This window comes from Chiloscyllium punctatum, chromosome 30, assembly GCF_047496795.1.
Source record: "Chiloscyllium punctatum isolate Juve2018m chromosome 30, sChiPun1.3, whole genome shotgun sequence".
Lineage (NCBI taxonomy): Eukaryota > Metazoa > Chordata > Chondrichthyes > Orectolobiformes > Hemiscylliidae > Chiloscyllium > Chiloscyllium punctatum.
The window spans coordinates 2,057,222-2,200,894 of record NC_092768.1 but is presented as its reverse complement, the minus strand read 5'-3'; the positions used below and the strand labels follow the sequence as shown (position 1 = coordinate 2,200,894).

Genomic DNA, 143,673 nt, shown 5'->3' with positions numbered 1-143,673 from the left:
TGAAGAGATCATTGCACATCCCCTTCTGTAATGTACCTTCATGAAAAATGACTGGAGAGGATGCAGTGTTTCTTGTCAAGATTCATCCCTTGCAGCTCCAAGGCATGGCACTCTGTGCTATGTGGGCTGTTCCATTGAGATGCTCCAAGATAGACATTAATTGCACCCGAAGGACTATCAACTCCACGAAACACGCCAGAATTCTGTTGGTCTTGCAGTGCAATGAGTTGTTCTCGATCGAATATTGCAGATTGGCACATTCCATGGAATGGAACTCCATCCTAGGACTACATGCTGTGGGGCGCAGTAAAGCTTAGGGCAGCTGCTGTTAAAATGCAGTGGGGGAATGACCATCATCTGCAACATTTCTTTCATTATGTACCAAAGATCTGATAACTTATAGAACCCCTTGTAGCTTGTATTGGAACGTAAATGGTTTCTGGTCAAATCTAGTAAATGTTCCAATTTTGTATTAGGGTGAAGGGACATAAGACTGCAATGCTCAAGTGAAAATGTGATATTTTAAAATGATATTTTCTGTAGTGTCAAGACTGTTTCGTAATGCACTTAGAGATAATTTATGAATAACATACATTTTTGCAAACTAAGAAAGAAATCTTTTGGTCATTGAACGAAGATGTTTCTTTGGATGAACATACAAGATCCTCATGGGATTCTTTCAAATGGCTGGGGCGCTGCCCCTGATGTCATGACCAGCACTTAATAAAGAAACAGATTATCTGACCGTCATATTGCATAAATCGGCTGCATATTTTCTGCATTAAACCGATGATTCCACTCAAAGGTAATTCATTGAGAATGCAGATGAACATTGTTAAAAGACAAATGAATAAGCTTAATTCCCAAACAGCAAGAACACCTGCAAGAGGTCATCTTTTGCATGTTTTCTATTACTTCATAAGGAGTGTCAAAACGGGCAGACAAAACACGTGAAATTGCTTTTCATATCCTGTTATGCAATGCTATTATTCTCAACAAAACTGAATATGGACTGAGCAGTTCAACCAGTGACAGGAACTGAGGTTTGAAGTCCAAGGGAATTGAAAAGCCAATGTCACACTATGCATGTCTGATATTAGGACTTCTTAAAAATGTGTCAAAAAAGGCATAAGCTCAGATCTTGCTGTCAGTGTCAAAGTAAGGGCAATCATCAGTCATCATGCTTAAAAATAGCCATTGACTTTACAATTTCTTGTCCAAAACAGTCCAATGCATTCTACAATGAAGTGTGTGTGTGTGTGCCCTAGTTGATTGTCACCACATCAACAAACATTCACTACTGACTCTCAGTAGCAGCAGTGTGTACCAAGACACACTGCAGAAAGTCCCCAAGGTTCATTAGACAGCAGCTTCCAACCCACGACCACTACCATCTAGAAGGATAATGGCAGCAAATATATGGGAGCACAAGCATGTCCCTTTCCAAGTCATTGAATTCTTCAAGTCACTTTGTCAATATCCTGGAGTTTCCTCCCTAAAGGCATTGTGGGTATACCTACACCAATGCATTGCAGCAGTTCCAGAAGGCAGCTCACCACCTTCTTCTCAAGGGCGACTGTAGATAGGCAATAAATGCTAGTAACACCGACATCCTCTGAATAAATAAAATGTGCAAGGTTGTGTGTAGAACACAATCTAAGGAGAGAGGAAGAAAAGTTGGATTAAGAGAGGGGGAAAAGAGAAATTAAAAAGTAAACTTTTCAAAGTATATAGCAATATTGAAATCTGAAGGAATCAAATTACTTGTGAATGTTAATTTTCAGCACCCTCAAGATTGTTTAGAAAGAATTAAACCTTCATACAATGATAAAAATTCACGTAAATGCAAAAGGCCAACCCCAACATGTTTTTTTTTTCTGTTTTGTGGGTATTTGAGGGAAAACCATCGCAACTTCATGTCATTGATGTGTTGCTTCGCTGGTGCCAAGATCAAGGATGTCTCGGAGAGGATGCAGAATGTTCTCAAAGGGGAGAGGGACCAGCAGGAGGTCATTGTACACATTGGATCCAACGACATAGGAAGGGAGATTCTGAAGGGAGAATATAGAAAGCTAGGCAGGAATTTAAAAAGGAGGTCCTCGAGGGCAGTAATATCTGGATTACTCCCAATGCTATGAGCTAGTGAGGTTAGGAATAGGAGGAGCGAGCAGATGAATGTGTGGCTGAAGAGCTGGTGTATGGGAGAAGGATTCATATTTTCCAATCATTGGAATCTCTTCTGGGGTAGAAGTGACCTGTACAAGATGGATGGATTGCACCTGAATTGGAAGGGGTCTAATATACTGGCAGGGAGCTGCTCAGGAGCAGTTAAACTAGTAAAGAGTGGGGGTGGGACCCAGAGAGATACTGAGGGAAGAGATCAATCTGAGACTGGTACAGTTGAAAAAAGAAGTGTGTCAAAGAGTCAGGGCAGGCAGGAACAAAGCAGAGAACAAGGTAGGACTGATAAATTAAGCTGCATTCATTTCAATGCAAGAGGCCTAACAGGGAAGGCTGATGAACTCAGGGCATAGTTAGGAACATGGGACTGGGTTATCATAGCAACTACAGAAATGTGGCTCAGGGATGGACAGGACTGGCAGCTTAATGTTCCAGGATACAAATGCTCCAGGAAGGACAGAAAGGAAGGCAAGAGAGGAGGGGGGTGTGGCGTTTTTGATAAGGGATAGCATTACAGCTGTCCTGAGGGAGGATATTCCCGGAAATACATCAGGGAATTTATTTGGGCGGAACTGAGAAATAAGAACTGGATAATCACATTAGTGGGATTGTATTATAGACCTCCAAATAGCCAGTGGGAAATTGAGAAACAAATTTGTAAGGAGATTTCATTTATCTGTAAGAATAATAGGGTGGTTATGGTCAGGGATTTTAACTTTCCAAACATAGACTGGGACTGCCATAGTGTTAAGGGTTTAGATGGAGAGGAATTTGTTAAGTATGTAGAAGAAAATTTTCTGATTCAGTAAAGGTTCCCCATGGGAGACTGATTAGCAAGGTTAGATCTCATGGAATACAGGGAAGACTAGCCATTTGGGTACGGAGCTGGCTCAAAGGTAGAAGACAGAGGGTGGTGGTGGAGGGTTGTTTTTCAGACTGGAGGCCTGTGGCAAGTAGCCACAAGGATCGGTGCTGGGTCCTCTACTTTTTATCATTTACATAAATGATTTGGATGTGAGCATAAGAGGTACAATTAGTAAGCTTCTGGATTAGTGGTACTGGAAGAGCACAGCAGTTCAGGCAGCATCCAAGGAATCGACATTTCGGGCAAAAGCCCTTCATCAGGAATAAAGACAGTGAGCCTGAAGCGTGGAGAGATAAGCTAGAGGAGGGTGGGGGTGGGGAGAAAGTAGTATAGAGTACAATGGGTGAGTGGGGGAGGGGATGAAGGTGATAGATCAGGGAGGAGAGGGTGGAGTGGATAGGTGGAAAAGGAGATAGGCAGGTAGGACAAGTCCGGACAAGTCATGGGGACAGTGCTGAGCTGGAAGTTTAGAACTAGGGTGAGGTGGGGGAGGGGGAAATAAGGAAACTGTTGAAGTCCACATTGATGCCCTGGGGTTGAAGTGTTCCGAGGCGGAAGATGAGGCGTTCTTCCTCCAGGCGTCTGGTGGTGAGAGAGTGGCGGTGAAGGAGGCCCAGGACCTCCATGTCCTCGGCAGAGTGGGAGGGGGAGTTGAAATGTTGGGCCACAAGGCGCTGTGGTTGATTGGTGTGGGTGTCCCAGAGATGTTCCCTAAAGCGCTCTGCTAGGAGGCGCCCAGTCTCCCCAATGTAGAGGACACCGCATCGGGAGCAACGGATACAATAAATGATATTAGTGGATGTGCAAGTAAAACTTTGATGGATGTGGAAGGCTCCTTTAGGGCCTTGGATAGAGGTGAGGGAGGAGGTGTGGGTGCAGGTTTTACAGTTCCTGCGGTGGCTGGGGAAAGTGCCAGGATGGAAGGGTGGGTTGTCGGGGGGTATGGACCTGACCAGGTAGTCGCGAAGGGAACGGTCTTTGTAGAAGGCGGAAAGGGGTGGGGAGGGAAATATATCCCTGGTGTTGGGGTCTGTTTGGAGGTTGCGGAGTTTGCAGATGACACCAAAATCGGAGGTGTAGTGGACAGCAAAGAGGGTTACCTCAGATTACAACAGGATCTGGACCAGATGGGCCAATGGGCTGAGAAGTGGCAGATGGAGATTAATTCAGATAAATGCGAGGTGCTGCATTTTGGGAAAACAAATATTAGCAGGACTTACACACTTAATGGTAAGGTCCTAGGGAGTGTTGTTGAACAAAGAGACCTTGGAGTGCAGGTTCATAGCTCCTTGAAAGTGGAGTCGTAGGTAGATAGGATAGTGAAGAAGGCATTTGGTATGCTTTCCTTTATTGGTCAGAGTATTGAGTACAGGAGTTGGGAGGTCATGTTGCAGCTGCACAGGACATTGGTTAGGCCACTGTTGGAGTATTGCGTGCAATTCTGGTCTCCTTCCTGTTGGAAAGATGTTGTGAAACTTGAAAGGGTTCAGAAAAGATTTACAAAGATGTTGCCAGGGTTGGAGGATTTGAGCTATAGGGAGAGGCTGAACAGGCTGGGGCTGTTTTCCCTGGAGCATCGGAGGCTGAGGGGTGACCTTATAGAGGTTTACAAAATTATGAGGGGCATGGATAGGGTAAATAGACAAAGTCTTTTCCCTGATTTCGGGGAGTCCAGAACTAGAGGGCATAGGTTTAGAGTGAGAGGGGAAAGATATAAAAGAGACCTCAGGGGCAACTTTTTTACACAGAGGGTACGTGTATGGAATGAACTGCCAGAGGATGTGGTGGAGGCTGGTACAATTGCAACATTTAAGAGGCATTTGGATGAGTATATGAATAGGAACGGTTTGGAGGGATATGGGCTGGGTGCTGGCAGGTGGGACTAGATTGGGTTGGGATATCTGGTCGGCATCGACAGGTTGGACCAAAGGTCTGTTTCCATGCTGTACATCTCTATGACTCTATGACTCTATGTGGATGTACCTACTAGAGAATGTGCAAAACTTGACCCATTCTTGAGAAATAAGGCAGGGTAGGTGACTGAGGTGTCAGTGGGGGAGCACTTTGGGGCCAGCGACCATAATTCTATTAGTTTCAAAATAGTGATGGAAAAGAATAGACCAGATCTAAAAGTTGAAGTTCTAAATTGGAGGACGGCTAATTTTGACGGTATTAGACAAGAACTTTCAAAAGCTGATTGGGTGCAGATGTTCACAGGTAAAGAGATGTCTGAAAAATCGGATACCTTCAGAAATGAGATAACGAGAGTCCAGAGATAATATATTTTTGTTCGGGTGAAAGGAAAGGCTGGTAGGTGTAGGGGATGCTGGATGACGAGAGAAATTGAGCGTTTGGTTAAGAGAAAGAAGGAAGCATATGTCAGATATAGAGACATCGAGTGAATCCTTAGAAGAGTTTAAAGGCAGTAGGAGTATACTTAAGAAGGAAATCAGGAGCGCCAAAAGGGGACACGAGATAAGTTTGGAAAATAGGGTTAAGGAGAATCCAAAGGATTTTTACAAATACATTAAGGACAAAAGAGTAACTAGGGACCAAATAGGGCTCCTCAATGATAAGCAATGCAGCCTTCGTGTGGAGCTGCAGGAGATGGGGGAGATACTAAATGAGTATTTTGCATCAGTATTTACTGTGGAGAAGGACATGGAAGATATAGAATGTGGGGAAATAAATGGTGACATCTTGCAAAGTGTCCACACTACAGAGGAGGAAGTGCTGGATGCCTTGAAACGCAAAAAGGTGATAAATCCTCAGGACCAGACCAGGTGTACCCCAGAACTCTGTGGGAAGATAGGGAAGTGATTGCTGGGCTTCTTGCTGAGATATTTGTATCATCGATAATTACAGGTGAGATGCCAGAAGACTGCAGGTTGGCAAACGTGATACCACTATTTAAGAAAGGTGGTAAGGACAAGCCAGGGAACAATAGACCAGTGAGCCTGATGTCGGTGGTGGGCAAGTTGTTGGAGGGAATCCTGAGGGACAGGATTTATAGATATTTGGAAAGGCTAGTCCTGATTAAGGATAGTCAACATGATTTTGTGCGTGGGAAATCATGCCTCACAAGCTTGATTGAGTTTTTTCAAAAAGTAACAAAGAGGATTGATGTGGGCAGAACGATGGACATGATCCATATGAACTTCATTAAGGTGTTCGACAAGGTTCCCCATGATTTACAAGGATGTTTCCAGGGTTGGGGGATTTGAGCTACAGGGAGAGGCTGAATAGGCTGGGGTTGTTTTCCATGGAGGGTCAAAGGCGAAGGGGTGACCTCATAGAGGTATATAAAATCATGAGGGGCATGGATAGGTTAAATAAACAAAGTCTTTTCCCTGGGGTCGGGGAGTCCATAACTAGAGGGCATAGGTTTAGGGTGAGAGGGGAAAGATATAAAAGAGACCAAAGGGCAACGTTTTCACGTAGAGGGTGGTATGTGTGTGGAATGAGCTGCCAAAGGAAGTGGTGGAGGCGGGTACAATTACAGCATTTAAAAGGCATCTGGATGGCTATATGAATAGGAAGGGTTCAGAGGGATATGGGCCAAGTGCTGGCAAATGGGACTAGATTAAGTTGAGATATCTGGTCGGCATGGACGAGTTGGACCGAAGGGTCTGTTTCCATGCTGTATATCTCTCTGACCCTATGACTCTAATGCCAGACACTAAACCAAGGTGCAGTGAAGCTGCTGGTGGTGAAGGGAAATTCTTCAGCAAAGCCTTGATCTCCAACTTTTAGAAGAAATGTTAAGCCTAAACTCAGTCTGCTCCTTCCTGTCAAACTAAAGGAATCCATTTTGAAGAAGACAAGAGTGTCCCTGGTGTCCTTCAAATATTGAATAAACTTTACTCTTTGCGGGATCTTGATGCGTGTAAATTGACTGCTGTGTTTCCAACATTACAATAGTGACTACACGTCACAAATATACAGTTGACTGTAAAATTCATTGCAACATCCTGAGGTCTTGTAAGTCTCCATACAAGTACAAGTTTTTTCTTCACTGAACTGCAGATGTGAGTACACCACTGGAAGTCACTGTCCAATTTGTTCCTAATGAATAGTAAATACTGACGGTCTTGTTGTTATTCCTACAATAAACTCTGAACTATTGTTTTCTTTTCCTGACAGCTATGGTATGTGAAGGATGATACACTCTGCAAAAATGACTTCCCTGTAAAGGAAGTGGTCTGTACTTGTTATCATTTCTACAGGTGGAATGTGCTGCAGGCTGCATGCACTAATTACAAATCAGGAACTCTTATTTATTTCTATTGCTCAAGTTAGGTTCCTTTCTATGTTATTGAAGAGAGAGAGACTGCATTTCTGTAGTGCCCTTCATGAACTCTGGCTCTGTAAACCTTCTCGAACAATGAATTTTGAAGTGAGTTTTCAACTTTTTCTAACGTGTAGTCACATCTTTAATATTTAACTTACCTTTGCCATTCCAGAGAGCAACAGCAGTCAACTGGGGCACAGGAAAGTCCCACGAAGACCAATGATGTCACAATGATTAATGGGTTATGTATTAGCCATAACGTCAGAGGTTAGCCCATCGGGTTGTTCAAAATGGTGCATGGCATCTTCTATGTCCATCTGAGAGGGCTTATGGAGTCCTATTTCAATGTCTCCGCTCACATAAAAAGTCACATCTCTAGTGATCCAGCACTCTCTCAGTGCTGCTAGTGACAGTGGTCAGCCCCCAGATCATTGGCTGGGCCTCAGGTCTATTCAGCCTGCTAAAGAAAACTTCAGGTCTTTACAAAGATATGTTCTTCCACGACTTTCATGTCATTGCCCCTCTTTATGCATTGTCTACCTTCTGCCTCCTTAGGATTGCCAACTGACAGGAAAATTGCCAACTAGAATAGCCACGATCCTACTGAATGGTGGAGTAAGCTCAGAGAGTCAAGTGCTCCTGGATCACTTTAATTCTCCCGAGGTCTCCAGCATTTCAGAGCTAACCTCCAGCACATTGCTTCTGGCAATCGTGAACAAAATATATTACAGCATTAAAAAAAGTGTTTTCATAACATTTTATTCTCAACACATTATTTGTCATAAAAATATTACAGGCCAGGAGAAATAAAAGCTTGACTGACAGGCTAGCACCAGCCAAAACAAGGTAGATTAGATTGCCTACAGTGTGGAAACAGGCCCTTTTCCCCCACATGACCACACCGCCCCTCTGAAGGGCAACCCACCCAGACCCATTTCCCTCTGACTAATGCACCTAACACTATGGTGCAACTTAGCACGGCCAATTCACCTGATCTGCACATCTTTGGATTGTGGGAGGAAACCCATGTCGACACAGGGAGAATGTGCAAACTCTATACAGAACAGATGCCTGAGGCTGGAGTTGAACCTGTGTCCCTGGTGCTGCGAGGCAGCAGTGCTAGCCTCTGTGCCACCCCAGTCAGGTCACTTTCCAATCAGCCATGGGAAAGAGGAACTGTATAAAGGTATTGTTTCAGGAAACCTAGAACAGAAAGAGCGGGATGTGGGGTAAATGGTTGGGTTGGATGTGGGAGTACCATGTAACAAGATCAGGGATAACCAGATCTGGCAACCGAAGCCCTGCTGCAGAACCTGATTACGGAATCAGAATCATAAAGTTGTTACAATGTAGGGGGAGGCCATTCAGCCCATCATGTCCACCCCAGCTTTCAAAATGAGCAGTTCACTTAGTGCCATTCTCCTGCCTCCTCCCCATGACTCTACACTTTCTGCCTGTTCAAATAACCATCTCGCCCCTTTTCAAATGTCCCAGTTGAATCTGCCTCCACCATATTCTAGGGCAGTGCATTACAGATTCCAACTGCTCACTGCGTGATAAAAGATTTTCCTCATGTCATTTTTGCTTCTTACACCAAGTACTTCACATCAGTGCCTCTCATCCCAATCCTTTCATGAATGGAAAGGTTTTCCACCTATTTACTCTGCCCTGACTTTTTGTGATTTTGAATACTTCAATCAGATATCTCTTCTTCAAGGAAAACAACTTTTCCAATGAGTTTCATAACCAGAATTCCTCAGCACTGAAACCAGTCTTCTGCACTCTCTCCAACAACTTCACATCCTTCCTAAACCATGGCACTTAGAACTGGACTCCAACTTAGGCCAAACCAGGCCACATAGTTTCAACAACTTGCTTTTTGTACTTCACATCCATGTGAATAAAGACAAGCAGATTGAATGCTTTATTAACTGCTCTCTCGACCTGTCCTGCCACATTTAGCCAGTTTTACCAAGGAAACATCTACCTTGTGATTTCTTGTGTGCCCTTCCCTAGACTCTGCTGAAGGGCTGTAGTGGAGACAAAATTACTTGCTCCTGTCACTTGGCTGTGCCTTTCTTTTCCCCGTACACCGTAGCCATGAAGGGAACACTGTCTTGTTCAAAATAGGGCTGCACATTTTTGTGGTAATAATGTGAGCATTCCCCTCCCCCACCCTGGTGCAACAGCACGTCTTTTAATGCATCCATTCAATGTTCAATATGCTTTTGCATGGTGGACAATGCAGTTCTTTTACAGCTGAACCTGATCACACCCAACAGCCAAAGTTGGTTACAACTGGGTAGCTGGTTTGTGCTGTCGAGTGACACCAACAATGTGAGTTCAATTCCCACACTGGCTGAGGTTACCTTGATAGGTGTATCTCAAGCCCTTGCCTGAGGTGTTGTGGCCCTCAGGTTAAACTAGTTGTTTTTCTCAAATGAGAGGGAAGCCCCCTGGAACTATGATGACTTTACCTTCTTGTGATGCATGGTAGTCTGAGTCAGGACGCCTGGGTTCATAATCACACCTGAGGTATATAATAACGTATCTGGGCTGACTGATTAGAATATATTTTGGAAAAAGAAAGGAGGGGACGGAAGGTGAGCAGCTGGTGAAATTCTTTGAGAAGTGGTTCCCTGAATTCCTTGGTTTGGAGGTAGAGAAGGGAAGGATAACAATTGGGAGAACCCACCCGGATCGCGGCACGAAGGCCAGGTGTGGATCAGCACCCACGTCCTGTCCTGGTAAGGTTCCATCATTGTAAAGACAAGCAGAGGGCTATGGAAGCCTCCAGAACCCCATGAGGGTGTCGGTATGTGGTGGCTCCAGGGTCACGTTTTCTCAAGACTTCTCAGCGGCAGTGGTCCGGAAAAAGAAGTCGTACGATGGTGTCAAGAGGAGATTGAGAGAGCTTGGGATCCAGTATTCTTTAAGATATCCAGCGGTGCTTTGGATCAATCATAATGGATCTATCCATTTGTTTGACTCACCAGGGAAAGCGGAGAACTTTGTGGACACGTTGACTTAACTCGAACAGCCGAGAAGTTGTAGAGGACAGAGCTGTTCAGGTTTGTTCTTCTTTCGAAAGGGACTTAGTGGAGTCTCCTTTCTGGTAACGCATTGTGTGAAATGATGTTCGGGATGGATAGAGGATTTATCTTTAAGCTCTAAGTTATATTAAGAGATGGGTGACATATTCATTTTCAGTTTACTTGTCTATAGTACTAACCTTGCTCTTGGGTGTTTTTTTTTCTCTACCAGGTAATCGGTGTATGTGGCGCGATCCTAGCTGGTAGGAGTTGAGCGGGTAGTTGGGATTGTCAGTCAGGTTGTACGATGTGTAGGTACCCCCTTTAAATGGGGGGTAAATTCCACCAATCAGTGCTTTTGGTGATTTTTTTTGGGTTTTGCTGTATATAGTTTTTGTGCATTTTTAGATTCGTTGGCTGTAGTTATTTTAGTCTGTGTAGTTTTTCGGTTTTGTGGATTCTTTTGAATTAAACTTCATTAATCTGTACTTTTGGTTTTTCTTCTCTGGAGTTTAAATGGTGCTGTAGAGGGCTACTAGACCATATGACCATAAGACCGTAGGACATAGGAGTGGAAGTAAGATCATTTAGCCCATCGAGTCCACTCCACCATTTAATCATAGCTGATGGACATTTCAACTCCACTTGACCACATTCTCCATATACCCCTTAATTCCTTGCGAGATCAAGAATTTATCAATCTCTGCCTTGAAGAAACTTAATGTCCTAGCCTCCATGACAATGAATTCCACTCTCTGGCTGAAGAACTGACTCCTCATTTCCATTCTAAATTGGCTTTTGCCCGATTTTGCTGCTCCTCGGATGCTGCCTGAACTGCTGTGCGCTTCCAGCACCACTAATCCAGAATCTGGTTTCCAGCATCTGCAGTCATTGTTTTTACCCCCTTTAATTCTGGGCTGGGCCCACAGGTCCTAGTCACTCCGCCTAGAAAGGGACTTAGTGGAGTCTCCTTTTTTTTTTACTTAGATTAGATTAGATTACTTACAGTGTGGAAACAGGCCCTTCGGCCCAACAAGTCCACACCGCCCCGCTGAAGCGTAACCCACCCATACCCCTACATCTACCCCTTACCTAACACTACGGGCAATTTAGCATGGCCAATTCACCTGACCTGCACATCTTTGGACTGTGGGAGGAAACCGGAGCACCCGGAGGAAACCCACGCAGACACGGGGAGAACGTGCAAACTCCACACAGTCAGTTGCCTGAGGCGGGAATTGAACCCGGGTGCTGTGAGGCAGCAGTGCTAACCACTGTGCCACCGTGCCGCCCACGGTGGTGGTAACCCATTCTGTGAAATGATGTTCGGGATGGGTAGAACTTCCCAGCGTCCACCCTTTCTAAGCCATGCATTATCTTGTAAATTTCTATTAGATCTCCCCTCAACCTTCTAAACTCTAATGAATACAATCCCAGGATTTTCAGCCATTCATCGTATGTTAGGCCTACCATTCCATGGATCATCCGTGTGAATCTCTGCTGGACACGTTCCAGTGGCAGTATGTCATTCCTGAGCCGTGGGGCCCAGAATTGGACACAGTATTCTAAATGGAGCCTAACTCGAGCTTTATAAAATCTCAGAAGCACATCACTGCTTTTATATTCCAACCCTCTTGAGATAAATGACAACATTATATTTGCTTTCTTAATCAGGGACTCAACCTGCAAGCTAACCATTAGAGAATCCTGGACTAGCACTCCCTGATCCCTTTGTACTTTGGCTTTATGAATTTTCTCACCATTTAGAAAATAGTCCATGACTGTATTCTTTTTTTCCAAAGTGCAAGACCTCGCATTTACTCATGTTGAATTTCATCAGCCATTTCCTGAATCACCCTCCTAAATTGTCTCAATCTTTCTGCAGCCTCCCCACCTCCTCAGTACTACCTCCCTGTCAACTTAACTTTGTCTCATCGGCAAAGTTTGCCAGAATGCCCCCAGTCTCTTCATCCAGATCATTAATATCTAAAGTGAACAGCTGTGGCCCCAACACTGAACCCTGCAGGACACCAATTGTCACCGGCTGCCATTCTGCAAAAGGAATCTTTTTAGCCCAACTCTCTGCCTTGTGTCAGACAGCCAATGCATGTCAGTAGTTCACCTCAAACACCATGGGCCCTCACCTTACTCAGCAGCCTCCCATGAGGCACCTTATCAAAGGTCTTTTGGAAGTTTACATAGATAACATCCACTGGGTTTCCCTGGTCTAACTTACTTGTTACCTCTTCATAGAATTCTAACAGGTTAGTCAGGCATGACCTCCCCTTACTAAATCCATGCTGCCTTATTCTAATCCGATTTCCAAGAATTTAGAAATCTCATCCTTAATGATAGATTCTAGAATTTTAACCAACAACCAAGGTCAGGCTAATTGGCCTATAATTTTCCATCTTTTGCCTTGATCCTTTCTTGAACAAGGGGGTTACAACAGTGATTTTCTAATCATCTAGGACCTTCCCTGACTCCAGTGATATTTGAAAGATCACAGTCAGCGCCTCCGCTATTTCCTCAGCCACCTCCCTCAGATCTCTAGGATGTAGCCCATTGGAGCCAGGGGATGTGTCAATTTTTAAACCTTTTAGCTTTTCTAGCACTTTCCCTTTTGTAATGCCTACCATACTGAACTCTGCCCCCTGACTCTCCTTAATTGTTGGGATATTACTCATGTCTTCCACTGTGAAAACTAATGCAAAGTACTTAATAAGTTCTTCAGCCATTTCCTTATCTCCTAGCACTAGCCTTCCTGCATCAATTTGGAGTGGCCTAATGTCTACTTTTGCCTCTTGTTTGTTTATTATATATTGAAAGAAACTTTTACTATCATTTCTAGTATTACTGGCTAGCTTATCTTCATATTTGATCCTCTCCTTCCTTATTTCTCTCTTTGTTATCCTCTGTTTGTTTTAGTAATCTTCCCAATCTTCTGATTTCCCTGTGCTCTTGGCCACTTTATAGGCTCTCTCTTTCCCTTTGATAAATTTCCTGACTTTCTTTGTCAGCCATGGCTGCCTAATCCCTCTCCCCCACCCCTCGGATAATCTTTCTTTTCTTTGGGATGTACCTCTGCACTGTGTCCTCAATTACACCCAGAAACTCCTGCCATTTTTGCTCTACTGTCTTCCCCGCTAGGCTCTGCTTCCAGTCGATTTTCATCAGTTTCTCTCTCATATCCCTGTCATTACTTTTACTTAACTGTAACACCATTACATCCGACTTTACCCTTCTCTCTTTCAAACTGCTGACTGAACTCTACCATATTATGATCGCTGCTTCCTAAATGTTGCCTTACTTTAAGATCCTTTATAAAGTCTGGCTCATTACATAGCACTAGGTCTAGAATAGCCTGCTCCCTTGTGGGCTCCAGCACAAGCTGTTTCAAAAACCCATCCTGTAAGCGTTCCATGAAATCCCTTTCTTTGGATCCACCGGCAAAATTATTTACCCAGTCCACCTGCATATTGAAGTCCCCCGTGATCACCATGACCATGTCTTTCTGACTGCCCTATCTATTTCCCAGTACATCTTGCGCTCCTGGTCCTTACCACTGTTAGGAGATCTGTACATAACTTCCATTATGGTTTTTATACCTTGTGAATACTCAACTCCACCCACACAGACTCCCCAACGTCTGACCCAATGTCATTCAGTGCCATAGATTTAATTTCATTCTTAATTAACAAGGCAACCCCACCCACTCTGCCCATCCCCCTGTCTTTTCAATAAGTTGTAAATCCTTAGATGTTTAACTGCCAGTTCTGAACCCCCTGCAACCATGTCTCTGTGATGCCTACCACATCATAATCATTTACAATGATTTGTGCTGTTAATTCATCTACTTTGTTACGAATACTACAAGCATTCTGTAAGGAGCCTTAATGCTAATTTTCTTATCCTCATGATTTCCAAAATCTCTAGTAACATGTCCTACGTTATCCTTCCTTTTTGCTTCATTCCTAGGGTGCCTTGAACTTAAACCCTGCACACATGCTAACCTGTTGCTTATGTTTCTACTTGACTCTACACTCACTGTCGCTTTCCCTTTCCCTTCCCCCCCGCAATAGAATGGATTTGACTGGGTTTATTTACCATCTTTCAGTACAAGGAGTAGAGCGGTGGCCATTCTCGTGGGGGTGGGGAAAGGGGGGGTTGGCTATTTCCTTTTCAGCCAGTAAGATGCGACAGATGGTTAAGCAGCAATGTCTGCTCGAGACGCGTCTGAAAGTAGCTGAAAGGAACCTTTGACAGGCCCTCGCTGGTTAAACTGCAGAGGATCACAATGCTTCAGTCTACGCTGAACTCCATGCTCACATGGACAGCCAAGGAGGGAGCTTACATTTGCAAGTCAAAGGCTGTTTGAGCATGGGGATAAGCCGGGCAAGTGCCTAGCATACCTTGCTAGGAAAAGGAGTGACCCCCCAAGCCACTACCACGATCAGAGAGGACACTGGAAATTTAACCTATGATTCTAAAAGGATTAATGCAGCATTTTGGAAATTTTACTCTGAATTATACCAATCTGAAAGCTGTGAGAGTGGGCAGGTTAGGATGGAGTCTTTTTTTTAAGAATTTGGACCTTCCAGGGAATGACCCCTGAACAAGAATCTCTCCTCAATGCCCCATTGTCAGAACAAGAGGTGCAGGAGGCTGTGAGGCAGCTCCAGAATGGGAAAGCTCTGGGACTTGATGGGGTCCCCAGTGAGTTCTATAAGGAATTTATAAGTATATTGTCCGGGCCGATGCTCAGTATATTTAATGACTCACATAGTCATGGCCTCCTCCCACCTCTCTCATTCTTAAAAAAGGGAAGGCCCCGGAGGACTGTGCTTCCTATCGGCCCATCTCACTCCTGAATGTCGACTTCAAAATCCTATCCAAGACTCTAGCATTAAGCCTTGAAAATGTACTGCCCTCCATCATTAAGGAGGACCAGACAGGGTTCATAAAAGGTCATAGATTGACAAATAATGTCAGGAGACTACTTAACATGATCCAAGTATGTCAACAGCGATCGGTACAGGGATTGGTGGTCTCCTGAGCTGTGGAAAAGGCAATTGACAGGGTCAAGTGGCCATATCTTTTTCATGCTGTGAAGTGATTTGGCCTGGGAGAGACCTTCATCAGGTGACTGGGGGTTTGTGTAGTGATCATCTTGCCATGGTCCTCGCCAATGGTGTACAGTCAAGCAATTTTAATTTTTGTAGGGGCAGTCGACAGGGCTGTCCCTTGTCACCATTGCGTTTCACATTCGTGATCAAACCGTAATCAAAACCTTAAACCTATGCCCTCTAGTTCTAGACTCCCCCCCCCCCCCCCCACCCCAGGGAAAAGACTTTGTCTATTTACCCTATCCATGCCCCTCATGATTTTGTAAACCACTATAAGGTCACCCCTCAGCCTCTGATGCTCCAGGGAAAACCTGTTCAGCCTCTCCCTCTACCTCAAATCCTCCAACCCTGGCAACATCCTTGTAAACATTTTCTGAACCCTTTCAAGTTTCACAACATCTTTCTGATAAGAAGGAGACCAGAATTGCATGCAATATTCCAACAATGGCCTAACCAATGACCTTAAGATAAATTTTGAGAAACCAGAGGCCATGACACTGGATGGTCTCCCGAGAGTGCCTGATCCTGAGGGCGGATCTCGGTTCCCCTTTAGATGGTTGCAGGAAGGCCTTCTCTACTTCGGTATATTTATTACTCTCGTCTTTGATTGGCTATTTAAAGCCAATTTTGCACGTTTATTTGATAGAATCTAACACGACCTTCGTAGATGGGGGGACACTTCCAATCTCTTGGTTAAGTCGGAGAGCCGTCATTAAAATGAACATTCTGCCCCACCTGTTGAATCCTATGCAAATGTTCCCTCTGCTTTTCACTAAGCAAATATTTAGAAAACTGAACGGCTGATTTAGTTCTTTTATCTGGTATCGCAAACGGCCCCTAACTAAATCGACTAAATTGCAGTTACCTTACAGACTGGGAGGAGTGGGTCTCCCAGAAATCAAAAACTATCAGTTAAGGTGGTTGCTGTCTTATGTGAATGATTGGGCCCAGGGGGACCCTCAGTCACTATGGTTGGACATCGAAGCATCTCCAAGCGCCTTATTAGCCTGCCGTTCTTAGACAAAATGAGAACAGTTAAGGAATATTGCCATAGCCCGATAGTCATCAGTACTGTCAAGGGATGGAGGGCAATGCATCAAGGTGAGGGTAATACTGCCAAAACATCATTTTTGACCCCCATAGTTGGTATGCCAGGGTTTAAACTATGGGCAGCTAGGAGTGTGTCTTGCCTGGGAGATTTATTCGAAGGAACCATATTGATGTCCTTTGACCCGTTGACTCAGAAATATGAGTTACCCAGTTCATTTCTTTCAAGTTAGAAATTCCATACAAAAAGAAAACACACTCCTTACTGATCCTTATAGGTCTGACATGGAGAAGAGTGTTGAGTGCTGGGGGTATATTATCTGTTAGCAATGTTATTCACTTATTGGGAGAGGATCCCTTGGATGAGACCAAATGGCTCTGTCAGGTATGGGACAGAGAGCTGGATGTTGAGGCTTCTTCAGAGATGTGGGAGGATATCTGGGAAAATGCAAGAAGGGGATCTCGATTTGCGACAGGGCCCACGTCTTGCGACTGAAGATTCTCCACAAGGTCCATCCAGCCCCAGACCCCCAACTTGCTAAATTTAAAGCGGGGAACATCTCCAATGCGTCCTAAAGTGAGCGTGGGCATGCTTCCTCATTGTCTTTGGTCCTGCCACAGACTGCGGGCATACCGGAGCACTGTGGTGTGTGAAATAGAGAAGGCTTTGGGGGCCGAGGTGGAGATGGACCCGGTATCTCTTCTTCTTGGCTTTATTAATTCACTTTCATTGGATGCTCACAAAAAAAAAGACTTTTTAGTATCCTCACTTTTTGTTTAAGAGAAACATTCTATTAGGGTGGCTGTCAGAAAATCCCCTAGGGCTGGTGGGCTGGCATAAGCTAATCACGGAACACATCCACTTGGACTTTCTTAAGAGTATGGTGCACCATAAAGCTGAGAATTTCGATAAGACATGGCGGCCCTACCTAGGTAGAGATTTCTCCACCATACTAATAAAAGCCTTTATATACCCATGGCAATTCTATGTAATGAATCTGGTATCCAGAGAGGAAAGAAGTACGAACATATGAATATGTATAAACTTATGTGTTCAATGATCAAGGGCTATTGCTTTGTTTCGCTGAGCTGTGTTATGGTTATTACTATTATTATTATTATTATTATTGTTAATATTTTCCTTTTTAGCTTAGTTATTAGTTATTATTTATTTATCTATGTAATTAGTGGGTTTGTTTTTTTAACATTGGTTTGAATAGTTTGGTTTTGTATTTGTTGTAAGATTCAAAAGAAAACATTTTCCTTTTTTTTAATAAAAATTTATTTTCAAGAAAAGGAGACCCGATCGACAAACATGTTAGTGGATGGATGCACTTTGCTTTTGCCAAATACCTTAAGTGGTGAATAATTGGATCAAGTTAGGATTTTAAGCTGAAATGCTGCCTTGGCCCAGGGGTGATGTTGCAGTCCATCCTGGCAAAGGAGCTGAGGTCTCAGCAGCCTTTCGGAGCTTCATTAAGTAGCTGATTACCAATGCTGTTTCTTGCCAGTGCACATTGAAAAGATTGTGCGACATAGTGGTAGCTAACACCCTCTCTCAACAGCAGCCAGCTGTTTGTAAACCAATACAGCCCTAATATCAATTTCCAGCATGACTTAAAGGGACACTCACCACTTAAAGGGATACCCACGATTTCATTTCACGATCATTGCTCTTGACCCTACATAGAGGACTTCTGACACTTTCTGGAACACATTGTTATGACTTCACAAAAGATTGCTATGGAAAGCTTGCTATCATGAAGGTCTCACCATCTGAACAACGAATGGGTAGAGGACATGAAAGAAAAATGGGAAATCAGGAAGTGGAGAGATACAGGGTGATGGTGTGTTCTCTTCCTCTGAGCCTGACTAGATGCAAATAGCCGATTCACCTTTTCAGAAATGCCAGTGACTTAGGGTGGGGGGTGGGGGGGGGGGGGGGGGGAGGGGGGGGTGGATGTTGAGGGAAGGGCAGATTTAAAGTGGTAAAAGTTTAGGTCAGGAAAAATTCTTTCATTCAGAAGACAGTCAGGGTCTGGAACTGGCACTCACTGTCTGGAAGAGTAGAGGCAGAGTCAATTCAATTAACTGGTTCTGCACCTTAAGTGTAGGGTTACAGTTCGAATGGTAGATTGAGCTTGGGTGGTCACATTCCTGATGAAGGGCTTATGCCTGAAACATTGACTCTCCTGCTCCTCAGATGCTGCCTGATCTACTGTGCTTCTCCAGTGCCACTCTTTTCAACTCTGGTCCATTTTTAGACTTTTTCCGGAGGCCCTTTGGCCCACCATGTTCATTACAATCATCAGTCTGCTATCTACTCCAGGTCCATTTTCCAGTACTTGGCATGTAGTCTCATGTGCTTTGGCAATTCATCTCAATATTTCGTCAATGGTTCCTATCTCAGCCACCCCTTCAGGCAGTGAATTCCAGATACCCACCACCCTCTAGGGGGAGAAACAAAATCGTCCTTATATCCCCTCTCAGTCTCTTGCCCCTTTACCATAACATCCTGGCTATTGATTCCGTGTTAAGTGGAAATACATCTTCCCATCTATGCCCCACATAATTATGCACAACCTAATCAAGTTCCCCCCTCAATGGTGGCGTGGTGGTTAACACTGCTGCCTCACAGGATTTGATTCCAGCCTCTGGTGACTGTCAGTGGAGTTTGCACATTATCCCCACGTCTGCTCCTCCAGTTTCCTTCGGTTCCTCTGATTTCCTCCCACATTCCAATGACAGTGGATTGGCAGTGTTAAATTGCCCTGTATTGTCCAGGGATGTGCAGGCTGGGTGGATTAGCCATGGCTGAAAATGTGTTGCTGGAAAAGCGCAGCAGGTCAGGCAGCATCCAAGGAACAGGAGAATCGATGTTTCGGGCATCAGCCCTTCTTCAGGATTAGCAATGGGACATGTGAGGGGGTTACAGGGATAGGGTGGAGCTGTGTCTGGTAGGGATGCTCTTTGGAGATTCAGTGCAGACTTGATGGGCCAAATGGCCTGTTTCCACACTGTAGGCATTCTAAGGTTCTCAGCACTTGTGCTGTAAGGCAGGAATCCCTGCCTAACTTCATAGCTGAAAAGCTCCAGCCCAGCGTCTTTCCGGGCGGTAAACTTTACATGGATTCTGAACTATAAGGATCCAGTCCCAGTAGATTAGATTCGATTCGATTCCCTACAGCGTGGAAACAGGCCCTTCGGCCCAACAAGTCCACACCGATCCTCCAAAGAGTAACCCACCTAACCCCACCTCCCTCTGACTAATGCACCTAACACTACGGCAACTTATCATGGCCAATTCACCTGACCTGCACATCTTTGGACTGTGGGAGGAAACCCACGCAGACACAGGGAGAATGTGCAAACTCCACGCAGACAGTCGCCCGAGGCTGGAATCGAACCTGGGATTCCTGTTGTTTGGCAGAGAATACCCGATACTCCACTGCGACATTTGCAGGTTTCTGGTTAAGGCCGGTGCACAAATCATGGTGTGCATAGACCAGTTTAAAAACAAAAGGAATTGCACACAAATCCTTGTTCAAACTGACATATCTTATCAGGGTAAAGCCCGCTTAACATCTGGGTTGGCCCTGTGACTCAGTGTCCCGGAGCACTTTTCAAACTGATTTGTTTGATACTAAATCAAAACACACCATTATCCAAATACACACTTTAGGGCATTGAGTGCCTTCCGGACGGCTCAAGGTTCGCTATAGTTCCATGGAAGCTTAAAAACAATGACTGCAGATGCTGGAAACCAGATTCTGGATGAGTGGTGCTGGATCCGGTCATTTTAACGCAGTGTCACGTTCCTCATGCACCCGGTGAAGCACCACTTCATCCTCAAACCAGGCAGTTTACAACCTGCTGGGCTCAATACCGAGTTCAACACCTTTAGATTGTGAGCCCGTTCCTTCCTTTTCTTGCAGCTTGACGTGATGCATTCCCTGTCACCATGTCCTCTCTCTCTCTCTCTCTCTCTCTTTCTCCATACCCTCTCATTCCAGTCTATCCTTTCCAGTCTGGTAGTTGGACACGCCATTGTTCTGCCATTTTCACATTACGATCACTTCAACTGAACAATCCACCTCCTTTGTACTTCAGCACTCCACCTCCCCTCCCCACCCCTCGCCCACCGCCCCCCCCCCTCAAACTATAGCATAAATACTGTCCCCGCCACACTTCACATCGTTAAAAATCACACAACACCAGGTTACAGTCCAACAGGTTTAGTTGGAAGCACTAGCTTTCGGAGCGCTGCTCCTTCGTCAGGTGGTTGTGGAGTATAAGATGGTAGGACACAGAATTTATAGCAAAAGTTTACAGTGTGATGCAACTGAAATTATAGATTGAAAAATACGTGGAGTGTTTGTTAAGTCTCTCATCTTTTAGAATGACCATGTTGGTTTCAGTTCTTTAATATGTAAATCGCAGAACATCTAAAAGTTACATTGTCAAGATGAGAGACTTAAACAATCCAGGCCTTTTTTCAATCTATAATTTCAGTTGCATCACACTGCAAACCTTTGCTACAAATTCTGCGTCTTAGGATCTTATTCTCCACAAACACCATATAAACCTGTTGGATTATCACCTGGTGTTGTGTGATTTTTAACTTTGTCCACCCCAGTCCAACACCGGCATCTCCAAAACAACTTCCCATCAGCCCTGATGAAGAACCATCTCGACTGGAAACGTTAGCTTGCTCCCTCTCCCATGGACGCTGCCCTGACCCGCTGTGACCTCCAGCATTTGTTGTTTTCAATGGTCTCCCGTAACACAATGGTAGTGCCCCTGCCGCTGAGCCCGGGGCACCAGAGATGTGTGACAATCCCTCTTAGAGCAGCAAATGAGAGCAAAGGGTTGCGGCAGCTGGAAATCTGGAACAGAAACCCCTGGACAAACTCGGCGGGTCTGGCACAGCATCTGTGCGAGGGAGAAGGGGGAGTTAAATCGCCAGCTCCTCTAGAAGAGACACGAGACTCGAAACGTGAACGCTGTTTTTGCTCTCTCCGGAGGTGCTGAATTTCTCCAGCAACTTCTATTTCTGACTGTGAACAGGTATCTTAGTAAAATGTCAATAAGCAATTCGGCTCAGTGATAGTGTCCCCACCTCTCAATTTCCAAATAAATCTGTTGGACTGTTACCTGGTGTTGTGTGATTTTTAACGATGTGAAGTGTGGAGGGGACAGTATTGATGCTATAGTTTGGGGGGGGGGGCGTTGGGCGAGGGATGGGGAGGGGAGGTCGAGTGCTGAAGGTTCAAGTGAATCATGACATCTCTCTGGAAAGAGAGAAATTGGGAAACTATAGAACTTCAATTATGGCATTCCAGCAGCGTGTGGTTTTACATGATAGCGCATGTTGCAGTCACCATATTGCGTCTCAATTTGATCTTCAACAAGCGTGAGGGAGGGTGAAACAGCGAGTCGAGTGTGTGTCTGTGTGTGTGTGTGTGTGTGTGTGGTGAGGGAGGGGATGAAAGGGTAAAGAAAACACAGTGTGCTTAGATCCTAGTGTGGCGGTGCTTTCAGAGATTATACCCCATCTCTCCTAAACACTGCTTAGCACTAGACCCTGCCGTTCAGTATCAAAGTGACAACGCATCGCTTTGATGAAGAACCATCTGGGCTGCAAACCTACATCCAGAACCTGAGCTGCAAAACTTGCCAACAGTCATCTCGACTCTCGCCCTCTCTCTCCATGGTTACTGCCCGAGCCGCTGTCCTCTCCCGCCTGTTTTGATTTCAGCCATGGGCATCTGGCCTCTGCAGACAGCGCCTCGACACTGCTGAAGGATCTGGGATAGGATCTTGCAAATTCAAAGATGACTTATTCTCCCTGTCGGTCTCCCTTCTCAGGCGGTGCAGGTTTCCCATCTCATGCCTCACGGTACAGGCTCGTCATTTCCTTTAAAGACTGGAGACATTAAATAAACCGCGGACAATGTTTCTAGACCAACCAGCAACTTATGTTGGTTTAGAGTAGCAATTCGTCCAGACCTGACGTCCATCTCTCTGCTTCATACGCCTGCCTTGCGGATTGGTTTCATCCCCGCTCTCCCAGCACCGTATCCCTGCTGCATATAAATCCCAACCGCCTGGCCAGTGTTCCCAAACTCTGCCTCTCAGCCCATGTATCCCCCAGTCCATTTTTGCTTCCTCCAGTACCTTCTCTCTTTTATGTAAAACAGGGACACTACGAATATCGCTCACCGTCCTGGACTTGCACCCTATTACGTTCCCTACAGTGTGGAAACAGGCCCTTCGGCCCAACTAGTCCACACCGACCCTCCAAAGAGTAACCCATTCCCCCTAACTAATGCACCTCACTCTCCGGGCAAATTTAACCACAGCCAATTCAGCCTGACGGGGAGAACGTGCAAACTCCACACAGACAGTTGCCCGAGGCAGGAATTGAACGCGGGTCCCTGGCGCTGTGAGGCAGCAGGGCTAACCACCGTGCTGTACTGTCAGAATTATAATCTGAAGAACTGCAAATGCTGTAAACCGAAAACAAAATTTGCTGGGAACGCTCAGAGTTCACCTTTCGGGTCCAGTGAGATATGCGGACGCCGTGAACAGCGCCATACCAACGCAGTTGCTGTGCAACCTGTAGAGAGAGGATTTTTGTACAGTTCCGGCATAGCTTCCTCGCTCGCACGGTCTAACGTCTCAGGTAATGAGAGAAAGGAACAGCTCTGGCCCTCTGCTATCCTTCCCCTGCCCAGTACTATCCGGACCATGTGTCTCTTCGCCGTGTCTGACCCCCAACAGCCGCCCATCCACCACCCCCCACCTCCTCCACTCTGGCAATACCTGAGGTGCATTTGCAAAGACTCTGGCACCTGGCCAGCTGCATTCTGTGTGTGCCAGACCGAACAGGTGAAACAGGTGGAACAGGCTGGACCAGCTCACTGCACTGTGGGTGTGCGGAGGCGAAACCACGTGCTTTCAATTCAAACGGCTCCCGGTGCAAAGTCACCGAGTTCGTCAGACCAGCCTCCAACCTCGTACAGGGATGTGTTGCAAATGTAAAAATCCTGGATAGCTGCTCCTGACAGCTACCGAGCTGAATATCACTCACCGAGGAACGAGTCTGTACCCTGATACCTAAAGGCACCCTGAATTCGCCCCTGTTACTGGGTTGCTGAGAGACAGCAGGACAGCTCCAGACACAATAGCAGTTCAGAGAACAGTCGGACAGAGCTCCAACAGCGACAGGACAGGAGTGCAGAGCTCCAACACTCAGAGAACGGGAATACAGTGTTCTAACACTGAGAACAGTCGGACAGAGCTCCAACAGTGAGAGAACAGTCGGACAGAGCTCCAACACTCAGAGAACGGGAATACAGTGTTCTAACACTGAGAACAGGAGGACAGAGCTCCAACACAGAGAACAGTCGGACAGAGCTCCAACACAGAGAACAGGAGGACAGAGCTCCAACAGTGAGAGAACAGGAGGACAGAGCTCCAACACAGAGAACAGGAGGACAGAGCTCCAACAGTGAGAGAACAGGAGGACAGAGCTCCAACACAGAGAACAGTCGGACAGAGCTCCAACACAGAAGTCGGACAGAGCTCCAACAGTGAGAGAACAGGAGGTCAGAGCTCCAACAGTGAGAGAACAGGAGGACAGAGCTCCAACACAGAGAACAGGAGGACAGAGCTCCAACAGTGAGAGAACAGGAGGACAGAGCTCCAACAGTGAGAGAACAGTCGGACAGAGCTCCAACAGTGAGAGAACAAGAGGACAGAGCTCCAACATAGAGAACAGTCGGACAGAGCTCCATCGGTGAGAGAACAGTCGGACAGAGCTCCATCAGTGAGAGAACAGTCGGACAGAGCTCCATCAGTGAGAGAACAGTCGGACAGAGCTCCAACAGTGAGAGAACAGTCGGACAGAGCTCCAACAGTGAGTCACTGAGAGACGGCAGCAACAGCCCGAAAACTTGGCTTTTAAGAGAGAACAAGGAAGCTGCGCCCGGGGGGGGGGGGGTGAAAGAACTGAAGACCGCCAAGCGATATCCGAATGTGTCCCTCAGGCTCCCAGCAACAGCCCACCGAGGAAATCTGAAAGCCGCGGCCGGAGATGGAGAACCACGCCTCATCTGAAAGCTCGGAGCCGCCAGCAGGTGAGAGAAACGTCCGGGCCAGAGTGTGCACTGACTAACCCGGGGGCTGGGGGGGGACTTCTCCAACCGAGATCCAAGGCCTGTTCAGGCCCGGGCAGCCGGAATGTGAGCGGTCAAAGGGCCGGCTCGCAGACAGTGACTCCTCAAAACGTGAGTTGGGGGGGGGGTGGAAATGTCACCCGGAAGAAACCACTTCTCGAGGTGTCTATTGAGAGGATCGCAGGCGTTAACTGAGGCGAATAGAGAGACAGCAATCTGGAGTCCTTCTTTGTTCTCAAAGGGAAGACTCCCGGTCGCTTCACTCCGCTCCAGTGTGTGAACGGGCCAAGGTTACGAGGTGGGAGTGAGCTAAAACTTGGGGCGGCACGATGGCTCAATGGCGAGCACTGCTGCCTGATAGCTCCAGGGTCCGAGGTTCGATCACCGAGCTTGGGTAACTGTCTGTGTGCAGTTCTCACATGGTCTGCGCGGGTGTGCTCTCATGTGCAGGTCAAGGTGGATTGGCCGCGCTCAATTGCCCGTCGTGTTAGGTGTAAATAGGTCTGGGTGAGTTACTCTTCGGGGAGGGTCGGGGTGGACTTGTTGGGCCGGAGTGGCCTGTTTCCACCCTGTAAGGGGATCTGATCTAAAGCTGCCTATTTCCAGGGCAAAGGGAAGCAGTTTAATTCGTTTTGTTTGAAGCTCACTGGGATTTACATTTCAGCTTTGACATTGCACAGATGTGATGTGTGCAGGCAGATCAACAAACTACACGGTGCAATCCGGTCTTGCAGTGACAGGGTGATATCTCTGGGTGGAGTTTGCACATTCTCCCCGTGTCTTCCTCTCCCACGGTCCAAGGTTGTGGTATCGACATCCTGCAGCTGGCAACTGTTTGTTCCGAGTTCCCTCTTTGCACACGCACAGGGAGGACAGTTGCTGCCCGTGCTTCCCCAGTGGAGTCTTTGAGAGAAAAGGGGACTGGCGCCTTGTTGCTGACCCTCTGTCACCCCAGCCCCCGCCCCACTGCGACCCCCCCCCCCCCCCCACCCCCGAGGCATCCCCGGGCATTGCAGTCTCCGCTGTTTACCCTTGGGACCTTTTGCGAAGGGGAAGGAAACCAGTTTATTTTTGAGCGATGACAACATCCCACACTCGACGCGTGAGGACCGACGAGCAAATTGTTCTCGATGGCTCAGTGGTTCAGCACTGCTGCCTCACAGCGCCAGGGACCCGGGTTCGGTTCGACCCACGGGCGACTCTCTGGATGGAGTTTACACATTCCTCCCCGTGTCTTTCCCTCCCACGGTCCATGGTTGTATAGGTTAGGTGCGCCAGCCGTGGGAAATGCAAGGACAGGGTAGGGGTTTGAGTCCAAGTGAGATGCTCTTCCGAAGGGCTCGATGGCCAGAATGGCCTACTTCCACGGAGGAAGGATTCTATGAATTATTTCTTTGTCCCTGAGAGACGCGGAGGGGAACCTGTCAGAGGTGTGCACGTTTGAGAAAGATATCGACGGGACGACTAGAAAGCAGTTGGTCCCCTAAGTTGAGGAGGGCATAATATTAAGGTGAAGGAAGGAGGTTTGGAGGAAATTTGAGGAAAAACATTTTCACCCAGAGGGTGTTGGGAATCTGGAATGCACTACCTGGAAGGGTAGTTAAAAAGTATTTGGGTGAGCATTTGAAGTGTTCGAACATTCAAGGCTATGGGCCTAGTGAGGGGGAAGTGGGATGAGTGTAGGCAGTGGTACATTGATGATGGTACAGACTTGTGCTGTGCTATACCCCTATGTACTTTTGTTTTACTATGTACTATATTTTACCAGGATGTTGCCTGGCATGGTAGGAAGATCATATGAGGAAAGGCTGAGGCACTTGGGGCTGATCTCATTGGAGAAAAGAAGGTTTAGGGGAGATTTGATAGAGGTGTACAAGATGATTAGGGGTTTAGATAGGGTTGACAGTGAGAACCTTTTTCCGCTAATGAAGTCAGCTGTTACTAGGGGACACAGCTTTAAATTAAGGGGAGGTTGGTATAGGACAGATGTTAGGGGTAGATTCTTTACTCAGCGGGTTGTGAGTTCATGGAATGCCCTGCCAGTATCAGTGGTGGACTCTCCCTCTTTATGGTCATTCAAGCGGGCATTGGATAAGCATATGGAGGTTATTGGGCTGGTGTAGGTTAGGTAGGCTTCAGTTGGCGCAACATCGAGGGCTGAAGGGCCTGTACTGCGCTGTATTTTTCTATGTTCTATGTACTATACAATTTTGGGTGTAAACAAGATTTGACAGGAGGTGTTCAAAAATTTTTTTTTGTGGGTCTAAGTGGAGTGAATAAGGAATAACCAAAGCATTGGGGGATGTGTAATCGGGGAACATAAGTTTTACAAAGTGACTGGAAGGGCTTTAATGGTAGTATCCCTACTAGACAGTCCAGGGTTCAAGTCTGTCCTGCTGCAGAGGTATGCAATAGAGGAAGGGTCGCTGTTAACTCTAATCCCCCCCCCTCCCCTCCCCACAGCTGCTGAGCTTTTCCAGCAATTTCTGTTTTTGTTTCTGATCTACCACATCTGCAATGTGCTGAAACTGATTGATTAGGAAAATATTGTTAAGGTGGTTGTCATTGGGGGTCCAGTGGTACAGCAGTAGTTATCTTGATCTCTGGATTCAAAGATCTGGTTCCAAGGCCTGGAGGCATGTCAATGCCATGCTGGTAAAAATAATGATAGGCACAGTGCCTGGTGACCCCAAAGGTGTGTTTAAAAATAAGGGTCATGTAAGGGAAGAAAGTACTACTGTGGAATACGCTGTCTGAAAATTAATTTAATCTCGGTCGGAGCTAACTTTATAATGGGAATTGGGAGAGGGAAATAATGATTAAAGTGTGGGAGGAATTGGATCAGTTGAAGTATCAGTGGGCTGAATAGTCTCTGTAGTATTATTTCATTTCCTTCTGATCCAAGACATCTGCCACATCGAAATGACGTGGAGGTGCTGGTGTTGGACGTACAACACCAGGTTATATGCTTCATTCCTGATGAAGGGCTTTTGCCCAAAATGTCGATTTTCCTGCCCCTCGGATGCTGCCTGACGTGCTGTGCTTTTCCAGCACCGCTCTAATCCAGACTCTGATCTCCAGTCCTCACTTTTGCCTAACACCAGGTTATAGTCCAACAGGTTCATTAGATTCCCTACGGTGTGGAAACAGGCCCTTCGGCCCAACAAGTCCACACCGACCCTCCGAAGAGTGACCCATTCCCATTCCCCTACATTTACCCCAACTAATCCACTTAACACTATGGGCAATTTAGCATGGCCAGTACACCTAACCTGCACATGTTTGGACTGTGGGAGGCAACTGGAGCACCTGGAGGAAACCTACACAGACACGGGGAGAATGTACAAACTCCACACAGACAGTTGCCTGAGGTGGGAATTGAACCCAGGTCCCTGGCGCTGTGAGGTAGCAGTGCTAACCACTGAGCCACTGTGCTGCCCCAAATCATTGGCTGTGATCAGGGCCCCTCTCCTTATTTGGAAGCACTAGCTTTCAGAGCACTGCTCCTTCGTCAGGTGGTTGTGGATTATAAGATCGTAAGACACAAAATTTATAGCAAAAGTTTACTATGTGATACAACTGAAATGATATATTGAAAAGGACCTGGATTGTTTAAGTCGTTCATCTTAGAATCATAGAATGACCGTGTTAGTTTCAGTTCTTTTATATGTAAATCCCAGAACTTCTTTTTAAAAGTTACATTCTCAAGTGAACTTTAACAATAGGTGCCATTGTTGGCTCAGATAATGCACTGAAGGTATGAGGTGCCCTGTGTGAAGCTGTCTGTGCCCCACATAGAAAGCTCTCTTGCCTGCCCTTAGCTTGTGTGTCTTTTACGTTCCTGACTTCAGCTGCTTTTACTCAGGCCCAGCAGTCCCTCCTATTCCACAGTTTGCAAGCCTCATGCCACCATACCTCCCACCGCCCCTCGCCCCCAAAATAATCTCTGCTCTGTTTGGTCCACTTCCTTCCCAGTCTCTCCTGGTCCCTCTCCTTCCTAACTCTTCAGAATAATCTATGAGGGGCTCCCTCTAGTGGCTCAGTTAGTAACTCAATCAGTACAACATTTGAGATTAAGTCTGATTTCGCACCACACCAGATTATAGTCCTACAAGCTTTCGGAGTGCTACCCCTGAAGTCTGATGAAGAAGCAGCACCCAAAATCTTGTGGTTTCAAATAAACCTGTCGGATTTTAATCTGGTGTGTGTGACTTCTGACTTTGCCTACCCCAGTCCAACACCCAGCTCCTCCACGTTACTACAGTTGGGATTGCCAAGTCTTGTTAGATACATGCCCTCTTTTTGTCCCCATTCTTACATCCTCAGTAACCTAACTGACCAAACAACCCATTCCCCCTTCCCCAGTGCGTCTAATCATATCCTTTTTTTTAACTGATTAAGAAAGGTGTTCAAAGAAACTGCAAACACATTTTTGGTTTATATTCTATGCTCTTGCTCCTGTGGTGTTGGCAGCAGTGTCCTGGAGACTCTAGGACAACCCTGATTCACAGTCAGTCTCCATGCCCTAGGGAAGGAGAGGGCCCTGATCACATCCAGTGATTTCTGCTGGAACATATCTAGGTATTGAGTGAGAACCAAAGTAGGCACAAGAGACACTATTGTTGTTGAAAACCAAGTGAAGCCTGAGAAAACATGAGAATCAATGTGAAGACAAATTTAACAGACACTTAAACAAGTCCAGGTTAATCAAGTTGTGAAGCTTTCAAAGGCAAGTCGTGTTTAACAGCTTGATTGAGTTCTTTAGTGAAGTTAAGGAGAAAGCTGGTTGATGAGGCTAGGGTTGATATGGATATCAACTTCAAGTGGCACATGACAGTCTTAACAGCAAGACTGAAATATTTCAAATACAAGCATAATTAATGGCTTGGTTGGTTTTGCGTCTGGAGGAAGCTATGCAATGGAGTTCTCCAGGGGTTGGTGTGAGGGCCTCTGCATGATAGACATATACCAATGAGACGGATGTAGGCAGAATACCAAAACCTGCAGATAACATAAGATGCAAATTGTGAAAATATTCAGGCAAATGGGAATGGGCTGACACATGGCAAGTGAAATATATGAAACTGGGAAGTGATGAGTTGTAGTAGGAAGCTCAAGGAGAGGTAACACAATTGGGGAGGCAATGGTGTAGTGGCATTACCATTGAGCAAGTAACCCTGGGACCCAGATAATACTCCAGGGACTCGGACTCAAATCCCACTGCACCAAATAGTGAAAGTAAAAGTTTGATGGTGACTGTGAAATCATCATTGTAAAAACACACCCGCTCCACTAATTTTGCTTCTTACTTGGTCTGGCCTATATGTGATTCCAGACCCTTTAACTGATAGCTGAAATGGCTGAGCAAACCATTCTGTTGGACCAAATTGTGAAAAAAAAACCTCAAAACAAAAGGATTGAGACTGGACAGACCACCTGACATTGACCTATGCTCTGGGAACATTGTTTCATAGTATCTGATCAAACATGGGCAAGGAAGCCTCCTGTTGATTCCCACATATTGCTCCCATCACCTTGACTGATGAACCCGTGCTCTTCCATGTCAAACGTCACTTGGAGAAAGCATTGAGAGTGACAAGGGCATAGAATGTACTTTAGCTGTGGGACTTCAATATGCAACACCAACAGTAGCTCAACAGCACCACTGCTGACCAAGTTGGTCAGGTTGTAAAGGATATATCTGCTAGACTCGACTTATGGCAGAAGGTGAACCAGACAGTGAGCCAAGAAGGTGGAAAAAACCTACTTGACCTCGTCTCACACATCTGCCTGCCACAGTTGTATTGTCCATTGACAGCAGCAGAGCCCTTGTAGAGACAAAATCCCATCTTCACATTGAGGATACCCTGCACCATATCTTGTGACACCATCACTGTGCTAAATGAGGTAGACACTGGACAGATTCACCAACTGGACATCCATGAGGCGCTGTGAGCCATCAACAGTAGCAAATTGGACCCAATCACAAGTTTCACCCTCATGGCGGGCATATCCCCCACTCGACCATTATCGTCAAGTCAGGAGATCGACCCTGGTACAATGAGGAGGGAGGCCATGCCAGGCACAGAACTAGGCTTGGCCCTGACGACGTTCTGGCAAAAGTACTGCAAACATGTGCTCCAGAACTTGCCAAATTCGTAGCCAAGTGGTTTTAGTACAGCTACAACACTGGCCTCTACCTGACAATGAGAGAAATTGCCCAGGGCATCACTGGCTGGGCCAACAATTATTGCCCATCCCTAGTTGCCCCTTGAGGAGTTGGTGGAGAGCTGCTCTCTTGACCCACTGCAGTTCATTTGTTGGAGGTACGCCCATAATCCCATTGGTATTAGTTTCAGGATTTTGACCCAGAGACATTGAAGGAAGGCGATATATTTCCCAGTCAGGATGGTGAGTGGCTCTGAGGGGGACTTACAGGTGTTGGTGTTCTCCCATGTCTGCTGTTAGGGCTGTTCATATTGGTAGGATCACAGTTTAAGGTATCCAGTCATTTCTTGATAGCACATGAATGAGTTGAATTGCTGAAGATGGCCATCCGTGACAGTGGGGACTTCAGGAAGAGGCTGAGCCCTTCTGGCTGAAGACTGTTACAAACCCTTCAGTCTTATCTTTTACACTGAAGTGCCCAAGCTCCCCATTATTCAGGATGCAGGTGTTTGTTCAGCCTCCTCCTACAATAAGTTCTTTTCTGTATCCATCACCTATTATGACTAGCTGTGGCAGGACTGCTAACCGTTTAAGTTAAAAATCACATAACACCAGGTTATAGTCCAACAGGCTTATTGGAAGTACTAGCGTTCGGAGCACTGCTCCTTCATCAGGTAGCTGTGGAGCAGGATCATAAGACGGAGACTTTATAGCAAAAGATCACAGCGTGACACAGCAGAAAATAGCACGCAGATGAAGGTGGTCCACTCTTCTCTGCTCTTAATTGTCAGCTTTTTGTAACACTCATGTCCTCTACCAGCAATTTCACACTGAAACAAGTGCCTGTACTAGCTACTGTATTTCACACAGACACCAAGTTCCAGTACTAGCTGTATCGCACTGACAGCAATTTTGTGCGCTAACTGTGTCACACTGATAGCAAGTTCCTGTACTAGCGGTATCTCCCTGACAGCAACTTTGTGTACTAGCTGTGTCACACTGACAGCAAGTGCCTGTACTAGCTGTATCACACTGACAGCAATTTTGTGTACTAGCTGTATTTCACTGACAGCAAGTGCCTGTAATAGCTGTATCACACTGACAGTAGTTTTTTGTACTAGCTGTATCACACTGATAGCATGTTCCGGTACTACCTGTATCACACTGAGAGCAATTTTGTGTACTAGATGTATCACACTGACAGCAAGTTCCTGTACTAGCTGTATCACACTGACAGCAGTTTTGTGTATCAACTGTTTCGCACTGACAGCACGTGCCTGTACTAGCTGTATCACACTGACAGCAGTTTTGTGTATCAACTGTTTCGCACTGACAGCACGTGCCTGTACTAGCTGTATCACACTGCCAGCAATTTTGTGTAATAGCTGTATCAAAGTTATAGCAAGTGCCTGTACTAGCTGTGTCACACCTGACAGCAGGTTCCTGTACTAGCTGTATCACACTGACAGCAAGTTCATGTACAAGTTGTGTCACACTGACAGCAAGTTCCTATACTAGCTGTATTACACTGACAGTACGTGCCTGTACTAGCTGTACCACTCTGACAGCAAGTTCCTGTACTAACTGTATAACACTGATAGCAAGTTCCTGTACTAGCTGTATTACACTGACAGCAAGTTCCTGTACTTGCAGTATCACACTGACAGTAAGTGCCTGTACTAGCTGTATTACACTGACAGCAAGTTCCTGTACTTGCAGTATCACACTGACAGTAAGTGCCTGTACTAGCTGTGTCACACTGACAGCAATTATGTGTACTAGCTGTACTGCATTGACAACAGGTTCCATTACTAGCTGTAGCACACTGACTGCAATTTTGTGTACTAGCTAAATCGCATGGACAGCACGTTCCTGTACTAGCTGTATCACACTGACAGCAATTTTGTATACTAGCTGTACTGCATTGACAGCAATTTCCTGTACTAGCTGTACCACACCGGCAGAAATTTTGTGTACAAGCTGTATTTCATTGACAGCAAGTGCCTGTAATAGCTGTATCACACTGACAGCATTTTTTGTACTAGCTGAATCGCACTGACAGCATGTTCCTGTACTAGCTGTATCACACTGACAGCATGTTCCTGTATGAATTGTGTCACACTGACAGTAAGTTCCTGTATTAGCTGTATCACACTGACAGCGTGTTCCTGTACTAGCTATATCATACTCAGAGCATGTTCCTGTACTAACTGTATAACACTGACAGCAAGTTCCTGTACTAGCTGTATCACACTGACAGCAATTTTGTGTACAGGCTGTATTTCACTGACAGCAAGTGCCTGTAATAGCTGTATCACACTGACAGCAAGTTCCTGTACTAGCTGTATCACACTGACAGCAAGTTCCTGTACTAGCTGTATTACACTGACAGCAAGTTCCTGTACTTGCAGTATCACACTGACAGTAAGTGCCTGTACTAGCTGTGTCACACTGACAGCAAGTTCCTGTACTAGCTGTACCGCATTGACAGCAAGTTCCAGTACTAGCTGTACCACACTGACTGCAATTTTGTGTACAAGCTGTATCACACTGACAGCATGTTCCTGTGTGAATTGTGTCACACTGACAGCAAATTCCTGTATTAGCTGTATCACACTGACAGTGTGTGCCTGTACTAGCTTTTTCATACTCAGAGCAATTTTGTGTACTAGAAGTATCACACTGACAGCAAGTTCCTGTACTAGCTGTACCACACTGACAGCATGTTCCTTTATGAATTGTGTCACACTGACAGCAAGTTCCTGTATTAGCTGTATCACACTGACAGCATGTGCCTGAACTAGCTATATCCCACTGAGAGCAATTTTGTGTACTAGAAGTATCACACTGACAGCAAGTTCCTGTACGAGCTGTATTACACTGACAGCACGTTCCTGTACTAGCTGTATCACACTTACAGCAAGTTCCTGTACAAGCTGTATCACACTGACAGCAAGTTTCTGTACTAGCTGTATCACACTGACAGCAATTTTGTGTACAAGCTGTGTTACATTGACAGCCAGTTCCTGTTCTAGCTGTGTCACACTGACAGCAAGTTCCTGTACTAGTTGTACCACACTGACAGCAAGTTCCTGTACGAACTGTATAACACTGACAGCAAGTTCCTGTACTAGCTGTACCACGCTGACAGCAAGTTTCTGTATTAGCTGTATCACACTGACAGCAAGTTCCTTTACTAGCTGTACCACGCTGACAGCAAGTTTCTGTATTAGCTGTATCACACTGACAGCAAGTTCCTTTACTAGCTGTACCACGCTGACAGCAAGTTCCTGTATTAGCTGTATCACACTGACAGAATGTGCCTGTACTAGCTGTGTCACACTGACAGCAAATCCCTGTACCAGCTGTATCATACTGAGACCAAGTGCCTGTTCTAGCTGTGACACACAGCAAGACCCTGTACTAGCTGAATCATACTGAGAGCAAGTGCCTGTACTAGCTGTGACACACTGACAGCAAGTTCCTGTACTAGCTGTACCACACTGACAGCAAGTTCTTGTACTAGCTGTACCACACTGACAGCAAGTTCCTGTATGATCTTGTGTCACACTGACAGCAAGTTCCTATACCAACTGTATCACAATAACAACAAGTTCCTGTACGAGCTATATCACACTGACAGCAAGTGCCTGTACTAGCTGTATCACACTGACAGCATGTTCCTGTACTAGCTGTATCAAACTGAGGGCAATTTTGTGTAGTAGCTCTATCACAGTGATTGCAAGTGCCTGTACTCACTGTGTCACACTCAGCAAGTTCCTGTACTAGCTGTATTACACTGACAGCAGTTTTGTGTACCAACTGTTTCGCACTGATAGCACGTGCCTGTACTAGCTGTATCACACTGCCAGAAATTTTGTGTAATAGCTGTATTAAAGTTATAGCAAGTGCCTGTACTAGCTGTGTCACACCCGACAGCAGGTTCCTGTACTAGCTGTATCACACTGACAGCAAGTTCATGTACGAGTTGTGTCACACTGACAGCAAGTTCCTGTACTAGCTGTATCACTCTGACAGCAAGTTCCTGTACTAACTGTATAACAATGACAGCAAGTTCCTGTACTAGCTGTATTACACTGACAGTACGTGCCTGTACTAGCTGTACCACACTGCCAGCAAGTTCCTGCACTAGCTGTATCACACTGACAGCAAGTTCCTGTACTAACTGTATAACACTGACAGCAAGTTCCTGTACTAGCTGTATCACACTGACAGCGTGTGCCTGTACTAGCTATATCACACTGAGAGCAATTTTGTTTACTAGAAGTATCACACGGACAGCAAGTTCCTGTACTAGCTGTACCACACTGACAGCAAGTTCCTGAACTAACTGTATAACACTGACAGCAAGTTCCTGTGTTAGCTGTATCAAACTGACAGTATGTGCCTGTGCTAGCTGTATCACACTGACAGCGTGTGCCTGTACTAGCTATATCCCATTGAGAGCAATTTTGTGTACTAGAAGTATCACACTGACAGCAAGCTCCTGTACTAGCTGTACCACACTGACAGTTTGTGCCTGTACTAGCTGTGTCACACAGACAGCAAGTTCCTGTACGAGCTGTATTACACTGACAGCACATTGCTGTACTGGCTGTGATACACTCACAGCACATTCCTGTACTAGCTGTATCACACTGACAGCAAGTTCCTGTACTGACTGTGACACACTGACAGCAAGTTCCTGTACTAGCTGTATCACACTGACAGCAAGTGCCTGTACTAGCTGTATCACACTGACAGCAATTTTGTGTACAAGCTGTGTTACATTGACAGCCAGTTCCTGTACTAGCTGTGACACACTGACTGCAAGTCCCTGTACTAGCTGTATCATACTGCGAGCAAGTGCTTGTACTAGCTGTGACACACTGACAGCAAGTTCCTGTACTAGTTGTACCACATTGACAGCAAGTTCCTGTACTAACTGTATAACACTAACAGCAAGTTCCTGTACTAGCTGTACCACGCTGACAGCAAGTTCCTGTATTGGCTGTATCACACTGACAGCATGTGCCTGTACTAGCTGTGTCACACTGACAGCAAATCCCTGTACTAGCTGTATCATACGGAGAGCAAATGCCTGTTCTAGCTGTGACACACAGCAAGTCCCTGTACTAGCTGAGTCATACAGAGAGCAAGTGCCTGTACTAGCTGTGACACACTGACAGCATGTTCCTGTACTAGATGTACCACACTGACAGCAAGTTCCTGTATGATTTTGTGTCACACTGACAGCAAGTTCCTGTACTAGCTGTATCACACTGACAGCCGGTTCCTGTACTAGCTGTATCATACTGAGAGCAAGTGCCTGTACTAGCTGTATCACACTAACAGCAATTTTGTGTACAAGCTGTGTTACGTTGAGAGCCAGTTCCTATACTAGCTGTGACACACTGACAGCAAGTTCCTGTACTAGCTGTATAACACTGACAGCAAGTTCCTGTCCTCGCTGTATCACACTGACAGTGTGTGCCTGTACTAGCTGAATTACACTGACAGCAAGTGCCTGTGCTAGCTGTATTACACTGACAGCAAGTGCCTGTACTAACTGTATCACACTAACAGCAATTTTGTGTACAAGCTGTGTTACATTGACACCCAATTCCTGAACTAGCTGTGTCACACTGACAGCAAGTCCATGTTCTTGCTGGATCATACTGAGAGCAAGTACCTATACTAGCTGTGACACACTGATAGCAAGTTCCTGTACTAGCTGTGACACACTGATAGCAAGTTCCTGTACTAGCTGTACCACACTGACAGCAAATTCCTGTACTAACTGTATAACACTGACAGCAAGTTCCTGTATGAATTGTGTCACACTGACAGCAAGTTCCTCTATTAGCTGTAACACACTGATAGCGTGTGCCTGTACTAGCTATATCCCACTCAGAGCAATTTTGTGTACTAGAAGTATCACACGGACAGCAAGTACCTGTACTAACTGTATAACACTGACAGCAAGTTCCTGTGTTAGCTGTATCACACTGAGAGCAAGTTCCTGTACTAGCTGTATAACACTGACAGCAAGTTCCTGTCCTCACTGTATCACACTGACAGTGTGTACCTGTACTAGCTGAATTACACTGACAGCAAGTGCCTGTGCTAGCTGTATTACACTGACAGCAAGTGCCTGTACTAGCTGTATCACACTAACAGCAATTTTGTGTGCAAGCTGTGTTACATTGACACCCAGTTCCTGAACTAGCTGTGTCACACTGACAGCAAGTCCATGTTCTTGCTGGATTAAACTGAGAGCAAGTGCCTGTACTAGCTGTGACACACTAACAGCAAGTTCCTGTACTAGCTGTACCACACTGACAGCATGTTCCTGTGTGAATTGTGTCACACTGACAGCAAGTTCCTCGATTAGCTGTATCACACTGACAGTGTATGCCTGAACTAGCTATATCCCACTGAGAGCAATTTTGTGCACTAGAAGTATCACACTGACAGCAAGTTCCTGTACTAGCTGTACCACACTGACAGTTTATGCCTGTACTAGCTGTGTCACACTGACAGCAAGTTCCTGTACAAGCTGTATTACATTGACAGTATGTGCCTGTACTAGCTGTGTCACACTGACAGCCAGTTCCTGTACTAGCTGTACCACACTGACAGCAAGTTCCTGTACTAACTGTATAACAATGACAGCAAGTTCCTGTACTATCTGTATCACACTGACAGCGTGTGCCTGTACTAGCTGAATTACACTGACAGCAAGTGCCTGTACTAGCTGTATCACACTAACAGCAATTTTGTGTACAAGCTGTGTTACATTGACACCCAGTTCCTGAACTAGCTGTGTCACACTGACAGCAAGTCCCTGTTCTTGCTGTATCATACTGAGAGCAAGTTCCTGTACTAGCTGTACCACACTGACAGCAAGTTCCTGTACTAAGTGTATAACACTGACAGCAAGTTCCTGTATGAATTGTGTCACACTGACAGCAAGTTCCTGTATTAGCTGTATCACACTGACAGCGTGTGCCTGTACTAGCTATATCCCACTCAGAGCAATTTTGTGTACTCGAAGTATCACACGGACAGCAAGTTCCTTTACTAGCTGTACTAACTGTATAACACTGACAGCAATTTCCTGTGTTAGCTGTATCACACTGACAGTATGTGCCTGTACTAGCTGTGTCACACTGACAGCAAGTTCCTGTGTTAGCTGTATCACACTGATAGCAGGTTCCTGTACTATCTGTATCACACTGACAGGAAGTGTCTGTATTAGCTGTATCACACTGACAGCAATTATTGTCTTAGCTGTGTCACATTGACAGCAAGTGCCACTATTAGCTGTATCACACTGACAGCAGGTGCCTGTACTAGCTGTGTCATACTGACAGCAAGTTCTTGTCCTAACTGTATAATACTGACAGCAAGTGCCTGTACCAGCTGTATCACACTGACAGCATGTTCCTGTACTAGCTGTGTCACACTGACAGCAAGTTCCTGTACTAGCTGTATCACACTGAAAACAAGCTGCCTGTACTAGCTGTGTCACACTGACAGCAAGTGCCTGTACTAGCTGTGTAACACTGACAGCAAGTGCCTGTATAGCTGTGTCCCACTGACAGCTAGTGCCTGTACAAGCTGTATCACACTGACAGCAAGTTCCTGTACTAGCTGTATCACACTGACAGCAAAGTGTCTGTACTAGCTGTAACACACTGGCAGATAGTTCTTGTCTTAGCTGTATCACACTGACAGCAGGTGCCTGTACTAGCTTGTCACACTGACAGCAAGTTCCTGTCCTAACTGTATAATACTGATAGCAATGCCTGTACCAGCTGTATCACACTGACAGCAAGGTGACTGTACTAGCTCTATTCCACTGACAGCAACTTTGTGTACTAGCTGCGTCACACTGACAGCTAGTGCCTGTATGAGCTGTATCACACTGACAGCAAGTTCCTGTACTAGCTGTGTCACACTGACAGCAAGTTCCTGTACTAGCTCTGTCACACTGACAGCAAGTTCCTGTACTAGCTGTATCACACTGAAAACAAGCTGCCTGTACTAGCTGTGTCACGCTGACAGCAAGTGCCTGTACTAGCTGTGTAACACTGACAGCAAGTGCCTGTATAGCTGTGTCCCACTGACAGCTAGTGCCTGTACTAGCTGTATCACACTGACAGCAAGTTCCTGTACTAGCTGTATCACACTGACAGCAAAGTGTCTGTACTAGCTGTAACACACTGGCAGATAGTTCTTGTCTTAGCTGTATCACACTGACAGCAGGTGCCTGTACTAGCGGTGTCACACTGACAGCAATGCCTGTACCAGCTGTATCACACTGACAGCAAGGTGACTGTACTAGCTCTATTCCACTGACAGCAACTTTGTGTACTAGCTGCGTCACACTGACAACTAGTGCCTGTATGAGCTGTATCACACTGACAGCAAGTTCCTATACTAGCTGTATCACACTGACAGCAAGTTATTGTCTTAGCTGAGTCACACTGACAGCAAGTGCCAGCACTAGCTGTATCTCACTGACAGCAGGTGCCTGTACTAGCTGTGTCACACTGACAGCATGTTCCTGTCATAACTGTATAATACTGACAGCAAGTGCCTGTACCAGCTGTATCACACTGCCAGTAAGGTGCCTGTACTAGCTGTATTACACTGACAGCAAGTTCCTGTACTTGCAGTATCACACTGACAGTAAGTGCCTGTACTAGCTGTGTCTCACTGACAGCAAAAGCCTGTGCCCGCTGTATCACACTGACAGCAATTTTGTGTACTGGCTGTGTCACACCAACAGCAAGTTCTTGTACTAGTTGTATCACACTGAGAGCAAGTGCCTGTATTAGCTGTATCACACTGACAGCAAGTTCCTGTACTAGCTGTATCACACTGACAGCAAATTCCTGGACTAGCTGTATTACACTGACAGCAAGTTCCTGTACTAGCTGTATCACACTGCCAGCAATTTTGTGTACTGGCTGTGTCACACCAACAGCAAGTTCCTGTACTAGCTGTATCACACTGAGAGCAAGTGCCTGTATTAGCTGTATCACACTGACAGCAACTTTTTGTACTATCTGTATCGCACTGACAGCAAGTTCCTGTATTAACTGTATAACACTGACAGCAAGTCCCTGTACTAGCTGTATTGCACTGACAGCAAGTTCCTGTACTAGCTGTGTCCCATGACAGTAAGTTCCTGTACTAGCTGTATCACACTGATAGCTCGTGCCTGTATGAACTATGTCACACTTACAGCAATTTCCTGTATTAGGTGTATCACACTGACAGCAATTTTGTGTCCTAGCTGTATCACACGGACAGCAAGTTCCTGTACTAGCTGTATCACATGCGCAGCAGGTTCCTGTACTAGCTGTATCACACTGAGAGCAATTTTGTGTACTAGCTGTATCACATTGACAGCAAGTTCCTGTACTAACTGTATAAAACTGACAGCAAGTTCCTGTGTTAGCTGTATCACACTGACAGCAAGTTCCTGTACTAGCTGTATCACACTGACAGCAATTTTGTGTACAAGCTGTGTGACAATGACAGCCAGTTCCTATACTAGCTGTGTCACACTGACAGCAAGTCCCTGTACTAGCTGTGCCACACTGACAGCAAGTTCCTGTACTAGCTGTACCACACTGACAGCAAGTCCCTGTATTAGCTGTACCACACTGACAGCAAGTCCCTGTACTAGCTGTATCACACTGACAGCAAGTTCCTGTACTAGCTGTACCACACTGACAGCAAGTTCCTGTACTAGCTGTATTACACTGACAGCAAGTTTCTGTACTAACTGTACCACACTGACAGCAAGTCCCTGTACTAGCTGTATCACACTGACAGCAAGTTCCTGTACTAGCTGTATCACACTGACAGCAAGTTCCTGTACTAACTGTACCACACTGACAGCAAGTCCCTGTACTAGCTGTATCACACTGACAGCCCGTGCCTGTACTAGCTGTGCCACACTGACAGCAAGTTCCTGTACTAGCTGTGTCACACTGACAGCAAGTCCCTGTACTAGCTGTGCCACACTGACAGCAAGTTCCTGTACTAGCTGTACCACACTGACAGCAAGTCCCTGTATTAGCTGTACCACACTGACAGCAAGTCCCTGTACTAGCTGTATCACACTGACAGCAAGTTCCTGTACTAGCTGTACCACACTGACAGCAAGTTCCTGTACTAGCTGTATTACACTGACAGCAAGTTCCTGTACTAACTGTACCACACTGACAGCAAGTCCCTGTACTAGCTGTATCACACTGACAGCAAGTTCCTGTACTAGCTGTATCACACTGACAGCAAGTTCCTGTACTAACTGTACCACACTGACAGCAAGTCCCTGTACTAGCTGTATCACACTGACAGCAAGTTCCTGTACTAGCTGTACCACACTGACAGCCCGTGCCTGTACTAGCTGTGCCACACTAACAGCAAGTTCCTGTACTAGCTGGATCACACTGACAGCAAGTCCCTGTACTAGCTGTATCACACTGACAGCCCGTGCCTGTACTAGCTGTGCCACACTGACAGCAAGTTCCTGTACTAGCTGGATCACACTGAAAGTAAGTGCCTGTACTAGCTGTGTCACACTGACAGCAATTATGTGTTCTAGCTGTACCGCATTGACAGCAAGTTCCAGTACTAGCTGTCCCACACTGACTGCAATTTTGTGTACGAGCTAAATCACATGGGCAGCAAGTTCCTGTACTAGCTGTGTCACACTGACAGCAAGTTCCTGTACTAGCTGTATCGCACTGACAGCATGTTCCTGTATTAGCTGTATCACACTGCCAGCAATTTTGTGAAATAGCTGTATCACGTTATAGCAAGGGCCTGTACTGGCTATGTCACACCGACAGCAAGTTCCTGTGCAAGCTGTTTCACACTGACAGCAAGTTCATGTACGAGTTGTGTCACACTGACAGCAAGTTCCTGTACTTGCTGTATCACTCTGACTACAAGTGCTTGTACTAGCTCTATCACACTGACAGCAAGTGCCTGTCCTAGCTGTATCACACTGACAGTAAGTGCCTGTACTAGTTGTATCCCTTTGACAGCAATTTTTTGTACAAGCTGTATCACACTGACAGCAAGTTCCTGTAATAGCTCTGACACACTGACAGCAATTTTATGTACTAGCTATATCGTACTGACAGTAAGTGCCTGTACTACATGTATCACACTGACAGCAGTTTTGTGTACTAGCTGTGTCACACTGACAGCAAGTGCTTGTACTAGCTGTATCACACTGACAGTAAGTGCCTGTACTAGCTGTATCACATTGACAGCAAGTTCCTGTACTAGCTGTATCATACTGTCAGCAAGTGCCTGTACTAGCTGTCTCGCACTGACAGCAAGTGCCTGTACTAGCTATATCATACTGACGGCACTTTCCTGTACTAGCTGTATCACGCTGACAGCAAGATCCTGTACTAGCTGTATCACACTGACAGCCTGTGCCTGTACTGGCTATATCGCACTGAAAGCACATTCCTGTACTAGCTATATCGCACTGTCAGCAAGTGCCTGTACTAGCTGTATAGCACTGACAGCAGGGTCATGTACTAGTTGTATTACACTGACAGCAAGTTCCTGTACTAGCTGTTCACACTGACAGCAAGTTCCTGAATTCTATTTTTAAAAATCTTGAACTAAGAGTCTAATGATGACCATGAATCCATTGTTGATCGTTGGGAAAAATCCACCTGGTTCCTTTAGGAATGGAAACTGCCATGCTTATCTGATCTAGGTTAAAAACAAGGACTGCAGATGCTGGAAACCAGAGTTTAGATCAGAGTGGTGCTGGAAAAGCACAGCAGGTCAGGCAGCATCCGGGGAGCAGGAGAGTCGACGTTTCGGGCAAAAGCTCTAATGCTTATCTGATCTCGCCTACGTGTGGCTCCAGACCCAGGGTAAAGTGGCTGACTCTTAACTGTAAATGGGCAATTAGAGGTGGGACAGTAAATGCAGGCCTAGTCAGCGACACCCTCAGGAATGAACTTTTAAAACAGTAAGCACGTCATTGTTCAATCCATTTCCAAACATTGTGGGTGAGAGAACTGCCTGTGAATGAGGAAAAATAGTATGACATGGAAATTCTTCCTCCAACTTTATTCCCTGTGTCACTGACCGCTCAAAAAAAACACACATAAAACCCATTGATAGAGGCAGTGACAGTGCATTCTGTGAATTACTACACTTCATGACCACACGTCCTGTGTATTCAAGCTGCCCTGTTGTGTGTACTGACTGGTGCCACAGTGCAATTCAAACCCGACAGCAGCAAGGGGTCAGTGACAATGGGTTGATGTAAGTCCCAGTGCCAGCACAGAGAGTGATCAAGATTCACCCTGATATCAGCACAGCCAGTGCCTGCCTGTTTGGAATCCCTTTGGCAGAGAAAGTGACAGTGGAGGTGGGGGGGGGGGGGGGGGGGGTGGGGGGGAGGTTTACAGATCCGTGTCAGTGAAGCGGCTGCTCCTCAAACTTTGGTTGGGCGCTCCTCATCCATGGGCACCGGGTGGAGACAAGGGGAGGACGACTCGGAGGGGGGGGGCCTCCTCTTGGGCCTGGCCAAGGTGGCCATCCACGGGTCTGGGCAGAGGGGCTCGTCATTCCTCACTGTCTGCCCCTCTTTCTCAGTTATGTCCACTCCTGGGGTCCCTCAGGAGGGAGCGTGTAGTGCTCACCAGCGCGGTCAAAACCTTCACAGACCAGTGGGCATCGCAGGACCCCTTAATCAGCTCAGACAGTGTTATCTTAGAGTAGTACGTTTCTGTTTCATTGTATGTCTTTCCATTTGACTGCTGATTTGCATTTTATTTCAATTCCGTGCCCCAAAAGGGGCTGTTTCATTATTATTTCCAACTTCCTGCTTTAAAAGAGTAGATAGTGACGGTGGGGTGAGACAGACTCTGATATAAGCATTGAGAGTGGGGCGCTACAGATCCTGAAACCAGTGGATTCAATGACTGTGGGGTGATCAGCGTTGAAAGCTTGGGTTGTTTGTCGTTTTGAGAGTGACTGTGGTTTTGAGGGGCACCCATGTATCTTTCACAACACAAGCTCCTTGGGAGAGACTCTCAGTAAGTGCCTGATTCTTTTGGAAGAGTCCACTTTCTCAGGGCTGCCTCCATTACATCGCTATCCTGGATTGGTGGTGGACCTGGGTACCATAGATGACAGACTTATGGGCAGTGGCTCTGTAGCAGCAAGATCAACTTGCATTTACACCGGTTAACTATCTCAAGGGCACTGTTTCAACATCCAGCATAGCACTCCCAATCTGAACACGGGTACTTTATGGACTGGCACCACAAAATCTAGCCATTTCGTGCGAGGTGCTAATTTAATTGACTCTCCACACCCTTTCAAAGCAAGCTTGCTGTTAGCTCAGGCTAACTATTCTGTGGTTCACTATTCAATATCCGACATACCAACCAATTGTGCAAATAATGACTTGTCAGAAAGTCCCATTTTATCTGGGAATCTTGTCCACCCAGGTGTAGTTTGGATTACCTTCAGGCTCTATTTTGTTTGCACACACAAGGATATTTTAAAACATTTCTTTATCAGTGTTCTCCATTGTTTCCTTTCCTTTTACTGTAACACCAAGATTCACAGAATCCTACAGCACAGGGACATGAATGTGGAGTTTGCACACTCTTCCCGTGTCTGTATGGATTTCCTGTGGGTGCTCCAGTTTCCCCTCACAATCCAAAGATGCGCACGTTAGATGAATTGGCCATGCTAAATTGCCCATAATGCCCAGGCGTGTGTGGGTTAGGTGCGTTAGTCCGAGTAAATGTACAGTAATAGAGGAGGGGATTGGTTCTGGGCAGGTTACTCTTCGGAGGGTTAGTATGGATTTGGTGGGCCTAATGGCCTGTTTCAACACTGTAAGCGCTCTATGATTCTATGAATGCAAATGCAAAAACTTCCATGTAATAGTAAGCATGTAGTTAGGAGTTCCTTTTGGGGACAAAGACAGTAATACATACTTGGAGGTGTAAGATAGGGTGACAGTATATAATGAGTAATTGCACCAGTATTTCCTAAGGAAGAGAATGCTAATGACATATGATTGGTAAATTAATAATGGAGTAAAAATTGATCAACAGGATATACTGGAAAGGCTGCCTATATTTGGAGTGGATAAGTCTTGTGGTCAGAGTGGCTGTGTGCCAGATTATAAAAGGAGGTGAGGGTGGAGTGCTATAATTTTCTAATATGGGGGGAGATACCAGAGGACTGGGGACGAATACAATGTTTTTTATTCATAAAGACAATCCTAGTAACCATAGGTTAGCCAATCCAACATCAGTGGTGCTTGAGGTGTTGGAAACAAGAGCCAGGGAAAATATTAACAGGCACTTGGTAAGGACTTGCGTTAACGGAGGATAGCCCGTGTGGATTTGTCAAGTATGGTGACCCTAGTTATGGAGGAACTGTCTTATGAGAGGTTGAGTGGGTTATAGAAGAATGACAGGTGACCTTACTGAAACAAATTAGATTCTCAGGGTCTTGATAGGGTAGATGTGGAGAGGTTGTTTCCCCTTCTGGGAGTGTCCAGGATCAGAGGGCATTATTTCAGAATAATGGGTCACACGTTTAAGACAGAGATTAGGACACATTTCTTATGTCAGAGGTCAATGACTCTGTGGAATTATACACTGTAGGGGGCTGGCCGAGCTGGGTCCTTGAGCGATATTCAAGGCCGAGAATAGGCAGAGTTTTTAAACCAGTGAGGAAATCCAGGGTTATGGGGAAAAGGCAGGACAATGGATTTGCAGATTACCAGATCTGCCATTGAATGGTGAAGCAGACCTGAAGGGCTGGATGGCCAAGATCTGCTCCTGCATCTTACAGTTATATGGTTGTGTGTCATAGAGTCATAGAGATGTACAGCACAGAAACAGACCCTTCAGTCCAACCTGTCCATGCCGACCAGATATCCCAACCCAATCTAGGCCCACCTGCCAGCACCCGGCCCATATCCCTCTAAACCCTTCCTATTCATATACCCATCCAAATGCCTCTTAAATGTTGCAATTGTACCAGCCTCCACCACATCCTCTGGCAACTCATTCCATACGCATACCACTCTGTGTGAAAAAGTTGCCCCTTAGGTTTCTTTTATATTTTTCCCCTCTCACCCTAAACCTATGCCCTCTAGTTCTGGACTCCCCGACCCCAGGGAAAAGACTTTTCCTATTTACCCTATAATTTCACTGTTTGTTAATTTTTTCCAGGCGCACTCCAATGTCCAGCGATACATGAATTCAAAACAGCAAAGGCAGTAGCTGTGCAGGTTCTCTCTCTCTCTCTCTCTCTCTCTCTCTCTCTCTCTCTCTCTCTCTCTGTCTCTCCTGCACTGTCCTCACCATGTGCTTCCTCTGTCTGCTCTTCTCCCTTTTAAAACTGCTGTTGTTTTGACTTTTTTTTCCCCCAAAGTTCCAAACAACGCAACAGCATATAAGACAGTAATTGCTGCTCCTGGAATTCACGGAAATCACCTCCAGCACCTAAAATACCTCAAAGAAAGGAGCATCTGTTACGGCCAGAAATGTTTCCCGTCCTCCATCTTGGATTACCCAGAATGCTGTGTATGATTGTGCCTTCAAGCTGGGGTACACGGCAGAGATTGGTGTGCCCCAAGGTTCAGCTGTGAGACAACAGCTTTATTTGCTACATAAAAATTGACTTGGATTTTGGAGTAATATTTCTGTATTCGTTGACGATAGGGAAGGTGATAGCAATCAAATGTCCCCAGTTCACAGTTAGGCTGGCAGAATGGGCAGACAAGTGGCAGATGGAGTTGAGTATAATAGAAAGATGGGTGATGCATTCTTGCAGAAGAGATTGACTACTCAAGAATCATAAGGGGCACAGGGGTGTAGAGGCACGTGTGCTGATCTTTGAAGATGGCGGGATGTATTGAGAGGGTAGTTGGCAAAGCATATGCTATCTTGAGCGACGTAAGTCGACCTATTGAATCCCAAAGCAGCGAAGTCAGGACAGACTTTTATAAACCTGTGCTTAACATCACAATATTGCACGCCATTCTGGTCACCAGCCTTTAGGAAGAGTCTGGGGTTCTAGAGTGAGTGCAGAGGAAATTTACCAGCATCGTTCCAGAAATCTCCGTGACAAGGTTAGGTTGGAGAAGCAGGTGTTCTCCTTGAAGAAGGGGGTCTGAGGGTAAATGTGGAGCAGATTATGATGGATTTAGATAGAATTCCAGCGCTGTTCCTGGTCAGTCTGTTCACAACCTTGGCCACATGTTTAACCTGGACCTAAGCTTTTCACTTAATGAATGTGCCATCATTAAGACTTGCCGGTCTCCACCCCGCGACATCACTCGACATCTCCCTGCCCCCACCATCTCAATGTACCTGGTGCTGAGTCCCTCAATCCGTGCTTTTGTCACTTCTAGACTTAACTATTCTAACTCTTTCTTGGCTGGATTCCCACTTCCTAGCTTCTGTAAACCCAAAATTATCCAGTGTTGTACAGCCTACATCTTAATTCACCCCAGCCTCATTGGCCTGTATTGTCTCCCAGTCAGGCAACATCTTGATTTTAAAATTCACATCCCTACATGGCCTTGTCCACCCCCATCTCTATCATATCCTCTGGCTCCACGATCCTCTGCAACTCTGTTCTCCTGGTCCAGAAGTAAGGACACTACTGCTCCACTACAAGGGCCCAATGCTGGTTCTCTAGATGTCAGACCCCACCTTCCCAATCAACCCATTCAGTAGCATTTGGGACTTGAAGCCATGTGCACTGGCCCAGAGGTAGGGACACTATTACTGTACTGAGCCTGACGTTAGTCTCAATGGCACCCCGCCCTCCAAATTTACCTGCTCAGAGATATACATCTCGAGAGCTGCTAGGACCTGAGGCTGAGTCTCCTGGCCCAGAGGTTGGGACACTATCAAAAGTGCACACCTCTGCAGCATGATGGGACCTGAGGCCATGTCTTAGGGACACTACCAGAGTTACACATCTCTGCGGGACATGCAGCTGGGTCCCCTAGCTCTGAGGTAGGGGCACTACCAGAGTTACACACCTCTGCAGCACTGCGGGACATGCGGCCGGGTCCCCTAGCTCTGAGGTAGGGGCACTACCAGAGTTACACACCTCTGCAGCACTGCAGGTCATGAGGCCAGGTCCCCTAGCTCTGAGGTAGGGGCACTACCAGAGTTACACACCTCTGCAGCACTGCGGGACATGCGGCCGGGTCCCCTAGCTCTGAGGTAGGGGCACTGCCAGAGTTACACACCTCTGCAGCACTGCGGGACATGAGGCCAGGTCCCCTAGCTCTGAGGTAGGGGCACTACCAGAGTTACACACCTCTGCAGCACTGCGGGACATGAGGCCATGTCTTAGGGACACTACCAGAGTTACACATCTCTGCGGGACATGCAGCTGGGTCCCCTAGCTCTGAGGTAGGGGCACTACCAGAGTTACACACCTCTGCAGCACTGCGGGACATGCGGCCGGGTCCCCTAGCTCTGAGGTAGGGGCACTACCAGAGTTACACACCTCTGCAGCACTGCAGGTCATGAGGCCAGGTCCCCTAGCTCTGAGGTAGGGGCACTACCAGAGTTACACACCTCTGCAGCACTGCGGGACATGCGGCCGGGTCCCCTAGCTCTGAGGTAGGGGCACTACCAGAGTTACACACCTCTGCAGCACTGCGGGACATGCGGACGGGACCCCCCGAGCCCAGAGCTTCAGGGCAGCAGAGTCGCCGGGACTGACAGCTGTGTTTTTGCACACAGATAACACGGGCGAGGGGGCGGAGAGGTCAGAGCCAGGCAGCGAGGACCCCGGTCTGGCCAAGAGCGGTTCCTGCCCGGGGGCGTGCGAGCTGGAGTGCGACATCTGCTTCAGCGGCTTCGACAACGTCTTCAAGCTGCCCAAGCTGCTGGCGTGCGGCCACACCTTCTGCCTGGAGTGCCTGGCGAGGATCAACGTCAGCTCGGAGACGGTCAGCTCGGTCAGCTGCCCGCTTTGCCGGCGCCTCACGCCGCTGCCCTCGGGCAAGGGGCTGCCGGCGCTGGACAACAACCTGGCGGTGCTGAGGCGCCTGCCCTCCGGGATGCGCAGCGTTCCATCCATCCGGTTCAGCCGCGACAAGGGCAAGCTCTACACCACCACCAGCGGCAGCGGCGGCCCGGAGCCCAGCTCCTTCCTCAAGCCGACGCAGCTCAGCAGCGTCAGCCTGAGCCTGGACGTCGGGCAGCCGGCTCACCGCAGCAGCTCGGACACCCCGCCACGGACCCCAGCCTGGCTGCCCTTCCGCTCCAGCAGCTGCTACTACATGGCCATCGGCTTCGTACTCATCTTCACCGTGGCGCTGGTGCTCTCCGGCATCTTCCTCTTCGTCATTGTGCCCACCCGCAGCATCACTGGCGCGGGCCCCAGCGGCAGGAACGGAACCACCCAGCGCCCTTAGGTCACTCTCCCCCAACACACACCCCGTCCCCTCACTGCTTTCCTGAGCAGTGCCAATCTCCCTTTCTCTCTCTCTCTCTCACACACAGATACACACACATAGACAGACACCGACATAGACAGACACACACAGACATGCATAAATGGATGCACATGTGCGCGAGCGCGCGCATACACGTTATTGACAGACATAAACACACAGACAGACACAGGCAGACAGCCACACAGACACACACACAGACACTCGCGTGCACACATACACTCACACAGACACGTGCGCGCACACCCACACGTGCACACAGTGATACACACAGACACACACACATGCATAAACAGTTTACATGTGTGCGCACGCACGCACACACACATTACTGACAGACATACGCACACAGACAGATACAGGCAGACAGCCACACACACACTCACACACAGACATACACGCGTGCACACAGACACACACACAGACACACACGTGCACACATACACACACACACAAACTCAAACACAGACACACAGGCGCACACACATACACAGTCTCTCACACACACACGCATGCACACAGACACACTCACACACTCAAAATACCTTTTACAGGAACCTGAGGGACAGGTGGTGCTGCACTGCCACATGTAGGTGGCTTCAGGTCGTAGAAGTTTGTGGAATCCCCTACAGGGCAGGAAGAGGACATTCAGCCCATCAGGTCCTGTTCCAAAGAGCATCCCATCCAGACCCCGCCCCCTACCTATCCCTGTCACCCTACCCTGTCCCTATACTCCTACCCCATCCCTGTAACCCTGTACATTTACTATTGCCAATCCACCCAGCCTGCACATCTCTGGACACGATGGTCAACCCACCTAACGTACACAACCCTGGAAACTATGGGACAGTTTACCACGGCCAATACACCCTAACCTGCACATCTTTGGACTGTGGGAGGAAACCGGAGCACCCGGAGGAAACCCACACAGACACGGGGGAGAATGTGCAAATTCCACACAGACAGTTGCCCGAGGCTGGCATCGAACCCTGGTCCCTGGCGCTGTGAGGCGGCAGTGCTAGCCACCGTGCATGCAAAAGCATCTCTGGACAAGTTGGTCAGGGGAGAACATCTAAAACACAGAACAGCCAATGCTGGAAATCCAAAACAAAACAAAGGTACAGAAACTGGAGAAACTCAGTCGTGTCTGTGGGGAGAGAAAACAAGAGTTAACATTATGAGTCCTGTCCTGAGATAAAGTCACTCTGATGCTGCCAGGACTTCTCTGTTTTTCTTTGCTTCAGATTTCCAGCATCTCCTCAGTTTTTTGTATCGTTTAGAACTTCACTCAACACAAAGTGGTAAATATTTTGCCCGGTCAGAAGCCAGGTCCTAGCACCTCTCTCCACTCCTCCCCTACCTAACTCAAGGACAAAACTGAATTTTGCCTTCCCCACTTTCTAACATTCCTGGGTCCTGTTGGACACTGGCACCTCGCTTGGAGCTTTCCATCCAGTGGCTCTGAGGAAAAGTCTTCGACTTTGTTCGGCGATCGCCACGAGGCCGATCTGCATTTGGATAGCGCCCCTTCAGCCTGTGGACCATCCCAAGGCAAGTTCGCCAGTGAACGGTCAGGCAGTGCCTTGTCGGCGAGGCAGGTCGAGAGATCCTGGGGCAGCTAACCAACAGGTCCCCTGGGGTAGGCAGGGATGTGGAGGTGAGTCCACAAACAGATTCCACCCCCCCCCCCCCTCCCTCGGACTTGTGGAAGGGGCAGACAGCGGCCCGCACCAGATCCCAATTCGCGTGTGACCAAAAACTTCTTCAAAGTGGGTGGGGTCAGTGGAGCATCTTGCAGGACGTGAAATTACGCCGTGATTGGATAAGGCCTTCCAGAAATTAGGATTTAAGTGGCAGAGCCGTAAACCCAGAAATGGAAGGTGTTACAGATGGTGGATGCTGGGCAGGAGGGAATTGGCAATAGCCAAATCCAGAGGTTAGAGAGTCGTAGGTGAGAGTTTCAGAGGTGGAGGAGTTAGAACAGGTTTGGCACAAGGCAGTGTCAGGGCGTTTCTCGGTGGATGCTCTTGGCAAGAGAGGATATGGGACCTGGAAACTGAACTGAGAAGATATAACCATCTAAATGATTCAATGAGCCTCAATAACAGGTGCCCATGTAGGGAACTCCTGGAGAGGTGGACTCCTCAGCTGCTTCAGAAAACCTAACCCGCAAAAGCCAAAGACACAACCTGTGAGTCATATCGGACATTGCTTTCTGGTTGGTTCAATGGTTTTGTTTCTCCTTAGCCTCAGACTCATGGCAATGAGCTTCCATACACCTCCTGCCCACTGGGAATCGCAGAATGTTTCCAGACCTCCTTCGTGACTCTCTCCAAGGAGGTGGGGATGGGGCTGGCTGGTGGAGGGGGTGGTGGGAGAGAGGTATCATGCTCTACTTATGGTGAGCGGCCAACCGAGCCATTCCACACCGGAAAGGTCAGCAGGTTGTTCTGGTTCAGCTAACCCAGCCTGGACAAGTGAAACCATAGCGTTACCCATGGTCTCAGGAAGCCTCGCATTAGATAAGAGAAATAGCGGTCAAGTTCAAGTCAGGAGTGTGATGGAATACTCCCCATGTGCCTGGATGGGTGCAGCCCCAACAACACTCAACAGAAAGCTTGACACCATCCAGGACAAAGCAGCCCATTTGATTGGCACTACATCCACAAGCATCCACTCCCTCCCCAACTGACACCCAGTAGCAGCAGTGTTCAAAATGCACAACAAAAATGCACCAAAGATCCTCAGTCAGCGCCTTCCAACCATCTCCATCTAGAAGGACAAGGGCAGCAGATACATGGGAACACCATCACCTGAAAGGTCCCCTTCAAGCCAATCATTATCCTGACTTGGAAATATATCACCGTTCCTTCACTGTCGCTGGGTCAAAATCTTGGAATTCCCTCCCTGAAGGCATTGTGGGTCCACTCACAGCAGATGAACTGCAGCGGTTCAAGAAGGCAGCTCACACCACCTTCTCAAGGGGTCAACTAGGGACAGGTAATAAATTGCTGGGCCCAGCCAATAACGCCCCACATCCCACAAATGAATAAAAGCAAACCCTGTCCCTGATCTCAGCCCAGTGGCTAAACTTAATTGCGGATGAGACCAAACTCAGCAGTGATGTTCCTTCAGACCGCCATCCCCAACACCCTCGCCCCTCCCAACTCAGTCCACCCTCCGTCACCAATCTGTCCATTGCCCAACTCTATAAGGTGGGTGGGGGAGGGGAGTAGATTTGCAACTGAAGGGGGCCAGTGCATCTCAGCAATAGATACATTTGCCCTCAAGACAAGAGGGCAGGAGGATTTGGTCTGACTTTGTAAATGGCTGCCAGAAATTATTACTCAACCCAATTCTTAAAACATACGGTTCAAAAGAAAAGGAGAGGTGGGCACATGCATAGCAGGGACAAAACCAAAAGTACACCCGACACAGGATGAGGTACATCTTGGGAGGGTCACACAAGGTTCACCTAGCCCATAGTGAACTGCTTTTGGTTCACAATCGATGCTTGGCCCCAGGCGAGCAATACTTCTTCCATTTGCAAAGTGGAGCCTTAACTGGGAAAGGTACGCCCAATTCCAGTCCCCCATGCCTCTGAGTTTACTGTGCAGTCATTGTGTACACATTGCATGTTGCATATAACACAATCATCTTTCATGTTATATATTTATATTTCTCGGCTTTGTTCTGTTAATTTCTTTTCGATGTGAACTTTTTAAAGGTGGGAGGTCCTTCAATCCTTGTCAGGCTCCTCTTTCCACAGAGAGCTGGCTTCCTATGCAAAATGAGCCATCAATGTTTTTAAATATTAAACAAAGGTTTGATTCATCAAAACATGGTACAGTTCCTCTCTGGGTGTATGCTCTGACAGTCAAACCTTTTACAAGACTGACGTAAATTTCACAAATGTCACAAGTCCTCCCTCTCCATTTGGGAAAGCAACATCGTGTCATGCAACGTATGAAAAGAAATACGCAGTACTCGATTTATGAGTTGCAAGACCTTCCTGGTGTTTCAGTTAATTTAGTTTTGGTCTTTCAGTTAATTATTTAAGAGTCAACCATATTGGAGTCTGGAGTCACATATAGGTCAGACCAAGTAAGGATGACAGTTTCCTTTCCCTAAAGGACATTAGTGAAGCATTTGGGCTTTTCAGACAATCATAATCAGACTCTTAATTCCAGGTTTTGTATTAAATTAAAACTTCACAATCTGCCTTGGCAGGATTACAGGACATTACCTGGATGTTTGGATTAATAGATGTCAGACTACTGTCTCAGTTTAGTGCCCCTAAAAAGAAAAGCACAGTGATATTTCTCATGCACGAGACTGTGTGATGAAACCTCCAGGCTTACATTCAAGCAGAGTTGGCAACCCTAATGCCATACTTCAGATGAACTGTCAGACTGTGTGCTTGCAATGGTGTTAAATCTGTAAATAGCAGATGGGATTGTTGTGTTAAAGCAGGCTCCATACAGACCATTAAGTGTTCAATGTCTAAACCAATCTAATATGGTACAACCTCTGCGGCTCATGTGACGCAGTGGTGGGTTTTTAACATTTAGTTAACAGAACAGGGCGTTGCTGGCTAGGCCAGCGTTTATTGCCCATCCCTATCTGCCCAGAGGGCAATGCAAGAGTCAACCATATTGCTGTGGATCTGGAGTCCCATGTTGTCCAGACCCAGTAAGGATGACAGTTTCCATCCCTAAAGGACAGTAACGGACCACTTGGGCTTTTCTGATAATCGAGAAACATCATTAGACTCTCAATTCCTGATTTTTCTATTAAATTAAAACTTCACCATCTGCCACGAGAGGATTCAAACCTCTCATTACCTAGATTGTTGGATTAATAGTCTAGCAATAACACCATGAGGCCATTTTTGATCCTACCAGTGAGCCAGGAGGTCCGAGTTGAGGTCCTATCTGCTTCAGAGGTGCATCATGACATGTCAGAACAGATTGATCAGAAAATATACATGGTACAATCTTGGGGGCATCATGTGGCATCATGGTAGTGTCCTAATCTCTGAATAAGGAGGCCCCAGTTCCAGTCCCACCTGCTCCTGAGATGTATACTAATCTCTCTGAGCAGGTGGATGGGGGCCGAGGGAAATCTAAAAGCCACGCACTCAAAAATGGAATGTTTTGTTGGACTGCCAGGAAAGACCAAGCCAATGAGACCAAGCTCTCTCCAAGAGGTAGCATAGGCTCAACAGAATGAATCGCCTACCCCCAACTGCACGTTTCTGTGCTCCAGGCCTGGCCACTCCGACTGACACCAGCTTTTTATCTCCAGATCGCTTTTCAAACGGTTCAAACTATTCGTTGTCATTTCTCAGCACATTCTCCGAATTGTTCCTGTAACATGATCAAACCTCAGGTAGGGACGGGTTTGTACGTTCTGCTGCTCTCCGGTTCCCTCTGAGCCGAATACCTGTAGTAACTGGAACAACCAGGTCTCGCTAACGGCACAGGCAGTAAATAATTTCCTGCAACCAAAGTAAAGCAAGAAGCTGTTTGGCAGCATATTGTTCATACCATTGGAGCCAGAGGCAAAGTCAGTGTCGATAACAGTGCAGTTCTTCCTTGTAAATGTAAATATCTGTGAGGATGTAGCAGCAGCAGCAGACAGCAAGTGACTACCCTCCTTACACATTCCCTTTTTTCCAGCCCCTCACAAACATGGGCCCACATCATATTGGAGCAGAATCCTGCGACACACAAGGAGTACGGGGAAAGACAGGGTGGACCTGATGATACTGATGGATTTAGAAGGAGATGGGAACCAAGTGGATGGGAAGTGTCGAGTCAGCTACAGAAAGATACAGGGAACGCAGGGAAAGGTTGGATTAAGGGGACGGGAAAGGAATAGGTATAAAAAAAATGAAATCCCTAACAACAAGGATGCTGTGAAACTCGAAATGGTTCAGGAAAGATTTACAAGGATGTTGCCAGGGTTGATGGGTTTGAACTATAGGGAGAGGCTGAATAGGCTGGAGGCTGAGGGGGGGTCACCTTTATAGAGATTTATAAATTCATGAGGGGCATGGATAGGATAAATAGGCAAGGTCTTTTCCCTGGGGTGGGGCAGTCCAAAACTAGGCAGTATAGGTTTAAGGTGAGAGGGGCAAAATATAAGAGGGACGTAAGGGGCGACTTTTTCATGCAGAGGGTGGTGCATGTATAGAATGAGCTGCCAGAGGATGTGGTGGAGGCTGGTACAATTGCAACATTTAAAAGGCATCTGGATGGGTACATGAATGGGAAGGATTTAGAGGGATATGAGGCAAATACCTGATCGGCATGGTGGAATTGGACCAAAGGGTCTGTTTCCATGCCGTATATCTCTATGACTCTAATGCCTTCAGAGTTCAAACTGGGCTGGTGAGGTTGATGAGCATTTCCAATAACTCTCCGCACAGACCTAACTTTCCAGCAGCAAATTCAATGGACAATCAAAGTGCAGTTGCAACAACCTTTTGAAACTCATGGAGTGGGGCTTTCATGGTGCAATGGTAGTGTCCATACCTGTAAGTCAGGAGGTTTAGATCCCACCTGGCCTGGAAGTGTGTCATAACATCTCTGAACAGGTCGATTAGAAAACTCTGTGAAACATATGCGTTCGACGACTGTCTGTCATTTTCATGAAGTCTAATGGGCCAGCAGCGCAAAGAATCTGTCAACTCATGACTGATTGTGGATTCTTAGGATATCCACCTCACTCACAAATTGCCAGACATCGTACACATTAATATTGATGTGTCATCGAGCTCCTATGCTAGAAACATGGGTTCTCAACTCAACTCAATTGTTATTCTTAACACAGATAAGATGACTAAACTAGGAGTCCACAAAATTTCCCCACAAAAACACAAACACACAGACACATCCTTGGCCAAGAGGTCGGCCCTAATCCTACTGGAAGGCAGATGCTAGATGTTGTTCTTTCATGGGTGAAGTGCGTCCATGGCTTTGTTATCCCATGTTGGGGATGGTCACAACCAGAATGGAAAAGCCAAAAGCCACATAGCAACACCCCGCCTAGCTTCCTAATCGTTCTCTGGTCTCCTACTCCTGTATCATAGAATCCCTACAGTGTGGAAGGCAGGCCATTTGGCCCATCAGGCATCCACACCAACCCTCCAACCAGGCCCACCTTAGTGCTGCATTTCCCACAGCTTAATGCACCTAGCTTGCACTTCCCCAGACACTGTGGGCAATTTGGAACAGCCAGTCTACCCAACTGTGGGATGCAACTTTGGACTGTGAGAGGGAAGCAAAGCACCCGGGAGGAAACCAATGCAGCCACGGGGAGAACGCGCAAACTCCACACAGAACAGTTGCCTGAGGCTGGGATCGACCCCGGGTCCCTGGCGCCGTGAGGCAGCAGTGCTAACCACTGAACCACTATGCTTCTCCAAGTTGCCCAAGAGCAAAGAGAGAGCACACAGAAAAGATAAACCCAGTTCATATGTCTCAGGAAAGCTGTTCAGGGGCTGAGATTAAGTGCTGTTTCTTCTCTCTGGTGAAAAGTAATCCCATCAGTTATCCCAGTTACTTTATGGCAAGTGAGCCAACTCAATGCAATTACCCTTGAGCTGGGTGGTTTGCTGGTGCCATTTCACATATGTACGCAAGACAAAGTAAGGACAGCAGATTTCTTCCCGAAAGAACATTTCTGAAAAGTATTGTGTGATATTCATTCATTTATGGGAAGACAACGTTTATTACTCATTCCAAATTTCCCAGAGGGCAGTTACAACTCAAACACATGGCTGATGTAGACCACACCAGGTAAGGATGGCAATTTCCTTCCCTAAAGGGCATTAGCAAACTGGGTGGGTATTTCCAACAACTGATTTTTATTAGATTCAAACTCCACCATTTGGCATGGCCACAGGATTCAAAGCCAGAACCTTACCTGGGTCTCTGCCCTAATAGGAGGAGAAAGTGAGGACTGCAGATCGCTTCTCTGCATTAATAATTTAGCGATAATACCACTAGGTCATTATTGGCCTATCCAAAGTGGTCCCATTTCATGGTCACCATTACAGAGACTAGATTTCAATTCCAGATTTTTAATAATGATATTTTTTAGTTGATAGGTGATGGGTGTTGCTGGTTAGGCCAATATTTATTACATTACCCTAGTGACCCTTAAGATGGTGGCAAACTGCGATAATCGAACCACTGCTATCCAGTTGGCATAGGTATCCATACAACGGTATTTGGGAAAGTGTTCCAGGATTCTGATGCTGAAGGAAGTGATATACAGTCATTCCAAGTCATGATAAGGAGTGCTTGGAAGGGAACTTTCACGTGGTAGGGTTCCCATGCATCCGCTGCCCTTGTCTTCCCAGATGGGAGTGTTGGCGATTTTCTACACTGCATCTAACATCAAAACGAAACAGCCGGACCAATGTTTCTCATTGCTGTTCACACACGAAGCAAAGCGATGAATGTAACAGGGCAGGAGAGGTTAGGAGGAACATCAGGACTGACTCAGTGACACTAAAGGATTGAAAAAGACATGCTAGAGAACAGACTGAATGGAGTCAACTCTGCTACAGAAAGAGAAATGGAGTGAAGGAAAGATTAGAGTAAGGAATTAAATGGATAAAAAGGAATAGGAAGAAAAAAAAAATTTACTGCCTGCAGGAATGCGTGTCATAGAGTCATAGAGATGTTCAGCATGGAAACAGACCCTTCGGTCCAACCAGTCTATGCCGACCAGATATCCCAACCCAATCTAGTCCCACCTGCCAGCACCCGACCAATATCCCTCCAAACCCTTCCTATTCATATACCCATCCAAATGCCCCTTAAATGTTGCAATTGTACCTGCCTCCACCACTTCCTCTGGCAGCTCATTCCATATACGTACCACCCTCTGTGTGAAAAAGTTGCCCCATAGGTCTCTTTTATATCTTTCCTCCCTCACCCTAAACCTATGCCCTCTGGACTCCCCGACCCCAGTTAAGCTTTGCCCATTCTGGGCCAGTAAGACTGAGGGACATTCCATATAACGGTAAAAGGTCCTTGCACAGCTTATTCATCAGTCCCAATTTTCAGCAGCTAACTTAATGGACAATTGCAGCAACCCTTTGAAACCAGTGTGTTCAAAGGCTGCATGCTATTTTCTCAAGTCTAATAGGCAAGCAGCATAAATAATCCGTAAACCTGTGACTGATTGGGAATTCACGGGGTATCGAGCTCAAGTTGCTGGACATCATACACATTAATAACAATGAGTGACATTAAGTTACTTGGTCAGAAAATTGGTGCCTGACTCAATTTGCTGGTCTCAACAGCGACAAAATTACCAAACTAGCTGTCTACTCTATCATATCACTTCCCTGTTCGACATCAAGGTAGTTCCAGATTCATTACCATCAGAGGAATATAGTTGTCCATTTCCATCTTCATTTTAAACTGGCTCTCAAGTCTCCCTCACACAACAGGGAACATCCTGCCCACACCTACCCTATCGAGTCCTCTCAGGATTGATGCGTCTCAATAAAAACAAAAATCACCCCTCAATTCTTCTCAGCCCCAATGGATCAGAACCAAATCTGTCCGACCTCGCCTGGCAAGATGGGAGAAGCCTGCTTGCAGCTCAAGGTTTACATTCTCAAGTTGTGTCGTAGTCAGTACATTTCCACTTGCACAGATCCGTGACAACACAAGAAAGGGTTTCATGAGATCAGTGCCGACAAGTAAACAAAAGCCATCCAAGCCAGTGCTCTGGCTTCACTGGAATGCGACAAGACATGTTTAAAAATTATAAACCTCCATTCACGCATTCTGCCCCTCCTTCAAAAGTGACAGAACTAAACCAGCTGCATTCCAGTCCTGCAGGATAATAAAGTCACAAATCACTATACGACCAGAGGGGAAAATATCAGCAGACAGCACAAATCGTCAAAGGGTTGCGAGGTATCTGGAGTGCAACTGCTCTCACATTCAGACCACCTTACTAACAGGTGGGGAGGTTGGGGGGGGGGGGGGGTGAAACAGGGTCATGGTGGTGGCACAGGCTCGACTTTTTTGCAGCTCAAGTCTTTATCCGCAGGGACTGGGATGATAGGGCAGAGTGGGAATTGAAGGGAGAGAAGAGGATTTCCACATTCTGGTTTAGAGATGCCGGTGTTGGACTGGGGTGTACAAAGTTAAAAATCACACAACACCAGGTTATAGTCCAATAGGTTTAATTGGAAGCACTAGCTTTCGGCACGCTGCTCCTTCATCATAAGATGGTAAGACACCGAATTTATAACAGAAGTTAAAACTGTTACATCACACTGTAAACTTTTGCTATAAATTGTGTCTTATGATCTTATACTCCACTACCACCTGATGAAGGAGCAGTGCTCAAAAAGCTAGTGCTTCCAAATAAACCTGTTAGACTATAACCTGGTGTTGTGAGATTTTTAACTCCAAATTCTGGCTTCTCTTTCCTACAGGTAACCAATGTATGAATGAAGAGGAATTAGTCATTTGGCTCCTCAAGCCCTTTGAGTTGGTGTGTCTCAAACTGCCCCAGTTCTGTAAACCTTGTTGCCATTTCCTGTACATCCCCCACCCCCAAAAAAAAAGAAAATTCACTAAGCTCTGGCTCAATAGTGGGCTAACAATTGCCAGCAGGGGCAGTTTGTCCCACATGTCCTCTCCCCTTCTTGTGGGGGTGGGCCATTGGGAGGAATATTGCCTGATATAAGTTCTTAACAGCCAAGCACTAATTTTCGTGCTGTCACCAACAATCCTATGCCAAAGGAAATAATTTCTATCCATCCTATCAAATCCTTCAGTCAACTAAAACATCTCAATGATTATTTCTTTGAAGGGTGCAGCAAACGGAAAAAAAAAAGAGGATGGCACAGTGCTCATATAACTGGGCAATGAATCCAGAATATCCAGGCTAATTCTTAGAAGGACAGGAGGTTCAAACTCCACCATTGCAGCTGCTGGAATTTAAATTTAGTTCGTAAAGCTGGACCTGAAAGCTAGTGTCCAACATTAAACTATCACTGACTAAAAACATCCTGTCTGGTTCATAGAGGTCTCGAAGAGGGAAGGAACCTGCCATCTTTATCTGGTCTGGCCCCCCTGTGAGCCTCCAGACAGTCACAATGCACTTGACTCTTAACCGCCCTCCGAAATGGCCAAGCAAGACCCTCAGTTCACGGGCAACGAAAGATGGCCAACAATACTCAAACCCCTCAAAAGAATAAAAACGTAATCAGATCACAGCTTTACTCCCTACACACAAGGAAAGATCTATGCCATCATGTTTACCCTGACTAGCAATATTCTGCACTGCTGCTGCAAAAAAAAGGATTAAGCCCCCACTCAGCTATCAACAGCAAGTGGGCCAGATCTACTCTACAGCACAGCTACGTAGCAGGACTCTCGAGTTAGTGAACTCATCTCTTCTGCCTCCCTCTCTCCAGTCCTGCAAAATGTATTCCCAAGTGTTTATTCCATTCCCATACTGTCATTATGCGAAAGCTTTAACTGCTCGTTCAGGTGAATCATAACCCCCTAAAAAATAAATTCTCATGCTGTTAAATGCCATAAGTGTGTCAGTACACAAAACAGTGAGAGAATTGCCAGGATTTCTACTGGGTAGGGCCTTATGACCAAGTGATGTAAATCAAGGCGTATTTAAAGCACTCCACCCATCAGAACGAGGTAACACTAGCGTCAGAGACACAGTCCCTGAAATACACCAGAGCCTGCAGCTACACAGCCACCTTAAAGGGAAGCACACAGCACAATAAATAGGCCACATACAGCAAAGAAAATTTATGCTGATCACAGCGCCAACAATTTCATTGCATCAGGTTCAAGTTAGACTTCCATACTAGCAAAGATTTCAATCAGTGTAGTTAAAAGCAACACCCAGTCATTGAACGTTAGATCTATGGTGCTACATTTGGTCGTGGTGGCATTGATAGTGGGGTGAAGAGAGAGATAGCAATCAGGAGGATTAGCCTTCTGCTGTGTCAAGATCAAGAATAGTTGCTGACCCATGGGGTGGGTTGTTACACCTGTCTCTTTTCCTCAGTTACACATATCCCCAGCTTTCCACCGACGCACTGGAGGCTGGTCGAGTTGATTTATCATCAAATCCCTAGAGTGTGGTCATATTCCTTTTGTTCCATTGAATCCACACCAACCTACCCACAGTCCCCTACCCTATTCTGCATTTCTCACGGCCAATCCAACTAACCTGCACAAGGGGGCATAGCTTTAAATTAAGGGGGGGTAGATATAGGACTGATGTTAGGGGTAGGTTCTTCACTCAGCGAGTCGTAAGTTCATGGAATGCCCTGCCAGTAGCAGTGGTGGACTCTCCCTCTTTATGGGTATTTAAGCAGGCATTGGATAGGTATATGGAGGATAGTGGGTTAGTGTAGGTTAGGTGGGCTTTGATCGGCGCAACATCGAGGGCCGAAGGGCCTGTACTGCGCTGTATTCTTCTATGTTCTATCTCCAGACTGTGGGAGCAAACTGCAGCACTCAGAGGAAACTGACACAGACAACAGGAAGATGTGTAAACACCATGCAGACAGTCGCCCAAGGGTGGTATCAGACCAGAATCCCTGGCAGTGAGAGGCAGGAGTGTTACCCACTGTGCCACCCTACTGTTACTGAGATTGGTATACTCAGAAACAAAGTACGTGCTGATAGGTTGCTACCAACATGTAGAGTAGACAAATTGCATCTTTACCATTGCCTGTACGTCAGCTCAACCAACTGGCTGTTATAAACCTTCCTGCTGATTGACGATTTGGTGTATGCGATGTGTACAAAAAAACCCTGTAAACTATTACCCAATAACAAATAAAAGGGTACAAGGCACAGTACTTGGGGGGAAAATGTCCTCATTTTACTATATTAAAAAATGCAAGAGCTAATTGACTTCCACCATACACTCAGCAGTGAAACATCCTAAACATTGGCTGCTTAAAAGGTTTTCTCCTGGTATTCCAACTACTTTTTGCAATGCGCTGAAGATTGCACAGCACACTTTGCCGTGCATTTCATCAAAGAACTGTACTGAGAGGTCACAGCCCAGGACGCAGCCATTCTGTATGTGTTGGTTCTCTGTAAGAGTCACTTACCTAGTTCCACTCTCCTGTTTTTTCTCAATTCAATCTGCCTCCATTCTCACTTGGGATATTGCATTCCCAACTGTAATCACATACTGCACAAAAATGCATTTCCTTATATTGCCACTGCATCTTTTGTTTACGGTGAGCAATGCGGCAGCCAATATGGACACAGCATGTGTCCAATAGTCAGATAACGACGTGACATGCACGGAGAGATAACTATTGACCAGAAAACCAGGGATAACTCCACCGGTCTGCTTTGAAATATGGTGCCATGGTGTCTTTCACGTCCACCTCATTGGCCTTTATCCAAAGGGCAGCTCTCTTCCAAGAAGTGGACCATCAGTCCAAATCTTTCTGCTCAAGTCCGAGATTGAGGTCCAAACTTGGAATCTCATGAGCGAGAACTCAACCACTACGGACATGCAACCAAAACATGGACCACCCACTTCCCCCTCCTTCCTTGGTAAGTGTTCTAAACTGTTGTCTTATGAAGGGCGTGGGAGTCAGGGTCATCTTTTGAGTAGCTTTATTAGAGAATACAGATTGCAGACATAAAACTAACGGTTAGACTTGGCCACCCGCTCCAGCTCATCCTTCTTCTTAATGGCATAAGAGTTGGATGAACCCTGCAAATAAAAAGAGACAATCATTAAACCAGAGCATTGTTGGGAGACTGGGTACATCTCCAGCAGCCATCCTTTTCTGGAAGCTTTCAATCCTATCTAAGTATTCCCTCAAACTGACCTTGCAGAACACCCAAAATTCCAAAATACAAAAGCAGGAACGCAGACACCATTATTTGAGTAAAGACATGGCTCACTCTTGCTCCCATACAATCCAGATCATGCCCCAGGTTGCGTGCCATGCTGTAGGAGAAAGGATCTTCTATTTTTTTTTATTTTCCTTACCCCCCCACTACCACCTAACTGCGGTAGTGCTTATTTTCCCCCAGCACCCATGGTGTGTGCAGGTGTGAGACACAGTGCGAGACACAAAGTGCACGAACCTTTATTCGATTTCCACCACCAGGAATATAGGAAAAACACCCGAGTGGCCAGTGACAAGCCCTGCCCTTCAAACCAAAGGGCAATGCTGTGTGATCAAAACAGTGAAGGGGAGGGTAGGGGCTAAATCAAAATAGACTTGGACGGGGGAAATAATGCACTCCACTCCCTGCGGCGCCCACCAACTCCAGGGTGTTGGTGGACACCGCGTGCTCCTTCACCAGAAACACCCGGGCTCTAACGTAACCGCGGAAGAGGGGGAAAGGATCTTTTAAGCCTGCAGCTTTACATTGTCACATGTGCTCTTCACAATGAGCAAGGGATCAAATGGGATGAAACCTCATGATGAGAATAATTTTAGGGCAGGCAAGTCGGAGAAGGCACTGCATTGTGGCCAAGTCTGAAACTAGGACGGTCACTGAAGCAACTGGCTCCAAAACTCGATGAAAGTGATAAACTAGGAGGAGCAGCCAAGCAGTTCAGTAAATATACTAAGTCAGATAACTATCAAAATACATTACACATTCAGGTAATTACTTATAAAAGGTGTTTGGCAACAGAGGAATGCTAGCCAGAACATTCAATAAACTCTCTGCCCTCTTTCAACAAATGCCTCAGGACCTCTGACAACCCTTTGAACAAACATCCCTATTGTGGCACCTGCTAGAATGCAGCTTGCCCATATGCTATTTGTTCAGAGGGTGCATTGACTTGGGCGGGTTACCTAGATTGAGATGAAGGCCCAACCTACACATTAAAGCCAGGAGAAATACCACCTTAAGACAACACAGAAGGAAGTTTTAAAATCAGAATTCAGGCTATCCCAGAAAACAGCTCCATAGATGTAGAAGCAGGTTATTCGGACCATCAAATCTGCTCCACCGTTCAATGAAATGATAATCCTCAACTCCATTTCCCTGCCTTTTCCCCACAACCTTTTGATTCTCATGATTACAAGCCTGCCCATTCCAGCCTTGAATATACTTAAATGATATAAGCTCAACAGCCCTGTGTTAACAAAGTTCCACAGACTGACTACCCTCAGTGCAAATTCCACATTCATCTATATTAAACGGGTGACCTCTTATTCGGAGATTATATTTCCTCGTCCTCGACTCCCCCACAGGAGGAAGAAACCGCTCCTCACCTACCCCGAAGCATCCTGTGTGTTTCAAACCTCTCATTTTGCTAATCTCCAATGAGTACAGTCTCAACCTATTCATTCACCATAACTGGAATCACCCCAGTGAATCTTCATAGACTGGCAATGCAGGGAGTCTTATCTTCCCTTAGATAGGGGCAGAGTAGACTGAAGGGAGTTTACCACCACCTTTCTTAGTTAGAGCATCGAGGGCTTTCAATCCACCAAAATATCTTGAAAGGATCAAAACAGTTAGTCTTACTCCTTAGTACTTGGCCCCAGCCAAGAAAAGTTCCCTTTCAAAAAGCAGTAAATCCTCCAGTAGTCTTTCAGACAGTGTACTACACATCACAATTTCCCGAGTCCGAACTTCCCGATGTCGTCATCTTCCTAGTGGTATTATCACTCAGCTATTAATCCAGAGGCTCCAGTAAGGTTCAAATGCTTTAGTAGCAGACATTTGTTTTCAAATTGAATAAATATCCAGAATTAGGAGTCTCACAATGACCATGAAATCATTGATAATGGTCATGAAAGACCCATCTGGTTCACTGATGTCCTTTAAGGAAGTAAATCTGCCATCTTTACCTGACCCAGACCCACAGCAATGGAGTTGATACTTAATGTATTTGGGATAGGGTAATTAATGCTGACTTGGCCAGTGGTGCCCATTTCCAACGAATGAACTCAAAAAAAAACTATCATGCCTCTGTTGTTTTTTAAAAACCATAAAGTGAGAAAAGGATATTCATCACCCCATCGCATTTTCATACCAATTATGGTAAAGTCTTCCATGTGACGCACAACCACAGTCATTCAACGGCTCGCAATTTACACAATTGCCAAACGTAACTCTCCAAACACAAAAGGTGGATTTATACAAACAGAAATTCGGAATGACACAGCAAGTCCTTTGACAGACAGTAATGAAAAACTCACTGATTTAGTTCAGACCCTTTATCAGGTCAACAAACCCTTGGTCTTTCAGACGCAGGCACTCCTCTGTTTACAAAAGATCTATTTTCTTTTTCCTGCAATGCAGAAAGCGACCCAGCCCGCGCTTCAAGCATTCCATTACAAAAAAAGGGACTTTTCTTTTAAAAAATGTCCTTCATCGTGATGACAACTTACCTTTGCAGCGTTGATGAGCTCATCAGCCAGGCACTCTGCAATGGTTTTAATATTCCTGAATGCAGCCTCCCTAGCCCCAGTACATAGCAACCAGATCGCCTGCACACAAAAACAACAAAGAAAAGGTCAGACACTCAACAGTGTGAGCACCCAAGCTGATTTTTTTTTAAAAGATTAGATTCACTACAGTGTGGAAACAGGTCCTTCAAGTCCACACTGACCCTCCAAAGAGTCACCCACACCATATTTACCCCTAACTAACACACCTAACACTACAGCAATTTAGCCTGGCCAATTCACCTGACCTGCACATCTTTGGACTGTGGGAGGAAACCCACGCAGACACGGGAAGAACGTGCAAACTCCACACAGACAGTCGCCCAAGATGGGACTGGAACCTGGGACACTGAAGCTGTGAGGCAGCAGTGCTAACCACTGAGCCACCGTATCGCCCATTTGAGAGACACAATCGTCTCAAGCACCCAGCTCTGACTCTAATCAAGCAGCCAATATCTACAGCACAGTTAATCATGAACAAACCCACACGTACACTCGACTTTTCACACTTCCAGGACAGTTCAGAAAGGTGCATTTATGTCTCCCTTCTCACAACCTGCAGATGGCCTCAATCGCACTTTGGGCCCAATTTTAACATGACAAGGACCCACCAAGCAAGTGCAACGGCTGGTTGACCTGGTGTCAAAATGTCAGCTCAGTGCTCAGCCAAGATATAAACAGAACTGCCATGAACTTCAATCCAACAGCATTGAGAAATCTTTCATCATGAACGCAAACAGGCCCACTCCAAAAGACAGCACCTCCAACAACGCAGCTCTCTCCGTGCAACACTGAGGTGTCAGGCCACACTGTGAAATCCTCTGCCAGGTAAATTTCTGACAAACATTTGATGGGCTAGGATATTGATAGATTTAGAAACAAGCTGGGCAAACGAATTTACAAAAAATCAATCAACCCTGGTCTAGCCGAATGCTAGAATAAATTCAAACAGCTGAATAGCCTCATCCGTGTTCTTAGTGATTAATAAATTTGTATGATTCTGTGTAGAAGTGCAAGTGGATTACCAGCAAAGGATATTTGACATCAAATTTCCTACATAAAGCAAACAGCTACCTATCTTACTGATGTGCAAATAAAAGGCAGTGAGCTCCCTTTATGGACAATGAAAATATTTTACCAAATACTGCAGTATAGTGAGCAGCCAACAGAGGGAGCTACAAGCACAGCTGTTGGGACTCAGTCTGGACTAAGTGGGAAACACATGGTAGAGAATGGGGTATTGCCCAGGCCAAACTGCACACCCCAAATTCACGTGAAGAAAAATGCAAGCAGCGCTGGAAAAGTGAGCCCCCTCCAATGCCTATACCTGGTTAACCCGTCTCAGTGGGGACACATCGACAGCCTGCCTCCTGACGGTGCCTGCTCGGCCAATACGGGTGGAGTCTTCACGGGGTCCACTGTTGATGATGGCATTCACCAGTACCTGTAGTGGGTTCTGAGAAGCACAAAGACATGGTTAACATACAGACTCCAGAAAGGTTAACCACCTAACACCCAGCCACAGCCCAAAAATATTGTTCAGAGCAGACCGTGCTTTGTGCTGCACTGCTGGGAAGCAAGTTGGATCAAGCCCCGCCACACAAAGGAGCAATCCACTGTCCCCGAGGATCTCTAGGGACAGATATGGTCTGGCTGCCACTACACACACCCAAGGGCCATTATGTCCATTTACTAGACCCAGGGCCAATTTCACAACATCCTTTCCTTGATGACAGAGAGGAGCTGATACTAACAGGATTTTTAAAAAAATATGAAAACAAAAAGATGTTGTTGGGGGGGGATTGGTTGTTCTGTGTTAATAGCTGGAGGGCTGCAATTACATCCACTCACCCAGAATTCAACTGAGAATTTAGGAGACTTCTTTAGTTACAGTCTAGGAAAAACGTCAGCCATTTATACACAGGAACCTCCCACAACCAGCATATTTTAACCCATCGTCAACTGGGAGATAAAAGATAAAACACCGGGGAGGAATTCCCTGCATTACTTCCAAGGGATCTTTTACATCAACCTGAGACAGAAGACAAGGCCTAAAGTTTAATGCTTCACAAGAGAAGTGGCACCTCTAACACCACAGCACACATCGAAGCAGCAGCCCTGATTTTATGCTCAACTCCCCAGCTTCCTCAACCAGAGGCAAGGGCGTTGTCACAGGTGACTTGCTGAGCCACGCAATCTGTTGCTACTGAATACAATCAAATGGCAAAGCATGTGGCCACCTACTGGCCACACTATACAGGCAGAGTACACTCAATTCAGGCAAATTACAAAGCAGCAAGGTTAAACTGAGGGGGGGGGGGAAAGAGAGCGCGCAAGAGAGAGCGCGCGCAAGAGAGAGCGCGCGCAAGAGAGAGCGCGCGCAAGAGAGAGCGCGCGCAAGAGAGAGCGCGCGCAAGAGAGAGCGCGCGCAAGAGAGAGCGCGCGCAAGAGAGAGCGCGCGCAAGAGAGAGCGCGCGCAAGAGAGAGCGCGCGCAAGAGAGAGCGCGCGCAAGAGAGAGCGCGCGCAAGAGAGAGCGCGCGCAAGAGAGAGCGCGCGCAAGAGAGAGCGCGCGCAAGAGAGAGCGCGCGCAAGAGAGAGCGCGCGCAAGAGAGAGCGCGCGCAAGAGAGAGCGCGCGCAAGAGAGAGCGCGCGCAAGAGAGAGCGCGCGCAAGAGAGAGCGCGCGCAAGAGAGAGCGCGCGCAAGAGAGAGCGCGCGCAAGAGAGAGCGCGCGCAAGAGAGAGCGCGCGCAAGAGAGAGAGCGCGCAAGAGAGAGAGCGCGCAAGAGAGAGAGCGCGCAAGAGAGAGAGCGCGCAAGAGAGAGAGCGCGCAAGAGAGAGAGCGCGCAAGAGAGAGAGCGCGCAAGAGAGAGAGCGCGCAAGAGAGAGAGCGCGCAAGAGAGAGAGCGCGCAAGAGAGAGAGCGCGCAAGAGAGAGAGCGCGCAAGAGAGAGAGCGCGCAAGAGAGAGAGCGCGCAAGAGAGAGAGCGCGCAAGAGAGAGAGCGCGCAAGAGAGAGAGCGCGCAAGAGAGAGAGCGCGCAAGAGAGAGAGCGCGCAAGAGAGAGAGCGCGCAAGAGAGAGAGCGCGCAAGAGAGAGAGCGCGCAAGAGAGAGAGCGCGCAAGAGAGAGAGCGCGCAAGAGAGAGAGCGCGCAAGAGAGAGAGCGCGCAAGAGAGAGAGCGCGCAAGAGCGAGTGCACGAGAATGTTGGAAATCTTCAGTAGCTCAGGCACTGTTCGTGGAGAGATGAGCAGAGTTAATATTTCAGGTCCATGTAACATCTCATCAATACTAGGAAGAAATTAGAAACAGGGCGTCAAGCAAAAGGGTGACGGGTTAACAAGAAATTGTGTTACTGGATAAAAGACAGGCGAGACCAAATGGAACGTTGAGTTCAGGAGTTGGGATGCCACGTTATGGTTGTAGAAGTCATTGGTACGGCTACATTTGGAGTACTGCATTCAATTCTGGTCACCCTGCTATAGGAAGAATATTATTCAACTGGAAAGGGTGCAAAACAATGTACAAGGATGTTTCCAAGACTGGAGGATTTGAGTTAGAAGGAAAAGCGGGAGCTTTTTTCCCCTGGGGTGTAGGATGCTGAGGGATAACCCTATGAAGTTTATAAAATCATAATGGGCATAGATAGGGTGAATAGCCAAGATCCTTTCCCCAGAGTTGGGGAATCCAAAATTAGAGGCATTTGTATTTAAGGTGTGAGGGGAAGGTTTAAATAGGACCTAAGGGACAACTTTTTCACACAGAAGGTGGTGCATATATGCAATGAGCTGCCAGAGGAAGTGGCCGAGGTGGGTACATTTAAAAGACATTTCGACAGGTATGTGGATATGAAAGGTTTTGTGGAATATGGGTCAATGTAGGCCAATGGGACAGTTTAGGATACCTGGTCAGCATGAAACAGTTGGGCCAAAGGGTATGGCACTATGATAGAAGGTTTACTCCTTCAGCAAAGCAGTGGAGATAGGGCAAGAAACAAAAAAAAACATTTGGAGCAGAGAAACAAGTATGCTGTTGACTAAAATCAAAAACAAATAAGCAAACAAAGAGAAGGAAACAAAAAATGGGGCAGAGGATTATGGTCTAAAATAGTTGAACTCAAAGTTGAGCCTAGAAGGGTGCAATTGCCCAGTTGGGAAATGGCATGGTGCTCCTTGATCTCTTATGTTGAGCCTCAGTGGGGCAGTGAAAGAAGCTGAAGGCAGGTGTCAGTGTGAAAGCAAGGTGGAGAATTTAAGTAACTACCAGAATCTCAGCTTCACGTTTTAAGTTTTTAGACTGAACTAAGATTTGCTCATCGTTGAGGTGACCACGTTGCGAGTAGCGAATGCAGGAAGTTAGATCGAAAGTGCACATGATGGCTGGTTCATTTGCAAATGTTTGGAAGTTTGGAACATGCAGACACCGAGTAAAAGGTTACGTCTACGTGCGGGGAAAGGTACACGGAAGAGGGACTGAGGATAATGGAGGAGCAAACCAGGACGTCACGAAGGGAACTGTCCACTTGGAATTCTGAAAGGAACAACAGACACGCTCTGGGTGGCAGGAAACAATCTGACAAATACAGAGGGCGGGTGGCAGAAAGTAAAGTCAAGACTAACCATATCACGACCCTGGGAGGGATGGGCAAGAGGACAATCAAGGTGGACAGCTTTTGTACCAACCAGTTGTTTGGCACTGAGCACAGCTGGGGCTGGGGGGGGGGGGGGGGGGGGGGGGGAGGTGCTGAGCTTCATTTGCAAAGCTGCCATCTGTATCAAGATCTCTGGATAACTAGCTGGGTTAGAAACCAGCCGCACATACACGATGACACAAGTGAATAAGTGAAACACCAGTCTGTTCGCTGGTCCAACTCTTAACGTCACATCAATTTTGAGCCTCAGTTTTCTCCTGTAATACAAAGGAATTGGAATTCTGACCTAACATTTTCCTTATTAAAGTCAACTTACCGAAAATCTGAAATAAAAACAAAGTACTGGAGCAACTCAGCAGAGCGTGTGGAGGGGGAAACCAGTCTGATTCTTTCACTTAGACTCGGGGCAAAATAGATTGCCGGGGTTGGCCCTGGCTGAAAGCAGTATATTATGGCTGATGGTGGCTCTCAGTTGAGATATAATGGTTGAGGGAACTTTTAGCTCTTGCACCTCTCTTGGTGCTTTATATCAGTTCCAGTCTTCTGGCCTCAGCCAATGCCACGTCTCCATGGCTGTGCAATTCCTACATGTCCATCCTCATCAGGACAGTCTGTGGGCTCTCCACTTCCTTTGAAAGATGGCCTGAACAGTATCTATCCACCAACACCCTCCTATACACAGCCATGTTCATTCTCACTTGGAACAACTCCTCCTTTAACTCGTCTTACTTTCTACTTGTCAAAGGTGCACATTATGGGGACCAGGAAGGGTCTCAATAATGTCCGTGTCTTTGTGGGAAACATGACAGGAATATTTCCCGTTCCAGTCCTACTTCAGCCCTAACCACTACATTCTCCGATTCAATGACGACATCGGTGCTACTACAAATTCAATGGTCTGCTTCCAATTTCCACCCTCCTCTCACTTTCAACCACTGCAACTCTTCCCTTTCCTTCCTTAACTTTGCGTTTCCATTTCTGATAACAGGCTGTCCAACAAACTCCATTACAAACCCACCAACTTCCACAATAACTTTATCTACACTTCCTCACAGTCTGTTTCTTGTGAGGATTCCATTCCACCTTATCAGTTTCTCCAGTTACATACATTCCAATGATGGCACTTTTCACATCATTGTTTTCCTCAACTGAGGAACCCCCCCTCCCCAATACAATCACAAGTTAACACTTGCCCATTCACCTCCTCATTCCTCACTGTCCAAGGTCCCAAATATGAAGCAAAGCAGCATTTTACTTCAGCTTCTTTCAATCTAGTCTCTCGTACTCATTGCTTACAATATGGTCTTTTTATATTGGTGACACCAAACGCGGCAGCACAGTGGCTGTGGTTAGAACTGCTGCCTTACAGCACCAGGGACATAGATTCAATTCCACCCTCAGGCAACTGTGCAAACTCCACACAGATTCTCCCCATGGCTGCGTGGGTTCCTTCCCACAGATAAAAGATCTGCAGGTTAGGTGGACGGGCCACGCTAAAATGTCCAGTAGTAGGCAGGGATGTGCAAGCTAGGTAGATTAGCCTGGGGAATTGCAGGATTACCAGGGCAGGGATACTCTGTGAAGGGTTGGTGTAGACTTGATGCACCGAAAGATCTGCGCCCACACTGTCGGATTCCACAGAACTCAGATTGTGTGCTCACTTCTTGGAATGCTCACTTCTCTGACCATAGCAATGATCCTCAACTTTCAGGTGCCTGCCATTTCAGCAAGCCACCTTGCTCTCACGCTAACATTTTCAGTGAGGCACAATGCAAGATCGAGGGACAACACCTCCTTTTCCAATTACACACTCTACAGTCTCTAAGACTCATTGTTGAACTCAACATTATCGAGCGTGACCTCTGAATGCCATTTTTCTTACATCCCTGACAACCTGCTGACTTCACTCCGAACAGAATAGACCCATTTTACTCATGCTGGTTCACATTTGTACCTCATTTCTATAGCTACCCCCTCTTTACCACCATTACTCTTGCCTTTTGCTCTGGGCATCCCATAATCTGATTCACTTGCTACTCCTTTCCGGGTCACAGGATAGACACTGTTCAGGCCATCTTGCTTTCAGTTTCGAAGATGAGTCATAGTGGACCAGAAGCATTAACTGCTTTTCTCTCTCTCTCTCTCTCTCTCTCTCTCTCTCTCTCCCCACACAGATGCTGCCAGACCTACTGACCTTTCCTTCCTTACCGCACCAGGGGGCACCACTCACCTCACCGGTCAGTAGGTGGATGATCTCAAAGGCGTGCTTCACAATCCGCACGGTCATAAGCTTCTTGCCGTTGTTCCGCCCATGCATCATCATGGAATTGGTGAGACGCTCCACAATGGGGCACTGAGCCTTACGGAAACGTTTTGCAGCGTAGCGCCCAGAGCTGTGAGGGAGGTACTTGGCATATTTCTCCTTGACAGCGATGTAATCCTGGAGGGAAGGAAAGAAAGAGTTCAGCAAGGTTTCACGCGCAACCAAAAGACAACTAACAAATGAGCCAAGAAGCAAGCAAGTAAGTCGATGGGATGCAAAGGCAACGGAAGCAGATTCTAAAGTCTTTTTCAATACTGGGCCAAATAAAAATATGCCCAGTGGTGTGGAAAGAGCAATTCTAAAGGGACAGATTCACCAAACAGCCAGGTCAGATATAACCAGTCCAAACAGCCTCCTCACAAGTAGAAAGCAGTCCCCCCCCAGTGGGTCACCAATTATCTCACTCAGTCAACAAGTCCAGAGGCATTAACACCAGCGCAAATATGAAAGTTCACTGCATTCTGTTAATCCTATCAGCAGGACAATATTCCTAAACAGTATCTTCGTTGGTGGGCACCAACTAGAAACAAGTATTGTACTGCAAAAAGCAAAGGGGTACCAGTGTCTACTGACAAAAGTAAACAGCTTAAGATGACAGGCTTTGACAGCAACCACATCTCCACCTACACTGCCAGGGTTTGCGAGGGGATTTTGAAGGGAGTCAGGACCTACCCAGAGACCCGCCATTGTCCAACAACTCATACCTGGGCAAGTTTGCAGCCAAAGGGAAGGAAGATTCTGTTGCCACAACAAAGACATGCATCAAAATAAAAACATCAAAACATGCTCTGCACATGAGAAAAGTACATAATACTGTTTATTCCCTTGGCCTCACTTCAGAACCCCATACATTTTGCTTTATTTTTTAAAAAAAAGCTGCTGCAGCTTCCTCTCAAATATCTTGCCACTTGTGCATTCTAAGCTTCAATCACTCCCAGTATGATTAGAAAAAGAAACCCCACTTTTTTTTTTTGCCAATTACCTTATATCAGTGCCCTCACAATACAGCTACCAATGTAAATCTTCCCCCATCCACTCTGTCCAGAACTCTAATAAACAGTCCAAAAGTCTGTTCCTCATGTCTGGAACTATTCTTGTTAATCTCTTTTTGCATGGTCTAAAGCCTTCACAGCATTTACCCAGAAATGGATAAAACAACGCGTTCATTGTCTAACTACTGTTTTACACAATTCTATACTCTACACCCTTACTAATAAATCCAAAATGCTATATATTTAAATACATTCTCAACTTGCCCTTTCCAAATTCAAAGACTTATGCACATACACTTATCCTGTTCCTTGTTTACTATGTTTACAATTACACCCCATGCTCCTCAGTCTGGCTCATCAATACATCAGGAAGAGCAATATGCACCGTGACAGACAAACTATAAACATTCCTCCAAACTAAAGTATATAGACAGTAGTCACTACTCTGTTGCAGCAGCTTATCAAATGGATTTGGAACCCGTGTGCAGAATATCAAACACACTGCACTCATCAACACTCTTACCTCTAAACAAAAAATTAAATGGCAACTTTGCTTAATTTAACCACATTTGTTGAAGAAAGTTATAATTCTGTCTCCAATTATTGGTTCTAGAAACCTCCCCCTCCAGCAAGGTTATACATGACCGGCCTGCAGTAGCAAGGCTTCCAGTTACTAAAAGTGAGCACCGATTGAAAAACAAGTAGAAGATCATTGTAAAAAGCCCGACTGTTTCATCTTGATGTGGTCCACCTACTGGATGGTCGAGTACCTCAAGATTCACATTCTGTTTCTTTTTGACAGTGGTGTGGGACTAGACTTCACGGAGGGTCAGCATTTACCATTGTAGTGGACTGGGACCTCAGTGAGCAGCAGATAAGTTTAGCCCACAAACTGTGAAATAGATACATGAAGCATCCAAACAGTGAAAGACATATCATAGGTAAACACAGAATAGCTTATACTTTTCAGTACTAGCACCCATATGCAGCAAACAGGTGACTGCCCATTACTGGCAGCTTTAGTGGAGGGAAGGCACTCGTGCATTCTAAACAAGGTGATGGACCAATCGAGATATAGCAGCAGAATTTAAGGGGACATTTCAAACATCCAACAACTGTATGCCTACTCTCAACAAAAATCCTAAGGTGTGACATCCACCATTTGAATTAATTAGAGGTTAAGAAAACCATCAAGGTGAGAGGCATGTCAGATAATTTGCCAGAATATAAGAAAGAGCACAGAACGATTCGGAAGTTAATCAGGAGCTAGCTAGGAATGCAAAAATGGATAACAAAATTTTCTAAAAGCTATTTGAAAAGGGGAAAAAGTAAAGTTTTGCACCTCTAAAGAATGTGAATGGGGAATTAATAGGAGATGACAAAGGAATGATGCCACATGAAATGGACAAATATTTTGCTTCTGTCTCATTGCAAAGGTCACAAAAGCCATTCCTGCAATAGGTGTAAATGAGAGGGAGGATTGGAGAGCACAACTGAGCTGAATCACAAATCATGAGGTCAGTGCACTGAGCAAACTGGCAGAGCAGTGGAGGGACAAGTCTCTGGGTCCAGCTGGATTTTATCCTTAAATCTGAACAGGGTCACTAATGAGGATAATAGGTGCATTGGTATTTATTTTCAGAAGTCCCTAGTTTCAGAAAAGGCTCTATCCGAATGGAAAACAGCAAGTAAGCCCTCTAAGCAAGAAGGGATGGAGGTAGAAAACAGGCAAATGCAGACCAGCTAGCTTGAAATGAGGAAGGTGTTAGAACTGAACATTAAAGTGATCAGTACATTAAAAACTCAAGGTTATCAGGAAGAGTCAGCATGCTTTCATCAATGACAATTCACGTTTAACAAATTCAGAGTTGTTTGAAATATAACACGTGCTATGAAATGGGAAGTCTGTAAATATAATATGTTTGAATTCCCACAAAGCATTTGATAAAGATACCACAAAAGATTTTTGCAGAAAATAAAAGCACAGACTGTAAGCGATAACGTATCAACAGCCAAAGGATTGGTTGGCCGGCAGAAAGCACAGTCTGTAATGACATTTCTGTCTGCTTAGCAGGGTGAAAGTGGAGTCCGCAGGGGTCTGTACTGGGGCTTCAATGTTTCAAAATTTGCAATGACTTTGATGGGGCAACAAAGGCATGGGTACTAAACTGTTAGATAGGAAAGTATGCTGTGAAGACAACATAATGAAGTTGAATATGGATAGACATAGATTGATTGAATGAATGAATGGGGGGAAAAAAATTCCAGTTGGGAATATAATGTGGAAAAACGTGAAGCGATTCGCTTTGGCAGAAAGAGCAAAGAAGCAGAATAATACTTAAAGAGATTGACTGCTGAAACCCCAGGTATAAAGGAATGTAGCTGCTCAGGCACATGAGCAACGAAGTTTGTATGTGGGTACAGCACAGCAACAAGGAAGCTAAGACCATAAGACATAGGAGTGGAAGTAAGGCCATTTGGCCCATCGAGTCCACTCCGCTCATGGGATGCCACCCTTTATTACAAGAGGAATTGGACACAAAAGAAAGAAAGTTCTGCTTCAGTTATGCAGGGTGCTTGTATGACCATTTTGAAATTAGGGTTTGTAATTTCAGGAGAGATGTGGGAAAAAATTTCTGAATGTTTGTGACTTTAGAACACTGCCTGAGAATGTGGTGGAGGCAGGGACACTGAAGATTTTTAAGGTTAAGGCAGTTAAGATTCTGGTCAGGTAGAACATTGGGGTAGGTGGGAAACATAGAATTTGAAAAACAAACTGATCATAAATATTTGGCTAGGCAGGCTCAAGGGGTTGAATGGTCTACTTTCGTTCCTATTTCAAATATTTGTAGGACATCAGGAGAACACATTCTCCCGTCTTCGACTTGAGTGCTGGCAGCACTCAAAACCTGGCGAGAAAGTGTCACTCAGCTAATTGCTGGCACCCCAGGTACAGCATCCAGGCACCGATTTAGACACCCCCGAAACCCAAATCTGCTATCACAGGTTTGGTGAGGGTGAAGACCGGTTAAAGTACAGGTCTCCACAAACATGGCAAATTTGGCAGCGCTCGCATGTCTGAATCAGAAGGCTTTGTATTCAAGTCACACTCCAGAGGCTGAACACAACCATCTATACAGCTGCTGCCAGTGCTGCGCTGAGGGAGTACTGTCAGAAGAGAAGCTAAGCCAAGATTTTGTCCATGCTCAGGTTGGTGGAGAAGGCTCTGTGGTGATACCCTGTGGAAGAATAGGCAAGTTTTTCCCCAGCATCCTGAATAATAGTTATTGCCTGAACAAAAATACAGTATCAGTTTCAGAAAAGGTCCCATCCGAATGAAAAATAGCAAATAAGTCCTTTTTTCAAAAAGGGATGGAGGTAGAAAACAGGCAAATGCAGACCAGCTAGTTTGAAATGAGGAAGATGTTAGAATTGAACATTAAAGCGATCAGAACATTAAAAACTCAAGGTTATCGGGAAGAGTCAGAACGTTTTCGTCCATGACAAATCACGTTTAACCAATTCAGACTGCCTGGCGTATTTCCATCATTACAACTGTAACAACACCACGCAAAGTTGTGGGAAAACTCAATAAAGAGGAGGAATAAGGAACAGCTCCAAAATACCTGGAGGGAAATGTCATTGATCTGGACATCATCTGTGCTCCATTTGCCAAACAGCTTGATCTCAGGGGTCTCCGCAACTGCGGGCACACCTTCCCACTCAGTCATTCTGCAAAAAGAGAGACCAAGAGATAATACATCAACCTAAATCAAATTGAGAGAAGCTAAAGTAAGAGTGGTAAACTCTCAGGAGACAAAAAATTAAGGGACATTTCAGCACTAAGCAGCGTAGATCCAGGGGAAGTGGTCAAGGGGCACTGTCCAGTGAAAGCAGAGCACAACGCTCACGTGTGAAAACCTCTGCACAGGCAGAAATTACCCAGAAGCATTCTCCTAAGGGACATTTTGATTGCCCTGGAGTACACACAGAGTTCCCAAACCCTGGGCATAGGACGAGCGCTTAAAAATACGGGGGAGGGTTCAGTAAAGCCCAGGTCACTCGGCGATCTGAGCTGAAAATGTGTTGCTGGAAAAGCGCAGCAGGTCAGGCAGCATCCAAGGAACAGGAGAATCGACGTTTCGGGCATAAGCCCTTATTGCCCGAAACGTCGATTCTCCTGTTCCTTGGATGCTGCCTGACCTGCTGCGCTTTTCCAGCAACACATTTTCAGCTCTGATCTCCAGCGTCTGCAGTCCTCACTTTCTCCGCTTGGCAATCTGAGCATGTTAAGCGTGTGGCAGAGACAAAGCCTTCTAGAAGACAACAGACATGAGCCCTTGCCACTTATTGTTAGCAGATGAAAAGACTGGAGGGGATAGAAACAGAAATTGCAGTAAAGATCAGCAAGGTCGGGCTGCATCTGTGGAAAAAAACCCACAGTGTAAACATTTTGGGTCAGTGAACGTTCCTGAGAACGTTCGGCCCAACCTCCGTTCCCTCTGTGACTACCTGGTCAGGTAAGGCCGTACCCTCTGTGACTACCTGGTCAGGTCCTTCCCCCACCCCCGCAAACCCACCCTCCCAGCCTGGCACCTTCCCCTGCCACCGCAGGAATTGCAAAACCTCCTCCCTCACCTCCATCCAAGGCCGTAAAGGAGCCTTCCGCATCCATCAAAGTTTTACCTGCACATCCACTAATATGATTGATTGTATCTGTTGCTCCCGATGCGGTCTCCTCTACATTGGGGAGACTGGGCGCCTCCTAGCAGAGCGCTTTAGGGAACATCTCCGGGACACCCGCACCAATCAACCAAACCGCCCCGTGGCCCAACATTTCAACTCCCCCTCCCACTCTGCCGAGGACATGGAGGTCCTGGGGCCTCCTTCACCGTCGCTCCCTCACCACCAGACGCCTGGAGGAAGAACGCCTCATCTTCTGCCTTGGAACACTTCAACCCCAGGGCATCAATGTGGACTTCAACAGTTTCCTCATTTCCCCTTCCCCCACCTCACCCGAGTTCTAAACTTCCAGCTCAGTAACTGTCCCCTTGACTTGTCCAGACTTGTCCTACCTGCCTATCTTCTTTTCCACCTATCCACACCACCCTCTTCTCCTTGACCTATCACCTTCATCCCCTCCCCCACTCACCCATTGTACTCTATGCTACTTTCTCCCCACCTCCACCCTCCTCTAGCTTATCTCTCCACGCTTCAGGCTCACTGCCTTTATTCCTGATGAAGGGCTTTTGCCTGAAACATTGATTTCGAAGCTACTTGGATGCTGCCTGAACTGCTGTGCTCTTCCAGCACCACTAATCCAGAATCTGGTTTCTCTGCAGTCATTTGTTTTTTTTTAACCTTCGGCCCAACCAGTCGATGCTGACCCTCCTCCGAAGAGTAGCCCACCCAGACCCAGACCCAGACCCAGACCCTCTCTGGATGGTGCAATTCGCCACGGCCATCCCCCCCACCCGGACCTGCACGCCTTTCGGACTGCGGGAGGAAACCCTCTCATGCGCGAACGAGAGAGAGTTGCCCGAGGCTGGAATTGAACCCGCCCCCCCTCCTCCCTCTCTACTCGAGTCCGAGGCTGAGGGCCTAGCTCTCAGGCCGCGGGCACATGTTCCACTGCGCGGCCCCGTCCAGACCCTCCTCCTCCTCCCCCCCGCTCGCTCCCCGGAACCTTCCCCTATCACGGGCCGAGGCGAGCCTCCGCGTCCCCGGGGCCGGGGCCTACCCTCAGGCCTCCCCGCTTTCCCGCACCTGCTCTCGCTCGCGATCCTCCGCCGAAAAGACCGTCTACGGGTTGCACAGAGATCATAAAGCAGGGGCCGCGCCACTTACCTTCCCTCCCCCCCGGCTCCGCGGAGCACGTCGGTCCTCCCGGCGCATGCGCAGTCCCGTAAATGGCTACGCCTCCGCCATCTTTCGTCTGGGCACCCCGGGAGGCGCGCTCTCCCCCTCCACTCCCATCACGGAGCATGCGCGTCGGTGCCCGCTCGCCATCTTTACTCCGGGCAAAGGGGAAGCCGGCGCGGCGCCATATTGAATGTGGGCAAGTTGAGAGCTGGCCATGAGGTGGTGAGCGACCTGAACTGGCCTACCTTTCCACCTCGCCCCAGAAATGATTTATTAAAATTATTTTCTCTTTTTAAAAAAAAGTTCATTCAAAAATATGAGTGTTACTGTCATACACTGCCATTGCCCTTGAGAAGTTGATGGTGACCTACCCTATTGAACCTCTACAGTCATTGGGGGTTGCAGGTCTACTCCTCAATGTCATTTTGGAAGGAGGTCCACGATTTTGACCCAGTGTCAAAGGCAGTATATTATTAATATCCTGAGAACCCACAGGGGGAAAACTCTGCTCCATGTTTCAGACCCACAACCTGTCAACTCGCTCTGCTCCCAATCTCTTGGGATGTTGCCAGCCCTGACTCATGTTCCCAGAGCTCGGATTTCAGACTTCTGCCGGAAGTATTGTGCTTTTGCATAGTAGCAATGTAGGAAGCACAGCAACGAGATCCTATAAGCATCAATGTGATGATAACTAGGTCACCTGTTTTTAGTGATGTGCAGAAAACATTGGAAGGAACACTAGGGACACTGCGCCAGGTCTTCTTCAAAATAAGTGCCAAGGGATTTTCCACAAACCCCTGATAGGGTTAGCCAGCTCAACAACATGTATTGCAACATGCCTTTAGAGTCATACAGCATGGAAACAGACCACTCAGTCCAACTCATCCATGCCAAACAATATCTCAAATTAAACTAGTCCCACCTGCCTGCACCTGGCCCATATTTCTCCAAACCTTTCCTATTCATGTACTTATCCAAACGTGTTTTAAACATTGTGGCTGTGCCCACACCCATCATTACCTGCACTGGTCTGGTGAAATCCACATTGATGCCGTAGGCCAGAGAACACAGGGAATGATTAACAGAGGGGGCTTGGTGCAAATAAGAATATCGGGCAGCAAGAGTTTTGAGCAACCTCATGCTTATGGAGGGAAGAGGTGAGGAGGTCCATTCATTACTTTCAACAGGGAATCGAACCCAGCCTACACCTTCAAAACTGCACTGATACGTGATCAGCGAGGGGTGACTGGTAGAGTGTGGAAATGCAACTAACCAGGAATGCAAAGAGGAGAAATATGCGTCAATGACCTCCGCCCACCTCAGGGACAAACCTGTAAATGTGCTCCATCTGGATTGTGACTGAACTGAATGCAGGACTAACAATTATCACTTGTAGTTCCCGGAGGTTGTTTGTTGATTGAACTGGAAAATGTGGTGCGAAGAATCATTGCGGAACAAGCGATTAAAATGTTTTAATTATTGCCCGTGAAAAGGAACACAAAACACTTAGCAGGACATAAATATATCCCAAGTCCTCCTCCATTTAGTTGCCACTCAGTGGCTTCGACTCATCTAGATGTATCCGAGCCGGTGCTTTCAACTTGCGGAATCGGACTATCCCTGAATCTATTCGGAACCCAGCTTTTTTGTCACGTATGTTCTCATTTAGCCGCTTCCTTGCGACCTTCAACATTTCTATGTTTCGACTGGTTTCTGCCATTGCATCTTTTAGCACTCCGACACCCTAGTTGGCGATGAGGGGTGAGGGTTGGTTTGTGGGGGTGAAACAAAAGAGATCGGGTTAAGCCGAAAGTTGGCGCTCAACATACTTTTCAAACACAGATGCAAAGATTTTTCTCCACCCCTATCTTCCTCAAATCTCCCTCCACAGCACCTTCCAAACGCACCGCCTCTCATCATCACCCGATGAAGGAGCGGCGCTCCAAAAGCCAATGCTTCCAACTAAACCTGTTGGACTATAACCTGGCGTTGTGTGGTTTTTAACTTTGTACACCCCAGTCCAACACCGGCATCTCCAAATCATGGTGCTGTCAGGGTAGCCCATGTTCCTGGAGTTAATATAAATAAATGGTCTCAGTTCTGGTATCATCCATGGAAATCTGTGTCGCACCTCCTTTTGCGCCTCAGCGTCATTTCTGTAAGATGAAAACCAGACCAGCACAATCTTATCGGTGGTGTTAACATATAGCATTTATATTTTTCCATTTTCGGTCAGCAACACACCTGCTCCAGGCACACCTTTTGCATCATTGCTACTTTCTCAGTCCCATCTCCATTCCCTTTGGTCCCGAAGCATGAACTTTTCCATCATTTAATCTCTCGTGTCTTTTGCCCTGTTGATGATCTTTTCCTTTTGTTTTTGTCCCTACCCTCCCCCAGTGGGAATTAATGACTTAGAGTCACACAGCATGGAATCTTAACATTCTCCCTGTCCTGAAAAGTCAGGCCTGAAACATTAACTCTGGTTCTCTCGCCCTGTCTCTCAGCAAACACTGTCACAACCTGCTGGATATTTCCTGCATTTTCCGTTTTCAATTCGGATTTCTAGCTTTCCAATTTGTGGCGTAATTACTCTTCTTGAAAAGTTTAAACGAGCCTAGGAATTAACCCAAGTGAGATTCTTTTGGATGTTATTGAAGTGGAAAGGGTGCGGGTTAGCAAGACTGGAGCGTTTGACTCGTAAGGAGAGGCTGGATGGGCTGGGACTTTTGTCGCTGGAGGGTCAGAGGCTGAGGGGTGACCTTGTAGAGGTTTAGAAACTCATGAGGGATATGGGTAGGGTGAACAGCCAAAATCTTTTCCCCACGGTAGAGGAGTCCAAAACCAGGGGTGCATAGGTTTAAGGTGAGAGGGGAAAGATTTAAAAGGGACCTAGAGGAGCAATATTTTCCACACAGAGGGTGGTGCGTGTATGGAACAAGCTGCCAGAGAAGGTGGTGGAGGTGGGTATGATTACAACATTGAAAAGACATTTGGACAGGTCTATAGATGGGAAAAGTACAGAGGGATAAAGGCCAAATGCAGGCAAATGGGACCAGTTCCATTTAGAATACCTGTTTGGCATGGATGAATTGGACCAAAGGGTCTGTTTCCGTGCCGCATGACTCTATGAGGAATGCATCTGCCTCAGGTGACAGGATGCTAAGTGCACTCTCAGAACAATTGACACGTACCCTGTGAGAGTCCAGAATCTCACAGAGTCAAGCTAAGGGCACTGTTACTAACAGAACACTAAAACTAACGGTGGGAAAGGGAAACTTGATCTCCAGATCTTCATAGGCTAGCTTTCCAGAAGAGTTTAGTATCAGCTCCAACTTTTTAGTCCACCCCCTGCCCCACCATTTCTGTTTCAATTCTTGATTGAGGTTGTTTTAAAAAGAAGCCAAGACAGTTCTGCTGCTGTTACCGGCAGGACGTGCCATTTTTGATGTTATTGCCTGAGAATAGGAAGAGGAAAGGGGGGTGGCCATTCAGCCCCTTCAGTTCTGCTTCACACCCACGGTGGCAATTCCATACCCCAACTCCCATCTCCCTGCTCGAGATCCATTAATACCTTCCAAACCCACCACCTCTCATCACCTGAAAGGACATGGGAGGCACATACATGGGAACACCAAGGTTGCAGTTTCACCATGCACTGATCACGTATCAATGCAGTTTTGAAAGTGCAGCCTGGGTTCGAGTTCTCATTGAAAATAATGAATGGACCTCCTCACCCTTCCCCTCCATGAGCGCGAGGTTGCTCTAAACTCTCAGTTGAACCTCAGTCCTAAAATTCTCAGGAGCTGTAATCTCCATCAGCCCCACAATCCTCTTGAGATATCTGCCATCCTCCAATTCTGCCCCCCCCCCTTGAGTGTCCTTGATTTCAAATGTTCCGCCATTGAAAGTAAAGTGCAACAATCCCACATTTTGGAAGTACTCAGTTGATCCTGCCCCCATTTGCAAGAAAGAAATAGACTTCTCTGCGTACCGACCTTGACAAGGGTTGCTGCCTCAGGAAGTTGGGTCGCCGGGTGACGCTGGTAAACTTTCACCAAAGGTCTGTCCAGCCGCTCGCGCAGCATTAGGTGCCTGCTATCCACTGGACCCTGGTGAACAAAGTGAACAAAACAAGCACTCTCTTAAAGAGTTAGGTAGGAGTGAAGTCAGCCAACGCATGGCTTGTGTTACCAATCTTTGGACCAGCTTAGAACCAAATTTGCACACTTCGGAACTATCATAAATGGTGGAATAGAATCCCTACAGCGTGGAAGCAGTCCTTTCACCCATCAAGTCCACACTGAACCTCCGAAGAGTCACCCCATAACCCTGCATTTCCCATAGCTAACCACCCCCCCCCCAAGCCTGCACATCCTTGGACACTACAGGACAAATTAGCATGGGCCAATCCACCTAACTTGCATGTCTTTAGATTGTGAGAGGAAATCAGAGCAGGAGGAATCGCGCACAGACATGGGGAGAACGCGCAAATTTCACCCAGACTGTCGCCCGAGGGTGGAAACGATCCCAGGTCCCTGGCGCTGTGAGGCTAACCACTGAGCCACCGTGCCGCAGCTATAGTCCCATAGGGCTGCTCTCTCATCAGAGAGAACGAAAGAGTGAGTGAGAGTGAGTATAGAGAGAGAGAGAGAGAGAAAGATCGATGACTGGTGACGGCTTCACTTGAGGGTCACTATGCCTCAGACAAGGGGGGAGTTTAAGATGGGGAGACCCTCATGGTGGCGGCATCAGCCAGTACAGGAAAAGAACCTGCGCTGTTGGCATCATCCCGTCAATTGAGGTAACCTACCCCAATATCACATTTAAGAGACTGGGTCATAATCTGGAAACTCCCTTCCCGAACAGCACTGATGGTGGCAGTGGTGGGGCGGGGGGGGGGGGGGGGGGGGGGGAGTGGGGGGGGCGGGGGGGGGAGGGTGATATGCCTGCACCCCACCGACTGCAGAGGTTCAATACAGCAGGTCACCACCACCTTCTCAATGGCACTTAGAGATGGGCAATATATCCGCTGGAGACTCATGCTCAGCGAGTGAGTACTTAACCACAAAGTACAATGAAATTCCAAAGAGACCTAACAGGAAAGTACTTGCACGGTGAACATCAAGAGGGAGGGATAGGATCAGGGTGAAGTTGAGCCACTAACACTCGCCCAGAAAGAGGGCCTGTTTCCGAAGGGGCATCACCCAGGACTGGAGGCAATGTGAATGGCAGTCTGTAATCTGTGGTCAATAACGGACATCTCCATGCAAGCTGTGTCATAAAACGTGAGTAGGGTGTGCGAGGAGTAAGAATACCCCTATGTTTTTAAGAAGGTGGGCAACTTGACCATTGGAAGGGTCTCAGAGGTCATTTGGAGAGGGTGCTGGTGGGGTGGCTGACTGAGCAGAGTCACCCAGGTTCATGGTGCCCTCTGTGAGTTGGATCCACTCCCTCATTCTCCAGCTCTCCGCTCCCCCTCAACCATCTCAACCTGAACCCCCTCCTGGCATGGCTCCCCACGTACCAGAACGACACCACTCGCCAATTCCATGTCATCATACCAGCGCTGTGTGCGATTAAGGGCAGCTCGTGTTTCCCCAGAGCTGACCTCCATGTGTTGCTGAAAGAGAGGGAAAACCCGAAACCAACACGGGTTAGCCAGAGCACACTCCACCAAACCCCATCCCCCCCCAAACCTCCAAATCATTACAATCTTTAGTTCTGTTCTCAACTCTGCACCTCATAGAGATGGGTAGCACAGAAACAGACCCTTCGGTCCAACTCATCCACACCGATCAGATATCCTAAACTAACCGAGTCTCATTTGCCAGCGTTTGGTCCATATCCCTCTAAACCCTTCTATTCATGTACTCAGGCGGATGCCTTTCTATCGACATCATTGTACCAGCCTCCATAATTTCCTCTGGCAGGTCATTCAGGTTTTGATCAAAGCTAACCAACAGACTACAGTATTGATCACAATAAGTTACGGATATGGTGCTGTTTATTGACAGATATACATTATGCCATGCCATGTAGAGAGTGCTGACCTCTCTGACAACATCACCAGGAGACAGCGGCCAATTGCCTGTTCCACTCTCTCCCCTCTGGACTGCAAGGTGACGAATTACAACTCCCCACGCCAGGGGGACTTCACAAGGGCACTGCTGTATTGACTGAGGGTGAAATACTCAACCTCAGTACCAGGTGAACCTTTGCTTTAGAGAGAAGCAAGGAAGACCACCCCAGTGTCCAGATCCATATTTGTCCCTCACTCAGGGTCACAATTCCAGCCTGTTGGTACGGTCTGTGAAACGTTAATGAGCAGCTACTGGAAGTTCCTAAAATAATAACATCTGGAATATTGCCTTTTATCAAACATTCAACACTAACTCCACTAGAAGTTCAATTCAGATCAGCAAACATCACAAGTGGTACAGATTGCCGATCTAAACTGACTTTGTTTCTGTGCAATGTTTTGATTTAATTAAGTTCAGTACTGGCCATTATTTTGCTGCTGTATTAATCCACCTAGCCTGCACATCTAAGGACTCTTAAGGGGCAAAGTAGTATGGTCAATCCAACAAGCCCGCACATCTAAGGACTGTGGGAGGAAACCTGAACAAAACCCACCCAGATGCGGGGAGAATATGCAAACTCCACACAGACAGTCACCCAAGGCTGGAATTGAATCCAGGTCCCCTGGCGCTGTGAGGCAGCAGTGCTAACCACTGAGCCACTGTGCCACCCTGAGTCACCGTGCCACCCACATCCATCAAAGAAATTGCAACATCCCAACTAGTTGAGGCTGGCAAATACCCAAAAGATGGGTCATCGCTTTTCAGAAAGCAGGGTTGGGAAAAGCTGACAAGGGTGAACAAACTAAAGAGGGAGGAGAGGGAAGTTAAGCACAGATGTCACAAAAACAGCTGCATGCATGTTCTTGGGTGACTGGTTCTTACCGTCATGGCCACACTCTCTGCCATCTTCTGAGTAAGCCCATCGTTGACTGATTTCTGTGCCCCTTTGATGACCACAACAGAGTCCTCTATTAACTTGTCGCTCTTCTCCCTAACATTCCTGGACTGGACAATGACACTTTTTGCATTATTCATCGCCTTATCGCAAGCTGGTAACGGGATGAGATTTGGTCATTACTGGCACGTTTCAGATTGCAATGTGTCCGGATACACGAGTGAGCATTGTTTGGGGTTTCTCAGGATGGTCACTATCCTTCACCTCAATGCAGGTTCCAAGAACCAGGACTGACAGCACCATTCATTTAATCACATCGCTAAGCACAGCAACACAACCATAACAGTGTACTCTGTAATGACATGGTTATACATTTGGCCCAGTCATTTATCCCTGGCAATTTTAGCAGTGTTTCATATGTATTCATTCGCAGGATATGGCCGCTGATGGCTGGACTGATTGTCATGAGGTCATTCAGGAGAACATCACAGGAGTTCCCTGATTGGGGATATTAACTGGTCCAATCTGAGAGCCCTGGCTAACAGATAAGAACAGGGTGTCAGGCACCCTGCTCACTCTGAGGGAGACGGATCAGTGTGAAAGGCTCTCCATGCGTAAATAAAGTGTGACCGGATACCAGCCTTTGTGGAGAGATTTCACCGGCTAAGCCAGCATTTATTGCCCATCCCTAAGGACATATAAGAATCGACCACACTGCTGTGGGTCTTGCAGATATATGTAGGCCAGACCAGGTAAGGACAGCGGCTTTCCTTCCCTCAAGGACAATAGTGAACCAGATGATTTATTTTTCTGACAATCAACAATGGCGTCACGGTCATCTGATTTCCAGATTGTTATTGAATTCAAATTCCCCCAGCTGTGTGGTGGAGGATTCAAACACAGCCGTTCCCTCTCCCAGTAGCATCCTTGCCTCTGAGCCTGACACTACTGTGGAATACCACCCTCTCTGTGGAGTGGTTCACCTGACAGTGTGATACAGGCCTCCCCGTGTGGACTGTTATTCCTGACGCTGTGATATGTGTCTCCCCATGTGGACTGTTATTCCTGACGCTGTGATATGTGTCTCCCCATGTGGACTGTTATTCCTGACGCTGTGATATGTGTCTCCCCATGTGGACTGTTATTCCTGACGCTGTGATATGTGTCTCCCCATGTGGACTGTTATTCCTGACGCTGATATGTGTCTCCCCATGTGGACTGTTATTCCTGACGCTGTGATATGTGTCTCCCCATGTGGACTGTTATTCCTGACACTGTGATATGTGTCTCCCCATGTGGACTGTTATTCCTGACGCTGTGATATGTGTCTCCCCATGTGGACTGTTATTCCTGACGCTGTGATATGTGTCTCCCCATGTGGACTGTTATTCCTGACGCTGTGATATGTGTCTCCCCATGTGGACTGTTATTCCTGACGCTGTGATATGTGTCTCCCCATGTGGACTGTTATTCCTGACGCTGTGATATGTGTCTCCCCATGTGGACAGTTATTCCTGACACTGTGATATGTGTCTCCCCATGTGGACAGTTATTCCTGACGCTGTGATATGTGTCTCCCCATGTGGACTGTTAATCCTGACGCTGTGATATGTGTCTCCCCATGTGGACTGTTATTCCTGATGCTGTGATATGTGTCTCCCCATGTGGACTGTTATTCCTGACACTGTGATATGTGTCTCCCCATGTGGACTGTTATTCCTGACACTGTGATATGTGTCTCCCCATGTGGACAGTTATTCCTGACACTGTGATATGTGTCTCCCCATGTGGACTGTTATTCCTGACGCTGTGATGTGTGTCTCCCCATGTGGACAGTTATTCCTGTCGCTGTGATGTGTGTCTCCCCATGTGGACTGTTATTCCTGACGCTGTGATATGTGTCTCCCCATGTGGACTGTTAATCCTGACGCTGTGATATGTGTCTCCCCATGTGGACTGTTATTCCTGACGCTGTGATATGTGTCTCCCCATGTGGACTGTTATTCCTGACGCTGTGATATGTGTCTCCCCATGTGGACTGTTATTCCTGACGCTGTGATATGTGTCTCCCCATGTGGACTGTTATTCCTGACACTGTGATATGTGTCTCCCCATGTGGACTGTTATTCCTGACACTGATATGTGTCTCCCCATGTGGACTGTTATTCCTGACACTGTGATATGTGTCTCCCCATGTGGACTGTTATTCCTGACGCTGATATGTGTCTCCCCATGTGGACTGTTATTCCTGACGCTGTGATGTGTGTCTCCCCATGTGGACTGTTATTCCTGACGCTGTGTTAAAGGCCTGCCCACATGGGCAGGTGTCTCCAGCACTGTCTGGATGCTCTCTGTATTGTGTGACTCTTTCTCGCCTTACCGTAGGTGTATGGGCCAACTGGTGTTGGTGAGGGCATCAAGTTAACGTCCCTGACTTCTGATAGTGCTTTGGTCAATCTCGGAGTCAGACAATCTGTTCTGGCTTCTTTGGTGGTCTGGCTCAGTAACTGAGGGACCAGATCAATAACCAGCATCCGCTCTTTGTAGCATTCTTGCAACTTTGTCCGAGCAGCATCCAGTTTCTGGGAGAGGATTACAGACCGATACCATCACAAGAGCCTGGATGACTAGAAAAGTTTCACTCCTTGCTACCTGAACAATGTGGCACACGTTTGTCGTCATTTCATTGTGGTTATAGCCACGAGCAAGGCTCTGAGGAATATTTTATCCTGAAATCGAAATCTTCATGCCCCAAGGTAAAGGGTAAGTAGACAGTGTCAGTGGAGACTGAGATTCATCCTGAAACATTCACTATCAGGTAGTTCAGGACAGTTCATTTGTAACCTGGGAAGGGTCACTAGACTGTATGATGGTCATTATTTGTATCTATCCTTGCTTTCCTACACTATGAGTGCTTGATGGGGAGAGCATAGAGGCAGCTTTACTCTGTCTCTAACCCCAAGATGCCCCAGCCCTGACAGTGTTGAATGGGATAGGAGTAGAGAGAGCTTTACTCTATAATCAACCCCATGATATCCCTTTCCTGCACTGTACAGGAAGCTAGCTTCATTCTGCCCCTTTCCTGGCAGTGTTTGATGGGGTCAGTGTAGAGGAGGCTTCACTATATCTAACCCCCTGCTGTCCCTTCCCTGCAAGTATTTGATGGGGACAGTATTAAGGGTCATTTACTTTTGTTTAAAAGAGTAGTGGCAATTTTACTCTGTATCTAACCCGATGCTATCCCTGACAAGAAAGAGTTTAATGGAACAATGTAGAGGCAGCTTCACTAGACCTAACCCCATGCTGTACCTGTCCCAAGAGTGTTTGATGGGGTACAGCGTAGAGAGAGCTTTACCCTGTATCTAACCTCATGCTGTCCCTGACCTGGGAATATCTGATGGGGGAACAGTGTAGAGACAGCGTCGAAGGAGACTTAATCTGTATCTGACCCGGTGCTGTTCCTGTCCTGGGAGTGTTTGATGGGAACAGTGTAGAGGAAGCTTTACTCTATAATCCCTGTCCTTGTCCTGGGAGTGTTTGATGGGGACCGTGGAGGGAGGTTTACTCTGTATCTAACCCCGTGCTGTCCCTGTCCCGGGTGTGTTTCATGTGGACAGTGTAGAGAGAGCTTTACTCTGTATCTAACCCTGTGCTGTCCCTGTCCCGGGTGTGTTTCATGTGGACAATGTAGAGAGAGGCTTTACTCTGTAACTAACCCTGTGCTGTCCCTGTCCTGGGAGTGTTTGATGGGGACAGTGTAGAGAGAGCTTTACTCTGTATCTAACGCCATGCTGTCCCTGATGTTTCTTTTGGAAGAACCATTGGAGGGACTGGCGTGTACAGGCTCTCCTGTGGCGGTAACAAACCTGCCTCTGGACAGGTTTACACAACTTGCGTGTTGCGGCCGAGGTAGGGACGCCCTGAGATTGGAGTCAATCACAGCAGTGTCAGTGGCCTGCCAGCACCAGACAAGGTGACCTTCCCTGAGAGACGGTCCGCCAGGGAACATGTGGATGGTGATGTAAAAGGAGGGGGATTGCAGGCAGCAGGGGTGAAATGATAAAGCCAAGGACACAGGCTTCTGTCAACAGGCCACCCTGACTGACCCTCCCAGCTGCTAACCTGAAGCATGTCCTTGATCGTGTGCAAAGGCTCCTCCAAGCTCGGTTTAATCTCGGACAGATGTTTCTTCTCCAGGCCAATCAGTAAATCAGCTCCATCAGGTTCCTGCACAGACCAGCACACAGCCAGGTGAAGCCACGTAAGATTCTGTCAATCGTTTTTTTTTTAAGATTAGAGTCAGCCTGACCATTGTGGCACAGACAACCTCAGGGGGAGTTAACACCTTCAATCCTTTATCTGGGCACCAGTTGTTAAAGTCCACTTGAGAATGTAACTTTTAAAAAATGTTTTGTGATTTACATGTGAAAGAACTGAAACCAACATGGTAATTCTAAAAGATGAGAGAATTAACAAACAATCCGGGTCTTTTTCAATGTATAATTTCGGTTGCATCATACTTAAACGTTTGCTATAAATTCTGTGTCTTACAATCTTATACGCCACAACCACCTGCTGAAGGAGCAGCGCTCCGAAAGCTAGTGCTTCCAAATAAACCTGTTGGGCTGTAACCTGGTGTTGTGGGATTTTTAACTTTCTACAGCCAGGTGAGTGCAGCAAACAAGAACCGAGGGTACAACACGGGAGTGAAAACTTCTGGCATCTTTGCAATCCTCCTGTCTCCCTCCCTCCTCTCGTTGTTCAAGGGATCACTGCCCCACTCCTTTCAACATTAAAGGGATCAGCTCCTCATTGTCTTCCTCCAACATTGAAGGGATCAGCTCCTCATTGTCTCCCTCCAACATTAAAGGGATCAGCTCCTCTCTCTTCCATCCTCCATCTCGATTTTAAAGGAATCAATACCTCTCTTTCTCTCTCTCTCCCTCTGCGCCCCCACCCACCCCGATATTAAAGAGGTCAGCACCTCTCTCTCTCTCTCTCTCTCTGTGTGCACCCTAGTTATTAAAGGGATCAGCACCTCTCTCTCCCTGTCCCTCGATATTAAAGGGGTCAGCACCTCTCTCTCTCTCTCTCTCTCTTTCCCCCCCTAGATTTTAAAGAAATCACCACCTCCCTCTCTCTCTCTCTCTCTCTCTTCCCCCTTCAATATTAAAGGGATCAGCACTTCCCTCTCTCTTTTTCCCTGTAGATTTTAAAGGGATCAGCACTGTCTCTCTTTACCCCCTTGATATTGAAGGGATCAGCACCTCCCTCTCTCTCTCTCTCTCTCCCCCCTCCTAGATTTTAAAGGGATCAGCACCTCTCTCTCTCTCTCTCTCTCTCTCTGTGCACCCTAGTTATTAAAGGGATCAGCACCTCTCTCTCCCTGTCCCTCGATATTAAAGGGGTCAGCACCTCTCTCTCCCTGTCCCTCGATATTAAAGGGGTCAGCACCTCTCTCTCTCTCTCTCTCTCTTTCCCCACTAGATTTTAAAGAAATCACCACCTCCCTCTCTCTTTTTCTCTTCCCCCTTCAATATTAAAGGGATCAGCACTTCCCTCTCTCTTTTTCCCCGTAGATTTTAAAGGGATCAGCACTGGCTCTCTTTGCCCTCTTGATATTGAAGGGATCAGCACCTCCCTCTCTCTCTCCCCCCTCCTAGATTTTAAAGGGATCATCACCTCTCTCTCTCTCTCTGTCCCCTCTATATTAAAGAGGTCAGCACCTCCCTCTCTCTCCCCACACACCCCCATATTAAAGGGATCAGCACCTCCCACTCTCTCTCTCTACCCCCTTGATATTAAAGGGATCAACACCTCTCCCTTTCTCTCTATTCCTCCCGCCATTATTAAAGGGGTCAGTGCCTCTCTGCACCCACCACATCCCCCCCTCCCCATATTAATGGGATCAGCACCTCATTCTCTCACCTCAATAATAAGGAGACCAGTGCCTCACTCTCCCCCTAATATTAAGGAATCAGTTCTTGTCCCTTTCCCTGCTCCCCCCCACCTCCTCAAAATATGAGGAACTCCTATCCAACTGATGTGTTTAAGGTGATCATTCAGCCCCGTTGCTCCACACAACCCTCCTCCTCCATCATGGCATCTCACCCTCTCAGGATCTGCTTCCACTTCTGGATCCCTCCTGTGCTTATCTGGCAAAATAAACTTACTGAATTTACCTCATCCGTTCCCCGAGTTAAACACAATAAATATTCACTCCGCACACAGGAGGATATGGTCAGCACAGATCTTGGTACCTGCTACCAACAGACTGCCCGATTCTCATGGACACATCTCTACCCAGTATTCCCAATGCAGAGCTAGCCATCCAGAAGCAGACAGATGGGGGAGGGGGAGTGGGCGCGGTTCAAAGAGCAGATATGAGACTATTTTCTACGGGTGCACAGATGTTAGCGTGCTGGCTCAGTGGTTAGCACCGCTGCCTCACAGCACCAGGGAGCCAGGTTCGATTCCACCCTCAAGCAGTTACCTGTGTCGAGTTTACACACTTTGTCTGTGTGGATCTCCTCCCGCTGCTCTGCTTTCCTCACAAACTCCAAAGATGTGCAGGTGAGGTGGGTTAGCCATGGGACATGCAAGATCGGGGTGGGGGGGGCCTGTCTTCAGAGGGCTTGTATAGACTCGATGGTCCAAATGGCCTGCCTCCACACTGTGGGGGATTCTACGATGTCAAGTATCAATCGATTCCTTCAGGACCCCTCGCAGGTGAGGCTACGCAACTCCAGTGTCTTATGCCAAAACATACCTCTCAACCAACACTACTTGGATACAGGACATCTGTGCTTCGCCATTTTTGGGATCTTGCTGACCACAAAGGGGCTACTTGGCAACAGGGAGTCTAAGAAAGCAGCCCGAATCACAACTCGCACACAGCGAGTCGTTAGGAGGGTTTCAATGGAAACTTGTTGGAGGCAGGTTCCACTCAGCGATGCAAGAGGGATTTTGTTTTGGACAGTAATGGTTTGCAAGATATGGTACAGGGCAGCCGATTGGCACTGGAGAATAAGGCTGGGCTGGATAATACAGCCGGTGCAGGCAAGGTGGGTGCTGAGTGGCCTTCTTCTACACCGTAATCCTTCAGTGATTCTGGGCTGTCCTGGTATGGTCAAAGGGAGGTCCCCTAACTGGACAGAATCGGTTGATCACTGCGATGAAGGGTAGGAGCTCTGAAAAGTAAATGTGAGTGGAGCCGGGATCAGAACGTTGGTCAGGAAGCTACAGTATGCAAGAGGAGATGTACGGCCTTGGGCAGGTTCTGACATCAATGTTGGGTTTGCACAGGAGGTTGGTGAGGCCACCTTTGGAGTCTTGTGTACAGCTCTGTTCGCCCTGCTATGGTGGGGGGTTGGTGGGTTGGGAGGGAGGAGTGGAGGGGTGGGGGGAGGATTTGAGGGTTGTTGGGAGGAGTGGAAGGTTGGGAGGAGGAGTGGGAGGGTGGAAGGGAGGAGTGGGGATTGGGGGAGGAGTGGAGGAGGGGGGGTAGAGTGGGGGTTGGTGGGGGGAAGCCTGGGGGTGGGGAGAGGAGTGGGGGTTGAGGGGGTGAGGAAGGGGGAGGATTGGGGGTGGTGTCAAGTGGGGGGAGGAGTGGGGGAGTGGGAGGGATTGGGGCTGGGGGGAGTAGTAGGAGTGGGGGAAGGGGAGGGGGAAGATTGTGGGGTTGGGGGTAGAGAGGAGTGGGGAGGTGGGGAGGGCAGGAGTGAACGGAGGGAGAGGAGTGGAAGGGGAGGAATGGAGGGGAGGAGTGGGGGTGGGGGGAAAGATTGGGGATGGGCAGGAGTGGGACGGGGGAAGTGGGGAGGGGAAAGGAAAGTAGGGAGTTGTGTCCCGAGCCAAGTGCAGTGACCAGCAGAGCCCACTCACCCGTTCCAAGGCCAGCCGCATCTTGCGCATCTCGTTGGTCATGCGGTTGAGGACCAGACCCTTGCGGATGTCAGCCAGGGCCAGCCGCAGCTTGTCCCGGGTCTCCTTCAGCCGGAAGATCTCGCTGTTGACGCGGTTGATCTGGTCCAGGAGGTGGCCGATGACCGAGCGGGTCTGTAGCATGTAGCTGCCGATCTGCTCATTGCTCTGCATGGCACACAGGTCCCGCAGGAAGGGCAGCAGCTCCATCTCCAGCTTGAAGCCCCAGCCCGAGTCCTTGCCCTCGGGCACCTTGTAGAGGATGTCGCTGCTCAGGTCTTCGGTGGAGGCCGTCACGCTGCACACATTCTTCTTGGCCTCCTCCAGGGCCTCCCTCTCCCGCTGCATCCTCTGCTGGCGGGACTTGAACTTCTCCAGCGACTCGGGGTTCTCCGATAGTGCCCCGGGCAGGTACTTGCAGCCTTTCCTCCTGGCCAGGCGTCGGGCCTGGTTCTCGAACAGGGTGGCCGAGCGGAACGGGGTGTCCTGGTAGCGGTGGGCTGTGATCTCGATGGCGGCCTCAGCCAGCCCCACCGCTTTGATGGCCCTGTCCCGCCAGGCTTTGGGCCCGATGGATGCCGGGGGAACCTTCACGCTTTTCCACTCCATCGTTAGTCTGAGGAGGAGAAGGGGAAAGGGTTTCTGCTCAGAGCTCAGGGAAGGGGAAGTAGGAGTGGGAAGGTAGTGGGTCAGAGTAATACACACACACACGCACGCACACACCCACATACACATACACACCTCACAACACACACACACACACACACACAGACACACACACACTCATACACCCACACACAGACACAAACTCACGTCAGACATATACAAATACAACACACAACACAGACATATATTTACATGCACAATACGTGCACACTCTTCACAACACATACACATGCACACAGGCAATCACACAGACACACGCATACACACACCCCTGCACACAGTACACACACACACGACACAGACAAACACACCTCACACACCACACAGACACACCTCACAACACACGCACACAGACAGACACACACAAGACACAGGTACACACCTCACAGCACACACACACATGCATGCCCTCTCAGACACACTTGCACACACAACTCACAGTACACACACCACACAGACACACACACACACACACAGACAACACAGACAAACACACCTCACAACACACACAACAACACACAACACAAACATATATTTAAACACACATACTACACATTTCAATCACTAACTCATGCCTCCCTCTTTCTCTCCTGCTGCCCACATTCTCACCATGGCCTCAAGCCTCCCCCACAATGACTCCCCTACACAGTGCAAATGGTCTCCTGGAATCCAGGTTAATCTCCTTACAACTATTACTGGCATCCACACACCCTCCCCTGTAGGAGCCAATTGCTCAAGGTACATTTAGTTTCTGGTTCTTACCGCCAAGCTCTCACGACTCTCTCAGCTCCCGGTCGTCAGCCCTATATCCCACAGCACAGACTCTCATCCCCTGCTGTCAGCTGCTGTGATATCAATTTAAGTGAATGTGCAAATTAAAAAGCATTGTCTCTTGGGGATGTAAAGCAGCTTGTGGCCAGCAGGTTGCACTTTTGTGTTAGTCTCAGTGATTGTCTGTGTGTGTGTGTGAGAGACAGGGAGAGAGAGAAATCCTAGAGTATGTCTATTTAGAGCCATAGAGTCATAGAGATGTACAGCATAGAAACAGACCCTTCGGTCCAACCCGTCCATGCCGACCAGATATCCTAACCTAATCTCATCCCATTTGCCAGCACCCGGCCCATATCCCATTAAACCCCTCCTATTCACGGACCCATCCATTTGCCTTTTAAATGTTGTAATTGTACCAGCCTCCAACACTACCTCTGGCAGCTCATTCCATACACGCACCACCCTCTGCGTGAAAAAGTTGCCCCTTAGGTCTCTTTTATATCTTTCCCCTCTCACCCTGAACCTATGCCATCTCATTCCGATTCCCCCATCCCAGGGAAAAGACTTTGTCTATTTATCCTATCCATGATTTTATAAACTTCTATAAGGTCATCCCTCAGCCTCCGACACTCCAGGTAAAACAGCCCCAGCCTGTTCAGCCTCTCCCTATAGCTCAAACCCTTCAAACCTGGCAACATCCTTGTAAATCTTTTCTGAACCCTTTCAAGTTTCACAACATCCTTCCGATAGGAAGGAGACCAGAATTGCACGCAATATTCCTTGTTAAGTTCTTCTGTGGCAAGAACAAACTGGTTTTAATATGCAAATAAATAAGCTATTTATAGTTTACTAATTTTCTGTACTACAAGTGTTTGCCTAAATAAGACAGAAATGAGCCTCTCCTTCTCAATTCCAACACTTTCTACCCCAGCTTCCAGTACTCACGCGTCACCCACTCACATTCCATGAGCCCCCCAGTTCCAATGCTCTCTCCCCCACCTCCTGGTACTCTGTCTTCCAGCTCCCGATACTCACCCTCAGCCCCAAGTCCTGTCTCACTCACCCTGCCCCCAGTGGTCTCACTGCCACTACACAAGTTCCAGTATCTGTCTGACCTCCAAACCTCTGGCTCACCAAATTAGATGGTTGTCTTGTTTGGTCCCAGAATTGACCGACATCACAATAAAGGCTATTTGGGGGAGGGGGTAGATGGGGATAGTGTGCTTTTCTGAGTTAGCTTGTTTCTATGGATACCAATATTCATCAACAATGCTGGAACAGAAAGAGGTGTCGGGTCAGATTGTAGGAATTGGCTAGGGCTTGGCACACCATGTCATGATCCTCTATGAAGCTTTACAGCTGCAAACTCTGAGGCTAGTGAGAGTAGCACAGTCAATGCAGGACGTTTTAAATATAGCAATGATAATTTACTGTGGCTCTGAAGAAAGAGGTATCAAATCAGTTTGGGAGGGACAGCTCGGAAATAGCAAACAAAAAAAGCCATATTTGGGAATACTGATTTTGACCTCGAACTTGGGGGCGGTACGGTGGCACAGCGGTTAGCACTGCTGCCTCACATCACCAGAGACTCGGGTTCAATTACCGCCTCAGGCAACTGTCTGTGTGGAGTTTGCACATTGTCTACGTGGGTTTCCTCCGGGTGCTCCAGTTTCCTCCCACAGTCCAAAAATGTGCAGGTCAGGTGAATTGGCCATGCTAAATTGCCCGTAGTGTTAGGTGAAGGGGTAAATGTAGGGGAATGAGCCTGGGTGGGTTGCTTTTCGGAGGGTCAGTGTGGACTTGTTTGTTCAAAGGGCCTGTTTCCACACTGTAAGTAATCTAATCTATGATGCTATGTAGGACAGAATATAAATTAATAAATAACAAAAGCTCGTGAGAAAGGAACATCGATAATTTGAAAGTGCAGTCGCAAATAGACTAGAAGTGAAGAAAGTTTTTGGTATGCTTGCCTTTATTGGCTTAGTGCATTGAGAACAGGAGTTGGTTGGGAAGTCATGTTGCGGCAGTACAGGACATTGGTTAGGCCACCACCTCCTCTGGCAGCTCATACCATAGGCACAAGGTTGTCCCTTAGACTAGTTTAGATTCCCTACAGTGTGGAAACAGGCCCTTCAGCCCAACACTTCCACACCAACCCTCCGAAGAGTAACCTACCCAGACTCATTTCCCTCTGACTAACGCACCTAACCTACTGGCAACTTATTATGGCCAATTCACCTAACCTGCCCATCTTTGGACTATGGGAGGAAACCAGAGCATCTGGAGGAAACCCACGCAGACACGGGGAGAATGTGCAAACTCCACACAGACATTCGCCCGAGACTGGAATCGAACCTGGGACCCTGGTGCTGTGAGGCAGCAGTGCTAACCACTGAGCCACTGTGCCGCCTCAAGGTCCCTTTTAAATGTTTCTGCTTTCCCCTTAAACCTATGCCCTTTAGTTTTGGACTCCCCTATCCTGGGGAAAAGACCTTGACTATTCACCCCATCCATGCCCCTCATGATTTCATAAACCTCTATAAGGTCACCCCTCAGCCTCTGACGCTCCAGGGAAAACAGCCCCAGCCTATTCAACCTCTCCCTATAGTTCAAACCCTCCAACCCTGGCAACATCCTTGTAAATCTTTTCTGAACTCTTTCAAGTTTCACAACATCCTTCCTATAGCAGGGCGATCAGAATTATAGGCTGTATTCCAAAAGTGGGAGGCTGGAACAATTTCAACTTTTCAAAGGCATCTGGATGGGTATATGAAGTGGAAGGGTTTAGAGGGATATAGGCCAAATGCTGACAAATGGGACTAGATTAATTTAGGATATTTAGTCGACATGGACAAGTTGAACCGAAGGGTCTGTTTCCATGCTGTACATCGCTATAACTCTATGACTCCATAACTGAATAATTTTAATCTTCACATAAATTGAATAAATGAAATTGATGAAAGCAATCTTGCAGTCTTGGAAATGGCTTAATCGAATGCATTCAGGAGAGTTTCTCAGAATGACATATTCTGCACCCGACTGGGGAGGAGGGAATGTCAACCTGGTTGTGTCCAACGAGGTGGGATGAATTAATAATCTCATAAACTGTCATCTTGGCAAGAGTGATAATAACATGATAGGACTTCTTTTTCAGTTTCAAGGTGAGTAATTTGAGTCTGAAACTAATATCTTATACTTAAATAAAGATAGTTACAGAAATGTAACAACAGAGTTGACTCCAAACGACTGGAGATGTTACCACTACATCAACATCTCTAAGCTCAGCGAGTGTTATTTGGCACTGCCAATGACCCTTACTACCTCTTTGCTGATCATCAAGGGTAGGTGATGAGGTGGTAATTGGATGGATTGCATTTGTCCTGTTTTTCGCAGACAGGACCAGACCAGGACCATTTTCCACATTGTTGGGTCAACACCAGGGTTGTAGTTGTACTGGAACAGCTTAGCTAATGGTGCAGTCAGTTCTGGAGCATGACTTCAGCACTTCTGGTTGAAACTTATAAAACCATAGAGTCCCTAAAGTGCGGAAATAGGCCGAGTCCACACCAACCCTCTGAACAGCATCCCACTCAGACTCACCTTCCCCACCCTATAACCTTGCATTCCCCATGCACCTAACCTGTACATCCCTGAACGCAATGGGCAATTTAGTATGGCCAACTCACCTAACCAGCTTATCTTTAGACTGGGGGAGGAAACCGGAGCACCCGGAGGAAACCCACACAGACATGCAAATTCTGCACAGACAGTTGCCTGAGGGTGGGATTGAATCCGGGTCCCTGGTGCTATGAGGTAGCAGTGCTAACCACTGAGACACCATGCCACCCAAAGTCTGAACCTATAGTCTCTACAGTGCACAGTATCTTCAACTATTTCATGGTATCATGAGCACTGAATTAAGTGGGCTAAAATAAAAAGGGAGAAATTAAAAACATGAAAGTGAATTGGTAAAAGATATAAGACTGTAAAAATTCTTACAAGTAAATACAAAGGAAAAGATTAGCTAAACTAAACGTTGGTCCCTTAGAGGATGAGAGTGGGGAGTTAATAGCAGAGACTTTAAACAGGCATCTGTCTTCACAATTGAAGATACAAAAAGGCATCCTAAAAATAATAGAAGATCAAAAGGCAAAAGTGAGAGTGGAAATTAAAACAATCACAAGAGCGAATGTATCATGGAAACTAATGGGATGAAAGACTGACAAATTCCTTGTACATGAGGGTCTGCATCTCAGACTCTTAGAGGAAGTGGCTGCAGAATTAATCAATGTAATAGCTATCATCGTTCAAAATACCAGGTTCCAAAAAGGATCCAACAGGAGGAAAGCTGCAAATGAGATGCATCTATTCAAGAAAGGAGAGGTATGGAAAGCAGACAACTGTAAAACACACAGATCAGTGATGTAAATCATGAAGCCCCTCGACGTCTTTACTGGTTAATCATTGGAATGTAGCTGGTGCATTTTTCATTTCAAATGGCCTAACTTTGCGTTGATATCATCCATCTGGTGTTATAAAAATGAATATTTCTGTAGCTCTGTCAGTCAATGGAACTTGCCAATATCCATTCAGTAAATCATTGTTGGTGATGAATCGCATGTGACCAATTCATTCAATGCTGTCCTCCAGTATTGAACTAGGATGTGAGTCTGTTTTTGTTACTAGGGCTGACTTTGCAAAAATCAATACAGAATCTGGTTTTGGCACCATCACGATACATGAGCTCCAACCACTGTGACTTGTTTCAACCCCCCCCCCCCCCCCCCAATATCACTGTCCATCTTTTCCCTCACTTGAGCTAATTTCTCTTGGGTTGATCCTGTAAGAATGCTGTTGGTAAAGAACCACATTAAAATCCTGAAGAACCAGGACTACTTTTCCTTGCCTGGTCATGAAAGTTTACTTCTGATTCTGTCATGGACTTTGTCAGGTGTTTCAATAACTGTTTGGAAATTAAACTATTAGGCTATCGAACCCACTTTTTGCATCTCAACTCTCGTTCCTGGTGGATAAGTTTTAGAATTTTCAATTTCTGATTCATTCTGTAATTATTCTGGTATTTTATTTCACTGAGAAAGTGAGGACTGCAGATGCTGGAGATCAGGGCATAGCTTTAAGGTAAGAGGGGAAAGGTTTAAAAGGGGGAACCTTTTTGCGATTAGAGGCTGTTGCGTGTATGGAATGAGCTGCCAGAGGAAGTGGTGGAAGCTGGTACAATTACAGCATTTAAAAGGCATCTGGATGGGGACGTGAATAGGAAGGGTTTGGAGGGATCTGGGCCAAATGTCGGCAAATGGGACTAGATTCATCTAAGATATCTGGTAGGTCTGGACGAGTTGGACTGAAGCGTCTGTTTTTGTACTATCTCCATGACTAATTCCAAGGGAATGCGGCATGAAACGTTTTCACTTAGCAGAGAGGTCAGTAACAAGGGGGCACAGATTTGAAAGTTAAGGGCAGATGATTCATAGCCTTCCCCAGAAATAACACATAATGAGTTGGTTGGGGGGCGGTGGGGGAGAGTGGTGCGAAGTATGAAATTGACGGGACTAGCGCCAGAGCTGGGCGAAGTTTCAATTCTGACTTTCCGTCTCAAGCCTCAACCGAGAAATAGAAACAGAAACTTAACATTGAGGTGGAGCCTCGAAGCATGGGACCATCAAAGACAGAAGGTACACACACACCAGCTGATCTTACACACACACACACACGCGCAGATTCACACATAGAGATAGATGCACACACACACAGTTAGACATATACACACAGAGAGAGAAAGAGACACAGATTCCCACATAGAGATAGACGTACATACAGATAGACACAGAGATTCACAGAGAGAGAGAGACACACACACAGATTCCCACATAGAGATAAACGCACACACAGATAGACACAGAGATTCACAGAGAGAGAGACACACACACAGACAGAGCCCCACATAGAGATAGACGTACACAGAGACAGACACAGAGATTCACAGAGAGAGAGAGACACACAGACAGACAGATTCCCACATAGAGATAGACGTACACACACACAGGTACTGACGGAGAGGGAGAGACACACACACACTCACACAGCTGCCGTTGTCCATGGCTTCCAGTTTTAAGGCTGAGCTGACTTGCTCGGTGTGCCTGGACCTGTTCCAGGACCCGGTGCTGACCCGCTGCGAGCACACCTTCTGCCGCCGCTGCGTGCTCGAGTTCTGGAGCCAGCAGCAGCGCAACATGTGCCCGCTGTGCCGCAAGGTCTGCCCGTCCGCGCTGCTGCTCCGGAACCGGGTCCTGGACGGCCTCCTGGAGACGCTCCGGCAGCGGGACAAGGTGCAGCTGTGCTCCGATCACCTCCTCGAGAGGAGCCTCTACTGCCCCGAGGACCAGGAGCTGCTCTGCTGCCAGTGCCGGGACTCGCCTCGCCACCGCGGGCACAACGTGCTGGCCGTAGCCGACGCCAGGGCCCGCTACAAGGTGAGGGGTGGGGAGGGGTGGGGTGGGGTGGGGGAGAGACCCTGACCGTGACCCCGACCCCGACCCCGACCCTCCAGCTGGGGGACAGACCCTGACTCTCCCGTTCCCCACTCAGATGGACCTGGTTTGTCGGTGTCTCAAAGGGGAAGCCGGATAAAGGGGAATATTCCATTGTCAGTGGGCTGTTTGACTTCTTAAATATCTGACTCCACTCCGTCTCTTACAACCCTCCATCTCTTACCCCTCTCCATCTCCTACCCCCCTGACCTCCATGTCTTACATCCTTCCCCTCCATCTCTTACCCCCTCCATCTCTTACCCCTCCTCCCTCCATCTCTTATGCCTCTCCATCTCTTACCCCCTCCATCTCTTACCTCCCTCCCCTCCATCCCTTACCCCATCCCTTCCATCTCTTACTCCCCCATCTCTTACCCACCTGCCCTCCATTTGTTACACCCGTGCCCTCCATCTCCTACTCCCCCATCTCTTACCCACCTCCTCTCCATCTCTTTCCCCCTACCCTCCAGCAATGCCTTCTTCCCCAATCCCCATCCCTCTGATCCCCTCCCCTCCATCCCTCAGACCCTATCCCTTCCATCCCTCAGATCCTCTCCACTCCATCTCTCAGATGTCTCCCCTCCATTCCTCCAATCCTCTCCCCTCCATCTCTCCGATCCCTTCCCCTCCATCTATACCCTCCCCTCCCTTTCCCTTAACCCCTACCCTCCCCTCTTTCCGCCCTCCCCTTCCCTCCCCTCCCCTCTTTCCGCCCTCCCCTTCCCTCTCCTCCATCTCCCCTCCCCACCATCTCCCTTCTCCCATACCCCCCCCCCCATCTCCCCTCCATTCCCTCCCTCCATCTTCCCTACCTGGAATAGAGTCAGCTTTTAACAGCATGGAAAGTGGCCCTTCAGCCCATCAAGTCAGTGCTATTCATCAAGCACCCATCTGCTCCAGTCCCACTGGCTCCATCATCTGAATTCTCCTTTGATGTGAAAGCAGCCACTCAGTGTGTTCCAAATGGGTGGAAATGAATTCCTTAAATCCCTTCTAAACCACCTGCCCTTTGCCTTAAGTGTATGCCCCCCAGTTACTGATCCCTGTGCGAAGGGAAAATGTTTCTTGTGATCTATCTTACCTTTGGCTCTTGTAATTATGTCATCAATATTCTGGACCCATCACCTCACAAAGAAGAACTTGAGCCTCATTTTTGACACCTCCTGTTGACTTCCCAAAGTTGCACAGTATCCAAAGTGAACAGAAACAATCTTAAATCTCAATTTAGCCACTCCCAAAAATCAAACAGTATCAAAATTGAACAAAGAAAAACTCCGATCTCAGTCTTGGCATTTCCATTTCGACTGCTCTTATTGGCCGAGTCCAGAGATTTTTAACTGTCCATTCTGTGAAAAAAAAATACAACCTGACTTCATCAGAGAAAATCATCTCCTTTCATCTACTCTTATTAATTGTTTCGATCGTCAAGGGCACCTGCATTAGATCACCCTTTCACCCTTTTCCCAGAACTTGAGGCGCCAAGTTAATGTGTCATGTCACAGAGTCATGCGACATGGAAACAGACCCTGCAGTTCAAGCAGTCCACACCAATAATGTCCCCAAACTATACTAGTCTCAACTGCCTGTATTTGGCCCAGGTCTGATGCCCAAAACGTCGATTCTCCTGCTCCTTGGATGCTGCCTGACCTTCTGCGCTTTTCCAGCAACACATTTTCAGCTCTGATCTCCAGCATCTGCAGTCCTCACTTTCTCCCCATACCCCTTCAAACCTTTTCTCTTCGTGTACTTATCCTAATATCTTTTAAACATTGCAACTGTATTGCATTTATTACTTCCTCTGACAGTTCATTCCACACACGAACCACTCTGTGTGTAAAAAAACTTGACCCTCATATCCATTTTAAATCTTTCTCCTCTCACCTTAAATATGTGCCCCCTAGTTTCGAACTCAGCCAAGTTAGGGAAAATGACTTTTGTTGTGCCCCTCATGATTTTATAAACCACTATAAGATCACCCCTCAACCTCCAACACTCCAGAGAAAAAGGTCCCTGCTTATCCAGTCTATTTTTATAACTGTAACTAAAACCGCCATTCCTGGCAATGTCCTTAAAAATCTTTTCTGAACCCTCTCCAGCTTAATAATACCCTTCCTAGAACAGGGTAACCAGACCTGTACACAGTACTCCAAAAGAGGCCTCATCAACTTCCTGCACAACCTCAACATGACATCCCAATTCCTATACTCAAATGAGCAATGAAGGCAAATGTGCTAAACGCCTTCTTAACCACATTGCCTATCTGTGACGCAAATTTCAAAGAATTATGTATCTGAACCCCTAGGTCTCTCTGTTCTACAATACTATCCAGGGCCCTACCAGTAAATGTATAACTTCTGCCCTTGTTTGTTTCACCAAAATGCAATACAGTCGGTTCTTCTATGGCATGGCAATTCTGTTATCGTACAATCCTGTGTTATAAGAAAATCATGTCTTGGCAGCATCACTGCATTATAACCAACACAAGCTTTAAAAGTTTGCCTTTCAGATACAGTGTCCCCAATTCATCAATTGTATTACAGCAAATTTGCATGAACGATATGCACATTGTAGCAGAATGAGTTGTACCTTGCATTTATCCAAATTAAACTCCATTTGCCACTCCTCAGCCCATTGACCCAACTGATTAAGATCTCTCTGAATCAATTCTTAGATAACCTCCTTCACTGTCCCCTATATTTGGGTGTCATCCACAAACTTGCTAACCATGCCTCTGATAATCTCATCCAAATCATTTACAGAAACGACAAACAAAAGTGGACCCAGTCTCAATCCCACTGCACCATTGATCACAGGCCTCCAGTCTGAAAAACAACCACCCCCCCCACCACCTTCTGTGTCCTACTGTAAAACCAATGTTGTCTTTGGTATTAAAGTGAGCTGTTTTAGCCCCAGCATGAATTGAACTATACGAAGGAGAACGGAAGAGAAAGAGAAACAGCTGAGACAAAATGAGATAGCTTGGGAGGAGATTCTGGAGGAAACATGGACTAGCATTAGCCCAGTCGGGCCAAATGGCCTTTTTCTACAATGTAACTTGCATCCATTTTAATGAAATCTAATTTTAAGTTCATGTGTTTTGGAGTTCAGACCATTTTTCAAAGGTAGAAACCTTACAACAAAATTGCTCACAAAATGGTGACCAGTAATCAGGAACTTCCTCTTGTACTGGATACCGAGGCTGGGGGAGGGTCTGTGAGCTGCAGGTCAAATGGTAATTTGTAGATGTTAAGTAGATCCCGAGATAAAGATCGAAGCTGGGTAGCATGACTTGGAGGTGCTGGTGTTGGACTCAGGTGGAAAAAGTTTAAAAATCGCACAACACCAGGTTATAGTCCAACAGGTTTATTTGGAAGCACTAGCTTTTGGTGCTTCTTCATTAGGTGGTTGGTAAGCTGAGTAAGTGGATCTGGGGTACAGATTAAGTAATGTTGAGCTAAACAAGAAAACAGATTTGAGCATTCGAAATGGGCTCCCAGCTCCCCTTGGTATGTGAACATTTCTCACCAGTGGTCTGAGACCTACCTATCAGGAATCTTTCACCTCTACCCTCCCATGCAGTCTTTATATATAAATGTGATTCAGTTCATCTCCATGATCACTTGCGCCCGTATCTTTCTTTCGTAAAGACTTCTCCAGTCTTTTGGTTTCTCATTTTATACTTGTGCCTCACTCTATCTTCAGGGTAATTATCTGGTGAATTTGTCCCAGTAAGAAATCTCGATTTACATTTACAGATAGAATCAACTCAGAACTGCCCAAAATGCATGACAGCTGACTTAAGCGCTTTCCCATAAGTTTTGTCACTTTTTTGTTGTTGAGCTGAAATTGGCTAATAGAGTGTGTGGGTTGAACAGCGAGCCCAGTGTTTGATAATTACACTGAGCAATATCAATAGGATGGATTTTCTATATCATTTTTCCATTTCTTGTTTGAGGTTTTCTGTCCAGCCCTCTTCCTCTGCTACTCTGTCTCCGTGTCTATCTCTCTCATGTCTCTCTCTGTATCTCTGTCAGTATGAATGTGTGTCTCACTCTGTCTGTGTCCTTCTGTGTCTCTGTATGTGTGGTCCCTCTTTCTCTCATTATCTCTGTCTGTCTCTCTCTTTCACACTATCTGTCCCTGTCTCCCTATCAGTATCTCCCTCTCTCTACATTTCTTTGTGTGTCTCCATCACTATCTCTGCCTGTCTCTCTCTGTCTCCATGTCACTATCCCTGCCTTTCCTGCTATCACTCACTATCTGTGTCTGTCTCTTTCTCATTATCTCTTGTCTCTCACTCTCTCTCACTTTCTCTGTCTATCTCTCTCTGTCTCTGTCTCTGGCTGTCTTTCTCTCTTTCATGATCTCTGTCTTTCTGTTAATCTTGTCTTTGTCTGTCTCACTACCTCCCTCTCTCTCTCTCTCTCTCTCTCTCTATGTTCCGGTATCTCTTGCTTCTGTGTGTGTCTGTCTACCTGTCTTTCTGTCTCTCTTTGCATTTCTGTCTGTCTCTATCTCCCTGTATGTGATTTTCAGTCTCTCCATCTGTATATCTTTACCGCGATTGAGTCTGTCTCCCTCTCTCTCTTGCTGTGTCTGTATCTCTCTATGTGTGTGTGTCTCTCTCGCTCTCACTCTCTGCAATTCGCTGTCTGTGAGTGTACTTGTGTCTCTGCATCTGTATGTGTGTGTCTGTCTCTGTGTCTGTCCTGGGTGTCTCTCTTTCTCTCTGCTCTACTACCTGTAGCTTCCTGTTCCCATGTTTCTTCACAGCTTTTACTTCAACTTGATCTCTTCTCCTGGGCCCAACAGCCTCTGACTGCCATCGTTCAGTGAAACTCTCCCTTCCAATGTAGCCATGTTCCTTCACCGTTCTTTAAAAACCACCCCCACGTTTGTCCACACTCTCCTTGTGTGGCCTGGTGTCCAAACTCTGTGCGGTAGTGCTGCTGTAAAGTGCTTTGCGAGGTTGCCAAACGACGTTAGAGGCGCTAGAGAAACGTGAGTTGTTGTTGCATTAGAAGGCCGGGAAAGTGCCATGTTTTCAATGAGTGTTGGCAGCCTCTGTGGACTCAGTGTTCTGGAAGGAACTTGAGAACAGCATATTCTGACACGTTTTAAGCAGTGCAAAACACGGGTGATAAACCGCACTTGAAATTCTGAGCCTAAAGAGTTGTTAAGGAAAGACCATACAAGAAGGGGAATCTTATTGGTTTGCCTGTCTTCAATGAACAAAGCCAATTTTGCAGCTAAAATCTATTACAGGGATGATCATGATGTTGTAAATCTATTTACTGTTGAATAAGTGCAATGGCAAATTTTTTGAACAGAGGGTCTTACTTTTGTGAGCAAAGTCAGAAGTCACACAACACCAGGCTATAGACCAACAGGTTTAGTTGAAATCACAAGCTTTCAGAGCGTAGTCCCGTCGTTAGGTGAAGTGAGAGAGAAGCAGGCAGAACACAAAATTTATAGGCAGAGAGATCAAAAGATCATACAGATGGCATGAGTGAAGGGTCAAATAGTAAGTCACTGCAGGTGACTAAAAGTGTCAGACGGTGTGATTAAACTGTCCACAGCTGAATAACAAATGAAGGGATGACCATAATCTAATTAAATGAGCCAGAAAGATAATTCCAAAAAATTAAAAATAAAGTGGTGCTGGAGAACATGACTGGAAGAACATGCTAGGGACATGCCGAAAATCTAACCAAAGCAATAAGTAATCCAAAGCTTACAAACTAATCCTCCGGGTGCTCTGGTTTCCTCCCATAGTCCAAAGATGTGCAGGTCAGGTGAATTGGCCATGCTAAGTTGCCCGAAGTGTTAGGTAAGGGGTAAATGTAGGGGTATGGGTGGGTTGCGCTTCGGCGGGTCGGTGTGAACTTGTTGGGCTGAAGGACCTGCTTCCACACTGTAATGTAATCTAATCTAATCAAGGCAGAGAGATCATAACAATTTACGAAGGTGATGGTGTCAAAACAGGCCAGTTAGGAAGATTTTATGGATACAGAAATGTGTTGTGAGCAAAAGAAGGGGCTAGTGAGATAACTGATGCATTCGTTTCCATTTTTCAAAAACTCTTGTGATTTGGGAGTAGTTTAATTAGACTGGAAGTTAGTGAATAAAATCATAGAGCTGTACAATATGGAAACAGGGCCTTTGATCCATTTCATCCACGCCAACCAGATATCCAAAATTCATCTAGCCTTATTTGTCAGCATTTGGCCCATAACCGTCTAAACGCTTCCTATTCATCTACCCATCCAAATGCCTTTTGAATGTTCTAATTGTACCAACCTCCACCACGTGCCCTGGCAAATAATTCAAATTTTCAAAAAGGCAAGGAAGACAGAAAACAGAAGGCTACAGGCCAGTGTGCTTGACATCTATCGGGGGAAAACATTAGGAGCTACTATTAAAGCTGTTTTCCCTGGAACGTCAGAGGCTGAGGGGTTGATAGAGGTGTATAAAACCATGAGGGGCATGGATAGGGTAAATAGACAAAGTCTTTTCCCTGGGGCGGGGGGAGTCCAAAACGAGAGGGAACAGGTTTAGGGTGAGAGGGGCAAGATATAAAAGAGACCTAAGGGGCAACTTTTACACGCAGAGGGTGGTACGTGTATGGAATGAGCTGCCAGAGGATGTGGTGGAGGATGGTACAATTACAACATTTAAGAGGCACCTGGATGGGTCTATGTATAAGAAGGGTTTGGAGGGATATGGACCGGGTGCTGGCAGATGGGACTAGCTTGGGTTGGGATAGCTGGTTGGCGTAGATGGGTTGGGCCGAAGGGTCTGTTTCTGTGCTGTACATCTCTATGACTCTGTGACTCTAAGTCACAATGGGACAGTTGGATAAGTTCCAAGCAGTTAGGTAGACTGAACATGGCGTTGTCAGAGAGAAATCAGGATTGACCAACCTGCTGGAGTTCTTTACGGAGGTTACACTTCATGGGGATAAGGGAGACCTGGTGAATATGCTCTACTTTGATTTCCAAAGGGCATTTCAAATAAGGTGCCACCTTACTAGAGGGTAACATATTGGCATGGATAGAAGATCAGCTGGCTAACAGGAAGCAGAGAGTAAATGGGACTGTTTCAGGTTGGTAAGTTTAAATGGGTATGTGCCACTAAGATCAATGCTGGGACCTCAACTGTTGGATGAAGGGTCAGATGTATAGTTACCAAATTTGTTGACAACACAAAAGGAAAGGAAATTACGAAGTAGATATGAAAGGGTTACCAAAGAATTACTTTTAGGTTAAAAGAATGAATGTGGCAAATGGAATATAATGTGGGAAAATGTGAAGCTGTCCATTTGAACAGAGAGAATTATAAAAAAAGAAGCATCAAGTCTAAATGTTGGGAGATTGCAGAACTCTGGATTTAAAAGGATGCCTGATGGATGAATTGCAAAAGGTTAGAATGCAAGTAATTAGGAAAGTTCATGCAATGTTACCAATGATGACTTGTGTACAAAATTCGTGAAGTTATGAGACCCCATTCTAGTGTACTGTATACAGTACTGGTCACCTTATTTAAGGAAGGATGTATATGCATTGAAGGCCGTTCAGAGAAAGTTTAACAGACTAATAATTGATTTGTTTTATTATTGTCACATGTACCTAAGTACAGTGAAAAGCATTGTTTTGCATGCCGTACAGGCAAATCATAACATATAAAGATGCAACGATCATAGGGTGAGTGAACAGAGCGAGGAATGCAAAGTTACAGCTGCAAAGAAGGTAAGATCAGCATTAGATTTGGAATTTGAAAGGTCCATTCGAGAGTCTAGTTTCAGCAAGGAAGAAGCCACTCTTGAACCTATTGGAACATGTGTTTAAACTTCTGTATCTTCTGCCTGACGGAAGAGGTTGGAAGAGATTATAACCGGGCTCGGAGGGGTCTTTGATGGAATGGGAATGGGCAAGAGGAAAGGTTGGACGGGGGAGGCTTGTATCTGCTGAAGTTCGGAAGGTTAAGAAGCAATTTGATTGACACACATAAGATGCTAAAGGTTTTGCTGGGCTAGATGTGGAGAGGATGTTGCCACTTATGGGAGAATCGAGAGCCTGAGGTTATCACTTCAAAATCAAAGGTGGCCCACATAAAGCAGAAATTGGGTAAAATGTGTTGTCCCAGAGATTCATGGGTCTTTGGACATCTCTTTCTGACAGTGATCTACAGGCACAGTCGTTGAATCGTTTTTTTAAGGGAGGGGTAGACAGATTCTTGTTAAGTAAAGAGCTGAAAGGTTTTCGAGGGGAGGCAAGTGAGTGGATTTGACATTGCAGTTGGGACTGTCATGAACTTACCAAATTAGACAGGCAAGAGGCTGGAAGAACACAGCAAGCCAGGCAGCATCAGGAGGTGCAGAAGTCAACGTTTCCGAAACATTAACGTCTCCACCGCTTGGTGCTGCCTGGCTTGCTGTGTTCTTCTTTGGATTCCAGCATCTGCAGATTTTTTTGTCTCCAGTGAACTTCCCAATTGGCAGAGCAGGCTCGAGGGGCTGAATGGCCTACTCCAGAGTTTTTTTTTTAGATTAATTTCCCTACAGTGTGGAAACAGGCCCTTCGGCCCAACAAGTCCACATCAACCCTCCGAAAAGTAACCCACCCAGACCCATTCCCCTCTGACTAGTGCACTTAACACTATGGGCAATTTAGATTAGATTAGATGACTTATAGTGTGGAAACAGGCCCTTCGGCTGTGGGCGGCATGGTGGCACAGTGGTTAGCACTGCTGCCTCACAGCACCCGGGTTCAATTCCCGCCTCGGGGGTGACTGTCTGTGTGGAGTTTGCACATTCTCCCTGTGTCTGCGTGGGTTTGCTCTGGTTTCCTCCCACAGTGCAGGCCAGGTGAATTGGTCATGCTAAATTGCCCGTAGTGTTAGGTGAAGGAGTGAAATGTCAGGATATGGAACGGTTGCGCTTCGGCAGGTCGGTGTGGACTTGTTGGGCCGAAGGGCCTGTTTCCACACCGTAAGTAATCTAATCTAATCTACAAAGTCCACACCGACCCTTCACCCACCCAGACCCTGACTAGTGCACCTAACACTGTGGGCAATTTAGATTAGGTTACTTACAGTGTTGAAACAGGCCCTTTGGCCCAACAAGTCCACACCGACCCTCCGAAGAGTAACCCACCCAGACCCATTCCCCTACATTTACCCCTTCACCTAACACTACAGGCAATTTAGCATGGCCAATCCACCCTAACCTGTACATCCCTGGTCACTATGGGACAATTTAGCATGGCCAATCCATCCTAACCTGCACATCCCTGGTCACTATGGGGCAATTTAGCATGGCCAATCCACCCTAACCTGTACATCCCTGGTCACTATGGGACAATTTAGCATGGCCAATCCATCCTAACCCGCACATCCTTGGACACTATGGGGCAATTTAGCATGGCCAATCCATCCTAACCTGCACATCCCTGGGCACTATGGGGCAATGTAGCACAGCCAATCCACCCTGACCTGCACATCTTTGGACTGTGGGAGGAAACCGGAGCACCTGGAGGAAACCCACACAGACACGGGGAGAATGTGCAAACTCCACACAGACAGACGCAGTCGCCCTAAGGCTGGAATCGAACCTGGGACCCTGAGCCACCATGCGGTTGGGATGTTGTTCAGAATTATTTGGTGTCATCGCTTGGAGTGTGACCAGTGGTTAAGCTGTGCTCTTGCTTTGTTTTATTTCTAGGAGGAAATAGAAAATACGCTGAAGTTACTTCAGGACAGAAGAAGCAAATGCGACGTATTGAAAACGAAATCGGACAAGTACATAGCGAAGTTACAGGTAACTGAATATACGATGCAGCTGGGCGTCAGAAGGGGGAGCCCTGATATCACTTCTGTTCCCACTTGAAATCTGAGCCGTCTTACCGGCCCTTTCGTGAATGTGAACATTTTCTCCCTCTTTGATCCCTCCTGATCTGGAAGATGGAGTTTGGCCAGATGTCCTCTCTCGGCTTTTTTTGTTCCCCAGGGTAAACAGTCCCTGGTTCTCCAAGTCATCCTCATAACTGGCCATTCCTGGATGCACTCATACTCATAGACCTCTCAATGCACTCTTAATGTCACATCCTTCCTAAAGTGTGGCATCCAAAACCAGACAGAATCACAGAGTCATACAGCATGGACACAGACTCTTCGTCCCGACCAGTCCATTCCGAACATAACCCCAAACTAAACTAGTCCCACCTGCCTGCTTCTACGCGCATCCCGCCAAACCTTTCCTATTCATGTAATTATCCAAATGTCTTTTAAACATTGTAACTGAGCCCACATCCACCCACCTCCTCAAGAAGTACAGTCCACACGCTCTGTGTTAAAAAAAAGTCCCTTGTGTCGTTTTTTTTTAAATCTCTCACCTCTTGCTTGACAAATATGCCCTCAAGACATGAAACCCTCCATCCAAGAGAAAATACACCTACCGTTCACCCTATCTATACCCCTCGTGATTTTACAAATCTCTGAAAGGTAGCCTGTCAATCTCCTATTCTCCAGTGAAAAAAGTCCCAGCCTATCCAACCTTTCTTTCTAACTCAAACCTTCCATTCCCCGAAGCAACCTGGTAAATCTCTTCAGAACACCCTCTAGCTTAATAATATCCTTCCTAAAATAGAGTGAGCTGAAGACGAAACTAGCCTGCTATTCTGATTCAGCACAGCCTTCCTGCTTTCCTACTCCATGCTGCTATGAACAGGACTTAGTATGTTTGATGATTTATTATCTGTGCTCTCAACCTACCCTGGTACCTCTAATGACGTGTACAGATACCTAGCTCACTCTGCTCCTGGAACTTCCGAATCATGTGTTCCACTTTATATTGTGTCTCTGATGAAAATGTGTCAAGTCACCGTTCTCTGCACTGAACTTAACATTGCAACTATTAGCATACTCCATCTTGTCAGTAGTGTCCTTTTGAGCTTTACACTTGCAGTTTCCAATTCTGCAAAGTTTGATGGAGTGCTGCACTGTCAGAGGGTCAGTACTGAGGGAGTGCTGCACTGTCAAAAGGTCAGTACTGAGGGAGTGCTGCACTGTCAGAGGGTCAGTACTGAGGGAGTGCTGCACTGTCAGAGGGTCAGTACTGAGGGAGTGCTGCACTGTCAGGGAGTCAGTACTGAGGGAGTGCTGCACTGTCAGGTAGTCAGTACTGAGGGAGTGCCGCACTGTCAGAGGGTCAGTACTGAGGGAGTGCTGCACTGTCAAAAGGTCAGTACTGAGGGAGTGCTGCACTGTCAGAGGGTCAGTACTGAGAGAGTGCTGCACTGTCAGGGAGTCAGTACTGAGGGAGTGCTGCACTGTCAGGTAGTCAGTACTGAGGGAGTGCCGCACTGTCAGAGGGTCAGTACTGAGGGAGTGCTGCACTGTCAGAGTGTCAGTACTGAGGGAGTGCCGCACTGTCAGAGGGTCAGTACTGAGGGAGTGCCGCACTGTCAGAGGGTGAGTACTGAGGGAGTGCTGCACTGTCAGAGGGTCAGTACTGAGGGAGTGCTGCAATGACAGAGGGTCAGTACTGAGGGAGTGCTGCACTGTCAGAGGGTCAGTATTGAGGGCGTTCTGCATTGTCAGAGATTCAGTACTGAGGGTCAGTACTGAGAGAGTGCCGCACTGTCAGAGGGTCAGTACTGAGGGAGTGCTGCAATGACAGAGGGTCAGTACTGAGGGAGTGCTGCAATGACAGAGGGTCAGTACTGAGGGAGTGCTGCAATGACAGAGGGTCAGTACTGAGGGAGTGCTGCACTGTCAGAGGGTCAGTACTGAGAGAGTGCCGCACTGTCACAGGGTCAGTACTGAGGGAGTGCTGCAATGACAGAGGGTCAGTACTGAGGGAGTGCCGCGCTGTCAGAGGGTCAGTACTGAGGGAGTGCAGCACTGTCAGAGGGTCAGTACTGAGGGAGTGCCGCACTGTCAGAGGGTCAGTACTGAGGGAGTGCCGCACTGTCAGAGAGTCAGTACTGAGGGAGTGCCGCGCTGTCAGAGGGTCAGTGCTGAGGGAGTGCCGCGCTGTCAGAGGGTCAGTACTGAGGGAATGCCGCACTGTCAGAGGGTCAGTACTGAGGGAGTGCTGCACTGTCAGAGTGTCAGTACTGAGGGAGTGCCGCACTGTCAGAGGGTCAGTACTGAGGGAGTGCTGCACTGTCAGAGGGTCAGTACTGAGGGAGTGCTGCACTGTCAGAGGGTCAGTACTGAGGGAGTGCAAAATGAGCCAATGGCATTAGTTGTCAGAGTGCATTGCCTTGTACCGAGTGCAGTACGTGGCTGCTGAGCGAGACAAGTGGCCATTCTGCATCACCCATCAATATCCAACGTTTGAAGTTATCCCCCGCTGTCCGAGAGTCAGCCGGGGAGGGAGGTGTGTTTTAAGAGTGGAGGGAGGTTGGACAGAGTTCCGTTAATTCCTTTGAATGTGAACATGTGCCGCAGGACTGGGCACGGCAGACGGAGAGCCAGATCAAGAACTCATTTCGGAAGCTGCACGTCTACTTGAACGGTGAGGAGAGCAGCCTAATCCAGCAGGTCAGGCAGGAGGAGCGTGAGTCCAGCCGGAAGCTGCAGGACATGACCAAGGAGGTCTTCCAGCAGCTGAGGGTGCTGCAGAACAACATCCAGGAAGTCGAGAGGCACATGCAGGATGGTATTCTCGACCTGAAGGTATGCTCGCTTTGGGCTTTGTAAAAGGAAATTCAGAACAGGTGGACACCCCCTCCCCACCTTCCCCCACGCCCCCCCCACCCACTCCCTCTTCACACTCCCCTCCTCCACCCATTCCCTGTCCCAGCCCCTTTCCTCCTTCCCGACTTCCTCCTCAAACTCCCGTCTTCACCCATTTCCCCCTCCACTGCCCCCCCCCCCCCCACCATTTCTCCATCCCCTCCTCGGACTCCCTTCTTCCCCCACTCCCTCCACCACCCCACTCCCCAGCTCAGCATTCCCCCCCCCACTTCCCCATCCGCTCCCCCCCACTCCCTTCCTCCGTCCACTCCCCCATCACCCCTTCCCTCCCCTCCCCACTCCCTCTCCTGCACTCCCCTCCTCCCCTGCTCCCCTTACCAACACCCTCCTCCCTCCCCACTCACCCATCCCCTCCCCGGACTCCCTTCGTCCCCCACTCCCTCCACCATCCCTCTCCCCAACTCCCCCATTCCCTCCCCCACTCCCTGCTCCTCCCACTCCTCATCTCCCACTCTCCCATTCCCTCCCTGTACTCCCTTCCGCCCCCACTCCCCTCATCAACACCCTCCTCCCTCTTCCCCCATTCCCCCATTCCCTCCCCGCACTCCCTTCATCCCCAACTCCCCCCACCACCCCTCTCCCCAACTCACCTCCCACCACTCCCTCATCACCTTCCTGGGTCATGTTCAGTTGGTTTGAATGGCTGTCTCTTCCTTTTCTTAAGGAAAAGGCTTTGGGAATCAGTAGAAACCCCTTCATCCAAAGTTTGTTTTATGAGGTGAGGTTGAACAGATTGGGCCTATATCCATTGGAATTTAGGGCAACGAGCGATGATCTCACTGAAGTATCCTGAGGGGATTGGAGAGGGAGGGTGGTTCCTCTCCCTCGAGACCGTGAGACCATAGATATCGGGGCACAATTAGGCCGTTCAGCCCATCGAGTGTGCTCTGCCATCCGATCATGGCTGATAGGTTTCTCAATGCCGTTCTCTTGCATTCTCCCTGTAACCCTTGATCCCCTTACTGATCAAGAACCCTATCTATCTCTGTCTTAAATACACTCACTAACTTGGCCTCCACTACCTTCTGTGGCAATAAGTTCCACAGATTCACCTGCTTCTGGCAGGAAAACATAGCCAAGTCCTGGCGCTAGGTTACAGTGACATCTGAAGCGTGGGAGACTGCGGGGTGACCTGGTAAGAGATCCATAAAGTCATGAGAGGCTTGGATAACGTAGATAGCCAACAGCTTTCTCCCCAAGTGAGGGGAGTCTAAAAGTAGAGGACGTAGATTTAAGGGGAGAGATACAAAAGGGTCCAGAGGGGCAACTTCCTTCACACAGAGGGTGGTGAGTGTCTGGAACAGGCTGCCAGAGGTAGTGGTAGAGTCGAGTGTAGTTTGGTCAGGTGGGAACATGGATGGGATAAGTAAGGAGGGATATGGACCAGAAGGAGGCAAGTGGGACTAGATTAATTGTGGAAACTGGGCGGCATGGACAAGTTGGGCCGAAGGGCCTGTTCCATGCTATAAATCTCTATGGTGGGACAATTTCCCCTGGAATGTCGGAGGTCGGGGAATTACCTTATAGAGGTTTATAAAATGATTAGATTAGATTACATTACAGTGTGGAAACAGGCCCTTCGACCCAACAAGTCCACACCGCCCCGCTGAAGCGCAACCCACCCATACCCCTACATTTACCCCTTACCTAACACTACGGGCAATTTAGCATGGCCAATTCACCTGACCTGCACATCTTTGGACTGTGGGAGGAAACCGGAGCACCCGGAGGAAACCCACGCAGACACTGGGAGAACGTGCAAACTCCACACAGAGAGTCGCCTGAGGCGGGAATTGAACCCGGGTCTCTGGTGCTGTGAGGCAGCAGTGCTAACCACTGTGCCACCGTGCCGCCCATGAGGGGCATGAATAGAGTAAATAGACAAGGTCTTTTCCCTGGGGTGGGGGAGTTCAGAACTAGAGGGCATAGGTTTAAGGTGAGAGGGGAAAAATTTAAAAGGGACCTAAGGGGCAACGTTTTCACACAGAGGGTGGTACGTGTATGGAATGAGCTGCCAGAGGATGTGGTGGAGGCTGGTACCATTACAGCATTTAAAAGGCATCTGGATGGGTATATGAATAGGCAGGGTTAGAGAAATATGGGCCAAGTGCTGGCAAATTGGGCTAGATTAATTTAGTACATGTGGTCGGCATGGATGAGTTGTGGGAAAGGGCCTGTTGCTGTTCTCTACAGCTTTATGACTGTGGATGACGTGTTTGCACAGCACTGTGTACAACAACAACTTGCATCTGTGTGGCACCTTTAATGTCACGGAGGAGCTTCACAGGGCCATTATCAAGTAAAGTCTGACACCGATCCCCGTGAGGAGGATCGAGGGCAAGGGGGGAGCGAAACACTTTGGTTCTACGGAGCTTCTTAAAAGAGGAAGGCAAGGTAAAAGGTCCTATGTACATTCCTAAAATGGGTGAGAATGTAGAACATGCTACCTCACTGGAGTAGTTGACATGAAGCGTGTAAAGCGTTCAAGGGAAAGGTGGACATGTACGAGGGAGGAGGAAGTAGATGGTTATAACGACAGACTGTTAGGGAGGAAGGCTCAAACGCTGACATGTGTTTCTGTCCTAGTACCTGAATAAGTCTGTGGATCAATTGGCATGATCCTCTGCTGACAGTGTTTCTTTGTGGTTCTTCCCGAAGGCACTGAAAATAATTAAGTGCAAAGGCATATTTGCAAAAGGTTTTCAGATCGCAAGAAAGATTGAGCTGACTCAGAAATGGACAGTTGTAATTTTCTTTTTGTATGTTCATGTGATCTGAGCTTTTGCTGGCTAGGTCAGCATTTACTGTTCTGATGTGTGTGTGGGTGGTGACCTCAGTTGAGACATGTCATTACAGAGTATAACATGCACGTTTTGTGTTGTAGTCACCTCAGCAGCTTCCTCCAGGTATTCCATTCCTCCACCTTCAATGTGTTGGATACAGGCTAAATGCTGGCAAATTTCGATGCAAGGGGCCTAACAGGGAAGGCTGATGAACTCAGGGCATGGTTAGGAACATGGGACTGGGATATCGTAACAATTACAGAGACGTAGCTCAGGGATGGACAAGACTGGCCGCTTAATGTTCCAGGAAACAAATGCTGTAGGAAGGATAGAAAGGGAGGCAAGAGAAGGGGGGGGAGTGCCATTTTTGATATGGGATGGCATTACAGCTGTACTGTTGGAGGACATTCCTGGGAATGCATCCAGGGAAGTTATTTGGGTGGAATTGAGAAATAAGAAAGTGATGATCACCTTATTGGGATTGTATTACAGAGCCCCCAATAGTCAGTGGGAAATTGAGAAACAAATTTGTAAGGAGGTCTCAGTTATCTGTAAGAATAATAGGATGGTTACGGTAGAGGATTTTAACTTTCCAAACATAGACTGGGACTGCCATAGTGTTAAGGATTTAGATGGAGAGGAATTTGTTAAGTACGTACAAGAAAATTTTCTGATTCAGTATGTGGGTGTACCTACTAGGGAAGGTGCCAAACTTGACCTACTCTTGGGAAATAAGGCAGGGCAGGTGACTGAGATGTCAGTGGGGGAGCACTTTGGGGCCAGCGACCATAATTTTATTAGTTTTAAAATAGTAATGGGAAAGGATAGACCAGATCTAAAAATTGAAGTTCTAAGTTGGAGGAAATCCAGTGATGACGATATTAGGCAAGAACTTTCAAAAGCTGATGGGAGGAAATTGTTTTCAGGTAAAGGGACGGCTGGAAAATGATAACTTCACAACTGTGATAATGAGAGTCCAGAGACAGTATATTCCTGTCAGGGTGAAAGGGAAGGCCTGAAGGTGTATGGCATGCTGGATGACCAGAGAAATAGAGGTTTTGGTTAAGAAAGTGAAGGAAGTATATGTCGGGTATAGACAGTAGAGATTGAGTGACTCCGTACAAGAGTATAAAGGCAGTAGGAATATACTTAAGTGAAATCAGGAGGGCAAAAAGGGAACACGAGATAGCTTTGGCAGATAGAGTTAAGGAGAATCCAAAAGATTTCTACATTAAGGACAAAAGGGTAACTAGGGAGAGGATAGGGCTCCTCAAAGATCAGCAAGGCGGCCTTTGTGTGGAGCCGCAGGACATAGGGGAGACACTAAATGAGTATTTTGCATCAGCGTTTACTGTGGAGAAGGACATGGAAAATATAGAATGTGGGAAAATAGATGGTGACATCTTGAAAAATGTCCACATTACAGAGGAAGAGGTGCTGGATGTCTTGAAACATCTACGAAAGCGATTGCTGGGCCACTTTCTGAGATATTTGTGTCATCGATAGTCACAGGTGAGGTGCCGGAAGACTGGAGGTTGGCTAACAAAGTGCCACTACTTAAGAAATGTGGTTAGGAAAAACCAGGGAACTATAGACAGATGAGCCTGACATTAGTGGTGGGCAAGTTGTTGGAGGGAATTCTGAGGGATAGGATTTACATGTATTTGGAAAGGCAAGGACTGATTAGGGATAGTCAACATGGTTTTGTGTGTGAAAAATCGTGTCTCATGAATTTGATTGAGTTTTTTGAAGAAGTAATGAAAAGGATTGATGAGGGCAGGACGGTGGACGTGATGTATATGGATTCAGAAAGGCATTCAACAAGGTTCCTCATGGTGGACTGGTTAGCAAGGGTAGATCTCATGGAATACAGGGAGAACTAGCCATTTGGATACAGAACTGGCTCAAAGGTAGAAGACAAAGGGTGGTGGAGGGTTGTTTTTCAGACTGGAGACCTGTGACCAGTGGAGTGCCACAAGGATCGGTGCTGGGTCCACTGCTCTTTGTCATTTATATAAATGATTTGGATGTGAACATAGGAGGTATAGTTAGTAAGTTTGCAGATGACACCAAAATTGGAGATGTAGAAGACTATCTCAGTGTACAACGGGATCTTGATCAGATGGGCCAATGGGCTGAGGAGTGGCAAATGGAGTTTAATTTAGATAAATGTGAGGTGCTATATTTTGGAAAGGCAATTCAGAACAGGAGTTATACACTTAATGGTAAGGTCCTCTGGAGTGTTGCTGAACAGAGAGACTTTGGAGTGCAGGCTCGTAGCTCCATGAAAGTGGAGTTGCAGAAGTTGAAGAAGGCATTTGGTATGCTTTCCTTTATTGGTCAGAGTATTGAGTACAGGAGTTGGGAGGTCATGTTGCGGCTGTACAGGACATTGGTTAGGCCACTGTTAGAATATTGCGTGCAATTCTGGGCTCCTTCCTATCGGAAAGATGTTGTGAAACTTGAAAGGGTTCAGAAAAGATTTACAAGGATGTTGCCAGGGTTGGAGGATTTGAGCTATAGGGAGAGGCTGAACAGGCTGGGGCTGTTTTCACTGGAGCATCGGACGCTATGGGGTGACCTTATAGAGGTTTATAAAATCATGAGAGGCATGAATAAATAGACAAAGTCTTTTCCCTGGGGTGGGGGAGTCCAGAACTAGAAGGCATAGGTTTAGGATGAGAGGGGGAAAAAAAGGCACCGGAGAGGCAACATTTTCACACAGAGGGTGGTGCGTGTATGGAATGAGCTGCCAGAGGATGTGGTGGAGGCTGGTACAATTACAACATTTAAAAGGCGTCTGGATGGGTATATGAATAGGAAGGGTTTAGAGGGATATGGGCTAAGTTCTGCCAAATGGGACTAGATTAGGTTGGGATATCTGGTAGGCATGGACGAGTTGGACCAAAGGGTCTGTTTCTGTGCTGTACGTCTCTCTGACTCTATGATTCTAAATGTATAACATTATTCCTGGCTTGTTGGCAACAATCATCCTGCAAACATGACCTAAAACAGACTATCAGGTTATTAGCACATTGCATTTAATATAATTAGCAAATTGTTTCACAGCCCTGTTTTGAGCTGTCTACGATCAGCCACCAGCACATGATGGAATCGACCCTTTGTGAAAGTGTTTTTCCTTAGCTTGCTAGAGCCAGGTTCTTTTTATTAAACCGTGCCAAGTTCCCACACTCAAATACATTGATAACACCCTGGGGATCAAATGTTTTGAATTGCAGTCGGAAATGCTACTCGATTGGTGGCTATGCAAGTGCATTTGATTGAAAACGTGCTTTGGAAAAGTAGTGCAATCGTAAAAATGGCCCACAACACACTCTTGAGCGGCCAGAGAGGACTCGACTGCTCCAAGTTACATGACCCGGTCAGACATCATCGTCATCATCATAGAGTAACAAACGACATGTAACTGGAGAGTAGCAGCACAGAAAAGAGGAATTGCATTTGTGTGGCAGCTTCCACGACAACATGATGTCCCCAAAAAAAAGAGAACGCAGTACTTTTGAAGAGTGATCCTGACTGTAACAAAGCACAGCAAGCTCCCACAACAGCAACGTGAGAATGATCAGTGAAAATGGCAGAAACAAATCAGGGGTCCGAGGGTAATAACTCCTCTGCTCTTGGTTGAAATTGAGACATTGGATCATTTGCACTCCCCTGACCCTCTGTCTTATCCGACAGGCAGATCCAGCACACACTCCCTCAGTCGTGTACCAGGGCAGCAGTCTTGATTGTTGGGTTCAAGTGAGACTCGACCCCACAGCTTCTGGCTCAAAGATGGGAGAGTTACTCACTGAGTTATAGAAACAAGTCATGGAACCCAGCAAACCATATAGACTGAGGTCTGCAGACAGACCAGATAATAGAAACCATCTTGAGAGACAGAGAGAGTAATCCTGAAAGAAAAACAGGCTTTTATAAAACAGTCAGTGTAGATTGTACATTCTTCTTGACAAACCTCTCTGGGAATGTAACCAAGTCAGGTGGCTTTAATTTTTAAAAAAATATTCTCACATGACATGTAGGACAAAGACATCACTGGGGTATTTATCACCCATCCCTAATTGCCCCTTGAGATAGAACATATAGAACAATACAGCGCAGTACAGGCCCTTCAGCCCTCGATGTTGCGCCGCCCTGTCATACTAATCTGAAGCCCATCCCACTTACACTATTCCATGTACGTCCATATGCCTGTCCAATGACGACTTAAATGCACTTAAACTTGGCGAATCTAATACCGTTGCAGGCAACGCATTCCATAGCCTTACTACTCTCCGAGTAAAGAAACTGCCTCTGACATCTGTCTTCTACCTATCTCCCCTCACTTTAAAGTTGTGTCCCCTCGTGTTTGCCGTCCCCATACTTGGAAAAAGGCTCTCCCTGTCCACCCGATCTAACCCTCTGATGAGCTTGTATGTCTTGAGGTGTTCGGGATGAGTTGTCTTTTTCAAACTATTGCAGTCCATGCGCTGTGGGTAGGCCCACAGTGCCCTGAAGGAGGGAATTCTCAGACGTTGACCCAGTGACAATGAAAGAAAGGTGATACATTTTGAAGGAAAGACAGAGAATGGTTTGGAAGCAAACTTGTAGTGGTGATATTCCCCTGGACCTGCTACCTGCTTTGCTCATTTGTCTTAAGATCAGGTCTGTTATTGTTAAAGAACTGAACTAAGGGGCAACTATAATGGACAGCAATAAAGATATGTCTGGTGTCCTATTTATGCTTGAGACAGCATCAGAAAAGACACAAATTATTGTTGTTTGTTGGAGATGGTTGGCTCCTAAGTTACAACAGTGACTACACCTCCAAAGTTCACTATCTTGACTATATAAAGTTAAAAATCAGACAACGCCAGGTTATAGTCCAACAGATTTATTTGGAAGTACTAGTTTTGGAGCACTGCTCCTTCATCAAGTGGCAGCACTCTGAAAGCTAGTGCTTCCAAATTAACCTGCGGTTAAGGCCATTCGGCCCATCGAGTCCACCCCGCCATTCAATCATGGCTGATGGGCATTTCAACGTCACTCACCCGCACTCTCCCCGTAGCCCTTAATTCCTTGCATGCTTAAGAATTTATCAATCTCTGCCTTGAAGACATTTAATGGCCTGGCCTCCACTGTGCCCCGTGGTATTGTGTAACTTTTAACTTTGTCCACCCCAGTCAAACACCGGCACCTCCACATCTTGACTATTCAAGTTCTCTAAGACAGTCTGACCGTAATGACAGAAGGTTTTTTTTAAATGTGTGCGTGCATCCTGGACAACATTGCATCTTGTTCAACATAAACATTTGCTGGAAATTCTGGTCTCCTTCCTATCGCAAAGATGTTGTAAAACTTGAAAGGGTTCAGAAAAGATTTACAAGGACGTTGTCAGGGTTGGAGGATCTGAGCTACAGGGAGAGGCTGAACAGGCTCGGGCTGTTTTCCCGGGAGCGTCGGAGGCTGAGGGGTGACCTGATAGAGGTTTACAAAATTATGAGGGGCATGGATAGGGGAAATAGGCAAAGTCTTTTCCCTGGGGTCAGGGAGTCCAGAACTAGAGGGCATAGGTTTAGAGTGAGAGGGGCAAGATATAAAAGAGACCTAAGGGGCAATTTTTTCACACAGAGGGTGGTACGTGTATGGAATGAGCTGCCAGAGGAAGTGGTGGAGACTGGTACAATTACAACATTTAAAAGGCATTTGGATGGGTATATGAATAGGAAGGGTTTGGAGGGATATGGGCCGGGTGCTGGCAGGTGGGACTAGATTGGGTTGGGATATCTGGTCGGCATGGACGGGTTGGACCGAAGGGTCTGTTTCCATGCTGAACATCTCTATGACTCTCTGACTCTGGCAGTGCCTGTGGTAAGAAGGCAGAGTTGACATTTCGAGTCCGGTTACTCTTTGTCAGAACTCTCTCTGTTTCCTTCCAACAGATGCTGCCAGGCTAGCTGAGTTTTCCTTTTTCAGCAATTTGTTTCAGGTCGCCAGCATCTGCAGTTTTATTTTAATTGAATCTTGTTCCTTTTTCACAATGTTCTTTTGTCCTGAGTTTTGTGGCACTAATGGAAGACTTCTGCTTCTCTCTTTTCCAGGGTCTAAAGGACATACAAGCAAGGTGAGATGGAATTAAATACAGATAAATATAACAAAACATGGAAAGACAATGTGAACTAAATGGTAAAATGTTCAAGAGATGCAGGACCAGAGAGACCTGGGAGAGAGAGAGAGAGAGAGAGAGATACGTACAAAGATCTTTAAAGGAGATCGAAACGGATTTGACAAGCCTATGATTGTATTAAAAAAGTACAAAAGCAAGACGTTACTCAAAAGCCTATTGCAAAGAAGTGACTAGGCCCCGAAACTTCTGCAGATTGACACCAAATTTGTTTATCAAACTTTAGAAGAAATTGCAGAGGGAGCATCAGAGAATGGAGAGTTGAGGGACTTTGGGTTGTGTGCAGGGACTGGAAGTCTGAAATCATTCTCCTCAGCCCAGAGGAGGTGAAAGGCATTCAAATCACAAAGTGTCTGTCGATTGGTCGGGTGAATCAGGGCGGCACGGTGGCTCGGTGGTTAGCGCTGCTGCCTCACAGCGCCAAGGCCCCGGGTTCGATTCCAGGTTTGGACGACTGCCGTTGTGGAGCTTGCACGTGATAGGATCCCTACAGTGTGAGAGCAGGGGCCATTCGGCCCATTGGGCCCACACCACCTTACCCTATGCCCATAACCCCACATTTCCCCATGGCTAACCCACCTATCCTGCACGTCTTTGGCATGAAACCGGAGCACCCAGAGGAAACCTGCGGAGAATGAGAAAACCACACACAGACAGTCACCCGAAGATGGAATCGAACCTGGGTCCCTTGTGCGGTGAGGCAGCAGGGCTAGCCACTGTGCTGACGTTCACGCAGTATCCATGCGGGTGTCCTCCCCACCGCCAAAGATGTGCAGGTTAAGTGGATTGGCTATGCTATAGTGACAAAGTGTCTAGGGATGTGCAGGCTGGATGTGTTAGACTTGGAAAATGCAGGATTACAGGGATAGGGTAAGAGAGGGTTGGCTGTGGGTAGGATGCTGTTTTGAGGGTTGGGCTGAACAGCCTGCTTCCACACTGTAGGGATTCATTATCGCTGTAGTGGTAAGGTCCAGGGGAATGTTGCCAAATAAAGACCTTGGGTTGCAGGTTCACCGGTCCTTGAAAGTAGAATGACAGGTAGCCAGGGTAGTGAAGAAGGCGTTTGGTATGCTTGCCATTATTGGTCAGTGCACTGACCATAGCAGTTGGGAGGACACATTGTGACATTGGTCAGACAACTTTTGGAATGCTGCATTCATTTCAGATCTCTCTCCTATAGCATCGAGTTATGAAACTTGAAAGGGTTCAGAAAGGATTGACAAGGATGTTGCCAGGGCCGGAGGATTTGTGCTTTAGGGAGAGGCTGAACAGGGCTGGGGCTGTTTTTCCGTAGAGCATTGTTATCGAAATTTATAAAATCAGGAGGGACATGGATAAGGTGAATAGTCAAGGCCTTTTCCCCAAGGGGAGAGTCCAAAACTAGAGGACATAGGTTTAAGGTGAGAAGAGAAAGAGTTGAAAGGGTCCCAGGGGGCAGTCTTTTCACGCAGAGGGTGGTGTGTGTATGGATTGAGCTGCCAGAGGAAGTGGTGGAGGTTGGTACAATTACAACATTTAAAAGGCATCTGAATGGGTATATGAATAGGAAGGGTTGAGAGGGATATGGGCCAAATGGGACTAGATTAATTTAGGATAGCTGGTCGGCATGGACAAGTTGGACCGAAGGGACTGTTTCTATGCTGTACATCACTCTGGCTCTATTTGGGAGAGAATAAAGCAAATCCAGTTCCAGTGGGAGAAAATTTGATGATTGGGAGTTATTGGGTTTCTAGTGATTTGGCAATGGAGCCAGAAGTTACTTTGAGTTGCTCTTTGCTGCAGTGTGCGTCATGATTAGATTAGATTAGATTACTTACAGTGTGGAAACAGGCCCTTCGGCCCAACAAGTCCACACCGCCCCGCCGAAGCATAACCCACCCATACCCCTACATCTACATTTACCCCTTACCTCACACTATGGGCAATTTAGCATGGCCAATTCACCTGGCCTGCACATCTTTGGACAGTGGGAGGAAACTGGAGCACCCGGAGGAAACCCACACAGACACTGGGAGAACGTGCAAACTCCACACAGTCAGTCGCCTGAGGCGGGAATCTTGATCTTGATAGGGTCATGGAAGAGATGGCACGCATCCACTTTGGGAACCTAGCAAAACCTCTGTCCTGTGGACCCGTAACCCCTGTTCTTCTGAGCGGTGGGTTTGTTAAAGAAACCTCAGCGAGTCACTGAGGGAAGAACACCCACTACAGGAGTGGGGCTGAAAAGGAGAGGAGATAATCTGTGATAGATAAGATGGAGTCCTGGGCTCTCTGTCAGCTAGCCCTTGGAAGAGGCAGACGCCCTCTTTGGGTTTGGTCATCGATGGGGATAAGTGAGACCAAGGTCACACATCAGGAAGAGTTGGATAAATTTGGCAAAGGCAGGATCATTCTGGTTACCCAGAGAACCAGCACGAACTTAGACCAGGAGAAACAGGAACAGGAGTAGGCCATTCAGCCTCTTGATCCTGTCCCGCTACGAGACCGAATGGCCACATTTAGAATATTGTGACCAATTTTGGGCCCCATACCTCAGGAAGGATGCATGGCCCTGGAGCAGGTCCAGAGGAGGTTCACAAGAATGATCCTAGGAATGAAAGGCTTAACATATGAGGAACATTTGAGGAAAATACTCGATGGAGTTTAGGAGGAGGAGGGGAATTGGATTGAAACTTGCAGAATACTGAGTGGCCTGGACAGAGTGGACATTGGGAAGATGTTTCCATTGGCAGGAGAGACAAGGACTCAGGGGCGCAGCCTTAGAGTAAAGGGAAGATGCTTTATAATGGAGATAAGGAGGAACTTGTTCAGCCAGAGAGTGGTGAATCTGTGGAATTCATTGCCATAGAAGGCTGTACAGGCCAAGTCATTGAGTATATTTACAACTGAGATAGGTAGGTTCTTGATTGCCAAGGGGGTCAAAGCAGGAGAATGAGATTGAGAAACCTATCAGCCACGATTGAATGATGGAACAGACTCGATAGACCGAATGGCCTAATTTTGACTCCTATATCTTATGGACTCTTAAGTGCCTCTGGGATGGGCAACAAATGCTGGCCTAGCCAGCGCCATCCTCATTGCATGAATGAATTTTTAAAAATCTCCAATTTCTCCAACTGACCAAGAACCTATCTTTAAAAAAAAATACAAGGACTCTGCTCCCACAGCTCTCTCTGTGGCAAGGCATTCCACAGACCGTGGACACTCTGGGGGAAGAAATTCCTCCTGGTCTCGGTCTTAAATTGAGACTGGATGACGGCCTAGTTGGCCTCCTAATTGCGGGTCTCTCAGCGAACAGCAGGGCAGGCTCGCGGAGCTGCGTAGGCCGCTTTGGTTGCCACCTTCCCAGCGTTAACCCAGTTGCTGACTTTTCTTACAGACTGGCCCACACTCTACCCACCCCAGTCCTGATCATGCACAAGGTGCCTTTTGGGAAGTTTGCGGGACCCGTGGAATATAAAGTGTGGAAAAAACTGAGGAAGCTCGTAGACACAGGTAAGTGATGTGCTGACAGAAGCCTCACAATTTTACTCCTGTTTTTAGATGTGTTTTTTTTAGGGGAGGTAGTGGGGTAATGAGTGGTGTGCCACAAGGAACCCTCAACCTTTTTCAATGTACTTGAAATGATTTGGGTGAAGGGATGGAAGGTATAGTACCTAAATTTGCTGACGACATAAACATAGTCAGAAATGTAGAGACAACATATGGAGTCTGCAAAGGGGATATTGACACATTACGTGGGTAAGCAACCACCTCACAAATGGAGTACAATATGGAACAATGCCAAATTGTCAGCTTTGACAAAAAAGAAGCATATACGATACAGGTGGCACTGCTGCCTCACTGCGCTAGGAACCCAGGTTCGATTCCACCCTGTGTGGAGTTTGCACATTCTCCCCGTGTCTGCGTGCGTTTCTTCTGGGTGCCCCGGCTTCCTCCTACAGTCCAAAGGATGTGCAGATTCGGTGGATTGGCCATGGTAAATTACCCATAGTGTCCAGGGATGTGCAGGTCAGTAGATCAGTCATAGGAAATGCAGGGTTTCAAGGATAGGGTAGATCTGGGCGGGATGCTCCTTGGAGGGTTGGTGTGGACTTGGTGGGCCAAATGGTCTCTTTTTTTTCTGTATTGTAGGGATTCTGCCAGATGCAGAAGAATCTGGGTGACCTAGTGTCTAAATTGCAAAAGGTCAGTATGCAGGTACAGCAAGGAATGAGGAGAGGTAATGGGATGTTTTTGTGTATTGTGAGGGGAACTGAACACACAATTCCTGCCTCGGTTGTACAGGGTATGAGTAACTCCACATCTGGAGTGGTCTGCACAGTACTGGAGTCCATACTTAAGGAAGGGTACAAATGTGTCGGAAGCAGTTTCAGAGACGTTTTATGAGACTAATTCACGGAATGGCCAAGTCATCTTATGAGGAGAGGTTGGACTCATTCCCACTGGAATCTAGGAGAGGGAAAGGCGACATGAGTGAGACAGTTTTAATCCTGATGGGTTGTTGGCAGGACAGATGTGAAATGAATGTTTCCAGTTTGGGAAAAGAAAGTCGAACCGGGGGTTGGGGGGGTGTGGGTGGGGGAAGGTGGGTGTCACTGTTTGGAGGCAGAGATGGGAAGAAGGATGTGAATGCATTGCAGTGAATGCAGATGCGGGTCCAGAGTGGAGAGACGTCAGCGATGAGAATAGACTGTAGCAATTGGGACTGTTCACCTCGGAGAAAAGGCGGCTGAGAGGAGATCCGTTCGAAGTTTACAAAATCCTGCCGAGAAGCTGCCCTCCTTTGTGAAAGAACAACAGGAGCCACAGATTTATAACAGAAGCAAGAGCACTAAGGGAAAAATTCTCTTTTTCCCCCTCACCCAGCGAGCAGTTTGGGTCTGATATGCGCTGCCTGGTAGTGTGGTGGGGGCAGATCTGATTCAGACATTCAAGAGACTTCGGACGGTTATTGGGATCAAAATAATGTGCAAGGGTGTGGGGTGAAAGCAGGAGATTGGCAGTGGGTAATAATGTTTGATTGAAGAGGCACGATGGGCCCAAAAAGGGAGGCAGGTGTATACTCTTGGCAAGCAAGAAAGTAAAAGAGGCCAGAACATTGATTTGAAAGTTAAAGTCAGAAATCATATGGCGCCAGGTTATAGTCAAACAGGTTTATTTGAAATCACATAAGCTGTCAGAGTGCAGCCCGATCAGGATTGAGAGGCCGCGTGGCCTACCTTTTCCGTATCCACTCACGGAATTGCTGTGGGTCTGGAGTCACATATAGGCCAGACCCAGGTGAGGATTTAAGGTTTCCTTCCTGAAAGTGAACCAGATGGGCTTTTCCCCTCTAATCGGATTCATGGTCATCATTTTTAGGCTCTTAATTCCAGATCGTTATTGCATTCAGATTCCACTGTCTGCCATGGTGGGACTGGAACCTAGGTCCCCAGACCTAGGCCTCTGGTTTAACAGTCCAGCAATAACACCACTAGGCCATCGTCTCTCCTACTTTTACAGCCTGCTTCAGCAACTACCTCATCTGTTAGTGCATTCCTTCAAATCCACAACAGTGCCAACCCACGTAATGTCCTCTAGTCCCAAGCCCATCTTGTACAGGCGGCACGGTGGCTCAGTGTTTGGGACTGTTGCCTTACAGCGCCAGGGACCCGGGTTTGATTCCAGCCTCGGGGGCGACCCCCTGTGAGGAGTTTGCACGTCCTCCTTGTGTCTGCGTGGGTTTCCTCCCACAGTCCGAAGATGTGCAGGTTAGGTGGATTGGCCAAGCTAAATTGTTCCATAGTGACCAGGGAAGTGCAGGCTGGGTGCATTAGTCGGGGGAAAATGTGAAGTAATAGGAGGATGGGTCTGAGTGGGTTACTCTTCGGAAGGTCGGTGTGGATGTATTGGGCCAAAATAGCCTGTAGGGATTCTGTGGTTGTCTGTACCTCTTCTAGATTGCTCCTTATCTTAAGACATAATGAGTGTCACTCAACCCACAGTCATGTTCTAGGTTGGCAATCCTGCTTTGGCACTGGGTGAAATTTGAATTTGATTAAATCTGGTTCACTACTACCCTCAGCCAAAGGAAATCTGCTGTCCCTCCCTGGTCTGGCCTACCTGTGATTCCAGACACACACACTGTGGCTGACGCATGATGGCGTAACCATTGATGTCCATATCCATGAAATAATTTATAAAGAAAACACCACCAGCTCCCTGTCTCTATAACCTCAACCATTCCCCATACTCTTCCCCATCTCTGTGACTTCCCTGTCTCTGAGATCTCTGTGTTGTTCCATATCCAGCCTCAGGGGAGTTCCCTGATTTTAGTCACTCCACTGATGGTCTGAGCCCTCTGAGCTCAGGAGCTCACTGAAATAAAATCTTTTTCTCCCGCATACCCTTCTTGGAAACTGCTTCCTCGGGGAAGACTGCTCCACTCTGAGAGTGAATAAGCTTCAGAGGAGTGAAGGAAAAGGGGAGAATAGAGAGAAAGATGAGGAAAAGGGGGGAAATTGAAGACAGAGAGATAGGAAGGGGAGGGAGGGAAGGTTGCAAATGAGAGAGATAACGAAGAGGGGACAAGTTCAAGAGAGAGAGATGGGAAGGGCTGCCAGAAAGAGAGAGAGAGATGGGGAGGGAGGGAAGGTTGCGAGAGAGAGAGAGAAAGAGAGATGGGAAGGGAGGCAAGGTTGCAAGAGAGAGAGATGGGGAGGGGGGGAAGGTGAGGAGGGAGGGAAGGTTGCGAGAGGGAGGGAGATGGGGAGGGAGGGAAGGTTGCGAGAGAGAGATGGGGAAGGGGGAAAGGTTGCGAGAGAGAGAGAGATGGGGAGGGAGGGAAGGTTGCGAGGAAGAGAGATGGGGAGGGAGGGAAGGTTGTGAGAGTGAGAGATGGAGAGGGAAGGAAGGCTGCGAGAGAGAGAGTTGGGGAAGGGGAGAGTTCGGTAGAGAGAGAGAGATGGGGGAGAGAGGGAAGGGTGCTGGGGGGGGGAGGTTGAGGGAGAGAGAATTGGAGGGGTTGATGTTCGAGGAAGAAGTGGGGGGTTTGATGGTTGAGGGAGAAATGGGGTTGGAGGAAGATTGAGAATGAAATGGAAGGATGGAGGGGAAGGTCAAAAGAGAACGGGGTGGGGGTGAGGATGGAGGAGGGGGTTAAATGGGACAAGAGGAGGTGGGGGCAAGGAGAGGGGAGAGGGAAGGAGGTGAGCAAAGACCTGCATCTCTGTTGACCCTTTGTTTCGTCGCTTCTCGCGAAGGGTTGGGGGGTTTGGGGTGGGGGTGTTGGGATTGGGGTTGGGGGAGTTGGGATTGGAGGGGTCGGGATTGGGATTGGGAGGGTTGGAGTTGAGATGGGGGATTGGGATTGGGAGAGTTGGGATTGAGGTTGGGGGGTTTGGGATGGGGGTGTTGGGATTGGGGTTGGGGGATTTGGGATGGGGTGTTGGGATTGGGGTTGGGGGAGTTGGGATTGGAGGGGTTGGGATTGGGATTGGGAGGGTTGGAGTTGAGATGGGGATTGGGATTGGGAGAGTTGGGATTGAGGTTGGGGGGTTTGGGATGGGGGTGTTGGGATTGGGGTTGGGGGGTTTGGGATGGGGTGTTGGGATTGGGGTTGGGGGGTTTGGGATGGGGGTGTTGGGATTGGGATTGGGGGAGTTGGGATTGGAGGGGTCGGGATTGGGATTGGGAGGGTTGGAGTTGAGATGGGGGATTGGGATTGGGAGAGTTGGGATTGAGGTTGGGGGGTTTGGGATGGGGGTGTTGGGATTGGGGTTGGGGGATTTGGGATGGGGTGTTGGGATTGGGGTTGGGGGAGTTGGGATTGGAGGGGTTGGGATTGGGATTGGGAGGGTTGGAGTTGAGATGGGGATTGGGATTGGGAGAGTTGGGATTGAGGTTGGGGGGTTTGGGATGGGGGTGTTGGGATTGGGGTTGGGGGGTTTGGGATGGGGTGTTGGGATTGGGGTTGGGGGGTTTGGGATGGGGGTGTTGGGATTGGGATTGGGGGAGTTGGGATTGAGGTTGGGGGGGTTTGGGATGGGGGTGTTGGGATTGTGGTTGGGGGGTTTGGGATGGGGGTGTTGGGATTGGGGTTGGGGGGGGTTTGGGATGGGGGTGTTGGGATTGGGGTTGGGGGGGGGTTTGAGAGGGGGGAGTTAGGATTGGGTTTGGGGGAGTTGGGATTGGGATTGGGGGGGGATTGAGATTGGGTGGGATGGGGGATTGGGATTGTGGGGGGACGTGGACACTGCGCGAAGGTGCTATGCAAATGCAGGTCGCTGTGCATCCTGCACGGTGAGCGGCTTTGGCGACGGCAGCGCTAACCTCCTCCTCTCTCTCTCTTTCTCTCTCTCTCCCACCCCCCCCCTCCCCCACCCTCGGGCAGTGCCGATGACCTTGAGCCTGGACCCGGACAGTGCCCACCCGAGTCTGGAGGTGACAGCGGACGGCAACACCGTGCGCCTTTCGGAGCAGCGTCCCTCGCAGTCAGCGTGCAGCCGCCTGGCCCTAGAGCCATGTGTGCTGGCGGCACAGGGCTTCAGCGGTGGCTGCCACTACTGGGAGGTGGAGGTGGCTGGCGAGGGCTGGGCACTGGGCGTGGGCAGCCGCACCGCATTGGAGCGGGGCCGCCTGGCCCTGGCGCCCCAGGCCGGCAACTGGCCGCTCACCTTCCGCGGTGGGGCGTACGAGTGCTTCTACCCGCTGCACACGCTGGTGGCCGACAGCAAGCCGCGGCGCCTCGGCGTCTTCCTCAACCTGGAGCGGGGCTACCTGTCCTTCTACGACGCGCGGAAGATGTCGCACATCTTCACCGTGCCCAGCAAGAGCTCTGAGCACCTCTACCCCTGCTTCGTGCCACCCTCGTCCGGGGAATCCTTGAGCATCGCCCACTGCGAGTGCTGGGAGGACCCAGACTCGGACCCGGGCAGGATGTGAAGGGAAGGAGGAGAGGGTGAAGAGGGGAGTGTGGGGAGCTGAGGACCCACGGTGATCCCCCTCCGCTGGGGGGAGGGGGGGAAGGCCAGCTGCTGCTCACTGGAAATTCTGGAAAATGGACACTTTTCTTTCCCAACCCCTCTCACCAAAAGTCTGATCAAAGATGGCGTAACGTGCACATCTCTGGAGCGGGGGGGGGCTGGGGCCTGAGACTAGCACACTCCACCCAAACCCCCTCAACCAACCTCACTCCCCCCCCCACAGAGCACCCATCCCAACCCAACCAACCAACCTCCCTCCCCCCTCACCGAGCTCCACCCCTCACCAAGGCTCCCATCCCAACCCAACCAACCTCTCTTCCCCCCCCCCCTCACCGAGCTCCTATCCCAACCAACCTCTTCCCGCCCCCCCCACCACCACCAAGCCCCCTCCCCATCCCAACCAACCTCTCCCCTCCACCTAGCTCTCCTCCCCACTCCCCCAAGCCACCTCCTTCCACCAAACTATTCACCCCCCTCAACCTACCTACACCAGGCCTTGCTGGACCAAGATAAAGACACTCGCCAGATGCTAGCAGATCCCTCCTGCAAAGGTGGGGGTGGGGGTGGGGGTGCAGTGTGTCTCATGTTGCAGGTCAGGCCCAGCTGGTGACAACAGCCCTTCTGCCAGTGAGAAATGCCATCTCATTTCCAACACCAGGGTAGCATGACTCCCTCCACCCCAATTCTCTGTTCTCTCTCACTGACACACTCTGTCTCTCCCTCTGTGTCTCTCTCACTCTGTGTCCTCTCTCTCTCTCTCTCTCTCTCCCTTTGTAACGCTGCATTGCAAGGATGAACGCTATGAATTAAATATCAACAGATAACGTATCAATAAAAGTACCGATAAATACAGAGAGAGAGGTGGACAGGGAAAGAGACACAGATGAAGGGATGAATGCAACGAGGAAGGAAGGAGATAAGGCAAACAATAGAGAGATCGACAGAGAGAGGGGGGAACAGAGGCGGAAGGGGGGTGACCTCTATCCCCTTTCCCTCCCTCTGTGTGTGTCTCTCTCTCTATCTCTTTCCTCTTTATCTCTCCCTCTCTGTTTCTCCCTCTGCCTCTCTCTAACTCCTTCCTCTCTCTCTTCCCCTCTCTATCTCCTTCCTCCCTCCCTGTCTCTATCCCTTTTTCCCTTTCTCCTCTCTGGCTCCTTCCATAATCCCCTCTATTGCTCCCTCTCTCTCTTTTTCCCTGTCTCCTCACCCAGCTACCGCCTATCTCCTTCCTTCCTCGCTGCATCTGTGTCTCTTTCCCTGTCCACCTCTCTCTCTCTGTATTTGTCGGTACTTTTATTTATACGATATCTGTCGGTGTTTAATTCGTAGCATTCACCCTTGCAATGCAGCTGCTTATAAAAAAATAGCAAAAACTCTGTGGTTGCAGTAATCTGAAAAAAAAAACATGAAGTTAACGGTACTAATCCAGTGTGAATTTCAGGTCAACAGTCATAGCAGACTCAAAATGTTAGCTGCTTTCTCTCCAGGAAAGCTGCCAGACCTGCTGAGGTTCTCCAGCATTTCCGGTGTTTATTGTAGTGGCTGTTTAATCTAGCTATGCCCGAAACGTTGATTTCGCTGCTCGTTGGATGCTGCCTGAACTGCTGTGCTCTTCCAGCACCACTAATCCAGTATTTGGTTTTCAGCATCTGCAGTCATTGTTTTTACCGTATTTATTTAACTGTGTGTCTGTCTCTCCCTCTCGGTCTGGGTGCTGATCCCTGAGTTCCGAAAAAGTCGTACTGGGCACCAACGAGTTAACTCGGTTATTTTTTCTGCCAGACCGAGGAATTTCTCCAGAGCATTCTGTTTTTTTTTTCAGATTTCCAGCATCCACACCACTTCACCTTTATTTATTTTGGATCTGTGTATCTCGACTCTCTATTTATCTACCTACTGACACCGGTCTCTATAACTGTGACTGGATGTTTGCATTTTTCTCTGTGCTTCTATCTCAATCTGCATCTGCATGTGGTGACATCTTGCAGACAGCGCGAACGACTACTCGCTTCCTGTGATGCATTGTTCTTTTTTCTCTGCCTTGCCCTTTGAGTTTTTTTTTGTGTGTGATTGTATCAACCCTGTGAGCTCCAGCAGGATGTGTGACTCTTACAAAATCTACAGCAAAACAATTTCTTCGACCAGCAGTTGGCAGAATCCAGTTGGGAGGCCCTCACTTTCCCCGGTTCCCTTTTTTTTCTTTTTTTTTCTTTTTTTTTCTTTTTTTTTTGTGTTTTTTAAAATATTTTTTTTATTAACCCCCCCCCAACACTATCGCCTAACTGTGGTGGTGCTTATTTTTTCCCCAGCACCCATGGTGTGTGTGTGTGTAGGTGTGAGACACAGTGAAGGACACAAGGCACACGAATCTTTATTCTATTTCCACCACCAGGAAGATAGGAAAAACACCCGAGTGGCCAGTGACAAGCAGTGCCCTTCACATCAAAGGGCAGTGCTGTGTGATCAAAACAGTGAAGGGGAGGGTAGGGACTAAATCAAAATAGAGTTGGAGGGGGAAATAATGCACTCCACTCCCTGCGGCGCCCACCTCTCCCTGAACAACTCCAGGGTGTTGGTGGACACCGCGTGCTCCTTCACCAAGGACACCCAGGCTCTAACATAACCCCAGAAGAGGGGCAGGCAGTCGGCCCTAACGACCCCTCCCCCATTTCCCTTCTCTTTTTTTTCTCTTTTTTTTAACACTCCTGGTTGTTTTTTTTTTAACACTCCTGGTTGTTTTTTTCCCCTTTTACCCCCACACTACCGCCCAACTGTGGAACTGCTTATTTTTTCCCCAGCACCCATGGTGTGTGCAGGTGTGAAACACAGCAAAGGACACAAAGTGCACGAATCTTTATTCAATTTCCACCACCAGGAAGATAGGAAAAACACCCGAGTGGCCAGTGACAAGCACTGCCCTTCAAACCACAGGGCAATGCTGTGTGATCAAAACAGTGAAGGGGAGGGTAGGGATTAAATCAAAATAGAGTTGGAGGGAGAAATAATGCACTCCACTCCCTGCGGCGCCCACCTCTCCCTGAACGATTCCAGGGTGTTGGTGGACACCGCGTGCTCCTTCTCCAAGGACACCCGGGCTCTAACGTAACCCCGGAAGAGGGGCAGGCAGTCGGCCCTAACGACCCCCTCCCCCATTTCCCTTCTTAGCTCCATAGCCTTCCTCTGCCTCTGGTTCCCAAGACCCCCCTTGATTAGAGGTCCTCTTCCCATAATCCTCTCTTTCCCTCGCTCTCTTCCTCTGCTCTTGTCTCACTCTTTCTCTATCCCCATTGGTTCTTCAGTTTTTCTCTCTCCACCTCCCCTTGCTGCTCTCTCTTTTCTAACCCCTACTCCTCTCTTTCCCACCCCTGTGACCCTCTCTATGAATGGTGGTGCTGGCTCGAAGGGCAGAATGGCCTACTCCTGCACCTATTGTCTATTATCTCTCTGCTCCCCGTGCACCTCTCTAACTTTCCCTTCTCTTTGCCCCCCCCACCCGTGATCCTCTCTATCGCTCCCCTCTCTTTGTCCCTCTCTCTATTCCACCAATCCATGCCCGTCTCTTTCTCTTCCTCCTCTGTTTTTACCCCACTTTCTCTTTCTATCTTTCCCTTGTTCCATCTCTCACTTTCTCTGTCCCCACTCCACTCACCCTCTCTCTTCCCCCGCGTCTTTCCCTCTCTCTGTCTCTCTTTCCTTCTCCACTCCTCCCTCTAACTTTATTGCCTCCCTTGGTTACTATCTTTGCCATCTTTCTCTCTCTCTCTCTCTCTCTGTATTCCTCCACCCTCTTCTCTCCTCCTGGTGTGCCTCAATCCGCACTATCTTTACCCTCTATCCCTCCTCCTCTTCGCTACCGGCTTCTGTGCTCCCTGCCTTTTGCTGAACTCTTCCTTTTCCCCTCCCTCACAGCATTCTCTCTCTCTCTCTCTCTCTCTCTCTCTATCCTTTTCCCTCCCATCCTCTGTCTCAAGCCTCCCCTCCTACCCTCCCTCCACCAGGTCAGTCAGATCAAATTACTCATGAAAACACTGATTTACAGAACAGCAGGTGAAACTTTGTGAATGAAAACTGTGTGGTTAGACTTAACTTTCTTCGAAGAATGTAACGGTCACAGTTCAACCATTAACCCTGGGAATTTTTACTGGAAACCATGGGGTAAAACGTACATAAAAGTTTACTTCCTGGGTCAATTTTACAAGTGTATAAATTAAATAAAGGTGATACATGCCAAAACTTTTGTGCCAGGTCTTTTATTTAAGTGCCTTTTGTTTAAAGTGTCGCCTGTGGGTTACATCCAAAGTTGATATCCGTGAGAATATTTGCGGGGTGTCACGGTGGCTCAGTGGTTAGCCTCACAGTGCCAGGGTTCCATGGTTCGATGCCAGCCTCAGGCGACTGCCTGTGTGGAGTTTGCACATTCTCCCCATGTCTGCATGGGCTTCCTCCGGGTGCTCCGATTTCTCCCCCCCCCCCCCCAATCCAAAGATGTGCAGGTTAGGGTGGATTGGCCGTCCTAAATCGTCCACAGTGTTCAGGAATGTGTAGGTTGGGTGCATTAGTCAGGGGTTAAATGTGGGGGAATGGATCTGGGTGGGTTACTCTTCAGAGGGTCAGTGTGGACTTGTTGGGCCGAAGAGCCTGTTTCCACCCTGAAGGGATTCCATGATAATTGAACACATTAACCAGGCTGACAGTTGCTTCTTTAATTCTTTCACCGGATGAGGACACCGCTGGCTCGGTCAGCATTTATTGTCCATCCCTAATTGCCCAGGGGGCAGTAAAGAGTCAACCACATTACTGTGGGTCTGGAGTCACATGTAGGCCAGACTAGGTAAGGATGGCAGTTCCCTTCCCGAAAGAGCATTAACGAAACAGATGGATTTTTTTATCCCCTAGAATGGATTCAGGATCACCATTAGAATCTTAATTCCAAAATGTTCTTACTGAATTCAAATTCCACCATCTGTGGGGTTTTGAAGCCAGGTCTCCAGAACGCTAACTGGGTTAACAGTCCAGCAATAATACTACGAGTCTGTTGCCTCCCCTCGTAATCATTGACTGCCCCACTACTTGAGGGTATCACACACACTCAGGGCAGTGGGTTTCTGCCATTGGCTCTTCACGTGCGTGAACAGGCCGATTCCCGACCCGCAGGTCTGCGCGCCAACAATGGGGGGGGGGGGGGCAGGACTCCCCCCACAGCCAGCTGGATTTACTTCTCTCCCATCTCGGTCACTGCTGTGACCCCGTGGGTAGAGTCAACAAAACTTGGAAGGGCAAATACACTTCAACCAACCCGTGTCCAGTCTGTCGTGGGTTGATCTATGCAGGAGCTTTTGTCTGAATGCTGGAAGAACTCAAGATGGGCTTACGTTTCCTTGAGACGCAGTCCAGGTCACACCGGAGAGCAGAAGAGTGATGACCAAAACTGCTCTGTACAGGTAGTTCGTCTGTAACGAAGGAGTTGCATTCCCATGCAACGTCACGCTTTGGAAAATCACACAATGTAAATAGTGGGCCTATGGGAGGAACGATTAGGTGCAAGCCACCAAAAATATCAGTTAAAACAATCAAAACAAAAACAGTAGTTAGGCTAACACAAATGATAGCACAGTCTGAGTAAATCTTTACATCATATATTTTAATGAAATAATAATAAATCTAATACTAAAATCACACAGCTCTTCACCAGAAAGTGCTCAAGTAGTCTGACCATGTAATGCCGACGTGGAAATCCAGTCCTCGAAATTGCACCCCAGTTTGAAATAAAAGTTTCTCCTAACTGTAGATGACAATTCCCAGTTTCAGAGCAGGTTGTGACACTGAATTGACATGTTGCAGACAGAGGATCCTGTGGGCGGGTTTAGCTGTTCAGCTTAGGCCGGGGACGGAATCGTGTAACAGCAAACGGGTCGGTAATTCACAAATCACGTTTCCAGCCAAATTACATTTAATAAACGTGCGAGACAGGAGAACCACCTGTCCGTAAATACAATGACTGCGGGTGCTGGAAACCAGATTCTGGAGTGGTGGTGCTGGAAGAGCACAGCAGTCCAGGCAGCATCCGAGGAGCTTCGAAATCGACGTTTCGGGCAAAAGCCCTTCCTCAGGAATAAAGGCAGTGAGCCTGAAGGGTGGAGAGATAAGTACATTTGGCCCTCCAGGCCGACTCCATTATTCAGTAGGGTCACTGGCTGAGCATCCAATTCAGTCTCCTCACCTGCTTTAGCGCACACATGCCCTTCCGTTGGATTAGCTTCATTGTCACATGGACTAAAATACAGTGAAAAGTGCAAAAAGTTGCCTCTCTCCAATTGGATTTCTAAATAGAAAGCAACAAACTAACGCAATAGATTTGGAATTTCCTCAGTTGGTGATGTCTGTCTGAGGACTCAGATCCCACTTGCCTACTCAGCTGTGATCTCTTGGGCTTTCCTTCGTTTCTGAGTCATTGAACCTATCATTAAAAAAACCTTATGAGATCTGAAGAACTGCACCTAACTCCTGGGAAATATTTAATATTTTTGACCTCCACCTGCTCTCTGGTGGGAGAGAATTCCACAGATTCATGACTCTGGGGGTGAAGACACTTCTCCTCGGCTCAGCCAGAAATATCTTCCTCTGCATCCATAAGATCTAAGGGGGGGGGGGAGGAGAGAAAGGGGGGTGGGGGAAGGAGAGGCGGGGGGGGGTGGGGAAAGGAGAGGCGGGGGGGGGGGGAAGAGAGGGCAGAGGGAGAGAGGGAGGGGGAAGGGGGAAGAGAGGGAGGGGGGAAGAGAGGGGATGGGGAGGGGGAGCAGGGGGGAGAGTGCAAAGGGGAGGGGGCAAGAGGGGAGGGGGCAAGAGGGGAGGGGCAAGAGGGGAGGGGGAAGAGGGGAGGGGGAAGAGGGGAGCAGGGGAGGGGGGAGCGGGGGAGGGGGGAGAGGAGAGGGGGGAGAGGAGAGGGGGGGAGAGGAGAGGGGGGGGAGAGGAGAGGGGGGGAGAGGAGAGGGGGGGAGAGGAGAGGGGGGGAGAGGAGGGGGGGGAGAGGAGAGGGGGGGACGGGGGGGAGGGGGGAGAGGAGAGGGGGGGGAAGAGGAGAGGGGGGAAGAGGGGGATAGGGGAGGGGGGAGAGGGGAGGGGGGAGAGGGGAGGGGGGGAGAGGGGAGGGGGGAGAGGGGAGAGGGGAGGGGGGAGGGGGGAGGGGGGAGGGGGGAGGGGGGAGAGGGGAGGGTGGGGGGGGAGGGGGGAGAGGGGAGGGTGGGAGGGGAGGGGGGAGGGGAGGGGGGGAGGGGAGGGGGGAGGGGAGAGGGGGAAGAGGCGAGGGGGGGAGAGGGGAGGGGGGAGAGGGGAGCGGGGTAGGGGGGAGTGGGAGAGGGGGGGAGAGGAGATGGGGGAGAGGGGGAGAGGAGAGGGGGGAGAGGGGAGGGGGGGAGAGGGGGATGGGGAGGGGGGGAGAGGGGGGATAGGGGAGGGGGGAGGGGGGAGAGGGGAGGGGGGAGAGGGGAGGGGGGAGAGGGGAGGGGGGAGGGGGGGAGAGGGGAGGGGGGAGGGGGGAAGAGGGGAGAGGGGGGAGGGGGGAGGGGGGAGGGGGGAGGGGGAAGGGGGAAGGGGGAAGGGAGAAGGGGAGAAGGGAGAAGGGGGAAGGGGGGGGAGGGGGGAGGGGGGAAGGGGGGAAGGGGGGAGGGGGAGGGCGGAGGGGGGAGGGGGGGAGGGGGGGAGGGGGGAGGGGGGGGAGAGGGGAGAGAGAGGAGGGGAGGGCGGAGGGGGGAGTGGGGGAGAGGGGAGAGGGGAGAGAGGGAGGGAGAGGGGGGAGAGGGGGGGAGAGGGGGGGAGAGGGGGGGAGAGGGGGGGAGAGGGGGGGAGAGGGGGGGAGAGGGGGGGAGAGGGGGGGGAGAGGGGAGGGGGAGAGGGGGGAGAGGCGGGGGAGAGGGGGGGGGGAAGGGGGGAGAGGGGGGGGGAAGGGGGGAGAGGGGGGGGAAGGGGGGAGAGGGGGGGAGGAGGAGGGAGAGGGAGGGGGAGGGGGGAGGGGGGGGAGGGGGAGGGGAGGGGGGGGGAGGGGGAGGGGAGGAGGGGAGGGGCGGAGGGGAGGGGGAGGGGGAGAGGGGAGGGGGGGGAGGGGGGAGGGGGGAGGGGGGAGGGGGGAAGGGGGGAGGGGGGAGGGGGGAAGGGGGGAGGGGGGAGGGGGGAAGGGGGGAGGGGTGAGGGGGGAGGGGGGAGGGGAGAGGGGAGGGGAGAGGGGGAGGGGAGGGGAGGAGGGGAGGGGGAGGGGAGGAGGGGAGGGGGAGGGGAGGGGGGAGCGGAGGGGGGAGCGGAGGGGGGAGGGGTGGAGGGGAGGGGTGGAGGGAAGGGGTGGAGGGAAGGGGTGGAGGGGAGGGGTGGAGGGAAGGGGTGGAGGGAAGGGGTGGAGGGAAGGGGTGGAGGGGAGGGGTGGAGGGGAGGGGTGGAGGGGAGGGGTGGAGGGGAGGGGTGGAGGGGGAGGGGTGGAGGGGAGGGGTGGAGGGGAGAGGGGGGGAGGGGAGAGGGGGGAGGGGAGAGGGGGGGAGGGGAGAGGGGGGGAGGGGGGGGGGAGGGGGGGAGAGGGGGATAGGGGAGGGGGGAGGTGGAGGGGGAGGGGGTGGTGGAGGGGGGAGGGGGGAGGGGGAGGGGGGAGGGGGAGGGGGGATGGGGGAGGGGGGAGGGGGAGGGGGAAGGGGGAAGGGGGAAGGGGGGAGGGGGGAGGGGGGGAGGGGGGAGGGGGAAGGGGGGAGGGGGGAGGGGGGAGGGCGGAGCGGGGAGGGGGGAGGGGGGAGGGGGGGAGGCGGAGCGGGGAGGGGGAGGTGGGAGTGGGTGAGAGGGGAGAGAGAGGGGGAGGGGGGAGGGGGGAGTGGGGGAGAGGGGAGAGGGGAGAGGGAGGGAGAGGGGAGAGAGGGGGGGGAGAGGGGGGGAGAGGGGGGGAGAGGGGGGGAGAGGGGGGGAGAGGGGGGGAGAGGGGGGGAGAGGGGGGGGAGAGGGGGGAGGGGGGAGGGGGGAGGGGGGAGAGGCGGGGGAGGGGGGAGAGGCGGGGGAGGGGGGGGAGGGGGGGAGGGGGGGGAGGGGGGGGAGGGGGGGAGGGGGGGGAGGGGGGAGGGGGGGGAAGGGGGGAGAGGGGGGGAGGAGGAGGGAGAGGGAGGGGGAGGGGGGAGGGGGGGAGGGGAGGGGGGAGGGGGGGAGGGGAGGGGGGGAAGGGAGGGGGAGGGGAGGAGGGGAGGGGCGGAGGGGAGGGGAGGAGGGGAGGGGGGGAGCGGAGGGGGGAGGGGGGAAGGGGGGAGGGGGGAGGGGGGGAAGTGGGGAGGGGGAGGGGGGAGGGGAGAGGGGAGGGGAGAGGGGGAGGGGAGGGGAGGAGGGGAGGGGCGGAGGGGAGGGGGAGGGGAAGAGGGGAGGGGGGGAGGGGGGAGGGGGGAGGGGGGAGGGGGGAAGGGGGGAGGGGGGAGGGGGGGAGGGGGGAGGGGGGAAGGGGGGAGGGGTGAGGGGGGAGGGGAGAGGGGAGGGGAGAGGGGGAGGGGAGGGGGAGGGAGGGGGGGGAGGGGGGAGGGAGGGGGAGCGGAGGGGGGGTGGAGGGGGAGGGGTGGAGGGGAGGGGTGGAGGGGAGGGGTGGAGGGGAGGGGTGGAGGGGAGGGGTGGAGGGGAGGGGTGGAGGGGAGGGGTGGAGGGGAGGGGTGTAGGGGAGGGGTGTAGGGGAGGGGTGGAGGGGAAGGGGGTGGAGGGAAGGGGTGGAGGGAAGGGGTGGAGGGGAGGGGTGGTGGGGAGGGGTGGAGGGGGAGGGGTGGAGGGGAGGGGTGGAGGGGAGGGGTGGAGGGGAGGGGTGGAGGGGAGGGGTGGAGGGGAGGGGAGGGGAGAGGGGGGGAGGGGAGAGGGGGGGAGGGGAGGGGGGGAGGGGGGGAGAGGGGGATAGGGGACGGGGGAGGGGGAAGAGGGGAGGGGGGAGGGGGAAGAGGGGAGGGGGGTGGGGTGGAGGGGGGAGGGGGGAGGGGGAAGGGGGGAGGGGGAAGGGGGGATGGGGGAGGGGGGAGGGGGAAGGGGGAAGGGGGAAGGGGGAAGGGGGGAGGGGGGAGGGGGGAGGGGGAGGGGGGAGGGGGGAGGGGGGAGGGGGGAGGGGGGGGGGAGCGGGGGAGGGGGGAGGGGGGAGTGGGTGAGAGGGGAGAGGGGAGAGAGGGAGGGAGAGGGGGGAGAGGGGGGGAGAGGGGGGGAGAGGGGGGAGAGGGGGGGGGAGGGGGGAGAGGCGGGGGAGGGGGGAGAGGCGGGGGAGGGGGGAGAGGCGGGGGAGGGGGGGGAGGGGAGGGAGGGGGGGGAAGGGGGGAGAGGGGGGGAGGAGGAGGGAGAGGGAGGGGGAGGGGGGAGGGGGGGAGAGGGAGGGGGAGGGGGGGAGGGGGGGAGGGGAGGGGGAGGGGGGAGGG

The 143,673-nt window shown here is 48.1% G+C and overlaps 4 protein-coding genes across 6 annotated transcripts; 2 read left to right on the top strand and 2 right to left on the bottom strand.

The window, feature by feature from the left end:
- Window positions 1–23,482: 23,482 nt before the first annotated feature.
- Window positions 23,483–53,250, top strand: rnf183 (ring finger protein 183). Its single transcript, XM_072549782.1, has 2 exons — window positions 23,483–24,683; window positions 48,695–53,250. The coding sequence occupies exons 1-2, from the start codon at window positions 24,641–24,643 to the stop codon at window positions 49,369–49,371; spliced, it is 720 nt and encodes a 239-aa protein (XP_072405883.1). The 5' UTR covers window positions 23,483–24,640; the 3' UTR covers window positions 49,372–53,250.
- Window positions 53,251–63,051: 9,801 nt separating this feature from the next.
- On the bottom strand, window positions 63,052–79,684 carry rps5 (ribosomal protein S5). 2 transcript variants are annotated; one of them, XM_072549783.1, is made up of 6 exons: window positions 79,604–79,684; window positions 77,464–77,569; window positions 72,753–72,962; window positions 67,203–67,331; window positions 65,819–65,917; window positions 63,052–63,168 (listed from the first exon to the last, which is right to left on the bottom strand). In XM_072549783.1, the coding sequence occupies exons 2-6, from the start codon at window positions 77,566–77,568 to the stop codon at window positions 63,100–63,102; spliced, it is 612 nt and encodes a 203-aa protein (XP_072405884.1). In that variant the 5' UTR covers window position 77,569; window positions 79,604–79,684; the 3' UTR covers window positions 63,052–63,099. The 2 variants fall into 2 exon arrangements, with proteins under 2 accessions (XP_072405884.1, XP_072405885.1); XM_072549784.1 differs by lacking the exon at window positions 79,604–79,684 and adding an exon at window positions 79,578–79,601.
- A 1,504-nt stretch (window positions 79,685–81,188) lies between these two features.
- Window positions 81,189–102,297, bottom strand: tektl1 (tektin like 1). 2 transcript variants are annotated; one of them, XM_072549779.1, is made up of 8 exons: window positions 102,138–102,297; window positions 94,562–95,216; window positions 90,800–90,904; window positions 89,058–89,259; window positions 86,665–86,831; window positions 85,227–85,322; window positions 83,698–83,811; window positions 81,189–81,443 (listed from the first exon to the last, which is right to left on the bottom strand). In XM_072549779.1, the coding sequence occupies exons 2-8, from the start codon at window positions 95,207–95,209 to the stop codon at window positions 81,243–81,245; spliced, it is 1,533 nt and encodes a 510-aa protein (XP_072405880.1). In that variant the 5' UTR covers window positions 95,210–95,216; window positions 102,138–102,297; the 3' UTR covers window positions 81,189–81,242. The 2 variants fall into 2 exon arrangements, with proteins under 2 accessions (XP_072405880.1, XP_072405881.1); XM_072549780.1 differs by lacking the exon at window positions 102,138–102,297 and adding an exon at window positions 96,029–96,120.
- On the top strand, window positions 101,729–133,580 carry LOC140455123 (E3 ubiquitin-protein ligase TRIM39-like). The gene is made up of 6 exons (XM_072549781.1): window positions 101,729–102,528; window positions 112,306–112,401; window positions 115,038–115,265; window positions 124,231–124,253; window positions 127,693–127,808; window positions 132,688–133,580. The coding sequence occupies exons 1-6, from the start codon at window positions 102,154–102,156 to the stop codon at window positions 133,236–133,238; spliced, it is 1,389 nt and encodes a 462-aa protein (XP_072405882.1). The 5' UTR covers window positions 101,729–102,153; the 3' UTR covers window positions 133,239–133,580.
- Window positions 133,581–143,673: the final 10,093 nt, after the last annotated feature.

Bases quoted from the DNA above. Each gene is read 5' to 3' on its own strand.
- rnf183 (XM_072549782.1), top strand. From the start codon at position 24,641: ATGGAGAACCACGCCTCATCTGAAAGCTCGGAGCCGCCAGCAG. The intron at 24,684-48,694 runs GTGAGAGAAACG...TTTTGCACACAG, and splicing joins AAGCTCGGAGCCGCCAGCAG to ATAACACGGGCGAGGGGGCG.
- rps5 (XM_072549783.1), bottom strand. From the start codon at position 77,568: ATGACTGAGTGGGAAGGTGTGCCCGCAGTTGCGGAGACCCCTGAGATC. The intron at 72,963-77,463 runs GTATTTTGGAGC...CCTTCCCTCCAG, and splicing joins TCAATGACATTTCCCTCCAG to GATTACATCGCTGTCAAGGA. The intron at 63,169-65,818 runs GTAAGTTGTCAT...TTTTATTTGCAG, and splicing joins AGCTCATCAACGCTGCAAAG to GGTTCATCCAACTCTTATGC.
- tektl1 (XM_072549779.1), bottom strand. From the start codon at position 95,209: ATGGAGTGGAAAAGCGTGAAGGTTCCCCCGGCATCCATCGGGCCCAAA. The intron at 86,832-89,057 runs GTAAGGCGAGAA...TCCCGTTACCAG, and splicing joins AGTTGGCCCATACACCTACG to CTTGCGATAAGGCGATGAAT. The intron at 85,323-86,664 runs GTAAGAACCAGT...CCTCTCTTTCAG, and splicing joins CAGAGAGTGTGGCCATGACG to CAACACATGGAGGTCAGCTC.
- LOC140455123 (XM_072549781.1), top strand. From the start codon at position 102,154: ATGGCTTCCAGTTTTAAGGCTGAGCTGACTTGCTCGGTGTGCCTGGAC. The intron at 112,402-115,037 runs GTAACTGAATAT...CATGTGCCGCAG, and splicing joins AGTACATAGCGAAGTTACAG to GACTGGGCACGGCAGACGGA. The intron at 127,809-132,687 runs GTAAGTGATGTG...ACCCTCGGGCAG, and splicing joins GAGGAAGCTCGTAGACACAG to TGCCGATGACCTTGAGCCTG.